The sequence below is a fragment of the Falco peregrinus genome, chromosome 9 (assembly GCF_023634155.1).
Source record: "Falco peregrinus isolate bFalPer1 chromosome 9, bFalPer1.pri, whole genome shotgun sequence".
Taxonomy (NCBI): Eukaryota; Metazoa; Chordata; class Aves; order Falconiformes; family Falconidae; genus Falco; species Falco peregrinus.
In genome coordinates this window covers 19,397,605-19,535,265 of record NC_073729.1, presented here as the reverse complement: position 1 = coordinate 19,535,265, position 137,661 = coordinate 19,397,605, and the positions used below count along the sequence as shown (strand labels likewise).

Genomic DNA, 137,661 nt, shown 5'->3' with positions numbered 1-137,661 from the left:
TGCTTCTTCTGGGCACACAATATCACTGGAGACTTGTGGAACACCAGGGACAGACTTCAAAGCCAGAAATTGTCCATTATAGGTCTTTAAGATGACAGAAACTGCTGGGGAAACTGGAATGTGGCTTGCTTTCATGGGACCTGAATAAATCCCAGTGCTCTTATGCCTGCAGGATGGCTGCTGTGTTGGAATAATACCTTTAACGTAAACAGTGAACTGAATTTCCAGTCTGAGTTTACCCAACACTCACATCCATACACCCAGCATAATGTACCACCCTCACTCTCTCCACCACGGACTTGTACCAGCCTCCCAAGTCTTTATGTGCCCAAGGTCCCAGCCCACCATTTCACACCAGAAACTGAATCTTTGCAACCTGGGCCCATTTCTAGTACTTATTTCATTGGTTAGCCTGATGGAATGTTGCAGCAGGGACTGAGAGCACACTGGAAGAGGGTAATTGACCCTTCCAAGCTCAGGTGGAGACTGCACCTAAGGGCAGCCAAACACATAGTAGGACAAGCTGGAAGAGTTCAACCATATGAAATGTAACAAGAGCAAGTGCTGGATTTTGCTCCAGGGAGGACTAATCCTGGCTATACGTACAGGCTGAGGAACAAGAAGCTGGAGAGCAGCCCCACGGAGAGAGATCTGGGGGTTTGGGTTGATGGCCAAGTTGAATACAGGTCAACAGCGTGCCCTGGCAGTCAGTGGGTCCTGGGGTGCATCAAGCATAGCAAGCTGGTTGAGAGAGGTGATTGTCCCACTCTACACTGTACTGGTGCAGCCCCACATTGAGTGCTGTGTGCTGGTTTGGGCACCTCAGTGTAAGAAGGGCATCAAACCGTTAGAGTGTGTCCAGTGGAGGGCGACTAAGGTGGTGAAAGGAATTGGGTGATTAGGAAGACTGGCTAATGTCATTTGGTTTCTTCAGCTTGGAGAAGAGAAGGCTGAGTGGTGACTTCGTTGCAGTCTACAGCTTTCTCGAGGGGGGCAGTGGAGGAGGTGCCAATCTCTAGTGACCAGCGATAGGACATGAGGAAATTATATGAAGCTGTGTCAGGGGAAGTTCAGACTGGGCATTAGGAAAAGATTCTTTATCAAGAGGGTGGTCAGTCACTGGAACGGGCTCCCCAGGGAAGTGGTCAAGCCTGTAAGAGTTCAAGGAGTGTCTGGTTAATGCTCTTAGTCATATGGTTTAGATTTAGGTAGTTCTGTGAGGAGTAAAGAGCTGGACTCTATGATCCTTATAGGTCTATTCCAACTTGAGATATGCTATGATTTTATGATTCTATGAAATCACGATGGACAGGCAAGAGGTTACTCAGCCTGTCCCTCCAACCCTCTGCAGAGCATGTCTATCAGTGATGGACGTTGCCGGCCTCTCCTGCAATCTACCCAAGGCTGGACCTGGGGACGTCAACTGCAAAACCAGAGAAGCGAGACTATAACAGCAAAATTATTTCTGTGTTTTTATTTGCTTTTTTAAAATATGTATGCATTCACTTTAACTAAAAAATGCAGTACAAACAAAAGTATGTTCAACTAAACTGGCCACTGCAAAGATAAGCACTGATTTCCCTGAACTGAGACATTAATAAATAGTTACTGTAGTTTATTCTCCATAACCAGAGGAAGAAAAAGTTCTTCTGATTCAAATCCTTCTATGAAACATAGCACCTTGCAAGAAAAAAATAAGCCCAAATTTAAGTATGTCAGTAGAATTACTTATCCTCTGCACAAATTATTTCTGAGGTTCTGACAGATTCCCAAAACATAAACATCAGAGAGAAGTCCCTGCAGGATGCCCTTGGGGAAATCTCACCCTGTTTTCCAGGTGCCCTAGGGAGGCTATGATGATTTATTCCATGAGCACAAGATTGATGGGAGATCATTCTGCTTTCACAAACACTGGTGGAGCCTGGTTTTTGACTTCAGCACAGTAATTGCTGAGTTTGGGACTGCAAATAACATGGGAGACCTTTGAAATGAGAGAGGGTGGGTGAATTTCTGATACGAAGCCATGCTGTATGGTAAGGTGTTGACTGTCCTTACGGGTCTCTCTTAACAGCTGAATAATTTTGTGTGTGGACACAATCTTCCATCAACACCTGCATGATGATCCTACCTGCCTGTAGTTTCACTGGGATGGAGATCTATGGAAAAACTGCAGAAGCTCTGATGTAAGGTAGGAAAATTAAGGGTCTTACTAAGAACTTAGTGATAAAGAATGCAGCAAAGACGCAAAAGAAGAGGAGGAAAATGACAATGCACGTTGAATAACACTTTTACACATGAATTCATGAGGAACTTGAGTATTACAGTAGATGATAAACACAACAAATAAGGATTCTTAGTTCAGCACTGTGTTTAAATCACATGGCTAAAATTAGCTTTTTCTAAGTTTGTCATTTTGTCTTGTCCATGGCCTTTCTTCAATATGAAGGGTGGCAAAATTGCTCAGCATTATTGTTTAGTTTTGAAAACTTGTCTGAATCACAGATAAATGGCATGAGCCTGAAGTTTCAAGTTTGGCTGAAGACTGTAGAGGACTCCAATATAAACAGGATGAAGAACTGAGGGAAGCGCTAAATCATAATTGTTGGAAGTAATCTATTCAGGTGTCAGTATCTGGCACTGATCACCGTTCTTAAAATACTGGAGATCTCAAAGAGAGAGTAAGTACTGATGAAAGGCAGTCTGCAGACATGTTCCTCAAGCGTATTTCACTGCATCACCACCAGGAGTTGCAGGAGAAGAGACACGAATAAATGAGAGAATAAACCTGACTACTGCAATCTGTAAGGAATTTTAGTGACCAGTGAGATTGAATACCCCAAACCTAGCATGCCACCCTTGCCTCATCCAAAGGCACAACCATCCCTGGGTTCATCACACCTAGTTTCGATCAGAGGATGTACGGAGAAATGGGGCTTTGTAGGTAACTGTAAGTAATGAGACATGACCATTGCTCCTGTAGATGGTCCAGACAATATTTGACACCAACATAAAACCACAAAAGAGGTCAGAAAAGCCAATTTTGTATGCTGTCTGGGAGGCCAGATAGTCAGCTCATTTATAGCTGTGTATAGTGTGGTCATCCAGAGCACGATCAATCATCTAACAACCAAGGAATGAATGCCAGAAGGAAGGACTACACCTAGCCTGTGGAGAGATAAAGATACCAGTTCCCAGACTAAAAAGCACAGCCACTGTCCCCTGGGATGTTAAATTCCAAGTTACACTTTCACTTTGTGATGGGACCTTGTATTAACTGTAGCCTTAAGACGTTTGAAATGAACTCTAGATGTTTGAAATACAGGAAGAATCATCAGTGTGAACAAGGTTACATGACTACAACTGTGGACAAGATATTTATGAAACACTTTCATGTGCCCCAAAAAATCCTTGTTCAGATATGGGACTTGAAACTGAAAGGGAGTCACAGGTCAAAGGAGAGGTTGTGGCAAACTGCTTTCTGTTAAGGACTTATGAATAAAAAAAAACTTCTAAGGACTGCTGATGTTTCTTCCAGAGATGGATGGCACTGTCATTACAAGAAAAAAACATAGTAGTTTTTACTTTTTTCCTTTTCCATTTAAATTCATTGATGGTGTCAACTTTTTATGTGGATATTAATGAAGTGGAAATTGCATCAGGAATCTTTTCACCCTCTTCCCTCCATGTCTCTCTGCAGTGATGTAAAAATGGTCGATGAGAACTGCACTGAGGTGAAATGGGTCACCTTCTTGGGACTGACAGAGCACCCACAACTGAAGCTCGTCCTCTTCATGCTCTTCCTGGGCACCTACGTGCTGTTGTTGGTGGGGAACATCAGCCTGATCGCCCTGATCAGCGTCAGCCCCCGGCTTCACACCCCCATGTACTTTTTCCTTTGTAACTTGTCCTTCATAGACATTTGCTACTCCTCCACAATCAGCCCCAAAATGCTGCTGGACCTTCCAGCAAAAACCAAAGTAATTTCTTTTGTTAGCTGCCTCACGCAATTTTATTTCTATACTATTTTTGCTACAGCTGAGATTTACCTGCTGGCTGCTATGGCCTATGACCGGTATGTGGCCATCTCCAAGCCTCTGCTCTACAAGACTGTCATGTCTCCTTGCACCTGCATGAGCCTGGTCATTGGGTGCTACCTTGCAGGGACCCTGAATGCCAGCGTGCACACAAGCGCCATGCTCCGGCTGTCCTTCTGTGGTCCCCTGGTCATCAACAACTTCTACTGTGACGGGCCACCGCTGTTTGTCGTCGCCTCCACCGACACACACCTCAATGTCATTTTAATGTTTGTGTTTGTGGGTTTCAACATGGCAGCCACCACCCTGCTCATCCTCACCTCCTATGCCTGCATTGTGGTGGTGGTGGGCAGGATGGGCTCTGCTGCGGGCAGGCCCAGAGCCTGCTCCACCTGTGCCTCCCACCTGACAGCTGTCATCCTCTTCTATGCATCTGCTGCTTTTAATTACATGCAACCCACTTCAGCAAGCTCCCTGGGGAGCAAGAAAATTGCATCCATCTTTTACACCATTATAGCCCCCATGCTGAACCCCATGATTTACAGCCTGAGAAACAGGGAGGTGAAGCATGCCTTTCACAGTTTCATCAGGAGGAAAGTATACTTCTGAAAGACAATCTCATGTTATCTTCCTTTTATTTCTTTCTCGGAGGAGGCTGCTGCCTCCAAAATCATTTGGCACCTCATATTTAGGGTTGAAAAATTAATTAGTCTGCTCTGAAACTGTGCCCACTAACATAGCTACATCGGTCTTGTCTCAGGCAGAAATGTCTTGCCCAGTTACTCTACCTCCCATGTAATAATGATGCCACGGTGCAAAACAAGGTAAGTCTATGAGCCAGAGGCAGTGATGATCTGGATCTTCACACAGAATCACAGGACAGTGGAAGTTTGATGGGACCTCTGGAGATGACCTAGTCCAACCACCTGCTCAAAACCAGGTCAGCCACAGAGGCTGCCAGGGAATGAGTCCACTCTGAATATCTTTAAGGATGGAAACCCCACAACTTTCTGTGTTTCCAGTGCTTGATCACCTTTGCCAGGAATAAAGCTTTTTCTTAGGTTTAAATGGAGACCCCCGTATTTCAATCTGTGTTCTTGCTAGGCACCATGAGAAGAGTTTGGTTCTGTTCCCTTTGTTCACCTTCTCCCCCTGCCCCACCCCCCCCACCCCCAGGTATTTATATTCACTGATAAGATCCACCCTGAGTCTTCTCTTCTCTGGGCTGAACTGCCTGAGCTCACTCCTGGTATGAGATGTTCCAGTCCTTCAGTCCCCTTCACTGCTCCTGCTTCAGCGTGTCCTGGTCTCTCTTGCACTGAGAAGCTGAGACCTGGACACAGCACCCCAGGTGTGCTCTCACTTTCTTGACCTGCTGGCAATGCTTTCTTAAGGCAGCTCAGGAGGCTTTTAACCTTCTTTGCCCCGAGGGCTGGTTCATGGTCAGCCTGGTGTCCCACTTCACACCCAGGTCCTCTGCCAAGCTGCCTGCCAGCTGGTCAGCCTCCAGCCTTTACTGGTGCCTGGGGTCGCTCCTCCCTGGTGCAGGACTTTGTTGAACTCCACGAGGTCCCTCTTGACCTGTTTCTCCAGCCTTTCCAGGGCTCTCTGCAGGCAGCACAACCAGGTTGCAGTAGCTGGAGTTCCTGTCAAAATATTTGCAGCTACTTAGAGCCATCACTCTTTTGTGGTTAACCACAACTATTAGTTTCCATTTGTCATTTTTGTTAAGCAATCTGACTGCAAACCGTGTTTCCAGAATGCTTCATGCATAAGCTGAGTGAGCGTGGATTTTAATGTGCAGTACTAAACGAAGAATACCTTAAAAGCCATGATAAAACGTAAAGTTTTATTCATTCTGAACAAACTTATGCTATATATCTGAATATTTTTAGGCTGAATCATAAAATGTTGCATTAACTTCTAGTTGTTGACCACCACTAACTTCTGGGATAGTAAATATATAACTTTGTATCCTTCATCTGAATATACTTTTCTGTGTATATAAAGAACACATTAAATAAGCTGTTCAAATTAATTTTCAGAATCTTTCCTTAAAGTTTTTTTCCCTAGATTATATAAAGAGCCAGAGGCACTTTTTACATTTGCTTAGTTCAGAATGCAAAACGGGGATCAGGTGCAAAACCTGGGGCTCTGAGCTGATGTTAATGCTTTTTATTTCCCCCTGTGCATTGCTTTATACAGAGATATGCTGCATTTCATCAGCCACCCTATTGCTCAGCCTCTCCTTGTGCGTGACTTCCCTGAGAGCACCCCAGGGTGCAACCCCCCGCGTTGTGCTCGCTGTTTCTTGACTCTCCCCATGCTCACACAGGCTAACTCTGGGTTGCATCGAGAAGCTCACACCCCACCAGTGATCCAGGCAGGTGCTCCATCCCAAGAGGTTCTCAGAGAAATAAGGTGCTAATGTCCCCTTCCCCGGTCTAAGGTTGTGAACTCCTGCAAGCCAGGCAAGATATTGCACTGCATGAAGAGTGAACTTGTTAGGACTGATAGCATTTTTCACAACATTTAGCATTTTTAACACATTAATTTTATTTATACCCTATCAAAGTGAACAGTTTTTAAGTGGCAGAATGTTTCAGAGATGCAAGGCTGTAAGGCAGCAGCAGACAGGACAATGGTTTGACACGTGCAAGGGAGGGAGATGGAGGGCAAGTGTCAGGATGAGCCCTAGGTGGCTGCAGGTCAAGCCATGCTTTTACTGATAGAGCTGGCTATGGAGGAGACCATCTCACAGACTTCAGCCCCTCAGGCAGCAGAAAGCAACTGAGAACCGCCAGCACAGTTACCACCCGTGAACTGGGGCAGTTCATGGGGGTCAGGACCCTGATGGCAATGATAGGTCATGTTGTAGTGGTCCTGATCAGCCTCACCTGGTGTCCCCACCTTGCCACATGCACACTCGCACCCTCCCATGGGCTAGGCCACTCCATTTTAGGGGGCCTTTCTTACAGCACATTGTAGGTGTGCCTGGCTATATCTGGCTCCTGGATGGACCTTGGATCTGTCGTACATATTTTTATTTGCATTTTGTCTCCACCCACATTGCCTTTTGCTTCAGACTGGACCCCCTGGATGAACCCTGAATGTGGTTCACCATCTGCCATGGCTGTGGCTGTTGATGGACCCTTTGTGATGTCCCAAGCACTTATTGCAAGGTGCTGACTAACTTCTGCCAACCAGAAGTTGTTGGCCAGGGGAAGTTGCTCCCTCAGCTGCTGGTGGTGCGATGCACACGTCTGTTACCCTTCAAACTCCAGTGGTAACATCTGTAGCCAGCCCAGAGCTGGAAAGGTGTATGCCAACCCATAAACTCTCCAGCCACCAACTTCAGGGTGTGAGTAGTTGTGCCAAGCTAAACTGCTTTAGAAGTTCTCATTGCCTTTAACAAAGGGGAAAGTTTCTTTTTTCCTTAGTGTCTGTGAAGTTGTCCCCAGGGGCTTGTTAGGAAGAATGAGATAGTTTATTCTGAGTTTTCTAAGAAGGTTTCAAGATCATTAGAGGTTCCTTCATGATGCCCAGAAGGGCTTGTTAAGCTGATGACCTTTGAGCGGCTGGCCCCCACATGAGTTCCTTCTTTTGGGAAGGGGAGAAGTGTAATTTGTGATGGAAATAGTTTTAATGACTTAGCTGATGCCTGAGTTCTGGCCTGCTGAGAGGCTTCCAGTGGGTCATGTTATGGCTGTTGCCTCCACCCACAGCTAGACAAGGCCTCTTATTTAGTCTTGTTAAGGGTTAAGAAATCTGTTCAGGTTTGGCTCTGGCTATGCTTCCTCTTTCCTGGCTTACTCTGCGCTGAATATCTTTGCATTTATCTTTGCATTTACCCGCTAAAGGCTTCATCTATCCCAGTCTAAAATGTTCCTCATCTTTCCTGGGTTAAAACCCAAGGACTTGTGTCTGAGTTACAGAAAGAAAACCCTTCTCTGATATTCGTGTCTGATTATGCCCTACTCAAATCAGAAAACAAAATAACCTACTGTCATCTGTCCACGTGACAAAATAAAACTGAAGGATCTTGGCCCATGAGGACCCAGAGCCGGACTGAAATGCAGCAGGAATTGAGAGGGGCAGAAATCAGTTACGGAGGAAGCGAAGCTGGTTATGGGAACTGGGTTGAGAAAATGTTCACAGCGCAAGGGGATAAATATTAGTTGCAAACAACTGCACCCTTGATTGGAGAAGGTGGCAGTTTTGTTTGCTAACCAACACAACAGATGCTGAAAAATCATCAGGTCTAAAGAGAACTCACAGTAGCAGCTCATGTTTGCAGCATGACTTAAATGTTCGTACGCCCTGACGTTAATTTCGAAACCTTCAGAAACAAAACACATTTTAATCTTTATATAAAATATTTTTTCTCACAGTTCTTTAACTATTTTTTTCTTTTTTCTTCTTTTTTTTTCTTTCTTGTCATGATATCGGCATTTACCACTTCTATTTTAAATGAATTGCTAGAGTGACACAAGCTGAAGTTGCGATGTCTTTATTTAGCCTTTAGGTTTTAGGCCAAACCCCAGCTATTTGATATAGAAATAGATATAGATAGAAAATTGATATAGAAATAGAAAGCTATTTGTATGCAAGATGTTTTTCTTTAGGTGCCGTTGACTTTAGCGCATTTATGATTTCGTTTCAGTCGTCATAAAAATAAGTCTAGGACAATTGCAGGTAGAGAAGTAAGCACATTTGATTATTGTTTCAACTCACAGAACTAATGCAATACTACCAATCCCTGAGAAGCCTTTAAACAGCCAGGGATTCGAGCCTATTCACAGCCCTTCTCAGGGCATGCTTCATGTCCTGGTTCCTGAGGCTGTAGATGAGGGGGTTCAGCACCGGGGCTACGATGGTGTAAAACACTGCAACCACTTTGTCCCTGTCCTGCGGAGGCCTGGACTTGGGGTTCATGTACATGCAGATGGCTGTCCCATAGAATATGGTTACCATCAGGAGGTGGGAGCCGCAGGTGGAGAAGGCCTTGGATTGCACACGTGCAGATTGGCTCTTCCAGATGGCAGAAAGGATACGGGCCTAGAAGGTGATGATCAGAAGAAAGGGGATGAAGGTGACGGGGATACTGAAGATGAAGATGACCAGCTCCATGAGGGCTGTGTCGGTGCAGGCCAAGGGCAGCACTGCTGGCACTTCGCATAAGTAATGGTTCAAGACATCAGGTCTGCAGAAGGGCAGCTGCAAGGCCAGGCTGTTGATGACCATGGAGCTCAGCAGGCCACTGGTCCAGGAAGCCATGACCATGTGAATGCAACCCTGCCTGTTCATGGCAGTGGTGTAGAGCAAGGAGTGACATATTGCCATGTATTGATCGTAGGCATGACCTCGAGCAGCACACACTCTGTCATGCCAAAAGCCAGAGAGAAATACATCTGAGCAGCACAGCCAGAGAAGGAGATGGTCCTCTTCTTGGTCAAGAAGTTCACCAGCATCTGGGGGACATTGCTGGAGATGTAGCAGGTATCTAAGAAGGACAGCTTGGCAAGGAAAAAGTACATGGGTGACTGCAACTGGCAATCAGCTCTGATCACTGTAATGATTGTGATGTTCCCAACAACTGTGAACAGATAAAAACCCAGGAACACTATGAAAAGAACACTCTGTGTCCTTGGCTGGGAGGAAAGGCCTTAAAAGATTAATTCTGTCACTACACTTTGGTTGTCCCTGGCCATTATTACTCCAGTGGTTTAACTGTCAAGATAAGAAATAGTAACAAAGTCAACTCAAATCTGTTGCAATATAAGTGTTTCCAGACCTTACATTTCTCTCTGAGTGGGACAGAAACTGCTGTAGAAAACAATGTGCTAGACACAACATACCATCCATTTGATATTATCTGTTACAGTGACCACCAGAGAAATGAGAAAACACTGAGAAAGTTTTCTTATGGTATATTTATCTGAACCACTGGTCATGTTGGTTGTGTCTTATTATACAGATTTAACAGAAGAATGACTAACTTATACACATGTTAATGCCCAGCAGAGTTACTATCCTCTTCTGAAAATCAAAATTCAATGTTAGATCAAAAGATTATGTGTTAAAATCCCAGTTCTTGATATCCTTTCTTAACACGGGAAGAAACACAAAACAGACTTCTGGAGTGAAACAATCCTTCAGACATTCTCGTTATGACACAGATCTACTCTTTTGGACAAATATGCACAGACCTGTATCCTTTTCCTGCAACAAAGCCAAAATTCAGCATGCAGACCACATCTAACAAATTAAATATGTCCAACACCTTAATGTTTACCTAGGATCTTACGGCATTCTCATCACTGCAGCTCCTAACATTCATATTCTGTTTTTATACTGATTGTCTAAGACGTTTTAACGCTTTACTATGACATAAAGTTTCTGAGTAGTATATGGTCACAGTTGCTGGATCCTGAGTCTTTGTGAAGTGAGAGCAGCAGAATGCCTATACTGATAATGCTGTGGAAGACACTAATAAATGTCACTTGATATGCTGTAGGGTATCTGAGACATCTGAAGGCAGCCGTCACATTTGACACAGGGATGTTAGAGATCCTGTGCTCCTCTGGCATGAAAACTGGACAAATGACAGGTCACACCACGGTGTCTCAAGTGGTACCAGACTGCTACAGCTGAACAAATTTGGATGCCTAGCTGATACGGTCAATGGACTTTAAAGGGCAATTCAGATGACCAGCTAGTAGGTGATAACTTTAGCTATCTCGACTTCTCAGCTGTTCCTGAGAACCTGAGTAGCCTTCTGGACTTAACCTTGACACCTGATTTATTCCTCACTCATGACAGAAATTTAGATGTGTAACTTACATATAAATTTTTAGATGTAGATGCCGAAATCTGATGTCTCGACCTGACATTGAATCCTGTCCTGTGTTTTTAAGACCAAGCAGGCTCTCACAACCTGAATTAGCAACTACACCACGGGTCCTCAAACTATGGCCCGCAGGCTGGATATGGCCCCACAGGGTCCTCAATCCAGCCCCTGGTATTTACAGAACCCCCCCCGCCCACCCCCCCACCCCCCCCCCCCCCGGGGGTCGCGGGGGGGAAACCAAGCAGCCGCAGATGACTGCCTGCCACTTCATCCACATGCCAGCCCCTGGTTAAAAAGTTTGAGGACCCCTGAACTACACTGTCAAAGGAAAATGAAGCTTCTCACCAAAACAGGAACTCTTCTGGAAGGGAGCTTAAGAAATAATCCTAAAAAGCTCACTTCAAGGAGACAGTTTGCCTCAGCCCAAGATCAGGTGGGTGAGATGGCTGAGCTGTCACTCCAGCAATACAGCCAGAGGACTCCACTGCAGCCCAGGGAGCCCTGGCTGCTCAGCACCTCTCTCCGAGTCAGCAAAGGCAGGTGCATCCCTCCTGACCTGAAAGAAAGGATTAAGGTGCTGAAGTATCAGCACCTCTTGCCATTTTAGGTACACTGTGGTATCCAAGACATCTCCATGGGACAAGCACATAGGACAAAAGAGCCGCAGGAGACTTGTATCAACTAGCTTTTTACTGGCACATGTGCTATGTGGCAATCAGCTCACATATAAACACCTAAATTTTGGTGAGATGGGTCTGATTCCTGACGTTTAATGAGATTAATCTAATCCTGATTCAAGACATGAACTCTCTAGACTAGGTGGACTTTATCTGTTATGACATCAGCTATAAGAACTATAAGAATAACATTATTTCTTAAGATGGATGTAGAACTTGAAAGACATCTTTCCCTCATTTAAGTTTATATATGCACAACCATTTTAAAGCCTGTGCCAACATAAACAGCTGCATTCAACTTCTGATCCTGTTCAGGCATTTATAATTTACATAACTACACTGTGTAGGCAAAGAACAATTACATTTTGCCTTCAGTAAACCAGTTGTGGTAATGTTTTTGATGAATATCATACCAAATTTAAAAACATCCTTCAGGATCTGAAAACTGTAAGCCTCTGGGAGCAAGAAGGGAAATTTACTCTAGCAATAGCATAAATAAGTAGAGTGGGATTTTCTATAGGATTCAGTTTCCTAAATACTTTGGAGTATCTGAGACCCAGTGGCTCATAAGAAATTCCATGGACTTGAGATCTATGCTTCTATGTGCTTCTAGATCCCTTACCTATTGCTGAAAATCCTCTCCTTGTATTATTATTGATGTTAGCAGCACAAGCTCTGAACTTTACACCTCTTGATTTCAAAAAAATTTTAAGGATAAGAGTCGTTTAGATTTTATAGGTGAGAAAAAGTAGAGAAAAATAAAGTAAATACTTTGCTCGAGGTTGAAAAAGGTTGCTTAGAGAAACCATTATCTTATCATGGCATTTCTGTCAGCAGGGACAAATATACCTTAGACCTATGTGAATTCTCATATAGACCAAAATACCTTGAAATCATCCTGACACATCTCTATTCAAGAATTGTAAAATTAAAGAATTTTTTCTGTACCTGAATATGTCACATCTGCAAGGAGGTTGAAACTCATCCTGTAACGAGAATACTAATAGCAGAATACACGAAAGAAAATTGCAGGCACCCTCCCCAGTCACAAGAAACGTTATATATTTGTAGGCAAGAAATAAATGTGGAGTGGCTTGGTCCTTCACAAAGCTATTACTCAAAGTGATAGCAAAGTAGTGGAAGAATTGAAATAACATTTCAAAATTTCCCATCTGAGACACCATAATTAATTGTAAATGCCAAAGGGAAGTGGTCCCAGAGGTAACACTGCAATTACCACTTGTAAGCACGAGCCCAGGCTCTGGGCCTCTTCTCTGTTCAAGACTTGGTGAACTGTTCATTGTACTTCAAATCTTAAGAGACCAAATATTTTAATAAATGTATGGAGTTTTTAGAAGCTTGTCTAAACGTGGAATTCCATCCAATTACTCCTGTTTTCAGCCAAATTACTTCTGTAAGGGTGAAACACACCAATGCTCCAATTTCAGTCTGCAGACATCAGGAAATGCAGAATTTAATACATCTTGTAAGCTGAAATCCTCCCCAGATGTCCAAAAAGTAGTTTTCTAGGTCTATGTTACTAACTTCCTGTAGAGTTAACAGAGGAAAAAGCCGTTTTCAGAGCACAAGGGAAATAACGCTTCCTCCATATTCAGCTCAGAGGAATCAGCATTTCTAGAGAGTGATTGATGTCCTGGTTTGGAATGAGGATAAACACCTGTATTTGGTCAAATGACTTGCCAAGGGCCAGTGGGATGGGAAAACAGTGGTGGAATGCACAGTCCAGATAGTTTCCCCCAACTCCAGGTATCCATCTCTTTCCCAGCTGCCTCGACCCACAACGGACACCCCACGAAGTCAGAAGAGCTTCTGAGGGAACTGAGCAGGATTCAGTGGATATGGCTGGGTTTGGAGGTGGTGTTTTTTAGCTTCTGCTCTTTGAACTGCACACATTTGGGCTCAGTGACTGGGTTTGTTTCATGACACATTTTTGATGGGGCGTCAGTGCTGGATGAGGCATGCCAAAGGTTCGGTCAGACTTTTGGAGGCCTGAGGGGAAGTAAAACCTCTCCTCGGACCTGCTTCCATTAGAAATACAAGCACTTTCAGCCAGGATAAAGAGGTGCTCTCACCTTTGAGGAGAGGTCATCAGCTGTAACCCCCTCCTGGAGCTAGGTGATCATCCATTCTGGTTTTTTTCTTGTACCAAATAGCCTATAACACTAGAAAGAGGGAGCTCTGTCAGACAGCTGTGATTTTCTTTGCCAGAGCTGGAAAAATGTTAACGGGGAATGATCATAATATACTCATCCTGTTTCTGATACTCTTTCTCTGAACATCTATTTTTGGCTGCAGTCAGAAATCAATACCCCTGGCCTGACTCGTCTCTCACTGCAGAATTATTCTCATATTCTTAGAAGCGGGGCTGCCCTGTTGGCACAGTGGGGTGGGAGTTGCAGGCAGCAGCACCAAGTGGCCAGCTCAAACTGGCAGAAAAATGTTGGCAAGTTCTGTTTGGTGATCTTTTTTTATACTGCTGCTTCAGGAGACTCTCCAGTCTTCCCTTGCAGTTGCTCACTCACAACCCTACTAATACAGTCTTCTCTGACAGGCTTTTTTGCACTAGGATGCTGGGAGGGGAAACTGAATTGCTGGAATGAATTCCCCTCTAACTGTAATAAAGCTGTCCCTGTGAATGAATACAATATGAGGGAGTTCAAATAAAGTGAAAAAAATACTCTGTATCTATGAAATCCCCAAACTAATCAGCACCTGCGCATTTGCAATTCACATTTGCCACTGAAAATCCAACTTCACCTCTTTGCGTATCTGGCTAATCTCATAAAACCAGTGAGGGATGAAAACAAACCATTTTTCACGTACCTATTCCTAAAGATAAAGGACCTCTGAAATTCTTGATGTGCTTTCAGAAGAATGTCATATGCCTACTGCTATTGAACCTCAACTGAAACCTCGACAAAGACATCGACTTTTACTGCTTGATATAACCGTATGGATTGGTTGTAGATGGTTTATATGCCTCCTGAGCCACTCCAGCAATCACTGCCATAATTAATTTCCCATATGAATACCTTGTATTCTTACAAAGTGTACGGTAGCCAAAATGTGGAACCAGTGTGCAAGAACACGGTTAAATTGTGAATATTCATCTGTTTTCTCTCTTCTTTATATTTGCCATGGAGAAGGTATTTCTTAAGAAAAAAAGAGGTTTTTTCCTTTAAGCAAAATTCAAATACATTATTAATGTGTGGCTTTTCGTAGCTTGCAATGCAACCAGGGCAGATTTTCCTGTCTTTGGTATGGTGCTGTCAGATAGGAAAATGTGCAACGCAAGAAGTTGTGAATGATTTTTATTTTTCTCCTTTAAAATTACTATCCCACTGTGAAATTTGGGTTGGGCTATAGTTCTGGCTTTAAAATTGTCAAGACTTCAGGGATCAAAGAAAAAATAACATGCAGTGTTTCAGTGCCATTCACTCTTCCCTTTCCTCTGTATTTTTTTTTTTTAATTCTGTAGACTCCACCCAGAAGCTGCCAGGGCCCTGAGGACATTAATAGACCTTAATGGCCCTGACGAGTCTCATCTGGACCACTCCACCCAGGAGCCCCATTTAAGCTCAGCCTTGGGCCCTCTACACTTTCTCAGCTATGCTGTAGGTGTCTGGCTGCAGCTGTATCTTTGCCTCCTGGATGGATCCTGGATCAAGAGTGCAGCTTTGTTTCCAGCCCCATTCCTGGCCCGTCCTTTTGCTCCTGGTGGTAGGCTGTGGTTGTACCCTGCACCTTGCTCCTTGCTTGCTGGGGCTGTTAAAGGACCCTGTTGCCAGCCTTTGGCTCTGCCTGCCGTGTTCAGCCCCTGTAGGTCTGTGCCCCAAGCGTGAGGCACTGCCTGCCCTGGTGTCCCCCTTGGTTTCTTCCTCCCTGTCCCTTAGGGACCAGCTGGCCCTTGCAGCTCCAGGACAGTAGCCATGCGGACACATTGCAGGAATGTGCCTCTACTTCTAAACTTCCTTGGACTCAGAAAGTAAACAGTACTCAGTCTGTCTAACCCAGGTATGAAATATAATATCTTCAATATTAAATTCCATTTTCTTCACAAAGCTTCATGGTTTGGGGGCTAGACTCGGATGTTCTGCTCCATCTCTCCTTGAAGCTATTTTTCCTCTGTTTGCAACCCATCACAGACAGTAAACGTGGCTAGGAGCTCTCATTCCACTAGGTGTGTGCATTTGCTGCTGTCTCTGCATGGCCATGTGAGTAGATTTTTGTTCAGTTTGGCTCAGCTGACGTATGGTGAAATAATTGTGTTGCTTATACCTGGTAGGTAGTTGCATCTCTTCCCCAAAAGAATTTCTAAGCTCTAAAACCCGGTTGCTGGCAGAAGTAGTCATAAATACATAGCTCATCACTGTGAATATGATTTAGTAAGAGGATGGGATCAGCTGTGGTGGTCAAGCACAGACAAACAAACTGGCCAGCAGCCTGCTCAGAGGCCACCAGGCCCTTCCAGAACCTTCCTTTTCTCATTGTCCGCTTCATGCTCTTCCCTCATCAGCCGTGACACCTGTTTCTCCACCATTGCCTCCTCCCGAATAAATGACCCACCCTGATCACTTCCCCACGTTCACTCCAACTTTGCTATTCTTGATTCCCAGGTAAACTAGACCCGTGGTGTTGCTGGTGTGGTTCCTAGGCACCGCTGGCCTAGTGAGGGTCTGTTCCACAGAGGGTGCCCAGTGCTTCCCCTTCAACCCCATGTGAAGCCTGCCCACCTCCAGCACCTCTGGTGCCCTCCCAACCACTGGTGAAATCTGGCTGTCCGACCTGGTCCTGTTCATTCAACAAGCCCTCACTGTTGTTTATGTCCAGTGGGTTCTCATGTCATGTCTAGTAGTTTTTCCTGGTCTGTTCAGTGAGTTTGAAGTCAGGCAAGGGACTAATCACCCTCCCACGTACCTTTTCTAAGATGAACTTCATGTCACAGGTGTCTTTGCACTGCTTTGTTTCTGCATGGCTAGGATTCATGTCCCTAGTTTTGTGTATTTAACAGGGAAACGGGCAATTCACATTTACTATTATCAAAGGAGTGAAATATATATCTCCAAAAGTAACTTTTCCTAAGTCTGGCACATAGGAAGAGCTTCCCCACAGGAATTCTTAGACAAAAGCTCCCCTTTTCTCTCCTGTTCCTAAGGGCTTCAGTTGATGTGTTACGGCCTGGTTTTGGTTCTACCAATGGATAAATATTTGTTAGTGGTGCTCTGTCATCTTAGATGACATATTCTATTTAAATCCAGAGCTGGGACTTGCAAATTTTGTTGTTTGTCTTTTAAAAATAGATGGGTTTTCTATATCAGCAAAGGGTCCTATAAAGATGTCACATAGAATTGATTGCATCAAGCTGTGTCTGACTGCTGAACATCATCCGAGGAATGGACATATGTAGCATTCATTTATTTGATCTTAAAACAGCATTGCTCATTAGTAATGTTAAACTTGGCTTCTGCAAACTCAGTCTACACTGCCAATTGGAAATGTTCCTGCTTTCAAACACACTAGCCCAGATTTATTCTTAGCAAACATCTGTGGGGACCTGGATCTCCTCATTGCCTCATCGTTCCCTCTTGAAGATCTGCCAGAAGAACGTGAGGGATGCTTCTCAGGCTGAAAAATACAGCCTCTTATGGAGTGACACAAAACACCAAGGCTTTAGAGGGTGGCATGTGGGAAAGGAGTCCATGTGAGGCTTTGAGTATAATTAGTGGGTTTAAGGGTAAAATCAGACAGTATAGCTACTCCCTGACAGAGGAGAAAGCAAGCAGTGGCTGGCTATGTCCTGTAGCAATGACATGCACAAGCATCATCAGGGTCCTCATGATTGCTGTCTTCTTGTTGCTTTTAGTTTAAATGGTCAGCAGCCAAACGGAGACTGAAATTCAAGAATGTCCAAGTTTATTTTGTGTAGTGTGACACCTCTTTACCAGTTTGACTTCTAAAGGAAACAAGAACTTTTCCGAGGAGTTTCTTGAGAGCATCCTTCACCTCCATGTTCCGCAGGCTGTAGATGAGGGGGTTCAGCATGGGGATCACCATGGTGTACACAACAGATACCACTTTGTCCTGGTCCAGGGAGTAGCTAGAACTGGGACGGAGGTACATGAATATCATAGTCCCGTAAAAAACTGAGACTGATGTCAACTGTGGGGCACAGGTGGAGATAGCTTTGTGCCTGCCCTCTGACGAGCGGATCCTCAGGACAGCAGTAAGGATATAACCGTAAGAGACAACAATGAATACTAAAGTGCTGAGCGCAACCAAAGTACCAATGGTGAAAAGCATATGTTCGTTGACTGTAGTGCTGGAGCAGGAAAGTTTCAGGAGCGGAGGAATGTCACAGAAGAAGTGATTGATGACATTAGGGCCACAGAAGTGTAAACTGAACACTGAGCTGACAAGCACTATTTCATTCACAGCAGCTACTACATAGGATCCCACAGCCAGTTGGACACAAACCTTTTGAGACATGGCGGCCACGTAGAGCAGAGGGTTACAGATGGCCATGTACCGGTCATAGGCCATCGCAGCCAGCAGGTAACACTCGGTGATCATGCAGACTCCACAGAAGTACATCTGGGCTGCACACCCTGCCAGAGAGATGGCTTTCCTTTCATCAAAGAAGCTCACTAGCATTTTGGGAGAAACCGCTGAGGAATTACCTAGGTCTACCAGAGAGAGGTGGCAGAGGAAGTAGTACATGGGGGTGTGGAGTCGTGAGTCAAACCTGATTAATGCAATCATGCCGAGATTCCCCACCAATGAGGTGACACAGATAAGAAGGAGCAACACAAAGAGAATGACCTGCAGCTCCCAAGTATCTGTGATTCCCAAGAGAATGAACTCATCAACAGTTGTCTTGTTTCCTCTAACCATTTCCTTAATGAACCTGAATTTTTAGGAGGGAGAAAAATCAAAGAACACAAGTCAGTTACAACTCTGGATAGAAGAATAAGCCATAACAATGCTAGGAACAAATGTCAGGCAGGAATGCAGTAGAAGAAAATTTGATGCTGCCTTATTTTAATGGAAACCTAGCTGTTAGCGTGCCAGAACTGGATACTTGACTCGATTCTCTTGAGAAGCTTGCTGTTATCTGTCCACTTAATGCTTCTGTAAGGAGAGTCTCAAAGAAGGATTACTTCTGTTCCTCTGCTGAGATTGTTCCAGGAAAGAGGAGAAACTTGTTATTCATTCTGGTATTTCTTAGTATTTCCTGCTTAGTTCTACTGTTAAATTCTCTCAAATGCTTATCTGTGTCCGTTGTGCCTAGGAGGAATGACAGGATGATTCCGGTTATCTGCTCTTTTGTTCTTTAAATAGTGGAGTAATAAATTGCTCTCAGCTTCTGAAAATGATGTCTAAGTTGGTCAGTGCAGTTCTGAGAAGTCTTCACAGAAAGATACCCCCAAATTTAAAAAATAAAATAAAATCCAAGTAGAAAAGCAGTTTATGTTAAAAAGCAGATGATAATTTCATTAAAGTTTATTTGCTGATTCCAAACGTAACAATTCAAAGGAGAAGACGGGGCAGTGTAGTCACAGACCTTGCCCTGTGTCCCTGAACCTGTCTGTGCTAAGGGCAGGAGGAAAGCCTATACGTCTGGCCTGGCAAAATCACACTTGTGGTTTTCCAACATGATGAAAGGAGTTCGTATAAACTGAAAGAAACAGGAGCTGATACTGAGGACAGAACCCATCCTGCCTAACATCACCTACTTCCTAGGGGGACAGCTGCGTCTGAAGTAGCCATTCCAGGTTTCGTTTACAGCCACATTGAAAGGAAGCAGGCACTTTAAGGCAGAATTCACGTAAGCGACTTAAAATGTCTACTTACTTCGGGGTGAAATGAATCGCCTCTTAGAGGTGCCGGTTTCTCATCACTGCTTATAAAGAGCATGCAATGATTAGATAACCTGGAGAAGTCTGTCTCTGTAGGGGATAATACTTAGTCAGACAAATGAGACCAACAGACTTTATAGGTACGTTAAACAGCAGCGCGTCTGTGGCTGAAACAAAGGCAAGAACACTATAGCCTCACAATTACCTTTTCAGTTCTCTTGAAACATTGACTTCAAGAAAAATGCCTCTTCTTTTCAGATTGTGGTCTTGGTTTGACACTTCTGCTCAAAGGTCTGTAGAAAATGAGAACTGTTAATTGCAGGTGTATTAAATGCCTGAGCTTGCAAGGTGGAGCTTTTCACTGAAGCAACTGAATGATTGAAATATCTTTTAAGCTCCTGCTGTTTGCATTGTACTGAGATTAACTAAGAGTGCACTTCCAGTTACAGTGCTTCAGCTGCTTGGCAGCACTTGCAGAGCCCAGCTGCTCGATTCCTAATAATTCTCTGTGCTACAGGAAATTCTAGACAAGTCAGTCAGACTATCGGTAGTGACCAGCACTACGGTCTGTGTGGCAAGTTGATGCTGTTAAATGATTCTTCTTTTGCTGTAACCCCACATTTCAGTGCTCAGCAAGCCAATATTAGAACTTCTGTGGATTTTGGTGGTTTGAGATTAAGACTTAAAGACGTTTAAGACTTTTAACACATGTTTAAGTCTTAAACCAACCCTGCCTCTGCTGTAACCACAGAGAACGGCTGAACTGCAGCTATCGCAGATCTGCCCCAGCTGAGGGCACAGACCTCTCGTGTGAAGTACTGACCTGAATGTCATTGCCACTCCAGTACAAGCTTTCAGGAGCAAGAGTCCAAAAGTCTCCACAAGTTAGGAAAAGAAGCCACATGGACATTCACAAGTATTTGTTCTCCTATTTTCTTTCCAAAATAATAAGAAGAAACCAGCTCAGGTCAAAACAATTTTCCTCTCTATGAACAATTTTTTTTTTTTTTTGGTAGGCTTTTAGCATTCCTTACGTGAAAATTCATTAAGTAATTTTTGACTGTTGTGTGTATGAGCATAAGACTGCAATGATGCTCATTCTGTGCCCAAGGTTTAAAGTATAGAGCAAGGATAGAGAATAAAACAGGGACACAATTAACAGTCTGTTAGATTTTATAATATTTCAGGTTATGCACAGGTTTCCTACCTTGGAAACTAACGTTAAAAATTATGCTTTCTTTTCCTCAGGAGCAAATGCTGCTACAAAGCTGGACACAAAATGGCATTTAGAGAAGCTCTGACTACCAGATCAAGCTGTCAGCACACTGCCCCTCCCCGCCTGCCATTCCCCACAGGTGAGATGGTTTGCACAGTCAAGGGGAATGGCAAGGTCTTCACAATCAACTTTAAGTGCCATTATGTGTCCCAGCGGCATCCCACTGAGTGATGCAATGGTTGCAGCCTGCTGCTGGTTTTGGTTCATTAATACAGAGCTCATTAGGGGAGAAAAATAACAATGAAAAAAACCATCCAGAACATAATGTTATAACTTACTTGACAATAAGTTGGCACTTTCTTTTTGTATTGTTTTTATACAGATGGCATTTTCTTTCTGGCCACAGGTCCTCTGAGTCACGGGGTCACACAAAGCAACAGGTTGCAGGACATTACTGGCCTCATGAAATGTTCAGCCTTCATATGAGAGCTAGAAAGAGCTGACATGAAAGGAGGGTAAATCATTATTTCAGGTTTTTGCTGGCCCTCATGAAACTATACCAACCCATGCAAGCTGAATTCCAGTCTGCATTCTTCTCATTCAATCTAAAGGTAGTTTACGTCACTGGCTGTCTTCCGCCTTGGACCACTGAGATTTATTTTTACTGATTTACAGTCTGTAGTCAGCTGAGATGGCTGATCAGTGCTAGACACATAACTGGTCCCTGACAGCACTACTGGATCAGAAGGGAAGCAGTGTCCTCCTCAGATAAGCAATGTTCACAGTAGCCTGTACATAGTTGTTTGCACTCTGAATACTTTCTAGAACTTGAGTAATTATTTCTCTACGTGTATTACTGGAGCAGTCTAGAAGTTAAGCTTAGACAAGTAACTTTTAATTGTTTGAGTGACGAACCCCATACTAAGAATATCAAATGAAAGAGCAGAGATACGAACAACAATCCAAATGCAGTAATTTTCCCCTGTTGTCCTGGATGGGCTTTCCCAAGTCACTCCCCCCACAGCAGAGCATCCATACATCCCTGTCCTACATCATGGTTTATCCCAGGGGTCTTCAAACTTTTTAACCAGGGGGCCGGCACGTGGATGAAGTGGCAGGCAGTCATCTGCGGCTGCTTGGTTTCCCCCCCCCAACCCCCGGCGGGGGTTTCTGTAAATACTGGGGGCCCGACAGAGGACCCTGGGGGGCTGTATCCGGCCTGCGGGCCGTAGTTTGAGGACCCCTGCTTTAGCCTCTATCCAGAGTCTCAGAAGGTCCAAACACACCCATCCCTGGCTCCTGGAAGCCTCTGTGGAGTTTTTACATTGCTTCTCAGTTTTTTGAAGTGGGAAAAATAAGAATCAGTTCTGCTGCAGTGTTCTTTCCTTCCATGTGGTTGTTTTGCTCAGTATTTAGGGTCTTGCCTCAGGGGTGAACCCATAGCTTCAAGCTGTGTTCTGGGCAAGTGCTGAGGGACAGGGCATGGAGATAGGAAAGGGTAGGATCCATTTTGTGTCATTTCAGCTGTATAGAACTGAGCTATACGAGCCTAACCTAGCTGTCTGTGCTTATTTTATAGCCCCTGTAGGGAGGAAGGGACCTGCAGAAAGCAGTACGCACAGGTTTCCTTAGAAACTTATTTTACGATGGGATGAGTTGTCCTTTGGAAGTGCCTATTTTTTGCCAACGATAGCTAAAAGAACCCAACTAACTTACTTGACTTAATAACTTTAAGATGCCTAAAATCAGTTAAGATGAATTTTCATGTGTTTTTAGGGTTCCTCTAACCTCTGGAGCCTTTGAGGTCTGGTGTTGTGCCCAATAGAAACTGCATGTTGTACAAAGTTGTCCTCATTCCATTTAGATGTTATTGGAGACCACTGGGAGGAATGTCTTGGGTTCAGATGAAATAAAACTAAGACCTTAAGTGGTTGCCCATGAACATATATACAGCCTCCATTCACACAGGAACTAGACAGAAGGAAGAAAAAGGCAAGCAATGCAAATAAAGCTTGTTAGTTGAAGAATAAAAATGTTGAAAGAGTTACCCAAGTTTCCTCACAGAAAAATACATCAGCTGCACATTTGTCAAGTTAAACAGCTGCTAGTGAAGAGCCGTTGAATTGAAAGCTTTTTTTAAATTGTGTCTGTCCACCTAGGCAGCTGCCAGATATTCTTTATTCACAGTCAATTCATATCACAACTCTCCCATGAAAATACAAGGATTAGCTCTTTTTTGTGTTTTTTTTTTTAAACTAAAAAGACATTAAAGGAAGAGATTAACTACTGCTTAATATAAGTAGTAAAGTAACAAATTAAACTGCTTTAAATCTTCCTCTGGGTGTATAATTTATGTATTATATGGGGAACTTCAGCTAGCGAGAACCAACTACTTTTAATTTTACATGATCACAATCACGGTACTAAAGGTTCTAATGACTGCTGGAATTCCATTTTTGAAATTGCCGCAATCACTTTGAGATGCATTTGAAATTTTTTCAAAAAGCGATCGCTTCAGGGCCGCAGTGGCCTTGTATCTGTGGCTCCAGATCACAGGTTGGGACTCTGTTTTGTCAAAACCGCCATCCTCATTTCAGCACTGTTTTGATGCTTTAAAAAAAATACTGTTTATGGGTTTCCAGCCAAAGGAAATATCAGAAGCATTTCCAAGAGTGTGTACTATATCTTTAGAGCCTGTTGTTTCATTGAAACGTTTCCACACTGAGACAACACCGGTAGCATTTTAATTGTTTGTTCTACTCTTCCCTTGAGAACATCGTGGTCTCCCGTGTCCAAAAGGAAGATATAAAATCTGTGACATTCCCCAAAAGAAACATTTCCCGCATCCAGGAAAAAACCCAAATATTTCTCTAGCAGGTAAGTCCCCTAATAAGAAAAATTTCCTTCCATTCAGGGAGTTGTGTAGCAATTATTCTAAGTCAGTTGCCTTGTTGACTGAATGGATTTCAAATGTGCTAAAGGAAAAGAGTTGCTGCATCACAATACCACAAAAGAAAAAATAAATACAAGCATATCTTTAAAAAGGGGGGAGGTTTGTGGTGGTTTTTTTTTTTTTTTTATTGCCCCTAGATTTTAATCTGAGAACTGAAATCTCTTGCAGGTATTCATCACAGACCACTGAATTGTTAGCAGCTGCTAGGATTTCTATGCCTTAATTTCCGAGCATGATCAACAGCTGAAAAAGTGAAGAAACAGCCACATGTGCGTTAACCATGGAATATTTTTCAGGGCAGAAAGGTTCTTTCTTACTTTCACCAGAAATCTCTCCAATTGCCTGTAATAAAATAAATATTACGTGGTCTCTGTTTAACTGGTCTTGGCTAAAACTAGAACACAATTGAATTTCTGTGGAACTTGTCAGCTTATTCTAGGAATCTAATGGGGGAACCTATGTCATCACCTGAGTCACCCCAGGCATTTTCTGGAGTAATTCAGAAAACATGTGAAAATTATTAAGATTATAGGATGTGCCAAGCCTTCACCAAGAATGAAGGATCTCGGAAAAAAAAGATCAAAGCTGTCTAAAATGAGATTCATCTCACTTGAAGGTAACCACCTAAAATTTTGTCAGTGAATTTATATTGGTCACCCAGGCTTCCTTTCTCATCAACAGACATGCACACAGCCAGGAGATGATGCATCACAGCTACCCGTCTGTAATGGTTATAGACAGAGCTGAAGATGATGCACTCAGATGAACCTTTAGAAAGCCAAATACAGGTGAGTTTTGTCACAACTGGAGTGCCTAGAAACCCTGTTGGGAACTCAAGCTCTCCTTTCTGAACCCCCAGACTCCACTGGAACCATCTAGTATCCTATCCTGAATGAATCAGCTTAGGGTTTTTTTTTCCCAGGAATCTGAAATGTTTCTGGTTTGTCTGTGCCTTTATCCACACAGAACTGATATTTACAGGATTTTTTAACTGACCTGTGTTGGCAGTCCTTTTATTAGATGTTCTTTTGTAATCCTTACATTTCCTATAAAGGTAAAGGTGGGCAAAGATATATCTGCCCCGCCTAGAATTTACACTGGCATCAGCAGAAACACATGTCTTAACTTTTACAAAATTAAGTTAAATTACTCACTTTTTCTGGAAAGGTAAAATTAATACCCAGAATTCATTTTCCAAGGGACTGATTCTAATTCAAATTCAGTTAATAGCTTCAGCCAAAAAAAGATATGTGGTGGAAAGTGCTTGGAAAATCTAAACATATTTATGTCTGAATGCTTAAAAACAATATTCATGGCTTTCTTTTCATCAATTGCTTAAGAATTAATCAGCCTCGGGAAAATATTTGCAAGAAATCCCAGAATGAGATGCAATATTTATTTTCATTTTAAACTCAATGATTTGTGTTTGTTCCAAACTGATTATGTCTTTTTGTCAAAAAAAAAAAAAAAAATATCTGGTTATGTTCCAGCATTTCAATCAATTTGTTCCAGTGTTCAATTTCGCCACTGCCTCAGAAAGATCGTTGTTAAGTGTGCCTGAACTCCTCACTCCACTGGTCACAGAGGTAAATGTGCAGCAGCTGTTAGACTCAATGTTTTTCCTCAAGTGCTATATCATACAAAGTTTCTTCTATACCTGCACTACGGTCTATCTCTTCAGTAAAATCCCACCTGAGCTCCAATTTCACATATGTGAAAGGAATATACAGGAAGGAATTCCACAGCTAAAGTGCATTTGTAAAGGTCTCTTTGCATGTCCTCCTAAGCTTTCCTTTCAATAGGCATCATCTAAGCCACTTGTTTCCCCCTCTGATACTGGGTGAGATGCTTATGTTTCCACTGCCTCTGTCTTGTAAGGGATGTAATGTGTTTGTGCGTTGCTTACTCGCTAGGACTGACCAATCCTGTGACAAATCTTAGGTGTATGAAGCCAAACACAAAGTAATGAAATGCCTGAAGAAAACCGCACCGCACTGACCGAGTTCGTTCTCTTGGGTTTCACGGATCGCCTAGAGGTGGAGATACCCCTGTTTGGGCTCTTCCTACTCATCTATGCCATCACTTTGGTGGGGAATGTTGGTCTCGTCATGCTTGTCCAACTCAATGCCAGTCTTCATACCCCCATGTACTATTTCCTAAGCAATTTATCTTTCTTAGACCTTAGCTGTTCATCTGCCATTGCTCCCAAGATGCTGGTAAACCTCTTAGCACAGCAGAAGACAGTTTCTTTAGTTGGCTGTGCGACACAGATGTTTCTCTTTGCTGCCTTCACTGACGCAGAGTGCCTCATTTTGGCTGTGATGGCCTATGACCGCTACATGGCCATATGTCACCCTCTCCTCTACACCATTGCCATGTCCCGCAGGGTCTGCACCTCCATGGTGGCTGGGGCTTATCTCAGCGGGGGTCTGACCTCACTGGTGCACACGTCTTTCACATTCACACTGTCGTTTTGTGGTTCCAACGTGATCAACCATTTCTTCTGTGATATTCCCCCGCTGCTAGAGATCTCCTGCTCCAACACACATCTCAACGAGGTTCTCCTCTTCACCCTGTGCGGCTTTATACAAACCAGCAGCTTCCTGACCATTGCCATCTCCTACGCCTGCATCCTCAGTACCATCCTGCGGATCCACGTGGCAGCTAGCAGGCACAAAGCCTTCTACACCTGCACCTCCCATCTGATGTCCATTGGGTTATTCTATGGCTCCCTCCTCTTCACATATTTACGGCCCAGCTCCAGCTACACACTGGACACGGACAAAGTGGTCTCTGCATTTTATACTGTTGTCTTTCCCATGCTGAACCCCCTGATTTATAGCCTGCGGAACAAAGAGGTGAAGGATGCCTTAAGGCGAACAGCAGAGAGAAGAGTGTTTTCTCAGTGATTTTCTTAGAAGTGGAAAGATACAGTGTGTTTCTGGTGCAATACGCAGTAAAAATACAAGTGATGGGAGCCACCTGTCTAAATGTCAGTGACTTGTTAGGAATGTCTGCACCTGAACTAGCTTCCCAGGTTCATTTGATAGTCACTGGAAAAAAGTAGTCAACTTAGAAGGTGGTTCACCTTATCATAAAACAGAAGCCCAGGCCAGGTGGATCCGATACCAAAAGGATCTCTTTCTCCTCACTGTCTGTGATGAGAGTCTATCCCTAATACAGAAGAAAATTGTATTTTTTCAGCTTACTATTGAGACAACTCTCAACCAAGATGTTTTAAAGAAAAGTCTGGTTTAGATGACTACTACATATGGGTGTGACTGAACGTATTAAATTTGGAAAAGAAGCCAGCACTGCCACACCCTCTGTAGAGAGGAATGTCATCTGCTCATGACACAGTTTATTGTATTTTTAGGACTGGACTTGTTCAGGTTTCACCTGGCATTCTTCCTGCCTGTTCTGCTCCCACCAGACATCTTTCATGCCTGTTCTCATCCTGTGTTCTCACCTTGAAGGTTTTACTACTTGTATACGTTTTCCATAATCTGTTTCTACCTGTATACCACAATCCCTTGTTTCTCTTCTCATGGCATAATTAGGTTTTCTATTTCTGCTTAATTGTGTTACAAAATGCTTGTTGACCGTTATGCTGTCAGCCATGTCGCAGTGTTACAAAACACATACATCGATGTCAAGATACACTTTTGTGGTACACTGGTGTCTGGATCCAGTATAAACAAATATTAATTATAACCTGCTTAATATACTGGTGCAGCGGGCTTCTGAGCAGCCTGGTCTAGTGGAAGGTGTCCCTGCCCATGGCAGAGGGTTTGGAACTAGATCATTTTGAGGTCCCTTCCAACCCGAACCATTCTATGATTCTGCTTAGGCTGCACAGCATTTCCTGTCATTTCAGTGCTGGATCCCTTTTTTGTTGGCTTTCCACTTGCTGGTGTCTGTAGGAGCCCGTCTAGCTGCCCTTGCCCATTTTCTGTCACTCTAATCTGCCGCTAAAAGACAGGTTTCCTAATCCCATCCTTTGCAAACCCAAGAAATGCTCCTGTGTTCCTTCTTGGGAGCCTGTTCCTGCACAGTGGTGGTGAAGGAGATGGGGAATGGCAGCTGCCCCCCTGCCAGGGGGCAAGATAAAAACGAGGAGCAGAACCTTCAAGACGAAAGTGCAGCAGTCAACAGCTTGAAGTCCAAGTGGCAGCCAGTTATGGGTGGCATCACTCAAGGAACACCACCAGGGCCCCAATCCTGTCTGCCATCAGCACCATCAGTTACCAACATGAAGGGCAGAAGGCACCTCAGCAAGTCTGCAGGTAATGGTAAACTGTGGGGGGAAGCAGTTCATAGCCATGAAGGCAGGATTAGTGTTCAGAGGTACTCATGATGAGCTGGAGGAATGGGCCAAGAGGAACCTCCTGAAGTTCAGTAAAGACAAGCAGCATGCCCTGCCCCTAAGGCAGGATAACCCCCAAGCATCACGACAGGTTGTGGACGCACCCCACCATATGGCACAGCTCAGCCAAAGCGCATTGGGATGCTGGATGACTCTCTGAGGACGCCTCCCAACCCAGGTGCTTTGGTGGTTCCTAATACAGTGTGGTCCTGAAGACCAACTTGACTTGGCCCTGAGTTGCTTCTTTTTCTTTCTTCCACATGTCCCCACCAAAGAATACATAATCATGGCTTTTTTAAACAGTGACAATGGTAGTTTCTTACAGCAGCAACCTCAGAGGATGAAAATTTTGTGTGTGTGCCTGTTAGGTACATATGTCAGCAACAGCTTCTTTCTTATAAACCTGAAGATGCAATGTAACACTCCTGTTGCTCCCTCTGTGCCAAGAGCCCAAGGTCCAACCCTAAAAAGGCCCCACCATGTAACCATGGCTCAGGCTGCTGAAGAAACCAAGCCGCAGAAAGAGCCATGAGGTGGTCTGTGGGAAGCTGGAGTACGATGAGAGGCAGAGCTAGGAGCTCACAGAGTCAAAAGGGCAAATACCAGCACAGAAATTATTATAATCGCAAGAAAACAGGGAAATGGGCTGCCAGTCATCTGTGAACCGGTGCCATCAGTGTTGGTGTGGGATGTGGCGATGACAGCAGCGCGGCAGTGGTGCTCTTTGTCTCCGGGGAGGAGGAAGAGGCCGAGGCCTGCCCGGGCAGCAGAGACCCGTGTGTGCCACCAGAGGCCTGACCACGCAAATAGCTCCACCGGAGCTTGTTAAACCTTGGCTATGGCTGGTGTGCACGCACTGCTGCCATGTGCAGGCCGCCTGCCCCTCCGCGGCTCCCGGCACAGGGCACCGGGGCCTGGCTGTGTGCCAGCCGGTGCTGAGGCCCTCCACCTCGGAGCCAGGGGACCACCCAGCCCCGCAGCTGGCGGCTGCCCCGGCCGACTTCCCCCGCCTCTGCCGGGGGCTGCCCCCTCCCCGCCTACGCTCCCCAGCGTGCCGCGCGCGGCGCTTGGCGGCGCTGTGATGACATCATCACCCCGACACTGAGGCCTGATGCCCATGGCAACGCCGGGCCGGCCCTGCTGGGCCCGGGGTCCCCGTCGCGGTCCGAGAGCGGCAGCGCTGAGGGATGCCGGAAAATACCCCGCATGCCCCGCAGTAACGCCGAGGAAAGAACCGTACGCCAGGCGCACCGGTCAGCCGGTAACAGGGGGGCAGTGGGCGCCGCGCCGCCACGGACCACAACTCCCAGCATGCTCCGCGCGCCGCCCCGCTCACGGATTGGCTCCGCCGGCAGCGCCCCTTGGTGGCAGTGCGGTGGCAGCGCAGAGCGGGAGTCCCCCGGGGGCAGCAGGGCCAGGCCCGAGACCTCGCGGCTCCTCCGGCACGGCACGGCAGGGCACGGCACGGCCTCCCGGGGCTTCGCTCGGCCTGCCCCTCGGCGCCACTGCTGTGTCCCGCTCCGTCCCGGGCCCCAGGCCTGGCCCGAGCTATACGCTGCTGTTGCCTGGAGGGAAGCCAAGCTGTGCCTGACCGGGTGGGTGGCCTGGTGACAGGGCCAGGTGCTGTGGTGGGTGCCTTCCCTGGCCTCCCCTTGCCTTCTCTGGGTTTCCTGGGCTTTCCCTGGCCTCTCCTGGCCTGCTGTCCCATGCCGTCCTTCACTGTCCCTTGCCACCTTTGTGCTTGCAGGTTGGGTGCTGGTTTCTTGTTCACGTGCCCACTGCCCGTGGGGGTGAGCGGGGTGAGCGGCAGGGCTGGAAGGAGGCGAAGGGTAGTTCGGTGCTGTACCCAGCCCTCCTCTCTCATTTACCAGTGCTTCCTTCCTGCCCCGCAGCGCACTGGCACACACACCAGAGGCCTAAAGCTTGTATGAGGACTTCTGTGGGCACCTGGCGCTGCCAGCTGAGTGTGTCCTTGGTATGGCTTTGCCCCACAGCTGCCGGGGTGTGCTCGCTTGCCGTAGTGGCAAGGTGAGGTGGTGGTGAGCTGGAGGAGCTCTGGGTCACTGGCTGGTGTGGGCTGGAGAGCAGGAAGGTGCCCTAATGTTGTTACAGGCAGCCTTAGGCAGACAGCTGAGGTGGAAATGTCACTCAGATTGGTTCTGCTAAGGGAAAGAAAACCCAGATGAGTTATGACACGGTTGGACAGCTTGAGGAAGCAGAGCTAATGTATATGAAGACCAACAAAGTGGAAAGTACTTATAGGAAAACGAGTGTTTGTGCTTTACGATGACAGGATTAGGCAGGTGTGTTAGCTGCACAAGTGGTAATGACACTGGAAGGCACCACCGGCAGTCAGCAACTTTCCGTTGGTTTTTTGCATTTTGGCGGGAAGGGGTTGAAATGAGAGGAGGAGGGGTGCTGGGAGTTGTGACCAACTTCTCAGCGTGCTAGGTGTTGACTGTAATCCTGGTGCTGTAAGCAAAATGGGAATGTTAACATTAAGTTTCTGAAATCTTCCTGGAAAGAGTTGTAAAGGACGGCATTCCTCCTAAGAGAGCTGAACTCTGAAAGTAAAGCTGAGTGCTGTAACCCTTCCCATATCCCCTGACTTGCAGTACAAACCAAGGACAATCTGCTGCTTTTCGAAGGTGAAAATAGATGCTTTTTAAAATTTGCTCTTGGCAAACGAATAGTGCCTTCCTTTCTTTGGTTATACACAGACATCAGACAGAACGCGCTGCCTGAAAATTAAATGCTATCTCATTCTGAAGAAGAAAAATGTGTAAAGGTCATGTGCTGGTCAGAAAGAGATTCTGTCTGATTCTCAAATCCAAGCCCTTAGGGTTTGGGTGCTTTCGTAGGTGGTGTTGCTCAATCCTGATACTCTCATCTATGAGGAAAGCAGAAACTGAAAGAGAAGAGGTCTGATTTTGGTTAGGGGTGATACGGGAAGAGGGGCTGAATTCTGTCCTACCAGTTGTTTCTCAAAGAAGGCACTTCTGAAGGGCTTAGTAAAAGAAGAGAAAGTTTCCATTTGATCTAAAGTAATGACAGCATCGCTTTCTCTTCCAGTTCCTCAGTTTCTCCATGCACTGGCGCTTTTTATGCTGGATGTGGTTGTAGAATCAGATTCTCAGGCCCCTTCTTCCTTTTTCAGTCTCTTCAGTTTGCAGCTGTGTTCCCTGCTTGTCAGCTTCGTTACTGTAGGCCTCTGTGCAGTTGTGTTTCTGTGCTGTGACTGTGGGCCAGTTTAGGCTGAAGTAGCTGAAGAGGTACTGCTTTCTCCTGTACTGAGCTGCTCTTCTGGCCTCTAGCACAGAGCAAGAAGGTACTGAACCCTTCCCACCTGAAGAAGTTTGTGATGACGCAGGGCCTTGCAAGCAGGACTAAGCTGATGATGCAAAGGAGATGGTTTTTCAGTAGAAAACACTGGAAGTGGATGTTCTTTACTAGGCTGACAACTGTGGTCCACCCTGTTCCTCTTGAAATGTTCACATTTACAGGGAGGGAGGTAGATCCTAGTGATTCCCTATGAAAAGATGAAGAAAGCAGAGAGTGAACACAGGCTTTTCTTAACAAGCGAGCTTTTGGGCAAATAAAGAAGCAAGAGAACTGGCAGAGATCTTTTGCAGGGATCATGCTGCCCTAATGCTATGCTATAGCTTAACAGCAGGATCAGCAAATATCACTTGTCCACTGTTTGGGCTAGTCATAATTGCTGGCAAAGTGTATGTGGGCAGTTCTGGCTCAGGGAGTACCTCGGATCCAAAACTGGTTTTTAACAGGGCAGTGAGACAGCCTTTTTCTTGTCTGTGGATCTGAACTGACTGATCAAAGAGGAGCGTGATAAGAGTGGGAGTTAAATAAGCACAAGGTTTGATGGAAATTCGTTTGACCCTTCTCAAAACGAGGCACTTGGGATAACGAATGAGCAAGGATTGGGGTGCGTATTCCTTGGGGGCAAGGACCTGGACTTGACACAGCATCTTCCCCAGGGAAGCTCTGCTGTAGTGAGGCTATAGGGGCAGGGAAAGAAGTAGAAATTGCCTATGTCAGGCAGTCTTCCCTGCTGGTTAAGCCTTGCAGTGGCTAGGGGATGCAGTTGCTTAGGAATTCCGGCAAAAGGTTGATAGCTTTTTTGTGTGGTCATGCTGACCCGGTTCATACAGCTGAACATTACTGACAAAGTTTCCTGGATTAACTAACAGTGCTGCAGTTCTGGTTTAGTTATCTTCCCAATCAGAAATTATGTTTTACATGGTGACCTAAGTAACATCTGCTTGGTTTAGCATCTGAGCCACTCCCTCCACCATCCTGTTATTTTAGCTGATGTCAGCCTGTTGCTCAATCTGCAACTCCTGACTGAAGAAATGCTTTGTACGAGAACTCATTACAGCCGCTTCCCTTTTGGGCCTGATTTAACATCTTCACTGTTTCTTAGTGTCCTGGCATCTTGGCCAAATTCTAGGTGTTCAGCCTTTGCTGTTTCAGCCTGAGTCCTTATCTGAGGAATGACTGTTTGTGAACTGCTTTTTTCAGTGTGTCTCATCTCCATCTGCCCTGCAACACTGAAGGTCCCAACCCTGCTACCGAAGTGTGCTCAGTATCTCACTGCGATGGGAGCACATCACAGACCCGCACCAACTGAACCCTGCAAGCAAGGCTGTGGTTGCCTCCCGTTTTGTTGTTGCTTTTGCCTTTTTTTTGGCTTGCACACACATACACTGGAAATTACAAAAACAAAATTAGGCACAGGATTTACAGCCCATGCAGTTTTGGGAACAGATGTCTTGGTCATGGTAGGTGTGAGTAAGTACTATCTGCTTTCAGGAAGGTCTGTACTAGCTCTCAAGGAGCTGGCTGTGGCATTAGAAGCAATTCACTTCTGTCTCCCCCTGCCCCTTTCTACTTCCTATCGCTGCAGAGCTTAGCCAGCATCCCTCAGCATGAAGGCATAACCTGAAAGCTTGAGCTGGCTGAGCAACCTGCTGTCCTCCCCCCCCTGCACTTGACCCTGGAACTTGTTAGAGCCATCCACTGGCCAAGCCAACCCTAGAAACTGGCCAGAAATGGTTGCTTTTTCCTCTTCTGTTTTCTGCTAGGTTCATGAGCTAAACTGGCCTGTAGTGACCCTGGTGAACACTGAAACTAGTGTGGGACAATCAGGGTGGCTGGCGACAAGGAAGAGGCAAAGAAGGGGTGTGGGGGTGTGTGTGTGTGGGGGGGGGGGTGCGCACGCGCGCGTGTGTGTGTGTCTGTGTGTCTCTGTGTGTGTGTGTGTAATGCAGTCTCCCCTTTTTGACAGCCTCAGGCAGTGTGAATGTTTCACCTGCATGGTGTAACTTTACTCTGAGCCAGCTGCTGCCCTGTGTGTTGTGTCCCTTCACAATGGCTTGTAGAAGAAACCAAGAGCATCAAAAAAAAAGGCAAGGAGGCCAGCCTGTGCTAAGTGTTGAATGGCAATGTTTTTTTTCTTGTTAGACTGGAAAGTTCCTGATTTGACTGGTTTCAGTCTTGGTCATCACCGCCTATTTAGACAGGTTTTGGGCAGTGTGGCCATGCATGACTGAGCAAGCCTGCTAATAACAGAGCAACTGGGTGGAAGAACTGATTCCTTAGACCAGACAGAGCGTTCCTCCAGCTGTCTTAAACCTGAAACTAAGCTGACTGCTAGCCTTGAAAAGTCTGAGCACTTTGCAGACTACCATCATTTGCTACCACACGAGACTGATAATAACAGGTTTTAGTGGGAGTATCTTTCCAGCATGCTGACCAAAACCCCAGGGAACAGAAGCTGATGGCCAAGAGGCTGGTGGTCTGCCTGGCTTTAATGGTTCTTCCTACTGTGTTCAGCAGAGCATCTGCCAGCATCTGTTGCAGTCTGAAACAGCCAGACGTGATCACTAAAGACTTTGTATACTCCTTTCTGCCCTTGTTTGTATACTCCTGTCACTGCCCTTGCGTGTTATCTAACTGACTGTGGGGAGTAGGTGGCCTGTTCTTGTAACTTTTAGTGGTTGCTGAAATACTGCTGTCTTTGGGCATGGTCCAACATCTTCCAAGTTGAAGATGATGACTTATACATGGTCCTCATACCTGATCCTATGTATTAGTATCAAGGTCAAGTCTTGTCCCAATAGAACCTGCTGACTCTTTTTCCTATTTTGTTTCTCTTTCCAGTTTCATTGCTTTTTTTCCCACAAATGCTGTGGTGGAATAAGTTTGAAAATGGGAGAACCAGGTTCTAAGGTCTTAGCTTTCTTTTGCCCAGTTTGTTCAGTATGAGGGGCAGAAGTGGCTACAGCACAGGAGAGGCTGCAGTGGATTGCTTCTCCACCAGCTGCTGCTGCCTTGTGGAAGGAGCTGTGTCCAGCTCATCCAGAGGTGACTTTGTGGGGGCAAATACTCTACACTTTACACTAGCTGGCTGCTCTGCAGGTAGCACACTTAAGAGCAAATCCAGCTTCAGCCCCTTGAACTGCTTTTAAATATTTTTACCCTGGTGCCAAGGGGCTGGATGTGGCTTAGGAGGAAATTACACCCAGCAGGAAGGGTGTGCATGTGAAGCCTGTGGAGTTGTGCTGCATCTCAGCTGCATAAACCACACGGGTGTTTTCAGTGTCCCTTTACAGCACAGCAGAAACCAGCTTTTCCCACAGACTCTCAGAAAACTTCCTCTGCTCTCTACTTGCCCTCACCAACCTTTGCCTCACCTCTATAATGAAAATCCTTCCAGGTCTCCTAAACCACTAAGACGATCTAATCTCTTCACTTCCTCTAAACAAGCCATGAAATAAGTGAGCTCCACAGCAGCAGTTCAGAGGTGCCCCCCCCCCCCCCCCCCCCCCCCCCCATCTGGATGTCCTGCCTGAGAGAGATTGTGACATGGGCTGCTGCTTGTTTTTGTGGTGGAGCTGGTGCTTTATCGGGCTGGTGCATGTTCCTTAAGCTGGTGTTTAACTGCCAGTTCCCTGTAAAAGCTTGTTTCTTCTCATTATGCTTGAAAGCGTTTGCCTGCCCGCCCCTTTTTGGGTGGCTAAATATAAAAGCAAGTATCGCCTACTCTGGAAGGCTTAATGCTGTATAATGTCTGTTCAAACTTGATGCTACACAAACTGTCAAAAGGGCATCTTGCGAATGAGCAATAATTACAAATATGAGCATGCATTGACAGATGGATAGCCTGGTTTATGGGCACAATCAGGGGATAGGGAAGCTTTGAAAGAGCTGCATGGCTCCACCTCAGATCTGCTCTGTTGCTGCCTTACCCCCCCTCCCCCCTCTTGCTGATGAAGTGCAGTGCCACCACTTACTCCTCTTTGAAAACCCTACAACGTGCTGCAACACTGTGCTGCGAGCATGTGGGCTCCCTATGTCACATGTGGGGCCAGGTATATTGCTGCTCATGTGCCACCTCCAGTGTGTGCCTAACACATGCTGTTGGGCGTCCGCACAAAATTAACTGATGGCCTCAGCTGACAGCCTGAGGGATAGAGGGGCCAGACATCTATAGAGTCCGAAATGAAACCTCATCTTTAACAAAATGACATTTTGTCTATGTATCCTACTCAGAATGAAAGCTGCCTGATCATTCATGAGGGCTTGAATACTTACCAGTGTTTTGCAGGGGAATTCATGATAGGAAGAAGGTGATTTTTGGTGTATTGAGAAATTTCCCTATGGTTGTTGACTTTAGCAGGGTAGTTCTATTTGCAAGTGCATTTTTTTTTTTGTTCCAGCTTTTCAGTATTTGAAGAAAAAGTTACATACAACAGAAATAGGGAATAAGAACAAGAGTTCCCTAGTTTTTACGACTTTGTAAATCTGAGAGGGGAAAAAAGTGGATCACTCTACAAGAGGATGGTGACAGTATAGCAAATGCTGTGGATTGTGGCCTGTGTTGGAATGTCAACATGAAATGAATTGTGGCTTTTGCAACTTGGCAGATATGTCTTGGGAAAGCTACAGTACGCCAATATAATGCACAGGCTGTCATTGGGATCAGACCTAGCACTTTTCAGTCACAAATAGTGGAGGCAGCCTTGAAATTAGGTTAAATGGGGCCGATACATGCTCGTAAATTCACCAGATTCTGCTTCTGGCCATGCCTGGCAGACAATTACTGTAGTAACATTGCTCTTCCTCACCGTTGCCTCTAAGCACATTTTTAGAGGCATGTCAAAGAAGAAAAATTAAATTACAAGGGTGTTCTGAACAAATTAGAGAATTGTAATCTCCTGTGGCATTTCATTTAGACCGACTGTATGCAAAAATGTTTCAGAGAGAGGAAAAAAAAACCCTGTAACACAACTTAGAAAATGGGTTTTACATTTCTCGTCTACAAAAGCCTGTAGTACAGACTGTTACAAATTATTTTGTCTTTGGGACTTTTCTCCTATAGCAGAACAGCTTAGCATTCAGTTATCTCCTAAGCAAATTTCCTAGCCTAACTTCAAATATCCTTTGTGTTTCTGTCTTAGGACCGTGTTTCCAGGAACTAGCAGTTCTGCGTAATCCAGTCATTTGCATTCTGTGCCGTGAGTACCCAGTGAAAACGTGTTGCCCAAAACCTGGGTTTCCCACATGTAGAAATTTGGGCAACTAAATAAAAAATAGACTGAAAAATTTGCACAAAGAGCTAGAGGAGGAGTTTGCAGTTAACTGCAATTCCACTTTATGATATCTTACAGAACAAGTGGAGCCCAGATGTTTTTAGTAAACGGCTTTCAAAACACAGTTGAGATCAGTGTCAAATTTCCAGACACATGATCAACCTTGGAGACAAGTTTAGGGTTGCTTTTGTGTTTACATAAAGTCTGTAAGCTGACTTAAACTGAAGTTTGTGGGTAGAAGTGCTGCATAACAAATATTTGACTGGATGCACAGTTTATCTTATTTACAGGACTTTGAGCTTTGAAAAAAGGTTACTGTATTTTTGTTGATGTAATATTCGAGCCATATTCAGCTGTCTGTTGCTCGCTGGATTTGGAACAGTTGTTGCTTTTGAACTCAGATCTGTTATTATTCTAGCCATTAAACTGGCATAGTAAGAAACAAGCATTTTAAAGCTAGAGTGGAATCATTTCTACAATAATAAATGAAACTGTGCATTCCTGAACATTCTGGCCTGTCCAAAACTACAGTGAGCACTCTGCTCGCAGCCAGGGAGCCCTCTTGTTGAAGGTCTAGCCTAAGTCACATGTTAAGTTGTTGTTCACAGACTTTATCAGCAAAATCTGGCTTCTGTTTTTACAAGCTCAGAATTTACTTTGTGCAAATACTGTCCAGTATCTGTATAAAAGTCATGTTTTCAGTCCACAGGAAGTTCACTGCCGTCATTTGGAAAGATCATGCACAAGAAGGGCGCAGGTAGACTCGGTATGAATGATATTAAAGTGGATGTAAGAGTCATGGAAACATTTAATAGCACATCTTAGGCCTTACTCGACAAAGTTCTTGCCAACATCAAATGCTCTTGCTGCATGGTGCTATACATGGCCCTGTCTGTGCAAACTTGCTGTAACCATGTGTCTTGCCCTCTTAAAACCCCACTCCGGGCTTCCAAACTAACAACTGTTTACCCTTGGCCCAGGCTGCAACTGCCTCAGACACACGTGTGTATACACACAGACACAGGACGTGTGCTGCTCTGCTGAGGTACTGAGGGCTGTGCAAATGCAGTCTTGGTGGATTTTTCTGCATCAGGGTATATCCTGACGACTGTACACCAGTTCTCTGACTTAAATCATCTTCTCTATATATGTGGAGACATTAATCAAAGAAGCTCCAATTATTTTTGCACACTTAAATTGTCCTCTCCAGCTGTCATGTGAGGAAGCTAAGCATTACTGTCCCTAAACTGGCTGATGTTCAGGTCTGTGCTCTGTGTATAATAGCTGAGCTGTAAACAAGAAGAGAGCTTGCTCCATTGTTTCTGATGGGATCTTGTCCAAGGGAAAACGGAGATTGTCTTCAACAATTTGAAGCTTGTGTAGGCAGATAATACCTTGACTTTTGCTGTGGGCAGCACAAAGCATGCCTCTACTTCAGACCAACGAAGCAGCTGAGAGCTGACATGAATTCAAAGTAACGCTGCACATGCACCCTGCTGAGAAGATGGATCAGTCCCTGCGTAGCTGTGATGTTGGTGTACAAAAGTGTACTGAAGGAAATAATTTGGATTACCAGGCTGGTTTTCCTGCATACACCAACATGTTTAATCTGTTGGATTTGAATGAGAAAGGCCAGGATCCTCCCTCTAATTCAGATAGTTTAATGAATAATGGTCAGGTGTGAATGACCTGTTAGCTACTGAAAAGAATGTGATAGAAAGTAGTGTGTGAAGCATTGTCAGGTGCAAAAAATGAGCTTGCAGTTACTGAATGTCAGTGATGGGAAGTCCAGATCAAGTATGGTAATGCTTTTAGCGGGCTTCTTCCCAAGAATGCTTGTAAATGCATTCTTCAGGAAGAAAGGCACAAGATAAAAGGTGGTGTAAATCAAGCCATAAGAAAACAGTATGCAATAAAGTCAAAATTAAAACACAATGTAACGGTAGTTTGAGTCAGTTGCACAATAAACAGAAAAGGTACGGGTATAGGTGAGCCTCAACTCTTCTAAGACTGTGCTGAACACTCTGCACCTTGGTCACCAAGACACCATGACACATGGCTGTACAACCCGGTGTTCCCTATTCTGGCCGCATGTATCTACAATATATGCACAATAATATGTATTGTGCAATTTGCAGCTGATCCAGAACATAGCATGTAGGAGTTCCCTAATCTTACTGACGTTTAATCATGGGTTGCACAGACTCTCCAAACTACAGAGGAAATACTCCTATTATTAATGGACTTCCGCTTAATTGCTTACAAAATGTGCTGTCGCACAGCCTTTTCATGAAACAATGTAATGAGGATTGGAAAAAATAAACAACCATATCTTTCAAGTTAAAAGCTGCTTGGCAACTTCTCCTAGTTCTGCATGTGCCTTTGTCGGTCACAGGTAAAAAGGTTAGGCGGAAAGAGAGCACAAACAGCAAACTTAACAAAAAAGAAATGGTTTAGGGTTTTGTAGGTTCAAGGTTAGTCTTTCCGGATTGCTGAAACATACCCTGCAATGAGCTGGCAATATAGAGTGTCAAGTTATACCAGAATCTGTGCTTCAGGACAACTCCTAATTTCTGGCAAGCCTACTCAGCCAAACAGAAGGTTTGTTTGAGGTACCTGCAAGCTGGTGAAAATACCACAGCATGCAAACAGTGATGGGAGGCCGCCCAGCAGTTAGAACTCTTTTTGGGGGTTGTTTTTTCCTATTTTTTTATATAAGCATTTGTGTGGGAGGAGAACAGGAGATTTCAAATGTACCTGGCAGCCTGCTGAAGCGATAGGTATGACCCACGTTAACTTACAGATCTTAATTACTTCTGATAGTTAACCGACGGAAGCAACAGAAAAGACTAAAACAAAGGAAGCCATAGGCTGCCTGTTCCTTCAGGTGTTCAGAGCACCTTGAAAAGTGCTGTTGTGCTGACGCAAGCCTGGCGCTGCCCTTTTCACACAGACACCCGTGCAGTCACGCATGGGAAATCATACATTACCGGGAAGGTTCAAAGACCAAATAAAACTTTGTAGAAAGGACTGGTTAGAGGAAAATTGATTTAACCTGAGTGTACAGGCTCAGTAATGACATGCTAACTTGTAATATTTCTGATGAATGTCAACATTAACATTGGCTTAGTAAAAGCCAAGGTTTTGGCAGCCCAATGTTACAGGATGATTGCAGTTTAAGTGGGACATTTCTAGGCCTCAAACTTGCACTTATCTGCTTAAAATTTCAGACACCAGAAAGTAAAAGAATCCAGTGTTCGTTGCAAGTAAATGACCGCCCAAATGGTATGACTGTAGTAACACTAAAAGCAGCTGAAATAATCATTATCAGAAGGCTGGTTTTCCCGTTTGACCTTTGATTTCTCAATTACTTATTATTTGGCATTGTGTTTGAACTGACTAGAGGCTCCTCTCCTAAACTTAAACCACCAAGCAAATTGAACATTTGAGGGCACAAAATGCTAGTTTCTCACCAACCGCCTTGTGCGTGGTGCCTCTAGTCATCACTGGTGCCAAATCCAGCATGCTGCCTTCCTCAAGTTGTTAGCCAACGCCAAAAAACATCACTGCAGGTGCCTGTTAGTAACTTGGAGCAACTGTGAAATGCAATGGGACCGTTCAGCCATGTTTGTCCATCCCTGTTTGCTTGGCTCATCAGGCTAACCAGGGATTTTCACCTTTATTTTAGTGCATTTCTTAGGAGCATTTTTGAGGCAGTCTCCAAAGGCAGGCCTGGTCACTGACAGAGGAAGTGTGAGAACTCACCAGAGTCACCGGCTGCTCTGCTGGGGTGGCAAACCAGAGCCATAGCTGCTGTCTGGCACCCAGCTGAGATTTTATACTGGTTTGCAGTCCCAGCTGCTACTTTCAGAGGAAGCAAAAGGAGAAAGAAGCCACATCCACCGTGCCATGATTGGAGAAAGAAGCCACATCCACCGTGCCATGATTATCTTCCTTTCCAACACGGTGTAACTTAAGCTGCTCACACGTTTGCCGGTGCAGTTTTAAAGCTCCAGCACGGCTTTTTGTTGGCGAGCAGCCGCGTTTCTGTCAGGGCCCTGGCTAGGCCTTGCCCCGAGGCCTGCTCCCGCCTGCCGGCCTGGGAGCCTCGCGCCCGGGCCGAGACACCCCCAGCCGCCGGGTCTGGGCAGGGGCGGGGGGTCGGCCTCCCCTGGAGGCGGAGGGTTGATAGTTTTGGGGTGAAAGGCCCGGCGGGGGGTGGGGGGTGGCGGGCAGGACCCCCGAGCGGCGGCCGCGGCGCCCTGAAGCGGCGCGCGCGCGGAGGAGGTGCTGAGTCACGCTGGGCCAGCAGGAGCGCGCGGCGGGCCCCGCCCCCGGGGGCTCGCGGCGGGGCGGCGCGCCGTGACGCTGCGGCACTATAAAACGGGCGGCGCCAGGCGGCGGGTGTTCAGAGCGCGTCGGCGAGGCGGAGCGGAGCGGGTTCCTGCGTCAACAGTGCTTGGACGGAACCGGCCGCGCTCGGGCCCGCCGCCCCCCCCCCCTCACCACCACCTCTGCCACTTCACCCTGCTGTTGCGTACCCACCGATTCGCCCCGTAAGGCATCGCCATGGCAGCGCCCCCTTCCCAGGTGCGCCAGAACTACCACCAGGACTGCGAAGCCGCCATCAACCGCCAGATCAACCTGGAGCTCTACGCCTCCTACGTGTACCTCAGTATGGTGAGCGGCCGCGGGATGTGGGCATGAAGGGAGGGGGCTGCTGGGGGGCGAGGGGGCGCTGCCGGCCCACCCGGGCCCGCTTGTGGTGGCTGGCGGCAGCGGGGCTGGGCCGGCCTCGGGGGCAGCCGCCGGGGCGGGGAGGTCTGGGCCCGCCCTGGGCCAGGGCCTTGCCGGGGTGGCGGGTGGAAGCGTCGCACCCTCTGTGTGCGGCCTGCCCGAGGGAGGGGGGCCTGGAGGGGCTTGCTGGGGGTGAAGGCGTAGCCGGGGCTGCCCGTGCGCTCCCCGGGCCGGGGGTGGCTGCAGCAGCCCCGGCTGCCCCACCGGCCCGGGCAGGGCGGCGCGGCGGGGGCTACGGGCGCAGCCGCGCTCCTTCTCCTCCCCCGCCTCTGGGCCCTTCCCGGCCTTCCCCTGGGGGTGGGGCGGCCGCCTGTGTTCGGTAGGTGAGGCCTTTATCTCGGGGGCGAACGTGGGTTACACGTTAACCGCTCGGGCCGTTGCCCTTGGCGGACTCGTTATCGGCGCAGCTCAGCAGCTCGCAGGCGGCTCTGCCCTTGGGGCTGGGCTGGGGAGCGGCAGCTGGCACCTGGCCCACAGGCGTTCTTGTCTCTCGGGCAAGGTTTTTTTTTTCGTTCGTGAGTTTTTGAAGTGAGTTGGTGGCAACCCGTGTTTTCCTTGGCGCTGCTTCCATGTCTCTCTTGGCCTGAGACCCCCCATGCTAGCCATAGCTGGGATGAGTAACTGGTCCCAGTGGCAGCGCTGACCTCTGTGCAGCAGTCTTTGTGCTGTAGACGCACAGGTCACTTGAGACTTTACGTAGTGGGATGCTGTGGCACGTAGGTGGAGAACTTTACAGCTTGCTTTCTGTGTTTCTATGAAGAGCTGAATCTAATGATGGTGGTGAATGATAGTGGTACAGAAGCACCAGTGTCTTGCCTTGAAACCTCCAAGCCGCTAGCTTAAGCGCAGAGAATTCTGTAGTAGTTCCTCTGGTAAATAACTGGCAGTTGATACAAAGCTTTCCATTGAATTCTGCCTAATGGCTCTGACCAAAGAACAAACAAGCTGTGTAATGGCTTCTAACTGCTGTTACTATTTTTTTGCTTTCAAAAAACTGATCTTGTACTTGCTGTTGAATATGTATTTTATTTCAATTTATCTTTTGTCTTTTAAATGTGATGCTTTTTTTTCTTTTCCCAAAAGTAGAAAGTGTACTACTTAATCTAATCCCTGGGAAGCCTAGGGAAGCATGGGAGCTTTATTGCAGAAGTACCTTAAAGTTCTTGGCCACCTTTAACTGGCATTGCAGGTCAGAACCTTGACTTGTGATGACTGCAAACAAAAATTGCAGCAAAGGTTTCTCCTTCTTGGAAAAGACTTTTCAGGTCTGCTGTGTTTTTAAGGCGTTTGAATGGTGCTCAGAAGAATATCTGTCTGTGAAGCATGGAGGGGGGGGTTGTATCTTCAGAACTGAACCACAAATTCTATGCTGTTCATGGTAGGGGGGTACAGGTTAAAATTTAATCCTAGTCAGGAAAACCTAACTTACTTCTAAGGAAAGAGTTTGCCACCCTGCCTTGCTGGTGTCAGGGCTGCTGCTAGCCTTATCTTGAACTCCAGCCACCTTGAAGTAGGGATGAGAGGAGACCTATCTGAAGTCACAGTAAGTTCCTAGCTTTGTATGGCTGCTGGAGTGAGGCCTGGGTTTTGAATATGAGTTCTTATTTTTCAGTCCTACTATTTTGACCGTGACGATGTGGCTCTGAAAAACTTTGCCAAGTACTTCCTGCATCAGTCCCACGAGGAGCGTGAGCATGCTGAGAAATTGATGAAGCTACAGAATCAGAGGGGCGGACGCATCTTTTTGCAGGACATTAAGGTGAGGAGTGGAGCTATGGGCTGTCTAAAGCAGAACTAGACTTGTCTGTCTCCAGACTGGAAGGGGACAAACTTCCCTGTGGGTCCTCTCCCAGGAGCAGCAGCTGACAGCAGATAAGCATACCAGACTGCTGCAGTCTGTGTGGTGCTCAGCCCAAAATCTAGAAATACTTGGTAATTTGATAGTTTGTGCTGATTGACTAAGAAAAAGCACTTCTTGTGTAAAAAGAGGATGCCTAGCCCTAGCTTGCTGTGGGGTAAGCATAACTGGAACACAACTGGTTCATCTGCCTTAAATGTAATGGCAAGAGTATTCTGTCTACACTGTTTTGTAGAGAACTCTTGATTCACTTGCCATGGGAATAGGAAACCTGAGATTTCTAATTGCTTGTTATGGCCCACTGCAAGATTTCATAGCACTGTTTTCTTGAAGTCACTTGAGTTAGTTTGGAACAGCAGAAAGTAAGCAGTGTTGTAGGGCCAGTTTAATGCAAGACAGCTAGTCACAGGAAAAACAGGGAATGAAGTGATGGGCACTTAAGAAGAATTCCCTTGCTTACTAGTAAGTCTGAGTGAGCTGAAGACTAGACTTGCCAGTGCTGGTGTCTCAGCTGCTTTGTTTCTGAGATCGTGCCTGCTTACACAGGCAGATGTTCAAGCCGTTAGGTTGTAACAGGAGGAGGAAGGCAGTAGGTCTGTTAGCTGTCTTGGCTACAAGAGCTCAGAGATCCTAGGGGATGGGGAGAGGTCTGGGATGTGGAGCATGCATTCAGTTCTGTTCCAAGTGTGCACTGTGTGTCTGCCAGGTAGATACCTAAATGCCTAAATGTTGTCTGAACAGGCTTTGAGACTGACTTAAAAGATTTTGTTCCCTAATGGTGCATGGGTACTTACAGAAAATACGGTCATGTGATTTTTCCCCTTCTAGAAGCCAGATCGTGATGATTGGGAGAATGGGCTGACTGCTATGGAGTGTGCCCTGCACCTGGAGAAGAATGTGAACCAGTCACTGTTAGAACTGCACAAACTGGCAACTGAAAAGAACGACCCACATGTAAGTGGATGCTGAAGCTGAGAATGTGGATGTGCAATGAGGGGGCGTGTATGTGTCTAGTTGAGGGGTTTAGGGGCTATATGTGTGTCCCTGAAATCATTAAAGATGAAAAAAGGGTGTGAACTAGTGATTCAGCCTTTCCAAAGGGAAGGGCCCAGGTGTCAGGCTATATGATGGCTATTTGGTAGGTTATTGCCATCTTCCAGGAGGACCAGTTGCAGTGTGTTGGGGTGGCTGAGGCCTGCCTGACAGAACAGTGGGTGCGTAGTTTTGTTCAGATCCTTCTGTTGCTCTTGGGAAGACAGAGCACTTGCATGAACAGCATTTTGAAGAGAAGAAATGCATGAAGCTGAGCTGTGGGAAGGGCTCGTTTCTGTGGGGGATGAGTTCTGACTTTGAATTGCTGGGTGTCTGTAAGGCTTTGTGTCATAAGGCTTTTTTAGCATAAAATTTTGCAGTTGCTGCTTCTGAATGTTAAAAGCTGTGATGCTTTAGAATGCAGTGTTTGAAACGGGTTCCTTCACAGATAGAAGTTATTGGCAAGGGTGGATTGAGGCTGCTTAGTATCAGGAAGACATCAGCATGTGTCTGAATCAGAGTACTCTTGAGAGTGTCCTGTATAAGTGAGGGACCTCTAAAAGAGAAACCACATAGCTGGAGCATTTTACAGGTGTAAATACTCATTCATGAATTCAACTGCTATGCAGTGGAGGCCTCTGAATCTGTTCAGAAACTTTCATGTTGCTTCCTGACCTACTGTTGTGCTTGCAGAGTTCCAGAGCAAGTGTGCCTACATAAGCCTGCCTCACTTTGGTCTTGTCCTGGCATTGCTGAGGCAAAACTAAAGTCTGCTTCCTCTCTGGTATCTTCTGCAGCTTTAAAACTGGCATCCTGTATCTTCTCCTTTCCCTAAAGAGCATTGGTAGGGTTTCAGATGCTGCTTCAGCAGGATAAGCCATGTCCAGGCCTAAACTTACAATTCTTGTCTCCCTTTCAGTTGTGTGACTTCATTGAGACTCACTACCTGGATGAACAGGTTAAGTCCATCAAAGAGCTGGGTGACCATGTGACCAACCTGCGGAAGATGGGGGCACCAAAATATGGCATGGCAGAGTACCTCTTTGACAAGCACACCCTCGGGGACAGTGACAATGAGAGCTGAAGTCTTGCCAAGAGCCGCCCTATGGGTTTCAGTGGGACTCCTACTTTACTGTCCAGCCATGCATGCGTTTTCAGTTATCTAGATAAACAGTTCTCACACTCTGTACCAAATATCGCCCCCCTTTTCTCTTGTGTTTGTGTATTGCCCTCCATCCAATAAAGTGACTTGGTTCAAGTTGGCTTTTTCTGTTTCTCTCAGGAGCGAGAGGCTCCTACTTGCAGGATTGTGCTCTGTAGTCTGTTGGTGACAGGTCATTTTAGGTTGGACATGGATGAAGAAATATACTAGAGGGATTAAGTTTTACTTGCTTAGTCTTTCCTTCCCCCTGCAATCCAGTGGGCAGGGAACTGCCATCCACTGCAGGAATTGCTCAGTGACTAAAGTTGTGTTTTAAATGCCTTTGTCACCAAAACTTGCTGTAAGGAATGTGCAAGGAAAAATTGGTCCCTGTTAATTTAGGTGAGGCAACTAAATTGATGAAGGGGAAATTAGTGCCTCACTAGGCATCATGGCTGCCATATAAATGGCACTACTCTTGTGTATGGAGAAAACATACAGTGAATAACAACTTTGAGCTGTGTTCTATTGTCAGGTTGGACTGCAACAGCAGTGTTGAAGGAGCTGCCTTGTCTTAGGAGCTGCAGCTGGTGGTGGTGCCATCTGCATAGGCTTAGCAACTTTTTGTAAGGCAGAGAGAGTAGACTGCTGTTGTAAAGGCAGTGGAAGGGATGTGGGAGATAACATTTTTCATGTGCCCCCTGTGATATGGGAGATGTGCAGCTGTTTCTGAAAACAGGAAGTAGGAAAACTGGTTTCTGTAAATTCCTATTGTTGCATGGAAACTTTAAAATGAGGAGATGAAGCGGATGGTCCTGGGACTTGAGCCTTGCTTTTATTTTCTTAGGGAAGACAGTAAAAACTCAGAGCTGTGTGGTGGGTGTCTGCTACCATCCAGATGATTTCTTATTTCCTTGAGTAGTGTCAAATTGGTGACAGATTTGTGTAACTTCAAAAGGAAGCAATGTGCTGGGCAAATACAGTTGATTGCAGCCACCTGTCTGAGTAGACATGTGCGCTGCCTTATTCCATTACTCCTCCAGTACTGGAAAACACCAGCTAGACGTGACTTTGGGAAGTGACATGACTTGCTTCAGTCCCTTACTTTCCCTGCAGTGCCTTTTCAGTAGGGCATGTGCTGCCTGAGACTTGTGATGGGTCTTGTGATGAATATTGATGTAAAGCTGAAGTTCCAATTCTTGCTGTGATGAGAAGCTAATATATAATAATATTAACTATATTCCTCTTCTGGTTTGGGGCTACACCTGCGCTCCAGGCTCTTTAGGTTGGTGCCTGCTGAGCTGTTGCTGTGCTGTGTCTGCAATACTTACTGCTCAGTCTTATTTGTTCTCTTGCTACAAATGTAGAGGGGCTTTTGTTACTGTTGCAATGCTGCAGGTGCCTGCTGTTGTACCTGAGGCCAGCAGCGGTGTGAACTTGGCGCTGCCTTTAGCCTCGGCCGGGCTCTGGTGGCACCTCCCAGCAGGAGGTGGTTTGGCGGTGCTGCCCTTTGGGTGAGTGCCAGTGTGGCCAAGTGTAAAGATCCTGCGATACTGCTGATGTGGCAGGTATCTCAGCAGACCTGTGTGTGCCTCTTGGGTCTGCTCTAGCTGTACTGATCTATCTGCTCTTCACACACGTTTTCGCTGGTCTCCGTGATCACCTCCATCAGCCCCACGTAGTCACCTTCAGCTAGAGAGATGCCAGAGTCGTTGGGGGATGGACTCTCTGCTCTTCTTTGCTCTTTTGTAGGGGGAATATTAGTGCTTCCATTTCCAGTATCTCTCATGTTCCTGGAAACCTCTGCTGGATGCTGGTCTGGAGTGCCGGTTGCATCTTCTAAGCTTAGGCTGCGAGCTTCAGGGCCTGTGTTTCCCTTGTGGGATCTCTCCAGTACGGGAGATGTGACAGGAGTGAATGAGAAGCAGAAGGAGGCACTGCCTCCAGGGGTTTTGTTACTGGGGGTGTGAAAGGCACCTGAATGCTCGGAACTGGGAGTGGCAGATGCTGTGTTCTCCAGGGTTAGCCAGGGTGGGTGGGAAGCTTTCAAGCTCTTGAGGTTCTTGAAACTACCCTGCTTCTCGTGGTCTGGGGACTCTGCCAAGAAGGGGAACTTGGGACTCTCTGATGCTGTGGACTGAGCTCCTGGACTTCCTGTGGTGGCAGCTTCTCTGCTTTTACTGTTAGAGTTGCTCTCTTCTTCTACTGTTAAAACCAGTGACTCAGGACCTTTGCTCCGATCTGTTGGCCAAATAAATGTTTCCCTTGCCCCTGAGCCAAGGGAGCTTTGGCTTTTATATGTATCACTGACTCTGGAAGGTGAGGAGTTGACAATGACGTCCCTAAGAGAAGTCGAGCACGCAGCAATACTGGAGAGTGCTGGGGGCTTCTTACGGCCTTGGCGTCTAGAAGGGAAAATCATGGGGATAGAGCTGATCGGTGTCTGTGGAGCACTGTAGAAACCAGGTCTCTCATAAAATGGGGTTGACATGAAGGCATCAAAGTCCCTTAGTTTCCTGTCTTCGCTGTCCCACTGTTCCTGTGAGCTGGAGTCTCCCCTTGGCTGGTTGATGCTGCAAGGGCTTCCAGACTTGCCCATGTCTTGGTACGTATAATGGGAGAAGGGGGATGTGGGGTCTCCTCGCCTGCGCAGCAGGTTCATCCGGGAAGAGGACCTGGAGAAGCTTGGCGACTGGACGCCGAGGAGCCGGCCCAGGTGTCCCAGTAATGGTGTGGAGTGGTTGGCCTCCTCATTCTCTTTAATTTGCTCCAGAGGCTGGAACTCCATCTCTTCTTTCTGCATGCTGGGGAAAGGCAAAATAGGCTGTTACACAGCCACAAAAGGAGGTGGGTTCTGGTGGAGAGGCTGGCAGCAGAGGGATTGCTGCTGCCAGTGGGAAGCTGCTCTCTTCCTGTATCGCCACTGGATATGTTAGGCCCCCACAATAGGGATGCTCAGAGGGGAGGGGGGAAAGAGGTCAGAGGCATCCTTTCTTTGGGAGGGTTGGCTCTTGGCTTTGGATGAGCCTAAAAGTACCTTAGAGCAAGATTTCACAGACTATGGGGGAAGATATTACTGCTCGCTCTTCCTCCTCAAGTGCAATATCCTGCACAAGGCCTGATCCCAGGTAAATGTGGACTGTTAGACAGCCTGTGGCTGCACTCACTTGATATCAAAAGTTGAGCCAAGGAATGATGGTCGCTTGTACTCAGCAGTGGCTGCGGTGTAGGGTGGCTGGGGATCAGGCTCGTTCCAGTACAGGTCCTTCTCCAGAATGGGTAAATCTTGATGCATCTCATCCACTGCCATAAGGGAGACCTGCAGGGGACAGCAAGAATGTCATACGGGGTGAATGGCATTCTGTGTGTCTATTACCAGTGGGCAAAGGGATGCAGGGCAGGAGGAAGTGATGTAGCACAGGAGCGAGGCAGGTGGCTGGGTTTGCTGCGTGGTTTCATGTCCCTTGGGTTGTTTTTCATGCGGAGAAATTTGATTAATTGGAAGGAAAGTGATGCTGAAAGAGACAGGAAAGCAATATGCTTACTGGGACAGAAGGGCTCAGTGTTAAGAAGGGCTGAAGGTGAAGAGTTATTGCGTGGAGGAAAGCAGAGGAGGCAGTTCTAGGTATGGACACAGCGTGGAAAAGCTCGGGAGAGGCAGGAATGATGTTGTTCAAAGGTAGTGAGGGCAGGAAACGAACAGTCTGGATCCTTCGTGTGTGCCAGAGCATGGACTAAAGCTGTAATTGGTCTCTGTACAAAGACGGGCCAAAAGCCCTGTCTTCTCTGGTGTGTGGGGGTCTTCCTGGTCCAGGTCTTGCCCCGTGTTCTTCCTGGAGCCTGGAATGTCTCCTTGGGAATACTGAGCTGGATCCCTTCACCCTTGTATTTGTTGAGAAGCCTTACATTTTCCTCCTGCTCTCCTAGCTATCTCTGTCTGGAGATCCTGGACCACTTTGAATGCAGCCACCGACAGCTCAGGAAAGCGTGAGGGTGATGGGGACTGCTGCTCTGCCCCAGATGGGCACGGGGGGTGCAGAAGAACTTGGTGACTGCGCTGGCAGGGCTCTCTGAACCCTCAGGTGCAGTCCTGCCTCAGTGTTCCTCTGCAGGTCAGGCTCACCTGGAGGATCTTGCCTTCACTTTACCTGCAGGTTCCTGTCGATGAGCCAGTTGGTTTCAAAGTCGTCATCGTCTTCCCCAAAAGGGTTGATGAGTTGCTCAGCCACCTGCATGTGGAGAACACATAGCAGAGGTCATCGTGGTTGTACCTGCCCCTTTCCCTGCAGGGATAAGGCCTGTGGGGCAGTCTCGAGCGTGATGTCCCTTGAGTTTAGAGCAATGCTGCTCCTCCCAAAAAGTGGTGGGTTAAAAATGGAGGCTTTCCAGTGGGTGGGAGACTGGTATGCACAGGTAACTGCCCCTTGCTCACATAGCCCTCCTGCTGCTGTGGACCACCACTGCGGGTAACGTGTAGCCTACTGCTGCTCTTTTCCCCCAGACTAGTCAGGACTAAAGCTTAGGGAAAGGTGGAGCTGATCTCCAGGGTGAGACACTCAGAAACTGAGGTCTCTGCAATACCCTTGGCCCCTGATGGCTTCCCATTTGTATGCCAGCACTTGGCACCCTGCCCACAGACCGAAGAACACAGCTGGTCCCTGGTGAACCAACACTGGGAAAAACTCTTGGCTAGGTCAGATTCTAGCTCCAGACATAATTTCTTGGACTTACCTTTAACCAGCCAGCATAGAAGAAGAACTGCAAAAACGTAAAGACGGGCACAAAGAGATCTAGTTCATGGCCGGGATAGGCTTTTTCTGGATCCAGGAACTGCCGCCCGATCAGGCAGGCCAGGAAGAAGCTGTAAACAGCCACGGTCACCACCTGGGAAAGATGCCAGGGGACACACCAGAGGAGCTTGAGTTCTCACTTGCTTTCCCAGCATCTCTTTTCAGTTCCACCCCCCACATCTCCAAACAGCGGCAAGCTGCTGCAGAGCTGCTGGCTCTGTAGCCTCGTGAAAGCCTTGGATTCACGTATGACAGGCTTCTCCTCTGCTTTTTGCAGGAAGATGCATTTCCACTGCAGAAAGCTTTAAAAATGCCCTTTGCCCTTTAGCTGTTACATACTGTTTTTCATTCCATGCTGTTCCTGGAATGACATCTGTGTAGGCGTCACAGAAAGCCAGTGGCAGAAGAAAGCATGTGACAGCCTGGGTGGAAAGAGCTTAAAACAACTGACACATGGCTGCATGGCTGTTCTGCTGCTGAAGCAAGGGGTGCTGTGAGCTCCTTTCATTCTTTTCCTTGTCTTTCCTGAAAGCTGTCTTGAGCCTCTCATGGCTCAGTCCATGCTGGCAGGCCACATCCAATTTAATTTGCAGGGGAGGGACACCCTGGCAGTGCTGCGAACTCTGAACTAGCTTCTTCCTTCCTGGTCCTCACATTGGGTCTTTTTAATATTTGCCTGCTCGCCTGCCCAGATTTCAGGCTACAGTGAGCTTTGTACTTCTCTGCGATCACAGGACCAGGAACTTCCCCTTTTCAAATTAAAAGCAGCTGAGGCTCTCGCATGGTTTCTTGATGTAAGGGGGTTCAAAACAAACACGCAGCACCACGAGACTGGTGAGCTAGCCGTGCTGTTCCTGGCAGGGAACAGCACAGGGCTGTTCCGTGATGGGCAGGACAGAGAGTGCCTGGAGCAACAGACTTTGCATTGTGGATGGAGCCCGATTAAAAAAACGGGTTGTGTACAGCAGAGGGGGCAAAGGCATGCTATGATACTACTTTTCCCAATGTGTTCCCCATTAACCTTCAGCACTGCTGTGTGAACAGAAGCAGTTTCCATTTCATGGTGGGGTGCATTAGTGTTACCTGAGCAGCTGGATTGTGTGAGACAAAGGAGCAAGCTGGTGCCAAAGTGTCTGTCTGGGTTTATATCGAGACCGCCATTAAACACCGGAGTACACGCACACCGCTGCCTTTCACACACGTGGCATAGCTCCACCAGAGCTGCCCTGCCTGCTGGAGCAGCTTTGCTGCCAGACAGATCTCAGCTCTGATGGGTAGGAAGGGACTTCTTGAGGGACATGCTCCCTGCAGGGAGTGGGTCAGTGTGTATCTGTGTTTTCCGCGGCACGCAGTGTGGCTAGTTACCCCTGGTGTTTCTGTGGAGGTGGCTGTGTCTGAGCTGGCGAAATAAGGCTGGGCTGGGCTGCTGAGCTGCGTGTGTGAGAAAGCCGATGCGTGTAGGTGGGGATGAGGGGTCCAAGTGTACCTCATGTCAGCTTGGCCCCTGTGCGACTCAGGTACGGGTGTAAATGGGGGTGCGCCTTGTAGCAGGGGGCAGTGTACACAGGCAGGCAGCAGAGCAGTAGTTGTGGGGGGTCCCTTCTCACCTGAGTGTAGACCAGGGGGATGCTGATCCAGTCGTACCCATAGAGTCGCCCACACTGGCTGCGCAAGGTGTTGAGCTCCTGCAGTGGGGAAAAGGAATGGCCTGTCAGCGTAACTTCGCATCTCCTTGCTGGGGATGCTGAGCCTCTCCGGCCCCATCGCCCCTCATCGCTCCAGCCCGTTCCCTCCTGCTCACACCTCCTCTGGAGGGGGCTGCCCAGCCAGGACTCCTGCTTGCTGGCTGCCCAGCAGAGGCTCGTGCTCACCCTGGAGGAACTCCTTGCTGCCTGGGTGTCTCCGTCTGAGCCCAAGATCCCTTCCTAGCTCACTTCATAGCTGAGTTCATCTCCTCACAAAATGAGCAGCGGGCAGGTTAGGCAAAGAATGTCTCGGGAGCATCCGTTTCTCTCTCCTGACTGTATACTGAATCTGGATAAATAGCCCAGAGGGAGATATCTCTCTCTGGGCAGATGAATCTCACTCCAGGCAACAGAAACAATGTGACTTTCTCTGCACATGAATATCAGAAAGGATGAGCTGCTCTGGACCTTTTTTCTCTGCAGCTGGGCAAGGATCATTTCCAGGGCTTGTCTGTGGAGCATGGCCTGCTTCCCATGACAATCTAAGAATTTTAAATAGTGAAGTTTTCTACAGGGACCTTGGTTGTTGGGGATGCTTTTGACCTCTTGGTTTCTTCCAGATACATGCTTCCTTGTGGTTTTTTCATCTGTACCCTAGAGACCTCCACTGGCCACTGTCGCTGGCTGGTCTGAAGCGTGGGAAGGCTGATCCAGGACCTGCTGCATGGGTGTCTCCCTTACCACACCTAGATGTGAGTCTTGTGTTCCTCCCGGTCCCACATTTGAGAAGGATGTTGCATTCCCCTTGCCTCTAATATATGTGACATTGCTACCACGTCAGCAGGCCATGAAAATCTCTGTTCTGTCACAAGCTAGAGAGTGGCAGTGGGGGCATTTCCCATCAAAGTTAGTGTAATGTCCCCAGGGACAGGCTTGGCTCACTGTCCTACCTCACCATTCCTATTCCTTGCCTGACTCTGGAAATCCCCATAGTTCTGCCCTGGGGACTGGATGAGAATCTCAAACAGTTGCCTATTGCCTCTGTCGCTCACATTCAGGATGCCTTGGAGCAGCACGCTGTCCCGGATTCTCCCCTCATTCCTTGCCTTCACAGCCAGATTGGAGAACCACACACACGGGATCCAAAACTTGTTGTGGGGGGAATTCAAGCTCTCAAACTTCTTGTGCTCTTCTGGTGTCATGAGGCCTGGGTAAAAAAAGAGTAGATGGGAGAGGGATGGCTATAGAGGGCAAAAGGAATTGATCTGGTCTGAAATGAAAACATCTAAATCTCAGGTGGTCACCTTAGCTCTCCTTAAAAATCACAGGAAAGACTCAGACACTCAGACTTTGGGAGACACAAGGGAGGAGGACAAGTCGTCTTGTTAGAACAGTGAGTTACAGAAGTGTGAGAGGCAGGCTTTATTGCCTTTCACTTTGGATGTCTGCAGCATACCCGACCAGGTCACAGTCAGCAGGGAGATAAAGTACTGCTGAGGGTGCAGTTGCCCGGTGTACGCAGACATGTGTTGAGAATGGGATAACTTGTGTCCTAAAATTGCCTGGTTCTCTCTCTGGATTGCAAAGGGAACCCAGTTGACTAGGACAGGTGCAGACATCTCCCTTTGGGCAGAGTGGGAAATGTCCCTTGAGGAGCATCTTCAGAGAGGATTCAGGGAGCCCAGCAGTTAAGGTTGGTGGTCTGAGGCTCCAGTTCCCACCTTCATGGTGGAAAACTGTTGCCCTGAGGGAGGACAAACCACTTGGCAGAGGTCTGCTTGTGCTCTGCTACAGATCTGTGCACAGGGTCACTCACTACAGAGAGCTCTTCTCTTCCCATGCACACTTCCAGTGCAGGGTGAGCAGCTCCTGGTGAAGTCACTGCACCACAGGCATCCGAACCTGGCCAGCCAGAGCTGCCCTGTGACCTGCAGCGCATCTACATTCACAAACTGGATCTCAACACTCTCCTTACACAAAATATTGGGGCAGAGACCCTGCATCTTTCAGACAAGCCTTCCAGCCACTGGTAGGAACAAGCATGCTGTGCAAAGGGGAAACATAAGCAGTTGATTATTTCAGAAGAGCAGAGCTAGGGCACGAGCAGATGCTTAGCACCTGCTGCAGACATCAGCTGAGCACATTGCAGCACTATCCCATCTCCTGTCCGAAGAGCACGTGGCCCTTTTCAAGGCTCTTTGCCCTAAAACCAGCAGCGAGGTGCTGCTGTCTGCTCGGTGTCAGAGCTGTGCAGGAGGCAGTACTGGTACTGACCTGCCCTCACGACGTGCTCCATGCTGGGGAAGCGCTTGTAAACAGCAGTGCTGACTGAGCGCAAGATCAGCACGCTGCAGAGGTTGCTGTAGCGCATGAGGGTACGACGCAGGAGCCGCCCATACTCATCCTCCCCGTCCACGTTGCAGGAGACCAAGTTCATGATCCGGTCAGGCCATGGGATGCTCTCGTACTGAGCCCACCAGCGGGACACCACCAGAGCCACGTAGAAACCTAGAGGTGAGCTGAGCAAATTAGCCATCCTAAAGGAGTGGGAGGTGTAAATGCTGGTGTATAGGAAGTCTGGTAGTGCTTCTGCAGGGATGGGTGCAGGCATGCCTGGAGGGCAATTCAGATCTCCATGCTGATGTTAAGAGTCTGGGTTTCATGGTTTATTTGGTGCTACTTGGTGCCTGCCCTCCTGGCAGAACCCAGAGCACGCTCGTACAGCTGACAGCTGTGTGCTGGGGGCGTAGCTCACAGCTGAGGTGTGAAACCCTGTATTCTGCCTGAGGGGTTTTACAAAGGCAGAGGGAGGGACCTGCTCAGTGAATCTTGCCTGCCTGCAGACCTGTGCCAAACCAGGGTCCAGTGCTGTCCCTTTCCCCTCTCTGTGTTCCCAGGCAGAGCTCCTTACCCAGCACAAAGGACACAGGGATTAGCTCAGCATAGCTGTTGCAGTAGAGCGCCAGCTTCTCAAACATCAGCCTTTGGCTCTCACTCAGGATCAGCCTAAAAGGGAGAAACAGCAGCATCAGCCTCAAAGAAGAGTCTATGCCTTGTTGGGCCTGCTGGGACAGGAATCTGGCCAGGGAAGCCAAGGATGGGTAGTCACAACACTGCTGCGCTGTGAGGCTGGGGATGGTGTGAGTGAACAGCCTGGGACACCAGCCCACCTCCCCAAAACACCCTGCTGACCAGCCCAAAGGAGCTCGAAGTGGGCATTGATGGAGAGCGTGTGGCGAGTGATGCAGTTTAATGTCAGGAACCACCCCTGTTTTTCTCAGGAGAGTGCTGTGGGGTATCCAGCATTTGACAGAGAGCTTGGATGTGCACCATGGTTCACTTAATATCCTGCAAAATGTCAGTGTAAACTCTGCTCTTAGGTGAGTTCCTGCTTCTTAGAGCTGCTTCCCTGCCTCTGTGCTGCATCTGTGATCGAACCAGCGAGGCGAGCTCCCTGTCTTTCCTCATCAAAACAAGACCAGCTACAGAGTGCCGATGCCTGATCACAGATCTGTGGTCTCAGAGCTGATGTCTGCTCTCAAAAACGTGCCCAAATTATTGCCTGTTGTGTAAGGAGGGAAACTCTCTCCTAAAGCTCCCTGCTGGGGGCCATCTCCAGTATTGGTTCAGTCTTGGTCTCCACTGATCTACACATTACTTTTCTGTAGGAAATCATCAAATCCAACTCTTCATCCCGTGGAAGAGAAACCGTGTTACTTCCCAGGGCTGAAAAAGGAGATTTCTCAGTTGCTAAGCCATATTGGAGCAGTGAGGAAGGACCTTTCCTTTCCTGGCCAGCTGCTCCTCCCCAGGATCACTATCCCAGTCCTGTGTTGCTCAGTTGTCCTGCTCCAGGGCAGGCTGAGAGTGAGGGGTGTGTTAATGTCGGGGTGTAAGGATGCTTACCTGTAGACAAGACTGATGGTGAAGTAGAGAGAGATGAAAATAAGGAACTCAGAGTAAAGAAGTTTGTAGATGCTTCCTTTCCATTGGAGCAGGAGCTGTGAGAAGGTGCCTAGGCGGGCGTCAGCCACACGGTTGGTGTATGTCACCGTCATCACAGATCCTAGTGGAGATGCAAAGCGAGCAGATGTTGAAGCTGCCAGCTAGCTTGCACAGAGGGAAGAGACACGGACACCTCAAGTGTCCCAGAAAGCAAACAGGAAGGAAGGAAGGAACAACGAGCTGAGATCAAAAGACAGGTAAGATGAAGTCAGTGACATAGAGAACTAGGAGGACATTGATGGTAGGCAATTAATTTGATGACCTTGCCATCTTTTTTCTGCCTTCGAGCTGCATGTGAGCTGGTTACAATGATAGAAAATACACTTTCTGGTGGAGCCCTTGGTTTCAAGCGTTGATTGTCAGCAGTCAAGCGGGGCGGGTTGGTTGGAGAGGACAAAGCCCACTTGCCACTCCCTCCCACAAAAGGGAGTTGTTTAAGCTCACTTCTTAGGGTCACAGACTCCAAAGTTGCTTAAGCCATTTATTTTTTTCTTATAGTACTTTCTTCAAATATGTTTCTGTAAATCTACTGTTTGGGAAGTGTCTTCCTGAAATACTGCTGGGGGGGAAAAAAAAAAAAAGCCCAAAGGAAAGCAAAAACCCCAGAAATGAGAGATTTCTTGGTATTGATCCAGATGAAGGTAGCCCTGGAGATTTGATTGGTTTTGTAGCACTTGCCCAACAAGTATAGCTGTCTTTAAATTTGGGCTGAGGGCCATATCCGGACAATGCTGGTCCTAGTCCTGCAGGCAGAACAGTCCCCCCTGTTAGAGAACGGAGGGATGGAATTTGGCTCACAGAGCACGAATACGAGCAGCTCTGCCTCCCCTCTCCTTCAACCATACGTTGCACAATAAATCACACTGGATCAAAAAAGGCATTCAGGCTCCTGAAATGCTTCCCAAACATGCAGGATCCCCATTGCGCTTTTTCTAGCATAACCTTGGATAAATCTTTATCATCAGTTAATAATCAGACTCACATTCAAATAATCCTGAATTTGAAAAAAAAAACAAACAAACCCAAACCACCAGTGTAATCCATGCCAGGCAGATAGGTGAATGATCCCTTGGTTTATAAATAATTATCCAATGTGAAACTGTTGGTATTTCTAATCTTAACGAGTTACCAGGTTGTGACACAGGCACTGCTGTTTAAGAGGCAATGATGTTAATAGTTATGGAGCCTTGGGCTTTCCCTGAATGGTGGAGGTAAAGCAGCACTTTAAGGGACAATTCAGCTGCTTTGTAGCAGCAGCTGAAAGCAGGTAAGCTTGTGTCCATGCTCTTCATTTAAGCATCTTGGTGAAAGACCTACACTTAGGTGGGGACCAACTCAAGTCCTGGTGAGCTGGTGCTGTGAAGAAAACCAGCAAAGTCTGTTTTGTTGGTTACTTCAACCAAATAGCATCTTTATCCTGGCTTTGGCTTTTCAGTGCTGCTCCTCCTTTGGGTTTCCCTGTCGTATCTCTCCCTGAGGCCCCTCTCCCAGGTTCTATCGAAGGAGCAGAGCTGGCCCCTGCCCTGCCAAGGGCTCCCCAGCTGCACAAATGCACCTTTCACTGGAGCCTCGTGCACATTCATGCCGTTTCCATATGATTGCTAGCCAGTGCAGAGGACTTGGAAGAGCAGTTTTTAATTGCCCTGGAGACTGCACACGTATGGGCTATACAGGTGAGAAATGTATGCAAACACCCATAGATTCGTTGGGGGCTGCTTACAGAAAGCTGGCCGTTTTCTCTATGCTTTGGGTCTTGAAAGTGCTCAGGGAGACTCTTTGTTGTGTAATTCAAATACAGATTCACTTTTTACCAAACATGGAAAACTTCAACTCCTGTCCATGTAAATAATGGATGGCACCCATCTCTACACAGTTCTGCTCCGGCACAGGATATGGGGCTTTTCCCAGTGCTTTTTCCTCCAGCCCTGAATGATGAAGGCACTTCCCTGCCCACCTGCCAAGCCTGTGCGGGACTGCCCCGGGATGGCACTCAGCAGTTGGCACACTCAGTACCATTTGGGGTCGAGGTAGGTGGCGGGAGGCGACTCACCGCAGCACCGGCTCTGGCACACTGAGTCGGTACGGGGAAGAAGAGCCACGTCCTGCGGCACCCACAGAGCCTGCTCCCCAGGGAGACCCTGCCTGAACCCTCCTGCCTGATCCAACCGGACTCACCATTGCACCTGAAGGTCGACCGACACCAGTCAGACCATGGGAATCCACAGCACCCAAGATTCTGCAGCACCAAGGCTGTGGCAGGTGTGTTACCCACCACATAAGAAGGCAGACAGACATGAGCAGCTAGCGCAAAGATGGAGAAGAAGCAGACAGAGTGGACAGATGGAGTGAGATGAGGTCACAGGTAGGCAGGAACATAGATCTTTGAAGGAATCTATCTGCTCTTGGGAGGACTAGATACTTACAGTCATGGGCTTCTGAGCTGCGTTGGAGGCTGTGGAGGTTTGGTCCTGCATGTGTCCTTGCGGGGTCCTTTGTGGCCCACGCCACGGCCCGCCTCCTTGTGCCCCCTTGGCTCATGGGGGGATTGAACCTGACCGGCACGGTGTGCTAAGGAGCCTGAAACCCACTTGGGAGCTGCAGCCGGTCACTTGATGCTGTAATCCTTCCTCATTACAAAAGAGACTCTGTTGTCTTTTGCCCTGTTCCCTTCTAATCTTCTGAGTAAGCCCTGCGTGTTTATAGAGGCGGCTGGAGGAGGGGGAGGCAGGGCTGGCCGCTCCGCGGCTGCTGCTGCTAACTCCTGGCACAGCCGTGGTGGCTGCCAGGAGAGAGGCATTTTTCCTCTAATTCTTTCCTGTTTGGTCCCTTTCTCTGTCACAATCTTAACAGGAGCCCCAGGAGATTAAGTAGGGCTGGAATTTTCCACAAAGGCTATGAAAATGTGTGGCTCTTGGGGGCTGCCCAGCTCTCTCTTCCCTGGGGAAGCTCTTGGCTCCTTAGGTTGGTGGAGCACCTGGTCTGTGCTCTGCCTGGCTCTTGTGTGATGTTTCTCTGTCACTCCTCACTGTCTCTGTTGTCCCTGGATGAATTTGCCATCTCTTCCAGCTGTGGTTTGGATGTTAGGGGCTTCCACTCTGCTGCTCTCTCCCTGAGACTCTTCCCATGTGTTCACTTTCTTTTCTGCATGCTTGCTCCAGCAGTGCTTAGGGGCTGTCACAGCTCTTCCTTGCATGCCACCCTGGGAAACGCTGGTCCTTGCCTTTGTCCTCAAGCCCCCACCAAGAGAACTCCTTGCCTCTGTCTCTCCAGGGTCCTTGGTCCCTTTTCTGCTCCCAAGCTGCTCCTTGCAATTGTGACCATCCCTCTTTTCCACCATCTCCTGCAATCTCTCCTGCCAGGTCTTTAAGGCATTCCCCTTCCATGAGGCTGGGAATCAAGATCCTTTCTTACCAAATCGGTCCTGCTGTGGTGTGCATCCTTCACTGTCAGCAGGCTCCTGGGTAGCCACCCTGGGCCCATAGGCACAGGACTTCATGTAGCCCACGACTCTTCAGGAGGACCTCCATGTCCTTCCACCTCCTTTCTGCTCATTCTGTTGGGAAGTTGTTTCTGTTGCCCAGGTAATAACATCTGTCCCCTAAACACCTGTATTTCCTCCAGGCAGCTCTCGCTGAGCTGCTACAACATTCCATGACCTGGAGACAGGGAGCTGGTCTTGAGCCAAGCCACAGCCCTGTGTCACCACCTGGGCCCAACTTCAGAAGTGTGCTCTGGATTTTTGGAGGCTCTAGGCCAGCGTTGTCCCTCGGAGATGTACTGACTGTGTTATCTGCTCCGTTACAGGGCTGGACTTGCTGTGCGGTCCCTGAAACTTTGTACCTAAGGTCTCAGCTGCTCCCGAAGGGGCCTTTCATTGCCAAGGAGCATGGGGTTGGGACAGGGTCTCCAAGTGACTTGAGATCATGATAATGTCTTGAAACATCAAAAAGCTATGTGAATGGGGGCAGGAGCTGGGAGAGCACTGGGTAGACCCTCTCTGAAGGCAATGTGGTCCATGCGACAGCACTGTTCCACGGTTTGGTCCTCCCCTTGCGGGAGGTATCCAGAGAGAAGGAATTAGTGGACAGGCAGGCTGAGGCAGTTCCTGAGGGTCTCAGTGCCTGAATCCTCATCCCCACACGTGGCAGGGGGACAAAAATGGTTCAGGTTAGGAAGCTGTTGGGAGTGGTTTGGGTCTCTTTGGGGGGGACTCTTAACATGAAAACCTCAGATGCCCTGCCCTTTGTGGAAGGGTGCGCTGGCATCTGGGGGACTCTGCTGCCCTCCTCTGAGAGCAGCTCAGCTGGCAGCTCGCGTGGTTCAGAGCTGCTGTTGGGACAGCATGAAATATTTGTGGAATTTAATATGAAAGTAAATAACTGAGGGGCTACCAGCCTGGCAGCGCTGCTTGGATCTTTTTTCACATCCCCTGTGGCTTCAGTGTTCGCAGGACTTGAGTAAGATGCCGGTCTGAAAGCCTGCCTTGCACAGGAGCAGAGGAGGAAGCACGGAGGTGGTGAAATCCATCTTCAGTCTCACAGCGCTGGAATCATTCTCATTTTCTCCATTTTACAGATGTAGAGGTTGACTTACCGTGATGGGAAGTGAATCCCGCCTTGGGAACCCCAAAGGGCCACCCTCTGTGCTGAGTTAGCTGCAGCTCTCTGGGAAAAGCTCGGTGCCCTCCTTGCTGTCTCCCAGAGAATAAGAAGTGCTTTTCTGAGAAGGACACCATGGGTCCCGAAGCTTGGTGAAATCCCTTTCCCTTCTCTAGTTTTAGTGCTGAGATAGACAAAGAAGCAGCTGGCGTCAGGGGTGGCTCTCAAACTGGTGGTCTTCCCTGGAATCTGGTGTAATTAAAAAAAAAAAAAACAAAAACACAAATGTGGAAAGTATCTGAGGAGGTGCTCTTTTGCACTGACAGGATTCCCTCTGAGGTTTGAGCTATCCGTGAGTGTTTGAAGAGGATACAGCAACCCTCAGTCCTTTTTTGAGGACCCCCATACTTCTTCCCTTTACGTTGCAGAATTCCTCACTAACTGCACCATCCTGGGGGGGCTCTGAGAGCTGGGGACATGCTAAGGGTGCTGCCTGTCCCCCACTCGAGCTCAGTCTGGTAATTTCTTTCTTCAAGGACTATGTGCTGTTCTGACATAGGGAGGGTGTAACTTGCTTAGAAACTTAGAAGTTTCTGGTTTGGATACACAGTGACCAAATCAGCCAGCAGAAAGGAAGATCTTCCTAAAAAGCTGACCGGCAATCCCCAATTCACTCTGAGTTTCCCAGCTGCTCTTCTTCCTTTTCCATCTGGCATCTCTCCCCCTGGATTCAGGCTGAACCCTACCTTCAAAGGATGCTGCTGAGCATGAAGGTTGCTCTCTATCAGCTGCCTGCGGCTGAGAACCGGCAGGAACAGCCGTGTCTCTGGTGGCTCTCTGCTCAGTGCTGTGATGTGACTGCTCCTAGCAGCAGCCACACAGCCCTGCTGCCCCAGGCTAGCCCCCGTGCCCTTCTGGCTCTCAGGAGCTGAGCATTACGCTTTTGCAGTCTCCTTTTCACCCTGTTGCCCTGGAACAGGGCCTGCACTTTGTTGGGTGATCAAGGCAGATCTCTTCTATGAAACCAGAGATCTTAGACCCAGAGATCACAGAGGACCCTTGCTGAAGCCCTTCCAGCCAGCTGAGTGAACATGCTGCACAGCCGGCCAAGGGAGGGGGGCGAGGGGATGGATGGAGCCTGGAGTTTAGGCCATTTGTTTTCATTCTCATTTTCATAGCAATAACATCTGGACTGGGTTTGCTGCTTCAGGAGTGTAGTCCTCCTTTCCAAGCTCTGAGATAATCCCTGTTCCTCATTCCCTTCCCAGCCCGGGTCTGTGTTTTTCTTTTTTTTCTTTTTTTTTTTTTCCCTTTTTTTTTTTTTTTTTAATATTGCAGTAGGATCTGAACCCATGAGCAGACAAGGCAGCCCAGAGGAGGCTGGAGCCCTCTCCCATGACCAGGAAGCATCTCTGCTGGGCAGGGTGTCCTAGCTGAGAGCTGCTTTTGCTCTGCAGGGTGGTCTTGCACCTTGTTTGAACCAAACTCAGGATTTTGAGTCCTGTTCTTCATTTATGACCCATTCAGAGGAAGACACGGGCATTCTGGGAGGGAATATGAGGGACCAGGCTGATGCAGAGAGCTTGCTGTCTACAGGAGGCAGTTAGGACCACCATCGCAGTTCCCACTAAATGGGAGTCTCTGCTTTGCTCTGGTGTCCCCCAGTCGGTCGGTACATGTGCATTCGTGTCTGCTCCACACAGCCTGGACTGAGAGGACGTCACTGGGGAATGGTGTGGAGGGACTCCAGGAGTGACAGGGGTCTGCTCGGGCTGCCGGGGGAGGTGTTCAGGCTGGAGTCCACCCACTTGGGTGCCACAAGTGTATCTCTGCACCTGAGAGACCCAGAGGAAGGACTGGGAGGGTCCTTTGCTTTGTGAAAGATTTGTGGGGAGCAAGGGACCTGACTCAAGAAGACAAAGCATTAGCAAGATGCTTCTTTGCCTGGAGGAGGTGGGACAATGAGAAGCAGAAGGGGAAGAGTCAGGGAGGTCAGTAGCTTGCCAAGGTGGGTCTGCAGGAGGGTTGGCGGGGAGGTGAGTGGGTACAAGTGATGGAGCAAAGGCAGTGGAAGTGGGGAAGATATGGGGGGAAAAAGTGTGACTAAAAAAGCCTGTGGCAATGCGGAGGTACCATGTCAGAGCCTTCACAACAGGTATATGCCATGCTGGGAGACTTGCAGGAGGCAAAGTGGATTTTATGACACTATGTTACCCAGAGGTCAGTGATGTTTTCAGCTTCCATGAAATGTAAGTGGGAAATGATGCGGGAGAGAGCAAGGTGCTTCCATGGTGTGAGACGAAGGCGCTGGGTTAGAGCTTCCAACTGCACTGAGACTTTAAGGCTGGCTGGTGGTTTGTTTTCTCTTTAAAGCAGAGGTGGGAGATGGGTCTGTGTCTCACCAGCTGCTGACGTGGACACTTTGGGACTCTTCACAACACAGCCTAGGGACAGCTAGCCTTGTGCAGAGGGCATGGGGAAGGCAGCAGTTTTTCCTGCCTGGAGGCAGCTTGCATGATAACCCCAGTTTGGGAGTGAGCGTTGTTCTGCTGGGCCAGCCCATTCATCTGGTCAGGGAGAAATCTCAGGGTCTGTCCAGGCTCCCTCAGTAGCTCTGCCTGTCTTTCAGGGGGGCATGAGGGGGAGCACGTGCCGCTCTCACCTCGTGACAAGTTGTTTTTGCAACTGGCTGGGATTCAGCATCTCCAGCACATCCCCTCTTAACGCTTCCTATCTGCTCTATCAGTTCTCATTCTTCCTGCCTTTGCTGGATCCTGGAAGTGGTTCTGCCTTTCTAATCTGAGGACCCTCTGTCCCTGCCAGCCAGGCCTTGGGAGTTAATAAGTACAAAGACTAATTACTTCTGGTGCTGCCGTGCAAAGCTGAAGATCTTTCCCCTCCTCCCAAAAGTTCCCTGAAGATAACAAAGGTTGCAACCATCGACAGAAATCTTTCAAACAATTCGCTCCAAGACTTCAGAGCATGGGGTTGGCCCCTGCTGTCACTGTGGGTCCTGGCCATGAGGCAGGGCAGGGCTGTAGATGACACGGACACCTAGCAGAAGCTGGGACAGAGAATTGCTCCCCATGTGGCATCTGCAGCGGTGCTCTGCAATGGATGGAAGGATCCCCATGGCTAACTTGCCTGCAGCTGAGACCGGGAGGGGAGCTGCCCCGGGGTGCAAAGGCTCGGAGGGGATACCGCTGCCCGGAGGAGAGCCCAGGGCAATGGCAAGGTAGGATGTGATGGGAAATGTGAGGGAAGGACCAACCTGGAAAACAGGGTGACCTGTGAGGATGGTTCTTGGTCCCATGTCACCAAAATTGCAGTGCTGTCAATGCAGAGGTGGTTGTGGGATCTGCTGTGAGATTGGGGTAACAGCAGGAGTGCTTTGCCTGTTTTGTTCCCAGCAGGCAGATGTGCTCCCAGGGATGGGGACAACGTGCTGTGCACCCCCTGGACAGAGGGGCTCCTGCAGGCACGGGTGGTGATGCAGGAGGGAGAATGGTGTGTTCCCACTGCTTTGCAGAGGATGCAGATCTGGGCAGCCACATGACTGCTCTTATCTGCTGGGAACGCTGCCCTGCTCCCGCAGCCTCCTGGAGACAGCACCTGGGAGGATGAGCTGGCTGAAAACGGGAGCCACAGCATCCAAAGGTCGAAGCTCAGTAATGAGACCGACTGTCTTATTCACGTGAGGGTATGGAAAGACCAGTGCTTTCCCTGAACCCTGAGTTTAAAGATCCCTGATCCAGTCCTACCACTGCCCCACCACTAATGACCACAGGCCTGTCATCTCCGGGCACGTGGTGGGATCTCAGGATCCTGAGTCGGGAGCCCCGCATCGGGACATGGACGGGTCTGAGGTTTGCATTTGTGCCCTGGGTCTTCCACTGGGCTTGCAAACTCTTCCGTGGAAGAACGGCCCTGGATCTTTACTGGAGGGGAGGCTGGCGGGATCCCCGGTGGGATCTCCTGCTGGGGCAGGCGCAGCTCAAGGGAAAGCACGAGGTGGCGGAGGAAGCCGCTGCACCTGGTGGCTCAGGGGACGGGACACCCGCCCCGGTGGGGCTGCCGGACCCCCGCGCCCCCCCGCTGCCGGCCCCGCCGCTCCCCCCGGCCCCGCCGCCGCGCGCAGGCGCGCCCCCTGCCGCACGAGCCGCGCCGGGATCACGTGGTGCCCCGCGGCCCCCCCCACCCCCCCCGGCGGCGGGAGCGCGTCCCTCAGGCGGGGCCGCAGCGCCGGGCTCGGCTCCGGCTCTGGCCATGGGGGCGGCGGGCGCTGCCCCCGCCGTGAGCAGCGGCGCCGCCGGTGGGACCCAGCATGCGGCGGGGGTAGGTCCGGGACCCCGCGGGCGGGGGGCGCTGCGGGCTGGCGGGGGGAGGCCGGGCCTACCCCTCCCGGCAGGCAGGGCCGGGACCGGCGGGGCGGGGGGCCCGTACGCGGCGTGTCGAGCTGCCTGCGGCCGAGGCTCGGGGCGGGACCGGGACCGGGACCGGGGGGGCCCTGGGGCGGGAGGGCACGGCGGGGGGCACCGGCCGCTGCGGTAACGCGGCGCCGTGGGTTTGCCCGGAGGCGCGGGGGTGGCGGGGCTGCGGGACCCCCGGGGGAGAGCGGGCGCCGCTGCGCAGGGCCGGGGGAACCGGGGGGACCGGGGGGACCCCCCGGCTCTTCCGACGGGAAATACCCGCGTGGGATCAGCGCTGCAGGAGCGTGGGGCCCGCTGGAGAAAGTGCGGAGCCTGCACATTTTTTTGCTTTTTCGACAGAAAGCAACTTCAGAACCTTCTGAGCTTTGGTGCTTTTTTTTATATTTTATTTTATTTTCCCCCTTGTTTAAGTTTGCGTTTCCCCTGTCAGTGTGGGACCTTTGGGGTACAGCAGGTTTTTCCGGGAAGGACGGCCACCAGTCAGACCAGCAAGTGCCTGCGGTGGGGCTTTGGTCCCTGAGGGTGTTTTCCAAGCCCCCGGCTGGATGCTGGAGATGGGGCTGGGCTGGGCAGGAGCCCCCGCAGCCCGGGATCCCGGGGGGATCCCGGGGAGATCCCGTGTGCACGGCGTGGCGGGTGTGCTGCTGCGTCCTGGAAGATGGGAGGATTTTTCAGGAGAGGAATTTAGGTCCCTTGGCATGACGGAGTGTGGGTGGCACTGTTTTGTTCCTCCGTGTCCTCCCGCTTTCTTCCACAGCGCGTGGAAATACACTGGGATACCTGTCTCCCAAGACAAACAACTTTCATCTGAGAACATGAGAGTTATAAAGAAACAATGCTGTGTTTTTCTTCCTGTTATTTATGGGTTATGTTGGCTGTCACACTAGTTTAGTGGACTGGTGAAATGGCCCTTTTCCTTGCTGCTTTTCTTTTTTTATTTTTTTTTTTCCCACTAGCTGCTTGGGTTTGACTCTAGCTGTTGCTCTATGCTCTGATTTTTGTTTCGCTCTGCTCACCGAAGCTGGAGCTGCTGGGACTGGCTGGATCCCTCCTGGCATGCTTGCTGTCTAATGCAGGAGTACCTGGAGGGAGGTGCTCTCTGCAGCTTACCGTCATCTCAAAAGTCCACAGCAGGGAGGGCTTCCGCTGTGCCACCTGAGAAACGGTTTAACTGTTGAACAGACCTCTCTGTTTGGCATGCTTCACATGCCCCATGGCAAATCCATTGCAGAGAACCTCCCCTGAAGTCTGGGATGAATCGGTCTCGTTAAGTCTGCACCTTTCTTTAACGGGTAATTCTCTTGCTTGATCCTTCTCCCCTTCCATAGTGTTTGGAGCCTTTGGAGACCTCCTCATCCTGTTAGCGATGTCACTGTTTAGGTAAGTGATCCGTGTTAGCTAGTCTTGACCTTTCTAAACAGTTTTGTTTCTTCTGTGCAGTTCTGCCTTGCCCCTGATCAACCCAACGGGCCAACAGAGCAGCCTGACTGGATGCAGCAGGCACTGTACGCTCTGGACACCACGTAGTTCACACTTGCTCTCTCGCACCTCACACTGTAGATGCCTGCCAGCCCAGGAGTTCCGTTTGTGGCTCCCTCAGTCAGGTGTATCCCTCCATGTCTGTGCATATTGCTTTTTGTCACGCAGTGCCACGTGCTGAATAGCTCAGGGTGCTCTTTGCTTGGAGGCATTGTCTGTCCTTTTTCCTCTGGCCAAAACTAATTTCCTTTTCTTGCCCTTTCCCCAACACACCCTTTTATGTTATTTTCCACACTTCCAAATGTAGTAGTATCACCAGGGTGAGCCTCCTTTTCTAGATCTTCCCAGTGAATGTTCAGTAAAACCAGGGGAAGACAATGGGTGCTAGTTAGTTTCTATCCTTTCCTGCCTCCTTAGCACTGCTGTGTGACCGTCCTTCTGGTGCTTTCACTTGTTTTTGTTCAACAAAGAGGTCAACAAAATCTGTGATACCCACTTCATGCCTGCCTCCCACAGTTCTGTAGTCCAAATACTGTCCAGTTGGCATGGAATGGCAGCAGGGGTGATCCTGTGCTCCCTCCTGTCTTCTGAGGGTTCAGAGAGTTTTCCCCGTGTGCTTTTCCACATGCTTTCTTGTGGCACCTGAGCTGCATTAGCTGGTAGCTGCTGCTGCTTTCCTTCTTTGGAAGATGACTATGGACAACTGTTGTCCTGAATAGCTTGAAGTGGGGGCAGGATGGGCAGAAAGGGAACAATTTGAGTAGGAAAGGTGGTAGCACCATGCTGCTGCCAGGGGACATAGCCTAGGAGGAAAAAGGCCTGTCAGTACTCGGGTTCATGGTTTGACTGCCTTTTGTGTTGAGATGGGGGTGAACAAGGCTCAGTTGAGCTGCACGTGGCTGAGGAGATAAGCCCAGTATGGGACTGAAGTCAGAGCGAGGGGGAAGAGTGTGGCCTGGCTGGAATACAGGAGGTAGGGCAAATTCAAGAGAGGAAAATACAGAGACTGGGAGGAGGGAAGAAGAGAATGTGAACCTAAGCAAAAGAAGGTGATCGTTTCTCTGCAGGAGAAAGTAGTGGGCAGGAAGCAGTAGTCAGGAGCTGTTGGTGCTGTGCATGGAGGACAGCACCACAGCTCAGCTGAAGCTTGTGATCTGGAGATAACTGGCAGCAGGTTAATCTGTCTTGCAGCGTGTGTGTGTCCTGCTGAGTGGCTGGACATGATAGAAAGCTTCCATGTGTGAGAGGCTTGGTCGTGCTCCCGCTGACTTCAAATGGCAAGTGACCATGTGAGGACAGTTCAGTGCATGAAGAAGGGGCGATGCACGTGCTCTAGGCAACGCTATGATTGTCGTGCCCTGTCACGCAGACACTCAAGCCTACGTGTTCCTCTCAAAAGACCCCAGCAGCTGCAAAGCGTACTAAATTCATCAGCCTCTTCCAGGGTCTCTGTTAGTCTGCTGACAGCTGACAAAGTCCTACTGAGCACTGGGGAACAGCGTCCTGGGTGGCTCTTCTGGTCTCCTCTTTCTAGGACATCCGTACTTGCCAGCCACTGGAACTAAAAAACAGGGCTTCGTCTCAGCTCAATGGAAATACAGTGTCAGACAGCTCTGTGGAGGACTTTGATGGGAAACCAGTAGGTTAAAAATGGATCCTTCCCCTCTGAAGCAGAGTTGGGGGAGAGGAAGGCTGGATTGGTGGTGGAGGGGATTAGGATCTGTAGATTGCTGGGGAATGGGACAGCTGTACTTGCTTTTTCTTGCTACTCTCCTTCAGTTGGGGAAGCAGTGTCTCTGAACTTAGGTCTACTGGGTGTAAACTGGAGTCCTAAACAAGCCTGTTGCAGTCTGTTTCTCTCTGAAAGCAGGTGAGCATGAAGTTCCTGGAGCAGCTGTCCATAGTTCTGCTTTATCCTGAGTTAATAGTGTTTGGGACGTGCTGGTTGAGAAGGGTTAAAAAAAATAAAAACCCAATCAGAAGTTACTAATAGCATTGCTTTGCCTACTAAGTTTTGTGTGTCCAGAATTGTCTGTGAGGGAGTACTCGCTGTTGAGAAACCAGCCCTTAAAAGGAGCGCAGGCTGGGCGTCTCAACCTGGATTTGGTGTTATTCTTAAAGATCCCAGGATAGGAGTGGAGATTTCCCCCAAGGTTTTTATTTTGAACGGTCACCTCCTCTCCTGTTGCTGGAAACAGTTCATGCCAAAAGGGTGAAGCACTTCAGCAGGAAGGCAGTGCCTGTGTGCAGAGTGAAGGGGCTGGTGCAGCTGCTGCTGCCCTCTTCGTACGCTGTCACCCTCCTTGCCTTCCTTCAGTGCCTGTCGGAGGCTGCAGGTGGGTGTGTTGTGTTGGAGGAAGGCTGGAATTAGCCACATGTAAAGTTTCACTGTGCTGGTACCCCACAGCCAGGCCAGTTTTGAGGAAGACAGTCAGAAGCAACCAGCTGTGGGACACTGGAAGCCACTAATGCCATCCAAAGGCAGCAAGGAGGAGCCAGAGGCCGGGTGGCAGGATGCTGGAGGTGTGGATGAGACCCAGTCCACTGAGCAGCTCAATGTGTCGCGTCTACGCAGCTCCTCGGTGGAGATCCGCGAAAAGGGGTCTGAATTCCTGAAGGAAGAGCTGCACAAAGCGCAGAAGGTAAGGCCCAGAGTTTGTGAGAACACTCGAGGATGGTAGCACAGATTTGAGCAGCGAGGGTTTTCCTAGAGGTGATGCCAAGGGGAGCAGGGTCTGAATGTGGCTGCGATGCAGTCTGGAGCAGGCAGAAGAAGAGAGGTTTGGTTGAGGGGTCCATAAAGTGCTTTGGACAAGACATCAGTCGGTAGGCTGACCCAAAGCCTCTATGCTGACATCCAAATTAGTCCTGGAAACCTGCTGCAGAAAGCAGCTTGAGGCAGGCAGTGCTTGCTATGGAGTCTCCTTGGAAATGGCACATGAGCAGTTCCAGCCTGAAAAGCCTGCTGCAACTTGTGGAGGGATGCCTTTGGTCGCACAGAGTGTGCTATGGAGCTTAGTTACAGCAGTCTTGGGCCTGTGGTGGGGAGGAAGGATTGTGGTAGACAGGTGGGGGCAGGCGTCAGCACTGCTGGGGCCCACCGTGAGCTCACACGTCCCTCCATTTCCTCAACAGGAGCTGAAGCTGAAGGACAAAGAATGCGAGAGATTGTCAAAAGTCAGAGAGCAACTGGAGCAGGAACTAGAGGAGTTAACAGCTAGCCTATTTGAAGTACCACCCTCTTCCTTTTCCCATCATTTCTTAAGCTAAGCTTATGTCCAACTCCTTTAAGACAATCTTTCCCTGAACTTCCATCCATCTCCTCCCACAGTTTCCTCCTTTCCTCTGTTGTTCTTTCCCACTTGGAGAAGCAGAGCTGGGCAGTGCTGCAGGCAGAGCCTCAAGGCAGAGGGGCATGTAGCTGCTCCTGTGGAGCATTTGCATGCATTTCTTTCCCCTTCTAGCAGCTGTGGGGTGGCATAAAGAGCACAGTAGTTCTGGGTCTGTACATCTGATAGCCAAAACAGATGGGGGGGGGGGGTGCCTGTAGCTGGAGCTAAGCATAGCTCCCTGTCCCCCTCCTGTGCCTGCTCTGGAGTCTGGACAGCAGCCGCTGTGTAATACAGATGATTCCCTGGCTCGTGTCAGCCCTCGCTGGGAGTGGGAACAAGCAGGGTGTCCTCATATACTCTGCTGCAGTGTGTTCAGAAGGCCTGTTGGTTGTTTCTTTTGTAACTTAACTCTTGCCAAGCTCTATCCTGGCAAAATCCCATTTACTAGCAGCTCTAATGTCTGGATCTGACTTGGCAGTGAGGAAAGCCAGAGCCTATCTGTACCCTTGAAACACAGGCTGGTGCTGTGTGTGAGGGCCAAAAGAGCATCCCTCTCCTGGAGATAACGGCTGCCTGGGCTCAGGGTGAACTTAAAAGATAACGTAGCTGAGGGCCATCCCCTTCCTTTGGTGGCCTTGGACAGACCGCTTCTAGGCAGTGGCTGAAGGGATGCCCCAGCTGAGATTCGCACTGCTCCCCCCCTCCTGTGGAAAAAGCTTTTAAGCTAGCCTCTGCCGTGTGTTCCCACGTGAGCTACAGCTCCTGCTGCGTTGCAGCCATGCCCCGAGCAGTGAGGGTGGCTGCTCCGCCAGGGAAGTGGGAGCAAAGTGCGATAACAAGCCCGGCAAGAGCAGTGACCTTGCCAGTGAGGAGCCAAGACATGGAGCAGCCAGTCTGGATCAGGATCAGTGCCACAGATGGCATTCAGGGACAGAAAACAGCCCAGTGACCAGACAGCAAGTCTACAGTGACAGTGCAGGCCTGAGGTCAAGTCAGGAAGCCAAGCGAGTGAGTCTGAGGCAAGGTCAGTCGCAGAGGGGTGCAGATGCAGGTGCTGCACAGCTGTGATGTCACGTGTGTGGGTGCTAGTGCTAAAGCCTCAGCTTTAAAGCAGTTCCCAAGGGCGAGGAAGGGCAGGCCCCAGCTTTTAGCTTTCGTCACAGCAGCCCGTATCAGTGAAAGAGATGACCTTGGACTCAGCCAGCTAAACTCTTTAATTTAGCCAGCTACACTCCTAGAAGGAGCAGGCACTCCAGGCTCTGGCACTGAGCCTGCTCTGGGAAATTCTGGGGGCAGGTTCTTCACAGCTGACTGAGTAAAACCCTCAAATGTGGCAGTGGTGTCTGTCCCTCTGCTTGCTTGCCCAGAGCCTGCGATGCGGCAGAGCTTTGGCCTGCCCTGGTGGCTTTATGAATTGGGCTTGCAGCAGAGACTAAAATTCTCTCTGGTCCAGGAAGCGCACAAGATGGTGAGAGAAGCAAACACTAAACAGGCGGCGTCAGAGAAGCAGCTGAGGGAGGCACGGGGGAAGGTGAGAACTGCACTCTCTGGGACTTGATCTCTGTGCTAGGTCGGTGCCGTCCCTGCCCAGCCCGGCCGTGGTGCTGCTTGGTGGCTGGAGGGGAGTAAAGTGCTGCATCTCGGTCTCTCTGAGATGCTGCTTTTGCTCTGTTTGCTCTCCAGCTCACACTGAGTGAGGGGGAACCACAGAGAAATGATACGCTGTTCGATTGCTGCAGTGGTGGGGAAGGTAGAGCAGGGGGCTGGGTGGTGGGAATTTCCTGGCAAGGCTGCTGCTCAGCTGGTTCCTTCTTGAGGACAGAAGTTTCTTCTGGGTTATTAGGTCTGAAGAGAGCCTGGGGCAAAATACACTCAAACTGAGGAGCACAGGGATGGGTTCCCAAACAGCTGCTGCTGAGCCCTGTGTAAAATTTTGGGTGATGGTGGGCATTTGGGATAATGGGGTGAAGGCTTCATGTCTTTGTGGGCTCGTAGCTGGTTCCCTGTGGCTTTAGCATTTGGTGGGGTGCAGCAAGCTCAAGCTCAGCAGTGCTGGAAGTGCAGTTGACTCTTGCCTTCTCTCCTCAGATCGACATGCTGCAGGCAGAGGTAACGGCTCTGAAGACGCTGGTGATCACATCTACACCTTCCTCTCCAAACCGGGAGCTGCACCCTCAGCTCCAGAGCCCTTCCAAAGCTGTCTTCAGGAAGGGCCACGGGCGAAATAAAAGCACCAGCAGTGCAATGGTCTCGGCTGCCAGCCAGAACGTGACTCCAGAGCCAGTCAGTCATGAGCGCAGAGAGGTGGGTGAGGGCCACTCGCTGCCACTGTGCTGGGGGAGCCCTGCGGCTTCTGACTCGGGCTTCCTGGAGAGCTTTGTGGTTTCAGTGTTGGGAAAAGCTGTTTGTGCAGAATGTGGCTTGTTCCCTAAATTTGTGCTGAGACAGGCTCTGGAGGGTTTCCGTTTGCAGAGATTTCCTCTTCTGGGAAGGATGTTAAAGGCTGCGTCAGGACAGCTGCTAGAGGAAGCAGCTGAGGGATGGGATCCCTGGAAGGCACAGACAGATCTGGGAGTGGATATGTCAGGAGTTGCTGAGCAGAAGTCAGTCATTTGCTGCATCTTGGCAGCTGAGTCCACTACCTGTTCTGGCATGATTTGTGGTTGTTTCTTCTCTCTGCCTAGTTTGGCTTGGACACCAGGACACCTCCATCAACTTGTAGTCTCTGTCACTTGTTCTCTGTTCTTGGGCATGTCACTGTTCTTCCTCTTCTTTGCAGAGCCTGTATTCAATTAATTATATTTAATTCCTTCCTCACTGGAAGGAACTGGGGAGAGAAGTGCACAAAGCGTTTGTGAATAGCTTTTAAACAAACTCTGTTTAATTCCCTTTGGAGATCCTTTAATAGTCCCCCCCCCCTGCCGTGACCATGGGTGTAAGTAACGCTCCTTCTGGCTAACAGGACCTTTCCTCCTGGGAACTTTCCACTAGCCACATGTACACAGCTGTCTGGGGAGCAGAAAGGAGGCAGCTTATGGCACTGGGTCAGGAAGAATGAAAATGGGTGAGAATATGGTGGGGTAATAGTGATTATTTTGGGAGCCGCAGCCTCTGTCATGAAGAATTGGTGAGGGAACATGAAGGCACCTGGTCACTTGGCTTGAGTGAGAACGTCTGCAGAAGGGCCACTCGTGAAATTAATCCTCTTGCCAAACAGGACCGTGCTGGCAACACTAGTAACATTTGCTTTTGGCAGTGGATTCAGTGACTGTGCCTTGTCAGCTTCTGCGCAGTGCTCTTGTGCTGGAGTTTAGATGAAATGCTTTGGGCAACAGTGGCTGTAGCCATTGCCCTGAGGCAGCAATAGCAACAAGAGATGAAGATCTTTAACTCTGTTCACAGGCAGAGAGGAAAAGGCTATGTCAGAAGGGAAGCCAAAGGAAAAAATCAGTTCAGTAACTGTGAAGGCCTGTTGCACTGATCTCTCGTGGTCAAGCAGATAACAGGCCAGATACACTGGAAGCTGGAGTCAAATGCAGTCAGCTAGAATCTGCTTGAGGGCTGAGAAGAAAAAGGTTTTAATCTTTTTAAGGGCTTGTGACCTCTCCCAGTGCTAACCATTCCTCCAGTCAAAGCAGAGGAGCTCCAAACCGAATGGCCAGTTCGGTGAACCACTGGCAGAAGTTGCCCTCTGCCTCTGGTAAGCAGAGATAACTTTTACCTACTGGGTAGTTCATTTTGCTGTTCTTGGCTCAGTCTCGACAAAGCTCATGTTGGCGACCTTTAAAGAAATGCTAGCTCTTGTAAGCAACTTGCTTCTTGGATATTGGGACCTGTCATTTCTTCTTGCAGGCAACTTCCATGTAGTGCAGATATCCTGGGGTTTAAAATCCCAGGTCTACAGCTTCCAAAGTGACTGATAATTTTATGTATCGAGGATGGGGTGGTTTTTAGTGAACTTGTTAGTTTCTGTCTCTCGAATTCCTCAGTGGCCTATGTGAGAGGTGATAAAAGGGAACCTGGCGTTCAGAGAGTTGGTGCTTGGTGCTGTATGGAAAAGATGTGCCCGGTCTTAAAATAGGCCTAAGAATGACAGAATTTCTGTTGCCTTTTTGCACGTCAGCCTGAGGTCAGAAGTGTGGCTTGTGGCCCTGTGATGTCTTGAGCAGCATGCTTCGTTCCCTGGAAGGGAGGACTTGAGCCTTTCTTTGTAACTTCTGTTTTGTCTCATGTTTTTTACCTCCCTTTCTTGCCTTTCTAAAGCTTTTCCTTCACTGTCTGTCTCTTCCTCTGCCCTCCAAGTCTGGGTTACCCGCTCTCCTCTCTCTGCTCCTTTGTATCATCCCCGGGAAGGCTATCCACCTCACCTACGAACCAGGCTGGCAAGTCCTGGGGGCAGATGCTTCCTCCTCCTTGCGGCAGGTAACCTGGGGACAGGTGGGACCCATTACCTCTCACACTTCCAGCCTTTCAGTTCTAGCTTCCTTTTATGCTAATGTCCTTTTTTTTTTCCTTCTTTTTTTTTTTCCTTTGTTTTTGTTTTTCCATCTTATGGCTCTGAAGCTGTCTCCTGGTACCAGGTGAGCAGTCTCCATATCGCAGAGGGAGCATTCTAGAACCCAGACTTTTTCAGCTCTGTTCATTCACTCATGTTCTTTGTGTTGCTGAGCAGTTTCTTTAGTTTGTTTTTCCTTTCAGCAGCTTTAACAGGATTTGCTGACCTTTTATGTAGGCAGCAATTTGTTTATTCTCTGAAGATGTGTTTGTGCATAACTTAGGGTGAAAGGATTAAGGTGCCCTGTCAGTTGGGTTGGTGGTTCGGCTAATGATCCGTCTGGGGTTTAAATGTCAGGTCCCAGAGAGCCTCCAGGACTGACGTATTTTCAGCCAGACAGGGATGGCCGGGGGCAGCCTTCATGCTGGTTCAGGGGGTGGGAGCAAGCTCTGTCCTGGGTCCCGTGCTGCTGAGCAGTGATAACACTTGCGAGCCCAGCTGTAAAAGGCAATGAATAGACATTAGAATGAGGAAAGCTATTCCTACTCCTTGAGTTCCCTTTGGGAGACCTCCTTTCCTACACTTGGCTTGCCTCTGCGAGCCTGTATGGCTGCCCAGTGTTCCCATTAACTTCTATGACTCCCCTGACCCCAGAGTTCTGGGCTTGGAGTGGTCTTTAAAGGGCTGGCGTACCCTGTGAGCTCATACTTGGGCTCACTGAGTGTAGTCCTGCTGATGGCTGTTAATTAAATAGCTTTTACCAATTCATCCTTTTCTGCAGTAATCCTTTTCTTCCAGAAGGGTTCTGCCTCCTGTGCCCTGGGTGCATTGGCACTGTGCTTTGCCCTTCAGCTGCTCTCGTCATTCATGCTGTGGGCTGAGTGGGCACTTGGTCTGTTTGGTGGTTGTGTGATGGCTTTCCTGCAGCGGAGGTGCTGCCCTGTCCTGGAGGAAGATGGGATAGGGAGGTGCCTGCAGGTTTCTGGCAGAATAAGCCCAGTATGGCTGTGTCAGTCTGGTGCTGAACGACTGATGGGCGAGAGATGAACGGTCCCCAGAGCAAGCCACCTTCCCTCAGACATTTCTGTGATGTCTGAGCCCTTCCCGATACCAAAGCAAATGTTTTGTATTTAGGTTACCTGCATAGTAACAGATACCTTCTGATACGGTACCTCTCCCTCCACCTACCCTCCCTCTTCCCGCCCCTCTTGGACACTTTCTGCAGGTCGACTCCATTTTATTTGCTGAGTTCCAGGCCTGGAAGGAATCTCCAACCTTGGATAAATCCTGCTCCTTCCTGGACAGAATTTACCGTGAAGATGTAGGACCTTGCCTGGACTTCACGAAGCAGGAGGTGAGTGCTGGAAAAGGAGGACCAAGACTCTGTAGTCTGGCAGCACCTTTACGGAGGTGACCTTTGCACATCTGTATCTGCACTTGTTTCTTTTTGCTGCAGCTGTCGGAGCTGGTGCGCGTGGCTGTGGAGCAGAACACCCTCACTATTGAGCCGGTTGCTTCCCAGACATTGCCTGTGGTGAACGTGTCAGCAGAGGAGTGTGGTGGGCCAAAGTAAGGAACTGTGCTTGTGCTCCCTTGTCCTCTCCTTGCTGCCGGTCTTTTTGTACCATCTGGTGGAGTTTGGCCAGGCCTCGCTCAGTCAGCTGAGGTGAGCGGTTCAAAGGGCTCAGCGGAGTGTTCTCCTAGCCTCCAACCAGTGGTAGTTTAGCTCGACTCTTTGCATGACAAGGGGAATTATCTCTGCTTAGCTGATGCACTGTAGCTGGCTGTTTTGGGGAATAACCTAGTGATGCGTTAGTGCCCTTGGCTTGGAAGAGGATTTGGGTTTTTTTCTCCCCCGTAAGGCAGCAATTCGTTTAATGTTCTCTGAAGGTGTGTTTGTGCATAACTTAGGGTGAAAGGATTGAGTCAGAGCTGCATTATCTCATGTTCTTGCATCTTGTGGTGAGGTTTGAGCTCACCTTGCACTCCTGACCTTGCTGGTACATCAGGCAGGTTTGAGCCTCGGTCAGAAGAGATCTGTTCTTGCTGCATTCATCTTCCCCACCTAATGCTGTAACCTTGCCATCAAAATTGGGGCTATGTTTGCTGCAGAGCTTGTGTGACTGTATCGGATGTGACAGACAACTTGAGATTGCCTCAAAGAATAGGAGCACTAGCAAGAGTAACATGATATTCCGGATGAAATTAGGGGATTTTATTCAGCTATTGCATTTACGTTTGGTCAGGGCTCTTGGTCTTTGTTCCGTCCAGCAGAGCACCTCCTAAGCGAAGGTGTTCTTGTAACAGTAAATGCTGCTTGCGTGCAGGTTTCCTACTTTTTATCTCAGGCAAATTATTCCATGAGTATGTGTCAGGTCCATTCCAAGAACAACCCATCCTGTGTTTATCTTTACTGGTTTCCTTTTGAATTTTTTTTTTTTTTTTTGTGTCTTCACAGTGGGTTCTGGTCACAAATTGTAACGTAAGTGTTTATTTTTTAGTTAGTGATCAAAGATCTCTAATCCATTAACAAGTTACTAACTTAGTGCGATTTAGCAGCTTTGAGGCCAGAGCTGAACTAAGCTAACTTTTTAACCCTGTTCAATTTCCACCCAAGCAGGATGGGCAGGAATTTTGCTATTAACAATAAAGGACCCAAGAGTTGCTTGTTCCCCTTTGTTTCCCAGATGCAAAACACTGATTTTTAAGGCAACTTTGGACGTGCTGTGGACCAGAAAGGAGAAAGTTGGGGTCCCTGCCCAAGCTGGGACCTACCAGACCTACTGGTCTGTACCCTACTGTACAGACTTTAGTGCAACAGTTCGAGGAGCCTGGACAGGCAGGGACCGAGTTGGTTGCTGTGTGACATTGCCTGTACATCATCAGAGCAAAATGCTGGCCAGGTGCTTAGGACAGCAGACTTTCATGATGGCATGCACAGCAAAATGCCCCTGGGGTGTGTAGAGTGCTGGAGGGCAGGTGCCTAAATGCTGTGATTTAGGTTACTTCCAGCTACAGCTGTGACAGCTGGGGTTACGGCAAGTGGGACCAGCCGAGCCAAGGGTGACCAACAGGAGGCACTTTGCCAGTCTGCTGCAATGCTCAAACATAGGGCCTCTTAAAATGTCTTGTTTACAGAGTTATTGGTCATCTTGCACCTTCTGAGAATTTAATCTCCTTAAGTTGTGTTAGTATTTGGTCAACGACTGCTGCTCGTGGCCTCTGAACGTTTACAGCCCACGCTTCTACCCTTAGCTAGGATTTGCCTTGGCAGCAGTGGAAAGCAAGCACAGAGACATGCTCAGCCCTCTGAAACATCTGCCTCCTGCGTGCTGTCATCTTGCATGGCCCACAGAGCAGTGTTTCGTGTCTGGGGAGTGATGTCCCTCTTCCCACTATGCAGGCACTAAGTCTCTGGGGAACGTGGTGATGACTAGGCATCAGAAAATTCTGCTTTACTGCTTTAAGTGGTGATGAAGGAAGGGCAACTGGCTGGTGCTGGGAACAGTTTGTCCCGCAAATAACGGAAGGAAATGTCAAAAAAAAAAATCAGCACCCTTGCTGATTACATCTTTTGGTGGTCTCCCTGGGGAGCTGAGCTGTCTTGAAAAGACTATTTTCTTCACTTGGTCTGCAGTCTTACAGTTGTGAAGTCGAGCTTCTTCCCTGTCTACACAAGAAGGGATCGGCTTGTTCTTAGGAGCTGCAGGACTTACCCAAATTCCGCTGAAGTCAGTACAAAGTTACTCCATGTGGCTTCAACTAGAGTAGCTTTGATCAGACTCAAATTAATTAATAGGAGCCTAGCATAAAGGCTGCAGTGTGGCTTGTTTTCAGTCCTCAGCATGAGCAAATTCTGCTCAAATGCTGGATTTACCTGTTTTGAGACCAGGTTTAGTCCCCAGCCAGCATGTTTGCATCCCATCAGGAAAGCAGATACACCTGAGCAGAAGTTCTTCAGCAAAATCCTTGCCTGGAACATGGAGGAGATGTGCTGAGACCAGATGACATTCGTTACACTCTGCTTCAGCCTCACCTCTTTAATTTCTGTGGTTTTGTGTTGGGCTGTCTGCCTGGAAAAGGATACAGCCTTGGTTTGCTTCGGCATGGAATAATTAATGGTTCCAGATATTTAGTCTAAGGTCTCCTAAATTTGCTGTTTATGGAATCTTTCTGGGAGCAAAAGGCTCGTGCCAGCCATGGTTTCTTCAGCTTCATGGTGACTGACTCAGGTCTGGCTTCTGAGCTCCCACTTGGGGATAGTCTTGAGGTTGGTGAGTTGCTGTGCTCTGCTGTGCCACTGGTTTGTTGAAGGCTGAAGTGTTTTTTCCTTTGCCTGCAGGAAATGTGCTCTGAGTGGCCTTCCCAGGACCTGCAAGCACCGCATCATGCTGGGAGATTCTGGGAATTACTACTACATTTCACCATCCTGCAGGGCCAGGGTGAGTCCTTCACCTTCCCAGGGTGCGTCAACCCTCCAAAATTGTTCCAAGCCCTGAGATGGAGGAGCTCTTGAGGGTCAGCCCTCAAACTGATGAAGACCTGTGGGGCTTGAGTTTGTTCCTGAGGTTGCGGTGGCTCTTGGTCAGTGACTAGGGTACAGGTCTGCAGCCCTGCCTCATGCTCCAGTGCTCTGCCTCCTGTCCCTTCAGGCAACTGTCTTCAGGCTGTTCGCTTTCCATGGTTTGATTCAGTACAAGGCTTCGATTGTTTTGCTTTATTATTATTTTTTTTAGTTCTCCTTTGTAGAACACAGTAATTTTCTACTTTTCAAATGCTGGCCCTTGTTACTGTTCCAGTACAGATCAGTGACTCAAATAGTTATGAGAACAAGCTGTCCTTTCTTTGGAGGGAAGGGAGAAGGTGAATGATTTGTTAATGTTGCTGGTGGGGCTCTAATTCAATGGAGTATTTTAGAAGTTTATTCTTTCCTGAGCTGCATATCAGAAGAGCTGATCCTACAGCATGTGACTATTTCTGAGATAAAAAGTTGGTTTTATGCATGGACTTAGGTTGACTAATTTTTGTCACTTGCACCCAAGTACCCTGATGTGTCGTGAACACTCCTACCTCCCTGCACATACGCTTCCTGCACAAACCTTTAACTCCAAAGATTTTCATTTAGTCAGCAAACAGTGCTCTTTGAAGGAAGATCATGGACTTTGCTGCCATATTTAGTGATTACTTATGTCTCAAATGTGTAGTGGACTGGAGTTCTTCCACAGTGTGTCATATGGACAGCGTGGTGTCTTGGGATGGGATTGCAGCTGTCCAGAATTTGGATTATTTTTTTTTTTATAAACCAGCTTTCTTCCTATCTCTTTCCATCTGATGGTATGTGGTACTATTTCTCAGGTGCTCAACACCAAGAGGTCTCCTGCTGGGTGCTATGCAAGCCTCTTGACAGGCAAAGCAGTTCTGTAACTGACTTGTTTTGTTTTATTTTGTTTTCCCCCCTCTCTCCCTCAGATCACAGCTGTGTGCAACTTCTTCACATACATTCGCTATATCCAGCAGGGCTTGGTGAGGCAGGACGGTAAGAGGGGACAGTAACGGGCTGTGGTGGGGCTGCCTTCTGTGGGCCCCTGGGAGGGGTTAAGAGGTCCTATTCAGTGTCACAAGAATGAGGCCAGCTTGGGGTACCCTGAACTCCCTGAGTTATTGAGAAACAACTAAATGACAAAAGAAAGGCATGGGCGGGAGGAATAGATGCGTCTATTCTTTGCTGGGAGCTTTGTCCTGGGGTGGTGCTGGTAGGGGGTGACCTGATGGGCCTGTCCTGCTGGACCCTCCAGCACATCTGCTTCCCTCACTTGGGGGTGACCCTGGCTGGGCTGCACTGGGAACACAGCATAGGATGCAGTGGTGTCCAGCTCTGCCTTGCTTACTGATTTTTTTGGTGGTTTTTTTCTTCCTGCTCTTCCCCACACCCGTTTTGCTTTACAGTGGAGCTCATGTACTGGGAGGTCATGCGGCTCCGGAGGGAGATGTCTCTGGCCAAACTTGGGTTTTATCCCAGTGAGATGTAAGCAGTGGCCTGAGCACGGAAGGAAGCTGCTCCCGTATGAATGGCTTGTCAAACATGGTCTGCCAGACAGATGAACGCAGCACCTCTCCTGCCATGGGCCTTACTCCTTCCCCACCCTCCTTCTGCCTGAAGCTGATCAAGGAGCAAGAAGCACAAGTTCCACCTTCAGCTGTCCCGCTTCTTCAACTGTGACTGGAATGCAGCTGCCAAGCTACCTGCTCGGAGCTGGGCTGGCCCCGGCTGCTCCGTGGTGGCTGTCTATAGACTGTCCTCTATGGAGTCTCCTATATGCAGTGTATATCCATTTTTTTTTTTTTTTTTTAACTTTTGTTTTTATATGCAGTCTGCTTTGGCGTAGTCTGAGGCCAGCCCTGTGCAGGGCAGGAGTCCTGGACCTTCTTTGTAAGCAAGCCTTTCAGGACAGATGCTGGCTGTCTGTCCATCTGTTCCACTCGTTCTTTGGGGTGGAAGGTGCTGTGCCCAGCCGTGCACCTGCTGACCACTTCCCCCCCTAACAGCCCTGCAAATGCCAGCAGCACGCAATAATCTTATGGAGAGCCGTGAACAGTCTGTTTCAAAGGACTTCCTTGCTCCTTTTAAAGGAGCCTGCAAGAAAAGCTTTCTGCCAACCGAGTCACAAAGAGGGATTTGTTTCCGCTTTTAGCTTGCGATTTGGCACGGGGTGATCCAGGCAGGGGGAACAGCCGGAGCAGAGGCCAGAGCCATGCACCTGGGGCCTTGGGCAGAAGAAGGCGAGCAGGGCAACTGCATTGCTCACAGTTGGCCGCAGCCTGGCTGCAGTCGGTGCAGGATGTGCTCTCCTGGTCTGGAGAATCCACTGCAGTTGTCACAGATGCAGACCTTGACAGGTGGTGCCCTGTGACAGTCCTTGGCGCAGAGGTTGCCCATGGTGCTCTTAGATACGAGCCTTACCCACAGACATGCCTCGGAGCTGTTCCTGCTCTGAGGGAGCTTTGCGCAGTGCTGTTCCCACCGTTTAGATAGAAACCGTGGTCCCAGGCTGGGTTCTTCATGTCTCCAGAAGTAGCATGCCCAGCTGGGCAGTGGCCCAGAGATTTCCTCCCCAGTATTGCATCAGACCTAGAGATGCGTGTCCGCTGGAAAACCCAGCTTCTGGGCTACCCTCCCTGGTGAGGAAATCTGAGCCATGTCTGCGTGCGTGAGGGATGTAGCTGCGGTCCCTGTGTGCCCCTCTGTGCTGGGAGGGATGTTGCCAAAGCTGTTGGCACACTGAGGCCCGCTACAGCTTGAGCTTGGACCCAGGCTTGTCTGCACAGAGCTGTGTTAAAGCCATGACAGTGCTTTGTAGCCAGTTTAGCCTTTTTTGCAGTGACTCTGGAATTGGCTTAGCCACCGCCCACCCTGGGGTTTTCATCTCATGTGGTGTTTCTGCACTCTTGACTGGCACGTCACCCAGTCCCTCTGCCTTCATCATAACTCACCTTAGCATGTTAGTGCCCAGAAACCAGATCACCATCCTCAGCTCCATGAAGTTTCATCCTCTCCCGAGAGATGCTACAGTAGGAACTCTGTCTTCAGTGGAAGAAAAATAACTGAGCTGCTGCGTCCAGGGGAGGGAGGAATAGACAGGGAAGGCAGAAGTTTTGGCTTGGATTCTGATGCGAGGACAGCTTCACAACAGATAAGAGAAAACCTTCCTGCAGAAGACACCCGTGAGCACAAGCTTTCCTGTCACTGAGCACACTCGCAGTATGCTGCTGAGTTGCTCCTCAGGGTACTCCTTTCCTTAGAGCTATGCTGGCAGATGGTGGTGTGTGCCAAGGCTTAGTAGCTATGTGAAACTGGAGCTGACACCCCCAGAGCTGGGAGAGCACGTTCCTGGCAATACATACTAGCTCTGAATCCACCTGCAGCTCAAAGGGCTGACCTCCAGGTCCCTGCTAACACCCCACTTCTGCTTTTGCTTCCTGCAGCTGAGTAACCCAGCTCATGCTGCCCACCCTAGCTAGATGGCTGTGTACGTCTGCTGCTCTTCACCAAAGGGATGTGTTTCAAATGTGGAGTAAAAGCCTGGAAAAAAACATCTCTGGGTAAGAGTCTGGCAGGGTCTTGAGCTAGTGGTGAACCTGCCTCTCTTATGGTGGTGTCTGCAGACTTGTGGCAATTTGACGTCAGCTTTTCCAGAGAAGAAAACAGAAATGGCTTCCCCCAGCTGTAGATTTCAGCTCGGGTAAATTCTATCCCTGGCAGCTTCTTGTACATGTTCTCCCTGGCCTTTTGATCTCTCCTTGTCCTGTGCCATTAGCTGCTACATTGCACAACAGGCGTGGCTGCGTTGCAGCACTGGGAATGAGATGATCTCCCTATGTAGGAGATGCTTTGGTTTGTGGGATTTCCCCCTCCCCCCAGTGTCACTTTGTAAAGCACTTTGAGATGAAAGGAACTAGAGAAATGCATTGTATAAGGTGGTCTTACATTTGAAACAAAGCAGAACAATTTGTAAGTTAATACAAAGTCACTCCGTTAACAGCGGGATGGTTGCACCCTGCTCTTTCATAAAGGAAAATAAACATTTGCTATTAACCTCTTTAAAAAAAGTCTGGTTGCAGTTCTAGGGTTGGGTTGGTTGGGGCACGTGTGCTCGGTAGCCAAGAGAAGAGTCGCGTCTGGCTGGTGTTGTGCTTTGTGCTTCTCTTGCCGCCGTGAGGCCCAAGGGACTGGGGTTTTAATGCTTTTCTTCACTCTGCTCCCGATGCCCCTGTAGCTGGCTGCGCCCGGGCTTCACCAAGGGACTAAGTGATAGTATTTTGGTAGCAACCAGTGGTTTTGTACAGGTATTTCTTCACAGAACGGTTGCATTGGAAGGGACCTTAAGGATCATCTAGTCCACTCCCCCTGCCAGGGGCAGGGACACCCCCCACCAGCCCAGGCTGCTCCCAGCCCCGTCCAGCCTGGCCCTGAGCACTGCCAGGGATGGGGCACCCACAGCTGCTCTGGGCAGCCTGGGCCAGTGTCCCACCACCCTCACAGGGGACACTTGTGACAAGGCCACTGTGGTTCTTGCTAAGGGACACTAAGGTCTCAGCCTGCTCAGCTGTGGTCTGCTTCAGCTGAGTGGCTTGGAGCATTCCGTGGATGTGCTGACTGTCGCAGAGGGTGGTTAACTCGAGGAGGTTCTTCCTTGGGGAACTGAGCCATCTCCTGCTTTTCCTGTAGGCAGGAGGAGGCAGAACTGTGGTGGGAACTTTCTGGAAACTGCCATTCCCAGCAGACCCGTGTGTAGAGTGAATGTCTCTCCTCCCTGGAGACTGGACCATGGGCTCCTTCAGCAGCTCTTCCCTGGCTGCACGGGGGCCTGGGGCTTTGGGCAGGAGCTGGTGAGTGTGCGCTGTAGTGGCACCGGGGCCTGAGCTTGCTCCTGCTGTTCAGGCAATTCCCCTGCTTTTAGCTGCAACTTGACTTGGAAAAAGTTGTCTTTTCTTGTCCAAAGGTAGATCCAGCTGCTGCAGTCTCTTTCTCATGCTTTATAGGATTGTGGCTGGGTTCCCTGGGCTCCAGCCCATATGCAGCTCTCCGTGCCGCAGCAGAGGTGAGCGCAAGGGAGAGATGCCCGTGGGCTGCAGGCACACACTGTGCCTGCCCTGCAGCAGCAGCTCCAGACTCTTCAGGCTGGGAAGTTGGGTTGCTCTGGTTTCACTAAAATCATCTGCTCCTCTCCTGCGTTCAGGTGTGGGCATTAACATGGAAGATTTCTTGTCATCATCTTTTAGTGATGGCAGTGGAGGGAAAAAGCCAAACATCAAAGGCTTTTGGGAAACGAAGCAGAAGTACAGCCAGAACAGCAAAAGGCATTAGACCTCATGGTGATGATGGGTCTGGGAGCTGGGGCCACCCTTTGCACCGAGGGTAAACTTGCACAAGGATGAGTAAGAGAAAGACCAGCTCCAGGGAACTGTGTCTCCGGGTGAGGCTGGGAGGGTGCCCAGCACTGAGGGTCTCCCCACCACAGGGCAGCAAACCACTGAACCCCCACGGGCTTCCTCTGGATTTGTGCTTGATGCGAGGGTGGTTGTGCCTGAGCCGCTTTTCCTGTTTGTGTGCAACACAGAGACCCAGTCACCAGTGCCTGCTGTGGCAGAGTGACAGAAACATCACCATGACCTGCTCCACACTGTGTCTAGAGCCAGGAGCTGGATGGATGGATGGATGGGGGCTTCGAGGAGGAGGTAGCAGGCAGCCCCCGAGCCAACAGCAGGTAGGATGCAGGGATCAGAGGGGCTGTCCTCCTGCCAGGCTCAAAGCTGTGCCTTCATGTCCCTGCCCTGATGGTCTGGAGTGGGCTGCTGGCTGCGCTCGGGTGGCTGAAGCACATCTGGAGTGCTGTGCCCAGTGCTGGGCCCCCAGTTCCAGAGAGACAGGGAGCTACTGGGGATGGGGCAGCAGAAGCTGTGGAGATGATGAGGGGATGGAGCATCTCCCTGATGAGGAAAGGCTGGAGAGCTGGGGCTGCTCAGCCCGGAGGAGAGAAGACCGAGGGGCTCTGATCAATGCCTACAGACACCTTAAGGGCGAGTGCCAGCAGGACGGGGCCAGGCTCTTTTCAGCGGTGCCCAGCGACGGGCCAAGGGGCAACGGGCACCAACGGCAACACGGCAACTTCCATCTGCATGTGAGGAGGAACTTCTCTGCCTCGGGGGTGGCAGAGCCCTGGGCCAGGCTGCCCAGAGAGGCCAAGGGGTCTCCTTCTCTGGAGACGTTGGAACCCGCCTGGACGCGGCTCTGTGCAGCCTGCTCTAGGGGAGCTGCTTCAGCAGGGGGGTGGGCTGGGTGACCCCCAGGGGTCCCTTCCAGCCCTGACCATGCTGTGACTCTGTGACTGTAAAATTGCTCTCTGCTTTTCAGCTCCCCAGCTGCCGGCATTAAGCAGCTATGTTTTGAATTGAGAGCTAAATGCAGAAAAGGATATAATTTTGTTTTGGGGTTTGTTTTTTTAGGATCCTACAGAGTCTGTATTAAAAGTTATGACAAGGATCTTCCTCGCAGCGAGTTCGGCCCTCCCCGTGCAGTACGGGCAGGCAGCCGCGAGAGGGCACCGCAGACCGGGCAGGGACGGTCCCCCCTCGCTCTCCGCCCTGCCAGGATGGAGCATCTCCAGGGTCCTGCATGGCTTCTGCCCCTGCCTCTGTGAAGCCATCACACCTGCTGGCCTGTCTTCTGCAGCCTCTTGGCAGGTGTATTTCTGCAGCCTTCCTCTGCTGCTGGCAAGGGGAACCGGTGCGAGGTGGTTGCAACGGGACCGTAAGTCTGTGATGTGGGAAGGAACGGAAGGCTTTGGTTTCAGGGGTTCTTAGTTAAGCCTGAGGGATGTTGCAAAGCAGTGAGGATGGCCAGGTGAAGGACTGTGAATATTTTGCTATGTCTGGGTCTTTAGGTGTGATGTCCTCATTAGCGTCAGTAGGGATTGCTGCTCAGAAGCTCGTCTGACCCATGAGGTTGGCTCCTAAGCTTATAGAATCATAGACTCATTTAAGTTGGAAAAGACCTTTAAGATCATCATGTCCAACCATAAGCTCAGGACTGCCAGGTCCACCACTAAACCATGCCTCTAAGCACCACCTCTACACATTTTTTGAGCACTTCCAGGGATGGTGATTCCACCACCTCCTTGGGCAGAAGACATCTGTCCCTTATCCCCATCTGCCCACGTCTTCCACCAGCGCTTTCCTGCTGTTTTCCCTCTGAGAAATTAACCATGGTCCAGCTGCCAGACCCTCTCCGTGTCCTTTGGACAGAGTCTCTGGGTTCTCTTGTATATGCTGCTCTGTGAACAGCATTTCTCCTTGCACCCGTTTGTCCCGTGGTATAGGGCCTGCCTGCCTGTCCTGGGCCAAAAAAGAAACTTCAAAGGGATGGCAGTTCAAACACCTGCCTTCATAGATGTGGCTGACTTGCTTGAAGGACAATGAGCAAAACCATTGGAGAGCATTTTGTTTCCTTCCTCTCTCCCTCCTGAATGTTTTTTCCCTGCCATAAAGCACAAAGGTGGTTTTATGTCACATCTGGAGTTCCGTGTCCATAAATCAGCCTTTGTGTGATCCCCCTTGCTCTGTAAGCAGAAATGATCTTGTGTGTGTGTGTGTGTGTGTGAGACCTTGACCTCTTCTTGGAGCTGATGAGAGAAAGGGCAAGTGGGAGCGGGCTGCCTGTTTGCCCTGGACATGCTCTAGTAACTGTAGGACCGGAGAAAGCTGTGCTGTGGGGGACAGTGGTCCTCAGGTGTCCCTGTGACAACTCACGCAGAGAGGCTTGGCCAGCTTGAGTAATGATGTTTTATAGTAGTACTAGGGATATATAGATGCACCAGGGCAAATGTACACATAGCATGGCAGTATGTCCATTGGGCCACCAGCGCCTTTGGCAGCAGCCTCTGAGGTTTGTTAGTATTGTCAATAAGCAAATTTGTGGGATGCGAGGCATTTTGGTACGGCACCAAAACCTGAGTAGCCTGGCAGTTACAGCAAAAGGACCAGAGATCTTCCTGTGGTGTTTTTTTTTCCTGCACCAGTTCAAGCGTAGATTATCCTCGGGGGTATCAGTTTAGCCACTTGTCTTGGAGCTTCACTTTCCCCATCTGCCAAACGGGGAGATGATTAGTTTCCACCATGAAGTGGATATCTGGGGGCCACCATGTAGGACAGCTGCTATCTAGAGCTCTCACAGGAGTGGTCAGAGATGTGTGTGTATGCTTCGTAAGTTCGCTCTGCTTGTATGTGGGGCTGTGAGCGTTTGTGCCTATATCCACGGCGGGGAGGGATAAGGGTCTGCGGGTCCAGCGTGAGGCACCTTGACCTGGACTGCAAAGGAGCTTGGGTTTGGGAGAGAAAAGGGGTGTTTTGTATCTCTGATGGAGGTTACTGTTGCGCACAATGAGGTCCTTTTTGGTACTTAGATGTCAATATGTATTTAAGAATCTAGGAGACCTTGAATGGCAAGAAGAGAGAAACTAGGATAAGAGACCTAGAAATCTGGTTGCTCATGGCAGTTGCCTGGATCTGCTGGTTTTGTTGTTTACCTGCCTTCGAAGTCACTCAGGGTTTGCCCGGGGCTGTAAATCAGCCTGTCTGCACAGTCGGTCAGTCTGTCCCCACACGTGCAGAGAGCTGTATGTTTCCAGGAGCCAACAAATGAAAGATTTCCTGTTTGCTTCAGGTACAGTCAAGGAGAATGGAGAAGATAAGCAGGTGGCCTCAAAGAAGTCAGCTATTTCAAAGCTTTCATGATGACTAGTAACTTTTCTTTAGGACGAATCTATCAAACCAGTGAGGATTACTGCAGAATAGGCAGCGCTGTATCAGCTGTGGGGAAATTCCAGTAGTTTAGAACACTTGGGGAGCATGGCCCTGCTGGGAAGAAGTCAGTGTCCTGGCACAACTCTAAACGTGCACATGGCACTGAGGGCTGGGGCTGGTCAGCTCTGCCAAGGCAACACGTTCCTTATAGGAGCAATCCCTGTGGTGCCACTGGTGCTGGAAGCCAAGAGGTTGGTTTTGCTGTTTATCGTGTCAATATTTCTGTTTGTGCGAGGGCTATTGGGCTGAGCTGGAAGGCTGAATTCAGCCAGCCTGTTCAGATGGACTTTGTGCTGGTTTACATAGCAATCGGCAGGATCATCAGAAGCCAGAATAGGCCCCCATTGCATTAATTTCCATTTGCAAGAGATAAACTGGTTAGCAAGATGCCTTCTAGCCCTGCTTGCTCTGCGGCTGTAATGGTTCCGATTTTGTTCAGCAGTGAAATAGAATTGTTGAATCGCTTACATTGGAAAAGACATTTAAGATCATTGGGTCCAACCATAAACCTAACATTGCCAAGCCCACTGCTGAGCCATGTCCCTAAGTGCCACATCTCCATGTCTGGATGGTGTCTCAGCCCATCCCATCAACTGATCCCAGTCCTGGGATGGTGACTCAACCACTTCGCCGGGCAGCCTGTTCCAGTGCTCGATAGCCAAGGTACAGTTCCTCTTGCTGGGTCAGGCAGAAGGCTGAATTGTGCCACTATCTACTCTGTGGTGAGGTCAAGCGGACAGGACTCAGTGGACACCGAGGTCCCTTCCAGAAGGGCTGGTGTGTGTCACAGGGAACTGCGGTAAAGCAGTTGCAAAGCCTGGGCACCACGGAGCTTGGCTAAGCTTCAGCATCCTTGTCATAGCAGGTCTCCAAAGAGACCAACCCCTCCTGCTTATCAAGTAATAGTATATCCTATTTTATATATATATATATACACACAAGCGTGGCAGAAGGCATTGAGGTGAACAGGGAAAGCTTTACACAGGGCATTTAGAGGGCAAGAGGGGGAATGTGAAAGGAGGTGAAATCAGAGAGAAGCAGCAAGACCGAGTGGTGTATTCCCGTGGGGAGAACGTGTGCTGGATTGCTGGTGTGGTGGGAGCTGGTAGGAGAGGTCCCAGCCCAGTATGATTGCACCGGTGAGATGGCAGGGACGCAGCGCGCAACCTGAAGAAGGAGAAGTGACAGAGCTCATTTGGGGGTGGATTAGAAGGGAAGGAGGGTGCAGAGAAAATGAGACTAGTTTTCTAGTCTAGTTGTGGGCTGGATGCGAGGGGAGGAAGGGCGAAGCTGAGCTGACAGCGATGCCTTGGCTCAGGAGATGTGCAGGCACTAGCTCGTATGACGGAGCAGAGAGGCGGAAGGGAAGGTTTGGGGAGGAATAGGTAATTCTCAGCTTTCTTTTGGACAGGTTGAACTTGAAATTATTCCCCTTGTAGGAGAAGATATTAGACTGGGTTAAAGCTGTCTGTGCGGCAGTAGCAAGCCCCAGACCAGCTCCCCACGGGACTGTCTTGCGGAGCAGAGCTGTGAAGAGGAAGCTGCAGGAGAGGCTGAAGACGGTCCCTAGAAAGCTTTGCAGTGACAACTCCAGCACTCGTTCTGTGCTACTTAAAGAGCTGTCAGGGGCGTTCACGTGGGCAGACAGAACCTGACGAGCTTTATAACTTGAGGTACAATTCCAGAGGCTTTGTTAGTGTTTCCTATTTACGCTTCCACTTGAGTTCTGGGACTGCAGGTTTTCATCTGGCAGATGTAGATGTGGTATTGGCTCAAGGACGGCTCTTTGCCCTTAATTACTCTGGCTCATTGTGCTAATTCTGCTCTGTTAATCACCTTAGAGTCACTTTAAGATGCCTTATGCCAATGGACATGTATGTTAATCACAGTTGAAGGACACCCTTGCTCTTTCTGTATCAGAATTGCAGCTGAGGCTGGAAGAGGTGGCTTGTCCGTTGATTTTGATGACCTTCCCCTTTGGCAGGCCACATGCTGAACGCCAGCTGGCAAACCTGATAAGGAATGAAACACTAATCTAACTTCCAGTCAAACTGAGGACAGTCAGTGAACTTGACAAATAATGTTTCGGGGGGGTTGCAGCAGTGTTTCATGGTCCCATGAGTGGATGACAAGAGTGCTTTTGGGTAGATGAAGTGCTGGGACCACCCAAAAATCCTTGAGAGTTCTGGCTTTCACTAAGCCTAAAGACTCTTCCACTTCTACACTAGGTCCAGGAACGGGGTGGGACATGAGGACCAAATCTTGTTCATCTAGCACTGAAAGGATGTGCACGTGCCTGAGAAAAGACCTCATGTTTAACCCCCTGTTTTGGTCGTCTTCCCACTCCCCTGTTCTCCTGCGTAGATCATTGCATAGCCATGCATTTAGTAATACTTCACTCCTGCTTTGCAAAGGGACTGCTGGTGTGAACGAATTTAGACACATCAGACATTACGAGAACCTGTTTAAAATCTTCAGTGGCTTTGTGAAGACTTGGGAGTTTCCCTGGGATTCATACTCGTCCCATTGTTTTGGCTTGGGCTGGTGCTGCTGGGTCTGTGGCTGAGTGATGGGATAAAACCGAACTCCTTTGCAGCAGACGGTGCTTTCATTTCATGTGCAATGCCCATATCACAGGATGTTTGCACAGAGGGAAGAAAACTCTGGAGGTGATTTAGCCCTACTCCCTGCTTGTAGCTGGGGTACATTTGAGTTAGGTCAGGCTGGTCAGTGCCTTATCCAACTGAGTTTTGAAAACCCAGAAGTAATTTTGCTGTTGTCACAGCAGTGTCACTAGCTTCTCTTCGTTATGCAAAGCCTAACTTTACACATTCAAAATACACAAATACCTTAAACCTCCTTGCTGCAGCACGACCACTACCACAGCCTGACTTGTCTCTGTCTTAACAACGCATCTGTGAGAGCCTTTCTGAAATGTGGGCACATTTACAAAATATTTCCAGAGAGACTTTGAAAATTGTCCCTTTCTGTTCAGAGACTGTTACAGAGACATTGCAGAAAGGAAACTGCTGCTGAATCTCGATCTGTCGTTTTGTGTGTGATTTGTTTGCACATCACAGAGCAGATGGAGGCAACACATCATTGCTTTTTGTTTGTGGATTTTCAGTTATGCAGACAGAAATGTTCCTAGAGCCCTAGAGTGGTTTGGGTTGGAAGGGACCCTAAAGATGATCTAGTTCCTGACTTGCCCAAGGTGAGAGGCAGAATCTCATGCTGCAACGTTCAAGCCCAGACATTTTGTTAATAGGCAAATTGTTGTTTTTTTGCAGAAATGTGAAAGGAGTCATGAAGCTGGAATGCTGCGACGAGCACTGTAGTGTTAAAGTTGTTTTGGTGATGCCTTGCCCTCTAGTGATGTTGGATTGCATTTTGGTTACATACCTTTACTAAATCTGAGGTTTAATTTTAGTGCTTTGTGAGCTTCAGCATGATCAGGAGATGAGCATGAGGAAGGGATGGGAATTGGCATTGGCAGCAGCACTTTCATTTGTGTTCGCACTGTATTTCCACCCCACCCTGGGTGACGGTGAAGAACAGGGTTTGCTGCTTAGGTCCGTTCAGGGGCATGAGTACAGCCTCAAGGTCTGTTGGCTTGCAAAGGGCGATAGTTTCAACCTCAGATTCAAACATCTTTTATTTTATATAATTTTAACTTTTTATTTATGTAAGATTTATCTGGAAGTGCTTCTAGGACCAGGCAGAAGGAGGAACTGGCTCCAGCTGAGAAACCAACAGCAGCTTTGCAGGTTCAGAAACCCGGTTTCTGGCAAGGATTATCATTTTTTTAAATTTTGTTTTTCTGGATGAATTCTAATGGTAATATTGTCAGTCTAATTACTCTGCTAAGCATGTTCTTCTGGTCTCTGCTGAGACTTTACATCTCCATGAGCAATGACTTCCAAAATCACTCCCAGATCTCTTCACCAGAGGTGCTTTCCTGATCTGGGATATTGTTTAGGACAGAAGGGACCCGAAACAATTTCAGAAGCTGCCATAGCACTTCTGGTGGAAGAGCCATGGATTGGCACAGACAAGGGCTGACACGAAACCCAGGAAGGCTCCCAGTGGAGTGGGTTGATCTGGGCTGGACCCAACGGCTGTCAGGCACTCTGTGATTAGACCCACACGTGTAGGCTTTAGCTTTGTGCTGATCACGATGAAAACAAGGGGCAAATCACAGATGAGAGAGTGCAGTATGGCTCCTATGTTTCATCTAAAACAGGTCACTGCTTAATAAAACTGGGTGCAGATCTGAGGCCATGATAATGGAAAGTTAAATGGATCAGACAAGTAAGCCAGCCACACCCGTTTCAACTGGGATCTGTGCAATCACAAGCAATTACCGTGATTAATCTCCTCATTGTCATATACAAATTCAGCACCTGGCCAATAGTTGGCTAATTGTGCTTCAGGCACAGGTGGTGCTTCCATGTGAGGATCCTCCTCGTTGACCTTTTTCTTAAGACTCAAGAAACATTGACTGTTTCTTGAGTCTTAAATTTCTGCTGAGCTTCCCTTGGCTGCTTTGGCTTGACTTGAGTAGCCTGTGCTACAACCAGTTGTTAGCAGTGGGTGGAAGAGCTCTGTTACAAAACCTCAGGGTATTTAGGCAAACAGTCACCATTCACACCAGTGGAGCAACCAAGCAACCTCCACTGGGGTTAGGAAATGGCCTCAAGTTACACAGGGGAGGTTTAGATTGGATATTAGGAAAAAATTCTTCCCTGAAAGGGTGGTCAGGCATTGGGACAGGCTGTCCAGAGGGGTGGTGGGGTCATCATCCCTGGAGGTGTTTAAAAAGCATGTAGATGCAGTGCTTGGTGACATGCCTTAGTGATGGGCTTGGCACTGCTGGGTGAAGGGTTGGACTTGATGATCTTAAAGGTCTTTTCCAAACGAAATGTTTCTGTGCTTCTATGATCTATTTATCAGACAGCTTGCTGGCTTGGGTGGCGTCCCCAAGTGTAGGTGCAGCCTGAGAGTAGCATCTTTGTCTCAGGATCAGCACCGTGTGCAGCTGTAGGAGAATGCTGTCACTCCTGTTAGCATCTGGAGTACTGGGTACCCTTAGCTTTGTTGATCTCTCAGAATTAACCCCAGGCTAAAATCCCCCACTTTCCTTCAAACCGACTGGTCGAGAAATGCAACAGAAGTGATTGGGAGCTCCTGCAAGTGTTTCTGCAACACAAGTAGGCTTCTCACCAGGCATCTGGGTACCGGTGCTGTCTAATTCTGCAGCAGGCTGATGGGCAGTTTGTCTCCCTGGGGTGCTAGGAAAGGCGTTTTCGTGCACAGAAAAGCTGTAATCCAGGACTTGTTCAGCAGCTGAAGAAGACTTTGAATCTAATGCCTGTTCGCCAGGGAGTCCGTTCTCTCACCGAGGCTAGAAAAAACATTGACAGAAGGTGAAAAATTGGAACATAATCATTTCACTTGAATGAAATATTTGCCTTACCGGAGGCTAGCAACTTCACCTATATCTTTATTACATAGAAACTGCAGGCAGCCGGGAGGGAGGGATCGTATAAGGAGAACACACTGTGGAAATGTTTCTATATTATATCTGAGGAATTCAAACAGATTTTCCAAGCTGCCCGATGAAATATATGATAGTATGATCAGCCCTCAGCACAAATGCCGAACTACAAATTGAGTTTCTCCAGAGGCTGAATTTGTCTTTGACTTTTCTGAACCAAATTAAAAAAACCTGTTGCCAGAAGGGAACTATGTGACAACGTACCTTCTTGCACTGCCTGGGTAAAAACCGTGTGTGTGAGCACCATGAACATCTTTCTTATCACGTTGATGCCACATACCAGGTGTGTGGTGAAAGTTTCCTGAGACATCTGGAATTGGGCCATTGCAGAGTAAGTAAACCAGATTTGTATATGTTTTTTTAAAGCAGTAATGTTCATGGACAAAGGCTTCTTTATAGATCTTGTCAGTCCTAAATCTCTATTTTTTTAGGCCATTCAGAAGCTTAAAATAGAGTTGGAAATTATGAGTGCGATGCCTGGCATATGAATATTTAAGGTAAGAATATTAGGTGCATTTTATGTTGATTTCATGCCTTGGATTTCTTACCATCCATGCGCTAATTCCAAGGGGAGGAGGGAACTGAAAAGGCTTAATTTCATCTAGTCCATGGAAAGTTTAGTCTGTCACAGCTTACTGACACTTACAGTCAGATAAATTAAAAAAAAAAAAAAGGCAACCCAGCCACTTTTTGGGTTCGCAGGGCCAGTACGGTTTCCCAATTTCGCACCTGAAGGATGACCTGAACTTTGGACAAGCTGAGCCTAAGCTTGTGGAAGATAAAACTTGGAAAACTGGCTGGCTTGCCACATTTCAACTAATGCCTGTAGATTCCCAGCAGAGGTACAAGCCCTGTGAAAAACCCAAGAACGTTTCAGCACGGCTATGAGTTGTGGCTGGCGTGCAGGCTTCTTAAACCAGAACGTGACCTCAGGACTCCCAGGTCTTTGCTCCCCTTCAAGCCACGTTGCCTTGGGATGCTGAGAGGTTCAAGCTGTGTTGCCTTAGGATGCTCAGAGGTTCTGGAAACTGTTGCACTCCCAGGGAAGAAAGCCAGGAGATATATCAACTTGTAATGGTTTATTTTTGTGTAAGAGGTCCCTGTGTTTGTATTAGAGGAATGTGTTTATTCTAGGATCGAATAGAAGTCCTAATAATGAGGCAGGGCAGGGTCATTTTCTGTTTTGCGTTCCATGGCCTTCTGCACAGGATGAGTTTACCTATGAAGCAATTAATGTGTGCTCTGAAAAACTGTAGTATTGACTTAAGATAACAGATAAGCATAGAGTGGACATCCCCAACCATCATTCCATCTCCTGACCTAGGACAGCCTATGTGCTTCCTACTTGCAGCCTCTCTCCCTTGTTGGGTGCTCCTCTATCTGATCGGGTTCAGGTGGGTTTGTTTGCAAGAACTAATTCTTAGTTATCCCAGTTTTTTTAAACCCCACTGCTGGTATTGACCTGAAGCCCAGTGAAACACTGGATCAAGTTGTCGGTTAGAAAAGCCGCCACAAGCTGCTCACCGTACCTCTGGATGAGCCATGAATGGGCAGAAAATTGCATTTTAGACAAATTGTAAGAAGCTCCTATGGAAGTTTTCATACAGGTTTTGTTCCCAGTTCCCTCCCTGAGTGCCCTGCAGGCTGGGTGTGAATGGCTGGGCAAATCTTTCTACGGGACCATCTCCTTTTCCTGGGTGCCTGTTCCCGAGCTGAGGGTAAGCAGACCAGTGTTCCTGGGCTGTGCGGAGGCTGCTAAATCCATGCTGTAAAAGCCAGTCCTATAAAAGTAGTGTCACTAATTTCACCCTGTGAAGTAAAAAAAGAACTTTCCACAATCACTAGGTAACAGCTCCTCTATAAAAGGACAGGAGCCATAATCAGTGAGTCTGATCCCAAATCCTCTTCTAGAGTTTGCTTCCACAATTCTTGGTCTGGGATCTGGTTTTGAACTGGTACTATAGCTGAAATTCAGACTTGAATCACCCTTTATGCCAAAGCCTATCCTGACCCTCTAAGAGTTCTGGATCTGAACACACGTTCTCAGAGCCGGAGCTGGACGGGGACATGGACACCCCGATGTCCTGGCCAGCCCAGCCGGCTTCATGCTGCCCGCTGGCAGGTTTGCACTGCCGAAGGTGTTTCCAAGAGGAAACATTCTCTGAGCACTGCAGTGACTCTGGAAAAAACACATAAAGCATTTTTATGGTCAACAAATAGTTACAATTTTATTGAGCAGTAGAATACACAAGAAAAATATTCTTTTTTGAGTTACTGATTTATTTATTTATTTTTAAAGAACAAAATAATCAGGGCCTGTTCTGTAAGGAATGTGGTTTTGATGTTTTAACAGCTCCTAGAAAACAGCTGAAATGTTACGGCTTTGTTAGGAAGGCTTTCTTAAGAAAGAATGTACTAGAAGAGGCCATGGATAGGACATGGCAGCTTGTTACAGAAAGAAAAGGATGTCTCTGAAGACCTAAAATCCAGCCAGTGTGATCAGCCCCTGTAGCAAGGAGTGATGGTGCCTGGAGCCATGTCCTGACAGGGCTCTGCTGGTGCTCGGAGCTTCCCAAGCCCTATTGCAGTAAGCAACTGGGATCTTGGACTCCTTAAATTTGTGCTTAAAGTTAAACAATTTTAATGCAAGTCCCCTAATTCCCATTGTGCCTCTGCCTGGAAACATGGGGCTCGGTTTCTAGTTAGTTCACCAAGCTGGCACAGACCCATGGCCTCCGTGGAGTTAATTTTTGTTGCTGAAGGTTCTGGGCTACAGCTCCAACCTAGCTCAGCCCCAGTGCAGGAGAAGCAGGCGCTTTCCAGAGGACTGCAATGATCTGAGGGGCACCGTGCGCGTTACCCCGTCCTGCCCCTGCCCAGAGCTGCGGGAGGGTGAGCTCTGTCCAGATCCAGCTCGCTGCGAGGTGCCGAGGGAGCTGCCAGCCTTCGCCGGCTCTAACCCTCCGCTCTGCCTGGTCTTGCCTCGTGTCTCTGGCATAAGCTGTCGTCCAGGCAGGTAGCAGCAACAAATGGGAGCATATGGGACACCTGATTTCAAGTTCATTTTCTTCTCTCTCCACCCTCTTGGTATTTTTTCTCCCACTCTGTCATACATCCCTCCCCAGTCTGTTCCCTTCCCACGTTTCTCCCATCTCTGTACTTCTCCCAAAACACATGCCCATCTCTCTCTGCTGCCCAGAGGCTCCTCTTGCCTTTGCTGCGCTTGCTGCAGTTAACGCCTTTCTCTGCCAAGTGTCTCTGACCATCCTGGTCCTCCAGCTTCTGCTCCAGTCCCTGCTAAACAAGCAGCTGCAGAGAAGCAAAGCCAGCCCTTTTCTGCCTATTGTTTGATTATCTGCCCTGAAACAAACTCTGTGTTTCCAACTCGTGGCCTCTCTTCATTGCCAAGTGCTCACGTAGCCATTGATGTGCTTTAGCTGGGGTAAATAAACCCTGGCAGGCTCACAGCTTGTTTCACAGATTATTTTTTTTGTGTATGTGTTTGTGTCTCATTACAGGGCGAGTGAAATGACCTTTATCAAGAGAGAAAGTGTACAAGATTTCGCTTCATTATTTTCAGAGAAACTAGTTAGCTAACGGTCCTCAGAAAGCTGTGCAAAACTGCACTTAAATTTCTGTGTTTGAACCATTTTGATGGCAAATTGTAACCTGCGAGGGATGCTCATGTGTGGCCGATGGCTGCCTTTTGCTCAGGTTGGAGACAAAGCCAAGCAACATCATGAGAACTTTATATCCACCTGTGTCTGCAGTTTTACTGAAACTTCTGGAATCTCCTGTAAATCTAATTTCACTTTGGTGGTACTTAAAATTATAATGAAGCAGATTGCTCCAGACTTCCAGGACTCTTCGTCAGGGATCTGTTTGACCTGCTCCAGTTAAAGGATGGAGAAATATGTACATCAAGGCATGTCGAAACAGCTTGAATTCCAAGATAGAGGGCTAGGACTTTTTGGAGGGAGAAGAAACTACACGAGCCAGAGAGACTTTGCCTGAAAAAGGAACCAGCACCTTACATTTTCACCAAATTTTTTGCACATGTAGGTTCCATGGCTAAGAAAGTGGCTCGTTACAAAGGGTTGGTGACCTGTTTGCTGCAGAACAGCCCTCTTTCTCTTGCAACAGCAGGGGCGATGCATGACGCTTGGAAATCAGTTCTGACTATAACATTGCACAGGTTTTATTTCGGGATTTGAGCAACTGAACATTTTTCATGACAAGGGAATTTTTCAAGAGTCTGTAAGAAGCAAGTAACCGGGGAAGAATTAACATCAAGATCTCTCCTGTCACCTCTTTCTTGCCTTTGGTATCTTCTGCTAAGGTCTTGGGAAAAAAAAATTGCTCCTTTGCCTAAGAGCTGGTCTTCTGCAGGTTGGTGCAGCATGGTTGTTCTCCTTGAACATTTCAAGTTCATTCAGCCACCATCAGTAGTAGCTGCCATCTTCTGTCAGGCCAGGTTGTGTTGGCAGTACTTTGTGCTTCTAGCAGAAAAACACTCCTTCCAGTAGGCTGGTCAGTGGCAAGGAGGAAAGCCAAGCTGCTAGAGCAGGACTCTTTATGTAGGCTGAGCTACCAGTTTGCTTCAGTTTCTCTAGATGTTAAAAAGCAAACCACTTCTGAAGAATAAAGGTAAGAGAGAGGGGACAGCACTACAGAGGAAGAGGCCGCTGTATCAAGAAAATATTTGCTCTGGAAATAGGAACTGGAGGGGTGAAAAAATATGAACTATCAGAAAAATAAGCTGAATATTTAAAAGATTGCGCTGCAGATGCTACTGTGTGCTTGTGGTCATCCGTGCTGGAGCAGAGACAGTGAGATACATTCAAGGAGTCAGAGATGCACATATTAAGACAGTCTTAACAGTGTTAGTCACAATTCCAGGCTAGCTCATTACTACCTGTCTGGGAAATCGCAGCACCCAGAAGGATGTGATCATTCATGCTATTAGAAATCAACTATAAAATTTGCTCAAAGTGCGTTTGAGCTTCAGATACCCCAGAAACAGCAGCTTTTCATCCTAACCATTCCTAGTGATATTTGGGTATTGCCAGCTTAGGGATGGGCAAGAACACCAGAACAAGCCCTTTACAAACCTTAAGTAGCAGCCCTGCCTACGAATTTCCCATCTGTAAGCGAAGAGGTAATCTCATCTTATTCTCCAAAGATGGGTGGGGGGATACATTTATTTTTTGAAGTGGCTGGCCACAGCCCTGGAGTTGTCTCTGTTTGTGAAGAACCTTGCTGATCCTGTGGGATTCTGTTAGCATTCAAGGACTGGACGGAGAAGATCCAGTTTCAGAGCTCAGCAAGGTAATGAGGCATGCAAAGCCACTGCCTAATAACCGGAGGGTCCCTGTTGTGTGTTTCCAGTGAGCGACGAGACAGCTGTTGGAACTGCAGCCTGCCTTTGGAACCATGCTCCTTGGTCAGAAACAAAAGGGTAGGTCTCTTCTGGTGTTGTACGACTGAATCTAAAGTTCATGATTTATTTGGGATCAGGTTGCCTGTTACAGAAGCACCTGGAAGCTGTTCAAACGTACCTCCTGATAAGCCATTAATGGTTTTTGGTAATTAGGTGTTGGGCAGAAAATAGAGGTTTAGACAACCTGTAAGAGGGCTCTGCAGAAGGTTTTGTATCACCAGCAGAGCCTGGTCAATCCCCTTTTCAGCTGCCTCCCCGCAGGGCTGGGGGTGCAGGTCAAATGGTGGCACAGGCTCTCCTTTTGCAAGGAGAATTCATTTTCTTTGCTGATGGCTCCCAAGGGAAGGGTGAACAGTGCCACCGCTGCTGGCCTGTGACACGCAGAAACAGGCTTGGTGGCTGCCAGGCATGTGCAGGCAGGCAGAACCGCGTGTTGCTGCAGCACGGTCTGGTGAAAAGACCGTTTGTGGTTAGGCTGGAGCACTCGCAAGCAATTAGTTAAGTTTTGCTTATGTGACTTATTTCAGTCTTTTGTGTAATTTACTGACAACCATCATGCAACACCAGACCTGTTGCTCATTACAGAGAAAACAGACCCTCTCCTAAAGGAGGTGTTTTGCTGTTTAAGCCCAAAGATCTTCCACGGACCCCTGGAAACAGGGGCTGGTCATAAAAATACAGCTATATTAACCCTGCTGAGAGGTGGTTAGATATTAGTTGTGCAGGGTTGCTATCAGCTTTTACAGAAGTGATGCTATGGTTACAGAAAGAAAGGAGGGAGAGAAAGGAGGGAGGCCAGGAGAGCTGGGCTCTGGGAGGGCTGCAAGCCACAGCATGGTACCCTGGTTGCCGGTCCCCGTGGGGCATCACAGCCCCCCCGAGCTCCCTGTTGTGATGGTGATCATGGCCCATGTTATTTTTCCCTTGATAAAAAAATGGAACTCTCTGCTGAGCTCCTCTTTTCCACCACCACAGGAAAGAGGAAAGAGGCACAAGCTGACTGGGACACCCTTGGACTGCAAATGCTCACTGAAGCCTACCAGCTCTCCTGCGTCTGTGAATCGGGGGCTTGTGTGGTTTAAGTCGAATTAGAATGAATCTTGTGAAGAGAAGATCAAGGCCAGATATTAATGCCCTTGTTTTAGACACTACTCCTCTCCGTCCTCTCCCAACCTTCCACTTTGTGCAATACCAGCATCGCTTTTCATCCTCTGAAGCACATTTTAAATCTGCCTGGATTAAGCAAGTTGCCTGAGCCCATACCAGTATCAGCTGACAAGACAGGAACACCCCTCCAATTGTGCACATAGATATAGATTGAAATCTGAGAGTAAAAGACACGTGTGTGATTTCCCCCCTGCGCACCCCCCCATCCCTCCCGGTCACTCACACCTCCCCACTAAGATTCACGTTCACTTGTGGAGGTAAGCGTCCAGCCATAGATCGCCAGATTTCTTTAGGGACCTGTGGGAAGGAAACAAGGAGAAGTCTGTTTGGCATGTGAACCTTGCCTCCATCATTTTTTTTCCTACAAAGAAACCTGTTACTGAATTTGCATGTGAATCCTTAGAACACTGGATGTCTTTCCCTAGTATAGCAGATGCCATCATGAGCCAGAGCAAGCAAGAACTTCCCCTGGTGCCCACCATGTTATCTGCAGACCCTCTGGCCCTGAATAAACAGGGAAGAATTGCCTGGGCTCACCACACTGCACCTCTGAAGGTGTTTCCCCACTTCCCCCTGGGAATTCTCACACGGAATTTCCCATCTACATCAGCTCCACAAATATGACATGACAGATTTGAGCTGGTTTGGGCTCAAAAGTGCTCTGACAAAACCCTTCTGCTGGGAGGGCAAGTAATTGCTGAGATGGCTTCTGGGAATTTGTGTAGGGACACAGGCGGCGTAAGGTGGGATGCGGGGAGCACTGTTGCATGCCTTTTCCTCTGCTAACTGGATGACAGGAGCAAAGGAAGTTTTGAACTGGTTTTCAGCTCTTCTGCATGTTGGGGCCAGTCTGCTTTAATGTGTATTTGCTTCGAACGGTTTGCCAGCAGAGATCCTAAGCTGTGGAATACTTTTCTCATGTTCCCTGTCATGAATTATTCCCTGTGGAGTAACTGAGACTGAAACATTAACACAGAGTCTGCCTGACTAGGACTATTAGACTAGTCTTCAACCATGCCCGCAGGGAATACCCTTTGCTGCTGGCAGGGCTGCAATGGGAACAGCACGCTGTGACCTGCCCCATTCCCTGCTGATAAATCTCCCTCCGCCGCCCGAGGCCATGCTGGCAGCTCCCCAAGCTGGCAGCTGTCAGAAGAGCATGTCAAAAGGGTACAATCAAAAAAAAAGTCCCTACTAGATCAGGTTAGTACCCATCAAAAGGCAAAGTATTGGGTACTCCAATAGCAGTGCCCTGGTTGCAGAAGCTGCTCTGGGGGGATGGTTGTTCCTTCCCCCACAATGTTGTGAATTAACCTGTCACCAGCTGTCCCCTGGCCTTGGTCCACTGAGCCAGTGGAGCTGTGTCATTTCTGCTGTGGGTCAACACTGCTGAGAGTGCTCCTTGGGCTGCAATATGAAGGTTATTAACAGACCGACACCAGATTACAACAGAGCGACGTGGTATTTTGGAACGGTCTATAGCATCCTGAATTCTCTGTACTAGACAATACAAGATGTTCATGCAACAGCGAACTGCAAGCTGCAGGTGATACCAGAAGGACCTTACCCAATGATGTCTGCGAAGGCTTTTCCAAGAGGCTTCTCTTCATATTGGACTCCGTGCTTGGCACATAATGACTTCACCAGAGGCTTAACCTTCCAGAAGTTGTGCCGTGGCATTGTTGGAAACAAGCTTGAATAGAGAAAGAGAAAACAAACCTAAGAAAACTCCAGAGACTAACCCCATGGGCTGGGCATCTCTGCCTGCCTCCTCACAGGGGCTAATTACTAATGCCTCCTCCTCAAGCTGTGTAAGCAGCAAAAGAAAACGAGGCATGGTGAGGTATCCATGATTTACAGCCCTCTGTTTCGAGGAGGCTTGTGGAAACTGCCTGTGTTGATTCTTCTGCCACTCTGCCGTGCCTCACGGCCAAGCTGTGCTCCAGAGGGTGATGGAAGTCAGCTCAGCCAGGAGTGCGAGGGGCACAGGAGCGAGGGAACAGTCTCAGCCTGCTGACACGGCCGTTCCCCGTTTCCTTTGGGCAACATCCACTGTCATCTGCTGAACTGAATTCCCAGTGACTCCCCTTCCCACTTTTGGAAGCTCATGGAACAGAGAAGCAGGTAAAGAAGAATTTGGGATCACCTTGCCCTTGTGCCATTCAATGGAGATTTCCCAAACTGACTTCCAAACCCTAAAAGCTGTTTGTTTTGCACTTTGTGTTCTCCCTGGCACAGACTGTCCCTGTGGCCCTGGATTTAATGCCTCTCCTGGAACCTGGCACCCAGCAGCGCACGCGGTCCCACACGGCTGTCACCTGCCAAAGGACACTGAAGTGCTTTAGGGGAGGGGAAGTTTCTGAAATGGATACTCAAGTTCAAATAGCTTAGGATTTTGAGTCCATAGCCATTGCAACTGGTGGATGTGTACTGCTGACTCCTAATTAACCCCCAAATTAATATTGTGAGAGTGAAAGCTGAAGTGTGTGGTAGCAAGAGAGAAAGATGCCGTGCCTGTAGTAGAAGGTAGAAGCAGACTACGACCCCCAGTAGGCTGGGACTCTCTCCTTGGCATACAGTAGCACTCCAAAGATCCTGTCCCATCCCACATACGTTCCTTTAGCAGACTTTCCCTCCCCTCAAGCCCGGTGCTGCGACAGCCTGGTAACAGCTAAATCACGCTGGGTGCATACTCACTGGTGCTCGATTTGGAAGTTCAGGTGCCCGGTGAACCAGTCGTTGAAAAAGGACTGCTCGATATTGCAAGTGGCGGCCAGCTGTGAAGGCAAGAGAGCAGCTGTGAAGGTTGAGGGGAGCCTCACCCCAAAATCAGCACAGCTCCTCTAGCCCGTGGCAGGGCTGGTACCTGTTGCGTGGCTCTGAGGACGTGGGACATGTGCTGAGACAGCCGGGTGCCACAAGGGAGCTTGAACCCTCCCTCAGGGCTCACTGTCCCCTGCCGTGCTGCCTGTGCCCCCACGGGTTTGAGCAGTGGCAAAGGGGACAGCGTAAGGAGGCAGTCTGTGGGCATTCTGTGATGAATCACCTCGTAGCGGTCCACGCAGGGACTCCTAAACCTCTCCGGTTCAGCATGATATGGCGAACAACAGTGCCAAGGTAGAAAATGGGGGAGGAAAAATGCATGGACACAGAAAGCCTGCCTTCCCCATCCCAGCTAGTTATCACCCAGTTTGCCTGAAGTGCAAGGTCTGAATATTCTGGAAATATTTCTTGGCTACTTTTACTATTAATGATAGTAAAATTGGGTAGTCTTTCTTAAAATGCTCTGACACTGAACTGGCAAAGCTGTGATTACTACGCAGTAACCATAGGAGACATACTCTCCTCACCCCCACAAGATGCATCATAAAACCACATCAGCATCAAAGAGGCTTATCTCCCTCCATCATACACTATAGAACTTCAACCAGTAAGTAAGAGGTTAAGAGTGTCCTGTCAGCAGGGTGGATTTGTCCGACTGGATATTGAAAAGGTGTAGAAAGCAGCGGGTTTTCATTTCAGTCCTCATTGCTGAAGTACAGACTTTGGAAATCTATTGCACTCTCCCTTCAGCTCCGATTTGCACCAGGGCCCTCCTGCTTGCTCGTATGCAGCTGCTGACACACGCCACGCAGGAAAGCCAGAGCATGCTTCTGGAACCTGATGCTGCCTCAAATCTGAACTAATCTTTTAATTGTCAAATTAATTACAGAAGTTTGGACTTCCATGCCTTGACTCAGCACTGCTGGCCCTGGGGAGAACATCTTTATGGGAGGGACAGAGACCATACACTAGTGCCAAGGGACGGTGGTAACCCACCTGCTCCTTGGGCAAATTTCTAACCTGTTTTGGGGTGAGCCAGGGGTGTTCTTTCCCCTCCCAGTTACCTGAGAGCTAAGCCAGTCTCTGTGCTTCTCACAATCGATTTCCATTGGAATGTGATTCATCTGGGTGACCCACACAAACCAGTGACTCTCCAGAAACCTTCAAAAACAAATGGGCAAGAAGCAGGACAGTTTGCACTGCAGGTCGGGACACGAGGTAAGCAGAGTGGGGGTGGCAGGGAGCAGCAGGAGCCACAGGCTGTGGGAAAGTGTTTCTCTCGGGTATTGAGGTAATTACCTCCCTTTCTATGGAAAGCAGAGAGAATCACTTCTGTGATGAATTTCCCTTCCCCTCTTTATGCCCCTGGGATGAATGCAATTATGGTTCAATCCACGCAGGACATCCCACTGGGCTAGCCCTCCCCCTCAGAAGTGGGTTGACCTCTCATGCTATTTTTGCCTTTCGGTAAATAAAGATGATCCAACTCCCCCCAAAAAAACAACCAAGCCCCAGTTTAGAAATCCTCAGAACTATTTTCACCTTTCCCATCGCTTGATGGATATACACAATTTCAAAATCCACCTGCCCATCGGTGTTAGCTTTCTGGGCACCAAGTTCAGCTCAGAGGGAGCTCCCAGCTGCCCTGTGCTCTCTCGGTCCCTTTGCCATAAGTCTCAGCTTTGCCCTGGGCCGGCTATCGCCTTAGAGCAGCTTGTTTATTGCTTATGGTATAGAACTGCATTTTTAGCACCTGTACAGCAGTCGAGAGCAATGCACTTTCTTCTCTTTACCTGCTGCAGTTTCTGTGTGCTGACAAGATGCCTGCCCACAACACCCTTGTTCTAGTCTTTAGGTTTGTTCTGGGAGGGCAGAGGATCTCAATTTGCAATTTTGCCTTTCTTCTCGCACTCTTTGCTTAGTCAAAATCCAGAAGTTTTGGAAATTGTGGGTTAGTTGTCAGAAGTGTTTCAGCCTGAGAAGCTCCGCTAGGCACTCACACAGGTGTATGCCTCTCAAGTCTCCTCTTCACCTGAGGTCCAAAGTGTTTGGAAACTATAAAAACTGAAGTCATGAAGAGTGACATTAATTCTAATACTGTGAAGGTTTTTGCACATCTGTTGTCTTTTTTACATCTTTTTACTAAAAACTGAACACATTTTGTTTTAGAAAATGTTCTTCACTGGGATGAAATGTCTGCCTAGAAGTTTCACTTACAGGGGAAGCACATACAGTGCTCAGGAGGGCTCCTGAATTCCCTTCCCAGTAAGCTGGGAAGAGGGTGGCCTGAAGTACTCTGGAAGGGTCCAGCCTTGACCAAAGTGGATAAAATGCATAAATGTGTTGGAATCAGGCAGCATGTGAGGACAGGGAACGAGGAAAGAAAAGAGAACCCTGGCTGGACCATCACAAGGGCAGGAGAAGATGCCGAGCACCAGAGCCGGCTCTGGTGGACAGGTGGAGCTGGGAGATGAGAAGAGGAAAGCGAAGCGGTGGGAATAGCCAAGATAACACACAGTGAGGCCAGTGACTGCAGAGAACCTGGACAAGGAAGGACTGCGGGGCACAGCAGAGCTGAGGCTTGGTTTGTCTGGCACTGGAGGGAGGGGAGAGCAGTGGGGATGCCCTTTATCTCCTACCTGACAAAAGTGAGGAGAGACAGGGATCCCAGAATGCCATAGAACGGGATGTATGTGATGAAGTAGCGCATGTAGTAGCTGATGGCCCAGGCTAGGTCCTAGGGGAAGAGAGAAGACATTAGGCATCACTTTGCCAGTCTCATACAACATGTCCTTTCTGGTGACATTAGGGACACTAGTTAATTAATACAGGAAAGTGTGATCCTGGCCCACTGGCCTCCCTCCCTCCGAGTCAGCCGGACCCCATAAAGATGGAGGGAACGTTTCACTCACCGCCCAGAACCTGCGCCTGATCATGGTCGAGATAATTTGGATTTGGAAATATACAGGGATGAGCAGAGGCGGGAAGACTGCAAAGCAAAGGACATGTTTTGGCCATCAGAGGGGTGGAAAGGTGTGTGACATGAGCGAGGCAGTGACTTAGGACTGGTTCTAGGGAAGGTCTGCCCAGCACTGGTGAGAGGTGGGTTGTGGTGCTGGGGCTGCACACCTTGTTCATCCTGACTTATCAAAGAGCACTGGCTGATAACATGCATTTTTTTTCCATGGAGCCTCTCACACCGGGGTTATTTCCCAGCCTCAGTGCTTTGCCTTGCTTTATGTGGCCATGCTGGCAATGTTCAAGGTGCTTGGATATCACTGAAGTTATATACTGAACTGATCTTGGGACCTGCACAGGGGATGGTGGTCCTGAGGAAGGGCAGGATGAGCTGAGACCTAGGGAGCTAACACAGTAGGGGCTGGGAAGGTCAACTGGTGTTCAGGGAGAAAGGAAGAGTGCAGGGCAGATACTCACTGAGGAAGAAGTACTCGTGCTGGTGGTTGTAAGGCAGGTACTTCAGCTTCTTCTTGCCGTACTGCAGGACACGGAGGAGAAAGTTCAGGCTTGGGTTATGACACTCACATGTAAGAGAAGATTCTCTGCAATATTTCTTTACTGACTGGAGAACTTTGACTAAATTTCCACCACCAGGTAAAAAGTGTTTTGGTACAGTTAAATATCTTGACTTTGCAATTGTGCTGGGTGTAAATTCCTTTTTAAAGTCTCCTGGCTTGATATTCAGATAATTTCTATTTACTTGAGAGCCTGATGGCATTTGAACGCGTCTCTCCACCTCCTGCCATGCCTGTGGCTGTGGCAAGAGCTGCTATTGTCTCCATCGTCAGGGCTACAAACGTGATAGGCGTAAAGTCTGACCTTTGGTAAGTCACTACATGGGATGTCAGTGCAAGACAATGATCCCTGGGGAGTCTTCCACGCAGAATATCCCAACCATTTTCAACTTCTGCAGCCCCCAGGGACTCCTGCCATCAGCCAGGACTTGTAAAAGCTTACATCACCAACTGGGGGAGAACTGGCGTGGTCCTTAGCTGTTATGACAGCAAGTCACATAGACGTGCTTAAATCTATAATATCACTATTATTATAGTAATGTTGTATGTTTGATAGTAAATATATAAAATACATAAAGATATATAAATAGTTTGATATGTAAGTGATAGGAAATAGAGCATTGAGAGCTATTCTGCACTGATTTCTTTATTACTGTGGTCCACCCACAGACAGCAGATGCAGAGAAGTTTCTCCACACACAGGTAGACCTCAGGTTGTTGCATTTCTGTAGGTGCCCATTTCTTTTCGATGAATAGAGGGAACCAAGAACACCTGGTCTCCTAACCTCATCTCCATAGTGAAATATCTAGAGCTATAAGAAGTGTCTTTCTTGAGCTCCAGGAGTGTTCACACAAGGAGCTACCACATAGAGAACCTGGATTGCTGTGAACTTGCATTTTTGCTTCCAGCATAGCAACTTCCCAATAAAGGTAAGTCTTGTAGTGCCAATAAATCAGGCACATCATTCTGGTCTGAGCTCTGAAAAGCTGTGTGCTTAGTTAGCATCATCTGGAAAAGGATTATATGCAAGCATTAAAGAGTATTGGGGTAGACTGATGATGGCCTAATATTTCAGATATTTTGTAGGGGGATGATCCAGTTTTCCTTGTTGTCTTAAATGTTTACATTCTTAGTTTTTCCTTCAAGTGGTAGAACCACTGTCCACTTTTAAACTCAGCTGGCAGGCACAAGATTTTCCAATGGGTTGTAGCCACACGTTTAAGAGCATGATACTGATTTACATCTTCTAGACAACAGCCTTTTTATACCCCAGGAGAAGGCTTTCATTTTAGTCATATATAAGACCCCTTCTGCCTCTCGTGCAAGACATTCTCTATCCATACCAGTACGTAAGTTCCCTACACGTGACAAATGCACAAGCATTCTCCAAAGTCCCTTAGGACAATTGTTTTCCATGTTTTACTCACTTTGCCTTACCTCAACAGGCTGAATATCTCCAAGGACAAAAATATGCAGCATGTTCACATCTGGGTCCTTCTTGAATATGTTGGGCTTGGCGTGGTGTTGGAAGTGACGATGGTTCCACCAGTTTGCAGAGGCACCCTGGGCAGATACAAGAACAAGTTGTTAATCCATGGGAAACGACAGTTCCTCTAACGGTAGGATTACCCATTCATGTACAGAAACTAAAACAGTGCAACTCAGGTTATGGCCAAACTGCTGTGTGCTTCTGAAGTAGCAATAAGCAGTGGCTAAGCTGTCAGTTGCTATGAGACAGCTGGTTTCAAAGGGCTGGTCTGCCCTTGCTAAGGATCATCAATATTAAAAGAACAGGGAATAAATATGCTCCGAGTGAGTCGGACATCACCATGTCTTCCCACACATAAAGCTGTTTTTAGTAGCCGAATCGTGGAATCATAGAATCATTTAGGTTGGAAAAGGGCTTTATAAGATCATCAAGTCCAACCATTACTCTAACACTACCAAGTCCACCACTAAACCCTGCTGCTGCCTTACTGGTTATCATAGTGGTTCCCCACTGTTGCCTGTGGCTGTGAGGGACCAGGCAAGATGAATTGGCTTTGGGAGAACGGGCAAAGCTATGTCCCAACCTTGGTAAGCTCCTACTGCAGGTGGATGCTCAAATGCCTGGATTGCACTGGACCTTGCCCAGGATAGTTCTGAAGGCACCTTGAATGGATGGGATGTAACAGGATGGGACATTTAAAAAATATTATACCTTGGTGAAGTGCACGGTGAAAATATGATGTTAAAATAGGGGTTTATGTAATTTAATAAGCTTTGTCCTCAGCTGCTGTAAACTGGTGTGGTTCCACTGAAGCTTGTGGAACTACTGTGTTCTGAAACAGCTACGATTATGGTCTCGTCCCTCTTCTGCACAACAGCTCCATGTGCAATGATCACAAAGTTCTTTGTGCATCTGCTCACTGTGGAGAGGCAGAGAGCTGCAGTTTCCTACTTTAAAACAGTCAAAGTGACTGCAGGTGTTTCCACAGTGCCCTGGTCCACCATGTCCCTTACCTTCAGGTGTCCAATGATAAACTTGTGGACGATGTGGTTCCAAGAAGACTTCTTAAAGACGGAGAGGTGCCCAAAATCATGTTGCAGCCACCCTGCCTGAGCCTGGGATGAAGGAAAATCGAGTAGTTAGGAAGCTGTTTGAAATCAGAGTTAAGCATAGAAGGAAAAGGAGATAGAAGGCAAGTTGTGAGTGTGAGGAAAGAGGGAATTAGCTGAGGTGAGAAGGTGAAGATCTCTGTTTTCATTCTGGAGAACACAGAATCATTCAGGTTGGAAAAGACCCTTAAGATTGCTGAGTCCAACCGTGAACTTAACACTACCAAGCCCACCAACATGTAGAAGGAAAGGCCAAAAAGGTGAGAAAAATGTGTGAGTCACAATCTAATATGAGAAGTTCAGTGCACACTGGCCCCCTCCTGAGCGATCTGCGCAGCCAGTATGCTCCGTGCCTACTGCTTCTCACCTGGGAAGTTGTAAGGATGCAGGCGAGGATGAGAGTTGTGATCCAGCCAGTACCAAAGTATGAAACCATTAACCAAGCTAACACTTCCATGGCAATAATATGGCCCAAGTAAAGCGAGAAAAACAAAGGATTCGCTCTGAACAAGTTCATGTCCTCTGCCGTCTTCCTCAGGGTCCGGAAATCCTCCACCAGCTGGGACTGCAAGAGAGACATGCAAGACACAGTACGGAGCTTCTAAGTCAGTCTGAAGGAGCCCAAGGAAGGCAGGCTAAGCTCCACACTAAGGACCCTGGCTGTTTCTTGCATTGCTTGGCTATTCCAGAAGTAAAGAAGGACCTGCCTCCATATTCGCCCTCTATTCCAACATTTCATAGCACTTCCCCATGAATAAGCATCCTGGCTGGTCTAAGCCTACAACCTGACCTTTTGTACCTCGGGCTAGGAGAGTAATTCAAGCCCGCTGCTGTGAACCAGCAGTGCTACCTGGCTCTGTTGAGAGTTACATCAGCTGATGACTCTCGTCTGAATGAGCTTTACAAGTACTAAAGAGAGAGCTGGAGAAAGAAAATTCAGTCCTATTACCTACGTATAATTCCAGATCTCTGATGATGAGCACCCAGTCCCAGAGTATCCATCGTCTATTTAATACATGGGGCAGCTACCGTGCAATCACTCATGAAGAGCATTCCCAGGTCAATGCAGGTCAGCACTGGCTCTTCTATTGTGAGTGATACAGATATATCATAATCATGGCCAGTCACAAACAACAGGACAGGATTGAGTTTCGTGGCGAGAGCCAGCCCTGCCATGCACTGTGCCTGAATAATGAACAAACTGTCTGGCAGGGATACAGAGCTGCCCTGAGGATGCCAAGTGGGTAGAAAAGGTACTTGCTGGGTTTCTGTTCCTTAAGCACAGCCACCAAAATGAGACCTCTGGCTCAACTCACCCATAGGTGACTACTGCTGGTGCCATGCACGGCACAGCTGTGGCTGTGGTCTTGTTGAGGTGCTGAGCAGCATGTCTGGAAGTCTTTTCAGAATTCTTTGCCTACTCCTCTCCTTCCCCCATAACAGGCAAGCAGTGATGCATGTTTTAGAGCTTGGTCACCAGAGAAAGAACAGCAGAAGGGACACCAGTCACAAGACCTGGTGCACATTTCCCAGTCTACATGTCTCAGTTCCCATTTCCCTTTGGTATGGGACCAGTCCAGCCTAGCACCTGGAATGGGCTGCTAGAAATCAGCAGCTGTCGGCTCTATGGGAAAGGAAAGGCTTGTACAGCCAGGCTGAACGCGTTACCTCCCTCCCAGACACATTTTAATCTACACTGGGATGTGCACATTGCTACCTGGAGATGTTCAGTTGCTGAGCATCTACTTGTCTCCCTCTCTGGAGCTGCCTGTAGTGAAGAGACCTTTACAATCTGCCTGCCTCTGACCTGGGAGACATCCCAAGAGGAAAAAAAAAAGGTGGCAGAACGTACCCATCATAACCCCCACCTCAGAAACAGATACTCACGTTTTTATCTAGGCCCTGGCTCGGTTCCCCTGGAGCAAGCTCTCCAATAAGTAATGGCTTGAGAAACTTCTGAACCAAGGTGGGGTTGATGTGGAAGGCCTGGAATGCATCCTGGAGCAGAAACAGGAGTAATGGTGTGAGATTCAGGAGTAAGTTGCTGCTTCCTACTCATGGCATCATTCCCACCCATCTCCAGCACTGTCCTTCTCTGCAGCCCCCCACGTCACTGCCAAAGAGGGGTGCCAGGCTGACTCCCACCTCTCTGTGGTCGCTGTTCAGTGCAGTGCTCCTACTGGAGGCTGATGGATCCACTGATCTAGCAGCAAGCGAACGGGGAGATCAGGGATGCTATCTAGACATATGGTGAAAGGCACCTCAAGAAATTTTTTTCTAAGCAACTAAATACCTAAATCCTGTTAATTCCCTTAGGAGGTAGGCGAGAGGAATTTGTGCCAATCCCTGCTAGATATAAATACCCTTCAAACGCCTGCTGCCTGGAGGCAATTCAAGAGAGGGGTTGGCTGCGGTGACTGAACCTGGACATCACCAAAATGCCAGAAATGAAACTGAGGAGCGCTTCTTCCGTAAAGCACCGGGATTTCCTAATTACTCTCAGCTCAGCTCTCATGCCAGTACCCCAAACTATCTAACCAATTGCAGGGACAAAGCGATCCCTGTTATCACAGGGAGAAGTTTGGATCCATTTGTCCAGGTCCGCTCCCCAGGACTGCATCCCTGGCAAAACCTGGCCCAGCAGGCACGAGGCCGGTGCTTTTGGATGGCGCTGGGTCAGCCGCTGGTGTTACTCTGTTGGTGCCAAAGTGAAGGTAAAACTCTAGGACCAGCAAAGCTGTTTCTAGAGCCCTGTGCTGCAGGCAGTTTAGAGTTTCCCATGCAAAGAAATATTTGCCCTGGATCACCAGCTTCCTTCCCTACTTTGAGGAATTTAATTTGTTTTACCATAATCTATGCATACTTCACCCTCTCTGGCGCTATCCTCACAGCCCATCTGAGGTTAAGAAATACTGTCCTCTCCCTTCAACAGAGGGGATGATGCACTAAAGGACTGACTTGCCCAAGGTTACAACTGGTAGCAGACCAGCGTTAAGCCTTTTTACTAGTGCTGTAGCATTGTCAACTCTTGGACCTGTAAATGCATCACTGAAATGTTAAGCCCGGTCGCTGGTTTCCTTCCCTGGTACAATCTGCAGGTGATGTGAAAAGGGAGGGAAAAGCAGAATCAGTGGCAAAGTGACTGCACCTGCTGCAAGGTTTTGCAATTTTGGGTGAAAAGAAGGGGAGAAGGGGAAAGGGGAAGAGGGTGAACATCTAAGGAGCATTAGAGAATGTTGACTCAGTATTATTTAAACTAATGGGGGGGGGGGGGGGGGGAATGCCTTTGGAGGTACTGCCTGATCACCATGATGGAGATCCAAATGAGTTGTGTTGTATTAACTGGGGGGCGACTCAGCACAGCAGCTTCTGCCTGACCACCTAAAAGGTATTTTTGTCCACCTTGGGCTTCCCTGCCAGTAGCCTATCTACATGTTTTCTAACCATGCTTATAAGTGCTGTGTCATGACTTTTTCCAGGGAGAGTTCTCCTCTGCCTCTGAATTTAATAGTCTCACATTTTTCTGGATGGGATGAAAAGTAAAGGTTGGAGCTGGTTAGGAAAGCAGTCATGCATGTCAAAACACAGTTGTTACTCTAAACTGCACTACCTACCTTCCACTTCGCTGCTGTTGCAAGCCTATACCATGAGGAAATAATGACAGCAGGAAAGTTTTACCTTCACTGAGAAGCAATACAGATATGTGCCATCAGCGTATAGCCTCCAAGCAGGAGAAAGAATAACATCTCCGGAATACTCTTACCATCACCAGGCAGAAAGCTACAGTGATGGAAAGATTTGCTTTTTTATTAGCTGTATCTCATGCAGCAACTTCACTAATAGGTCCTGAATATAAGATGTTCCCTGAATGTGTGAATTGCCCTCAGTTCTGTGCTAGAGGAGATAAAAGGCAAAAGGCAGTTTGTGGGAACTTACACCTGACCTCCCAACTTCGTGGTCTGCTGGCCAAATAAGCTGAAGCGTCTTATGGGGGGTGAGGAAGTGGGAATTATTCCAGCTGCTTTTGGTGAAAAAAAGCTTTGTATCACTGAGGTATGAACAATACCTGAGCATTTGAAGTGTTCAATGCTGTCAGTACAAGGATGTTCTTTCACATCCTTGAACACCTCTAAAACAGAAAGCCATTTTCTGAAGGCAACTGTGCACGATGCGATAGCAGAACAGGTAGCCCCAGACCAACATGCTGTCAAAGTCTGGCCTAAAATGAATGAAAGCTCAGTGTTGTTAGTGCCTGTAGCGGAAACCTGTGCACTCCTAACCTGCCTGGTATGAATGTAACAGCTGTCGGGGAAGCTTCTCAGTTAGCTGTCCTGTAAGCATCCTGAGAGGAATCCACTCACACATCCCCACATAAAGCAGAGTATCTTTAGAGTGGTCCAGCACAGAGGTGGGGTTCAGTGAGCATCAGGGGTAGATGGAAACACATGATCCTCTAGAGGATGGGTCCAAGATGAATAGACAAGATGCTGAGGTTCCTTTGGTGCATGTTTGTGGTCCTAACTACACGTGGTGCTAAGGAGAGCGTGAGAAAGATGGAAGCCACATATGAGCCAGGAAGGTAAACATGTTAAACTGAATTTTTATAATTGCCTTTTCCTCCTCCTAAACTCTTCCACCTGTGATATCTTGCAATGCAGAATGAAACTTGTTAGTTAAGCCTTGACAGGGCCAAAGCCAAGGCTTTGTCACCCTGAATGAGCGATGTTTTTTGGCAGTAAACTGTTAGCCACCACAGGGAAGCTGCCAACAAGCCAGATGCCAATTCTGCTGTAGCGCTCAGAGCAGTGATGAACAATTCCAGGGCATACAGAAGACCATGCCTTCCTGGAGCAAGCTGTGAGTATAGTGGGATGTAATGTACTCTGGGAGGAGGACCAGCAGTAGCAGAATCACAGATCTGTGTTTCAGTCTCCCTTGTAAGGATGCAAGACAAACGCAATAGCAGATGCTTTTTGCTTTCTAGTGGAGACACTCGAGTTAAATTCTTGAGGATAGGAGTCAAACTCCTCTGGTTTCAGCTGGCCTGCATTTAAGCAGCTGCAGGTAAAACCTGGCCCATCTTCTTGAGGGAGAAAGCTATTAATACAGAGGATTTATCAGAAGGGGGGCAGGAACACCAAAAAGCATCTCAGTGCTTCAAGAGAAAGAATGAAAAATAATCACAGACCACGGGTAAATGGAGACCGATGGAAAAGGAAGGTTATTAATTCTTGCCAGTTCATCCTGCCACACACAGAGCCTCCTCCTTGCTAAGGTGTTAAGAGCCATGGGAGACAAACAGTTAAAGGTACAGCTTGGTCTCTCCTGCTGCTTACCAGGCACATATTCGGAAAAGCTCTCAGGCAGTTTAGACTTTACTAACTATGGGCTAATGCCCTGGGGGGAGAACACGCTCTCTGGATGCACTTCTGCAGCAGGTGGCTTTGAGGGAAACTGCCCACAACAACCTCTACAGAAATTTGTTCCTTTTTCAAGGGTTTTGTTTGGGTGCGGGGTTTTTTTTTTTTTCGGTTGGTTGTGGTTTTGTTTTGATTTTTTTTTTAAGTTGCTGAAACACGAGAGGTAGCTGAACCCAGCTATGAAGTGCAGGAGCAGCTGCAGCAAACAGTTAATGGTGTGAGGGTTTTCCCGCCCCCCCATCCCTTTTCTGTAGGAACCTATAACTAAATTCTCTAGAGAATTCCCTCCTGGGGAAAAAGGTAAAAAGCTCCTTGCTTTAAAGCTTCAAGCTCACCCTCCTCAACAGAAACAACTCTGAAACACAGACCGGCCTCTTGTTAACCCCTTCTTGTGCTGGGCTGCTGTGACTCTGCATGTCATGAGCTACACGCTGAAGACTCGGGGCACTTTGCTCACGAATTCAGAGCTCAAGGCACAGCACAACCAAGAGACAAAGCCAACCCAGCAGGATTTAAGCAGAGCCGAGCCATCTCTACCAACCAATCTTCCAGATGCCGCGAAGGGCTCAGCGGGGTGGATGGCCCCGGAGCTGTATCCCTTTGGACCAGCCTTCCGAAGGAGATGCGCTGGGTGCACAGAAGGTGTCAGAGAGATGGGGAGCGGGCGGCAGCTCGCTGCTGGGGGGCAGGGACCGAGCAGGGGTAGCTGGTGAGAGCTGGGGTGGGGTGGCCGGGCGGGGGGTCCTTACCGTGGCATCCTCGCCGGTGCAGTGGCTGATCACTCGGTAGCCCCCCGGGTGCCTGTTTACCCACTGGGTGACATTATACACCTTTCGCTGTATCACCAGCCAGCCGTCCGTCCGCAGGTTGTGCTTCTGGATCTCCTCCCAGGTATAGAAGCGGCTCTGCGCCTCCGGCTCCCCTCCTTTCTCACCCCCTTTCCCCATGGGCCCACTTGCTGCTTTGTCTTCTTATCCAAAACTCGGGGGGGGAAGCACACCTGCTCCTGCGTTTCTCAGGGATGTGCCGGAGGGGATGAGCTTTCCCTGCGTACTGTAGCTCAGCTGATGCCCCGCTCTCCCCCCGTGCCCGGGCTCATGTCCTCCCCTCCCCTCTCTTTGTCTCCTGCTGCCCGCTCGGAGCTGCCCCCCTAGGCTGCCTCCCCCCACTGATGCTCTCCCCTTGCACACAGCCCCGTTTTGTGGGAAGCTCGGCCCCTTCCCGCCCCCCCCCCCCCCCCGGCATCCCCCGCCCCCCCCCCCCCCGGTGAGGTTCCACCGGGATCAGCAGAGCCCCGGCACCAATCCCGGCGCTCCCGCCGCCCGCCCGCTCCCGGCCATTGGCCCTGCGCGATCTTGCGAAGCCAGAAGCCGGACGGGCCCCCCCGGCCCCCCCAGACCCCCGCAGCGGGCGCGCGGTGCCTTCCCCTCCCTCCTGTCCTCCGCTTTCCGATTTTCCTTTACTCGGTATTTTGGCTCCTGCTTTAAAAGCTCTACACCTCCACCCCCTACCCCGTTTTTTCCTCCTACCACTTTCTTTTTCTCTTAATTTTTCCTTCTCCCCCCCTTCTCCCCCCCTTCTCCCCCCCTTCTCCCTCTTCTCCCCCTTCTCTCCTTTTCCTTCCTTACCCCCCCTTTTCCCTTTTCCCCCCTATTCTCCCTTTCCCCCTTTTTTTCCCTCCCCCCTCTTTCCCTCCCTCTTTTTCCCTTTCCCCTCGGAACTGCCACCTTCCTTCCTAGCACGGGGCTCAGGCCGGAGGTTTCGGGGCTCAGCCTGGAGGTTTACGGGGCTCAGCCTGGCGTTACGGGGTGCACTCTGTGGTGCCAGGCTGAATCACCGCCCCGGGTCGCCATTGTCGTTGTCCCCAGGCAGGCCCAGCCGCAGATCCCTCCTTAGGGCAAGACGTTAATTAACAGGTGGGACGGTGCCTCTTTTTCTGTGCCGTGGGGCACTTTTAGTGTAAAATAATCCCTGTCAGCAGGTTACGCAAGGTGTTTTGCAAAAACAACGGCAGAGCAGGCAGAGCATCCTCACCACTGCCGCCTTCCTGCCTGAGAGGACCTGGGGCTGCTCTCCGGGTGAGGCAGCTGTGACCCGCAGCTTTCCTGGCGACAGGAATCTTTTCTTGTGACCATTTTGCCTTAGTAAGTGGAAGGCTTATTAATTCTTTCTGTAGAGCCCTGGCTGAGCCTAAGCAAATTTAATATACAAGTTGTTCAAGCGTTTTAGGGTACAGACTGCACTCCCTGAGGTACAGCGTGCTGTTGGATGATCACATCTTGGGACAGGAGCATGCTCCTTACACAGGCAACGGGAACGGAGGTCAGAGTGGAGGAACATGCACCACTTTACACCAGTGAGCATCACTCCATGCTGCCTTTGCACTAAGGCATGCTATAGGCTTCCTCCATTTCAGCCTGCTCTCGTCGCTGCACAAGGACTTACCCTGTTCATCAGTCTTTTCCTGTGATGTGGGGTGACGAGAGTCAGAAATGAAAGGAATGTTTTCCCAAGACTTGCTAGTTTTATTTAGTTTGGTTTAAAATAGACCTCTGACAAAGATAATAACAAGCGTCAGCAAGACATTGCATTAAGGTGGACCTGAAGCTCATTGCTTGTGATGTGGAAAAAGTTCACCATAACGCTTTCTGTGCTGAGTTCTTTGAATTTGGGGATTTTAATCCTGTAGGCATATCTGCATAGCACCTTGGATGCTTTAACCTTTGTAACGCTAAGGGTGCTCCCCCTGTAGCCTGTCCTTCCCTTGTAACCGCACACCTGGACGCTGCTTCCTGGCCCTTTTCTGTGGTATCAATCATAGGTTCACAGAATGGTTTGGGTTGGAAAGGACCTTAAAGGTCATCCAGTTCCAGGGGCAGGGACACTTGGCACCAGCCCAGGCTGCTCCCAGCCCCGTCCAGCCTGGCCCTGAGCACTGCCAGGGATGGGGCACCCACAGCTGCTCTGGGCAGCCTGGGCCAGTGTCTCACAGGAAATAATTTCTTCCTAAAATCTAATCGAAATCTTCCCTCTTTCAGCTTAAAACCATCCCCCCTTGTCCTATCGCTACAGGCCCTCATAAAAAGTCTGTCTCCATCTTTCTTACCAGCCCCCTTTAAGTACTGAAAGGTGGCTATAAGATTTTCCTGGAGACCAGGTACCCAGTGCCCTCACCCTCTGTGCCCTGCGGGTGCATTCTAATGTGCTTTTCTGGCTGTTGTGTCTGGTTTCTCCTAAAAACTGATTACCATGGGTAAGTGAAACATCCTTTCTTACCCCTTTTTTTTATCCTTTACCTTGTAGCTTTTAGTTTATAACTTTAGAGCCTACTGGATAATACAGTAGATAAATAATTTACATCCTCAATGAATATTTCTTGCATGTTACAGGTGCATGGAGCGTGCAATTCCTGCCCCTCATCACGTGTGCCCCAGTCAGTGCTGGCATCATCTTGGGCGGGACCAACCAGTAATGAGATGAAGTGAGTTTTGATGAAAACTGTATTGTTACTGTTGGAAAACTGCTCTGTGGGCTCCCTGCTCCACTGGAGAGGGTGTCGAGAAGAGGACAGTTGTCTGGAAGACCCCATTGCTGCTTTTTGTGGCTGGTCACTGGGATGATGGTTTTCCGTCTCTCTTTTTTTCTCTCTCTTTTTCTCTCCTTGTTTTCATTGTGGTTTTTGTTGTTTTTATTGTTTGGGTGTTTGGGGATTTGTTTGCAAAGAAGATTGCAAAGCTGAAGACTGTAGAGATGTCCAAGAAGATGGAGAGGGCCCCTGGGCACACAGAGGAAGGAATAAGAAAACATACTACGATTTATTATTTTAGGATGCATTTCCTCAAGCTTCACTAATGATAGTTTACTGTTAGAAAGTCGGGGGGGATCCACTGCAAAGCCAGATCTTTTGAAAAGAAAATAATTTGCAGATTCATGACATATTTCTAGTTGTTCAGTGTGCCAGCTGAAGGTTGTGTCCTCTGCATCCACAACCAGATTCAAAGCCATGGCTTCTTTTGACTTGTAGAGATAAAGATACGGATTATTGGTAACTCACAGTATTATCTGATGGTCAGAGTCCGTCAGGTGACTGCTCCACAAAAGGAATGTGTTCGTGTTACTGAAATTGGTGATTATTTTGTATACAACAAGCTTTATCAGTCAGTCCATGGAAGTTCCTACCTCAGAGCTGACGGCTTTAAGCAGCAGAGAATCTGGCTACGTATGCACACACCAGGCGTGAGTGGGGTGTTTGCCTGAGCAACCCCTCCCCCCCAAGAAACGAGCTGCTGAGGAGGTGGGTACATTTCAGAATCGGCTCTGGTACCTGTTAGATGGACATGGGTGTAAAGTCAGCACACAGAGCTGCTCATCTGGCTGCTTCACCCAGGGAATTGTGTGAGGGCTTCAGGACAGTCACTAAGGGGTGCCTAGCAAAAAACCCACCCCAGCGCCATCATCCCCTTGCAGCGCAGCCTGTAACGCTGCCGAGGCTTTCTGTGGGCTTGCTCCAGGTTTTGTTTGGCTCCTGGGGCACAAACCAGCCACGGGAGGAGAACAGACTCTTGCTGTGGCCAAGTAGGTGAAAGGCTGCATGTGTTGCACGGTGTTGCTTTAACAGCACAAAGAGCTTGTGTAAGGGATGCACAAGCCCCGAGTTGAAACGGGTAGTCATGAGATTGGGCGGGAGAAAGGTGAGTAGCGCGACAGGGAAGAAACCATGGAAAAGGGGAGATGGAGACGTGCAAAGCAGGGGAGTTTTTCTGGAGGCACAGGTAGAAGGGGTAGGCCTGCTCTTCAGGGTAACGTAGAAATACAGAAGCTAATGAGCTTATGTGAAGGGCATTAAAGTGAAGGGCATCTTGCTGGGTTAGCCTGGAATGGGGAAAAAGCAGGGCAAATCCGTACTTCAGGTATCCTTAAGCTTGCCATGCATTGATTTGCTAATGTAAAAGAAACTGAGACCCCAAGGAAAGCGTTTTAAAAATGTAGCAGAAATCACAATTTTTGTGCTTGTCATCTTATGCCTTTTTTTAGTTTTATGTAGAAGTTGGTAAGATCAGACAAGGTGCTTTTAATCTGCCTTTTAGAAGGGGTCAGAGTCTCCATTACCACCTTGGGGGTGCCTTTGCCAGCAGCACCCAGCCTGGCACCAGCACTGCAGCTGTGCAGCGGTCCTCATGGATGTGGGGAAAATCCTCCTTTCTCCCCAGTTTCAAGAGCACAAGCTCCATCACTGGTCACCTGGTGAGGCCAGATGGCTCTGTGGCACGCAGTGGGAAAAGGAGGTGGCAGGCGTGAGCAAGGGGTGCACTGGAGGGACATGCAGCAGGCATGTGTAGGGGAAAAAGGGGTTGAGCTAAGGCAGAAAGTGGGAATTGAGGATAATGGGAGAAAAAATAGTGAAGATCAGGTTTATCTGCATCTTTAGACTTTCAGCTTTTAGTTAGACTTTTGGACTTCTAGTTGCTCTGCCAAGGAAAAATACATGTAAGGAGAGAAAGGACGCTAGGCTTTCCTCCCTCGCACTAGAAGGAAAGGGTGAGGAGCTCTGAACTTGGGTTGAGATGGGTGAATAATCAGTTCAGACACAGTGGGAGACAACTAAATGACATTCTGACCAGGCTGCAGAAAGAGGGGCTGGAGCATGGAGCCTGAGGTGAGGGAACCCAGCGGCTAGGTAGGGATGCTGTTGCAGCATCACTTTAAGAACAAACCCAAACTTCTCCTCTTTCCCTTAAGACAGACACAAACTCTTCCTTCTTTCTGTCTCACCCCTGAAACAAGTTCCTAGTGCTTGAGAAGCTATCAGTGAGGGGCTCTGAGGAGGAAACACCCACCACCATATAGAATAGATGTGTGCATGAAGGGTGATGTAGTTCTGTGTGTCATCAAGATATAAGATTCTGCACCAGAGGAAGCTGATTCAAGCAGAAGGACACCAGATGCTGAAGCAAGGAGCAGTAATTTATCCAAAGGTGAGCAATAACCACTGTGTATTTCACTGTGCGAACAGCAGGTCCTTGGCTTGGGCTTTCAGGATGGAGTGTTCTTCCCTCAAAGGAAGAAAAAACCCAATAATCAGTGAGGATACTGTGTTTCTTTAAAAGAAAAAATTGCACTTTCTTTGAGTGTCTTGAAACTTATGTGTACCCACAAGGAAAACTCCATTTGCCTTTTTTCAAGAGAAGCGAAAGATCTTTTTGCTCCTGTTAATATTTAAACATGGGATCCCAGGCTACAAGAAAATATCTCAACCTTATTTCTATCTGGAAAGTAGCTTGGGAATAGTGCTTCCATTTCCAAAATGATTTAGGTGTCTTAAACTATGTTGTTCTTAGGTCAATATGAAGCCCTCGAAAAGGTTGGCTTGTTAATAATAGTGTTTCTGAGTGACAGTGCCCCCAGCTCCGAGTTTAAATGTCCCTCACTAATACATCCAACTGCTATTGTCTCCCCGTGCCCTTCTGTTCTTCTGCCAGCCACCAGGAAAGTTTTTTAAAAGCAGATCTTTATACAGCACTTTGTACAACAGGGCTGTGACCAAGTTTTTTAGGTAGTAAAATACGAAATGAATAAATAAAAATTAGAAAGCGGGGCAATAGTGTTTCATATCAAAACTAATGGGCTCTTTACCACCTCTGGAGTCCTGCTGTGCTTCCACATCAGTCCTGGTAGAGCCATTTTATTGTCATCTAGGTCCCTGAGATTCCTTCATGGACAAAGTAGTGTTGGTGTAAGTCTAGTTGTTAACTTGGATGTTCAGTTACAGTTGCACGAAGACTGGGGATGTGGGACTTTCAGGATGAAACATGGGTATAGACTATGCAATGTTAAAGTGTAAGGAACTCCCCCAAAAAAGATTTCCAGTGTTGTTTAACATGTTCTGAGTCTATCTGCAATTTTTCAGGATATAGAAGAAAAAAATAATCAGGAAATTACTTATTTATGGAATGGAAGTACCCCTGTGGAGAGGAAATACCAGAACCAATTGATTTTTAGTCTAGGAGAGACCTGTAAAACAAAACCCAATAAATATTTCCTAAGTCAAAACCAGACAAAACTTCTAAGGCTCAAAATTTTAATAGTTAAGCAGAATATATACTAAGAATATTAATGTGTTATCTTCAAGTCAAGGCTACATGCTTTTCTGAAGCACATTTTAAACAAATGCTACTTACCGTGGTAAATAAATTATTCTGCTTCTTATCATATAGAACATTAGACCATTATAAGCTCCCTGACCCTTAAAACTCTGTGAAAATAAAGAAGCATGAATCTATTAGAGTCATCGTTACATCTTCTTTATATTTCCATTGAGTAAAACTTTAATCAGAAAAATGTTTTTTGAAAAACATAGTTTCGCTATATTTTTTTTCAGATATTCTGAGTATTGGCCATTTTGCTTCCTTTGCTCTGTTACACAGCTCATGATTGTGTGCTACTAGAGCTGACTAATTAATTGATATATCGAAAATGAAGGCAAAATGCTATCAAAGATGCATTTGATATTTTTTTACTGGGACATGTTCTAGCATCTCGAGTTGGTGGCACTTTTTCTAGTCACGGGAGAGCGGCTGAGGGCTGACTAACTTTGCAACCAACCGACCAACAGAAATTGCCATTGTGCTGCTCGTGCTGGCACGGATTGCACATTCTGCAGCGGATCTCGGGTTGGCTGTGTGGGATTATCAGGGTCGGGGCACGAACTGGTCTGGATACCGAGGAAGCAGAGTATACAATCACACTTGTTCAGTGCAGAAAGCAGACATGGCCAAGGACCTGTCAGGATGAGAATCAGGAGAGAAATGCTCTGTTCTTAATGCTGCCTTGTCAGTATAATCGAATTTGCAATAGTTTGTAAAGAGAAGCCCATCCTACTGACGTTCTCCTGTTATCATCAGATTCTTTCCTTTTCTCTTTACTCAGATACTGCTTTCAAATGTGAAAAACTCTAACCAGTTACTGCCTTCCACCCTCATTTGCTAATTTTAATTGGCATCTTCTGGAGGACAAAAGGTATGCTTGTTTCTATCTCAGTGACCCCATTCCTTATGTATAGTGATTTCTGGTTGCTTTTCCTGGCACGGTGTAGGCTTTTCCCAAATCACAATCTTCCTCCGGTACTCCACACTGTAATATATTCATCCGTCCCCTCTGTCATGTATAATTTTTGCACCTGAATTTTAAGCCAGTTGTTGGGGCACAGTAACAGAGCAAATACTCCAGGAAATCAATATGGGCTGAAGAAACACTGTTTACATGCAAACCCAAGAATTTATTGTTGGTATAAAGCATTAGCAACCCAAACAAATAGTTCCAGGGCAATACAAACTCATTTAGTCCAAATTATTCGACTCTTACAGCTCATTCCCAAATAATGCAACAGCTGACAAGAATAAATGAAATATTTCTACCATCTACCCCTTTTTCTGGTGTTAGGCTAACCCTCCCAATGCACGTGTGGTTCCTATGCCTGGTGCAATTGGTGTTACAGCGAGCTGCCAAGAGTTTCAAGCTCTTACATGCGAGGAGTATGATGCTAAAATGGGTGGTTACCTCCTGCGTTTGCTTCATCAGTGTAGCTGTTTTAATTGCACTGGTGACAGCCCGCATCTTGTAAATCTTCATGCCACAATTCCCATGCTCCCTGCTTCTGAAGTTTTTCTTAGGCTGAACAAAAGCCAAGAACTGATTCTTCTTTTAGGCACTGGTATTTTAAACTTTTTCGGCATTTGTTAGTTTTCCTCTAAAATTGCCTATTTTCTGTGGGTTCAGACTTTACCATCCATTATTCTAACTCATTTTCCCATGCTTCAAGAAGGTAAAATAAAGGCTGCCATCCTTTCAGTCCATCTCTTTTTCCTTATATTACTGGTTTGGGCACCAGATGCCCAGGCACTTAGTGACGCCTCATCACCCAGGTCACTTATGTATTTTAAAGTACGTTAAAGCCTAATCATGGCAGTGACATGAGGAGTTTTAATATATTTTCCCTGACTTTTGGTGATCCCCAGTCATCTAGGATGCTAAGGATGAATTGCAGCCAGCTCAGAAGACCAAATCCAAGACCATCCCTTATCTCCCCTTGGTTTTTCGGTGTCCTTGATAGCCTAGGAAGGTGGGTCACACCTAGATCATGACGGTAAGGAGGGATGGAGATGGGAGTAGTGGAGGTCAAACAAGGAGTCGGAACACTGAGAAGAAGAAATGCTGCTGGAAGAGCAGAGTGGCCAGGTCTGGGTTTACCTAGTGAGTCATCTTTCAGCAAAGACTGACTGTTAATGCCACCAGTGGCAGCGGGGTGCAGGATGCTAGCGAGTGTGTAACAGCAGCTGCTTTTCCCTTCCAGTCTTTATTCCAAAGACCTCATTCTTGCCTCTGTGAGACCTGCCAAGATCCTGAGTATGGCAAGTGCAGGAGAACCAACCAGTCTTGACAACCAGCACCTTGTAAGAGGCCATGAAATCCTTCATTGGTTAGACCTGGATGATTCATGGTGTCTTGCCTTGGACTGAATCACCTACTAAGGGGAAAAGAAACAGAGCCACAGATTTTGTGCCAGAAGAAGCTTTGAAGGTAATTCCAAGGACTGTTGTATAAATTGTCTGGGAAAATCTGTTAATAAGATGTTAACATCCCTTATAGCTTCTGGTCCTGCTGAAATCAGAGGCAGCATATGAGGGGAACAAGGCTGCAGTTCATCAAGCTCAGTGGTCCATTTTGGCTGTTGTGAAGTTCCCTTAAAACAAGTTTCCAAAGCTTTAACTTGTGTAGGAAGCTAGACTTTTTTTTTTTTTTTTTAATGTTGTGTATAGAACAAAGAAAACTGACCAGTGCTCCCCTGTATTTGTGATGAAAAGTCAAACTGAAAATATCAACTAAATTTAGGGCAATTATTCTTTTGTGCAATAGATAATCAGAAAAAATAGGAATTGAAATAATTACTCAATGATTCTGAACATAATGGATAAATTTTAAAAGATGCTAAGCATTGATTAATATCTTTTATGGTTATGTTTGTGGGATGGTCAGCAGTCAATATACAGAGCAACTTAATTTTTACTAAGATTGGGAGAGAACCTTTTCTTTCATGGGTGACGGCAAATGTGTGGAAGGAGGAATGCCTTAGCTGTGGCCTTGCTAAAGGGAGGGAAATAAAAAATGTTCGATCCAGTGTTTTGCGGGCATAGAATTCCAAGCTTGAAAGACGTGATGTAGCAGTCGGGTGATGTTCAGAACAAGAAGGGATGCAGTCTGGTGGTTCTTTGTTTCTATGGTTACATTCAACTAGAATTGCTGTAACTAGGTCAGATTGGAAGGTGTGAATCAAAACAAAGACATTCAGAATCGGTAATGAGAGTTCAGGGAGAAGGCTGTTGTGATTAGGGAAAGCCAGAAGGGAACTGAATGCGGAGAGAGGCATTTTAATGTATGTTTGTAATGTGTATGGTTGAAGCCCCCCAGAGGTGGATCTCTCTATTTTAGCATCATTTGCTCCTCTAGCATTACTCAGTGGTCTGTTGTATGAAGACTCAGCTGCAGACCATGGTCAGGCAGGCATATGGTGTGATATACCTGTGGTGCCACCTGTCCCCCCGCCAGCTGCGTCCCCAGCCCAGCGTGGCCACAGGAACAGAAGCGGCAGCTGAATGGGAGATGCAGGACAGGTGGAAGAGTGGGAGGGATTTGCTGGAAAGGGGAAACAAAACCAAGGGCAAGGAAGATAAGGCAACCTCAGCCCAGAAGGAAGGAGAAATGTGTTGCAAAAGCAGCCTAAGAAAAGCAACTTGAGCGTGACTTGACTGCAGCGCCTGCACATCGTTCCCCTGTGATGGCTCAGGTTCGTGGCTTTTCTGCTTGCTCCACATCCTCTGTCTGGTTCATGATACAATTTTCCAGGCTGTGCTTTGCCTGGCATGTGCCATTGCCCACTAAGCCTGTGTCCTTCCCAGCCAGCACGTCACCCAGCGCCAGCCACTCGGTATTTTGATCCTTTCTCACACTTCTTACGTCCTTATGCGGGACTTTGCATTTGCTTATCTTAAACTACTTGATGTTCTTGTCAGCCTGCCCATCTTTCTTGCCCTTCAGCACACCGGCTGTTTTCCCCAGCGCGATACAATCGACGAATCTATAAAAAAGTGCATTTGTCCCATTTGCCTGGTTGGAAGTGAAGGCATTTAACTAAGCGCTGGCGCCAGCACCGACACCTTCAGGAATGCACCTTGCAAGCGGCTACTTTCCGAGCAAGCCCAGACGAAGAGGTCTATAGGGTGCCCTCGGCTACGTTCCACATGTCACCCTCTGCCTGCGGCGGCACCACCAGCACACAGCAGCCAGAGGCGCCAGGAAGCTGCCTGTTGCGGGGGGGGGGGGGGGGGAGGCTCCTCGTCTGCTGTGACCCACACCCGCGGTGCGGTGCGGAGCTGCCCGCGGTCCCGCTCGCAGCGCGTCCCGCAAGGGGGCGGGCGCAAGACGACCGGGGCCCAATGGGCGTGGGGGGAACGGCGGGGAGGCGGGGCTTGAGGGCGCGGGGAGGGCGCGGCGGGGGGACGCGGGCGCTGCGCTGGGGTCCGGCCGACGGGACCCGAGCCGAGCCGAGCCGAGCCGAGCCGAGCCATGGCGGACCCCGCGGCGGGCCGGGCGCTGCGGCGCTTCACCTGGGAGGAGATCGGGCAGCGCAGCGGGCAGGGGCCGGAGCAGCAGGAGCGCTGGCTGGTGATCGAGAGGAAGGTGTACGACATCAGCCGCTTCTACCGGAGGCACCCGGGGGGCGCCCGGGTCATCAGCCACTACGCCGGGCAGGACGCCACGGTGAGTGGGGGGAGCATCCCCCGGGCATCCCGGGGAGGGATGGAGAAGGGATGCTGGGGGCAGGCGTGGGGGGCACCCGGGGCCGGGGGGGGGATGCCGGGCTGTGCCTCCCCGTGGGCAGCGGCCCCACGGGGCGCAGGCTGCTCCTGCGGGACTGTGCTTACGAGGGGATGTTGCTGAAGGAATAGCTGAAATGTGCGCAAATAGGGCGTTTGACTCCGGGCATCAGTTTGGGAGGAAAGCCACTGGTTTTTGCTCACGCACAGTAAATAAGAGCACTCGGCTCAGCCACCTGCAGCCGCCGGCAGCCCCGGACAGCACCCGAGGTGTGTGCTCACTGGTGTGCGCAGGTCGAGCTTGTGTTCACAGGTGGATGAACACATTCAGCCTCCTCTACCTTTAAAAACCTGCCACAGCGTTTCCAAGAGCTGGCACTAGTACAAAATAACGCTGAAGGCCTATTAAAAAAAATACATTATTCCTGTCTGAATGTCAGTGACTGTTGCAAAGCACGGTGAGCATTGTTCGAATCGGCAGCACGGTGCGGGGTGTTTTTGTTGCTGTATTTCCTTCCTTTGCCTGCTACGGCTTTCACAAAAGAAAATGCATTTCTCCAAATGCAAATGTTCATACCCGAGGGCAGGTGTGGGATGTGAAGCTGCCCCTGGAGTGGTTTCGGTGGGTTACGTTTCAGTCCAGTTTTGCTCCCTGACCAGAAAGGATGAAACTTGGTATCTAGCACTTTCCTTCATCGTATGCATATAATTTAAAAACAAGGATAATAGGTGGATGTGCACATAATTCATGAGGTGGGGATGCACACATGCATTGTCAAAGCCCCAGCAGAACGGGGTCGGTTGCAGCGGCCAGCACACAGGGCCAAGCACGGTTGGCTGCTCCGCTTGCAGCCAGCTGCATTCTTCAGGCGTTATCATCTGTGTCACTGCTGGGTGCAGCCGAACTGCTGACCGCTCAGGAACCCGAGCCAAGTCAGTTCCAGTTTTTCCAATAGTTTTGTCCTGGAAATGAAAAGAATCAGGCTTCTCAAAAGCAGGGGGGGCCGGCGGGGGGGGGGGGGCGGGGAGTAAAGAAAGAACACTTTTAGTTTGCTGAATGCCACTGGAGTGTTTAGATTTCTAGAAGGTGCAATCAGTGGTCCCATAACCTTCCATTAGGATTGCACCGCCAGGTTTTACAGCCTCCGTGGAAAGGATTGGTCTAAAAATGTGGTACCATCCTCCTCTGATCTGCTCACACACTCCTCCCCATTTTTTTTTTCCTCTTCCTGCACATTCCCCTCTCCTCTTTCCCTGTGTTATTCACATGAGCCTGAACAGAGGGGATGCTACATCTGAAGTAAACCAGGGCTGACCCAGAGCTGGCAACATCAGCGGGTTTTTTAACCCCCTGTCTTGATTAGAAGTCTTTTGAAAGGACAGTTATTTTAAAAGGACAGTTTATTTTAAAAGCATGCAATAATAACCTAGTAATTATAGTGCTGCACGTGCATGGTGCAGGAGGCTTACAGACTGACACACAGTGGGCAAATACTGCCTCAGAAAAGAAAAAGCATCCTCAGGCTGAGGGAGATTATAAAATATGTGCTAGCTTGGACATGGGGAGAGAAACAGGGAAAAGGAGGTAAATGGGAGGAGATCTTCAGTAGGAAGTAGTTGTCAAATGGCCAAGTATGCTCATGGCATTTGTAATCTAAATGTAGTGATAGAGTATATAGTGACGACAATCACTAGGGAGTTTTTCACCTGGTTGCCATGGAGATTGGCTTTACATTTAAATGATAGAAGTAACTGATTTGCCTAACAGGGATCTTTTGAATGGTAAGGATGAAAAAGACCTTTTCATGGAACTCTTCAGAAACGTGGAGGGGAACCAGATGGGGAACAGGAGGCAAGCAGCAAGAAAAAAACTTTTCTAGGAAGATGTGGCAGGGCGGGCATTGGAAATTGCCAAGGAAACACGTTTGGAATGAGATGGGGCTTCTGAGAGATTGGTGTGAGTCACCAGAAGCTGCCGTCACCTATCTGTGTCCTGCTTGTCCGATTATTTTTCCCAGTTCAGCTAACTGATTGAGTTTTTGTGGCAATATCTTGCTCTTCTCCCTAGTCAGACCTTCATTTCAGCGTATGACACCTGAAGAAAAATAAAGTGGAAGCTAAAGACAAGATAGAGACATAAGAGTATGTGGTTGAGATCATATTCTTGAGGTTTGACAGGTTATGAAATTCTCAGGTTCAGAAGTAAGAGGGGAGTGAGCCCATACTTCTTAGTGGCATGTGCTTAACAACATCCAGAAAATGACACAGAGAATTTGGCTTCAAATGATCATTGACGGTGTGAAGAAAGCAGAAGGATTTGTGGCAGTAAAATCTGGCTGAGCCAGCTCCTTTAGCTGGGTTGCTTTCTGCTGAGTCCAGGATATCATGAAATATATTTCTTTTGCTGCCACCTGAACGGTTGGTTTTCTTCATTCTGTTCCTGTATCTGCATTTCAGGATCCTTTCATAGCATTTCATCTGGACAAGACGCTAGTAAGAAAGCACATGAGCCCACTCCTGATTGGAGAATTGGCACCAGATCAACCCAGCGTTGAGCCCAGCAAAAATGTAAGTATCTTAAAAACTTGATATTTGGGTTGAAATTGTGCTGTTTAACTTCTACTGGCAGCCAGAATTCCCTGTGCATAAAATGATAGTATCTCCTGGAGTCACTGTGTTGATCTGGAGCTTCCCCTTTGCTCCGTGTCATTATTAGTTGCCTTAGTGAAGGTTTGTCTCCAGATGACCCTCAGCTTTTCCCCATGGTCACAGTAGCTCCTTGAGAGGGGGAAGTGAGCTCCTCTTTGAGGTCCTGAGGCACCTTCAGACCCTCAGATGCTTTTGGGTCTCCCCACAGAAAAAGCTGGTAGAAGATTTCCGTGAACTCCGTGCAAACGTCGAGAAGATGGGGCTTCTTAACCCCAACCGCACCTTTTTCATCTTGCATCTCTGTCACATCTTGGTGTTGGATGTTGCAGCTTGGCTCACCATCTGGTATTTTGGAGCATCCACAGTGCCTTTCCTCTTCTCTGCAGTGCTTCTAGGCACTGTCCAGGTAAGCAACTGGGCAAAAAGAAGCCCCAGAGACGAAAAACCAGCCTTTTGAGGCTTAAGTGCTCGTTGCCTTAAGCACAGGAGAAAGTGTATGTTCGTGGACTTCCCAAAATCCTGCTTCTCCCTGGGTTCCACCGAAGGGGCAAAATCCCAGTGCCATGACATGCTCCTTGGGTAGAGCAGGCTTTGCCCTGCTTTTTCCTTCCCATAGACGGTCAAAGCCCTCCTTATTCCCAGACTTCTTCGTACAATGAAAGCCGCGCTGTGCTGCTGAGGTCCCTGGTGCCAGAACTCCAAGGCACTGTGCAGGGGCCAAGCCACCGTGTTCCCATGGGAACTTGCAGCGGGTTAGAGGAGAGGGCAGAGCAGCTCTCAAAGCCCCAGCTATTTCTTCTGTGGCCAGCTGATCTCCTTGGAATTACAAGTACTTGGAGGAGGCAGCAGCTCGCTGTTCCTTAAAGGAGACTTTGTTGCCAATTTCAGTGCAGTTCTGTAAGAGAATAAATGCCGTTTCTGAGCGTCGTGACTTTTTTTTTTCCATGATTTTTTTCCTTCCTCGTGAAAACAACTATCCAGGACTAAAAGTCATTTAGGGAAAGTCTGGACTGCGGTGATACATAGTAAAAGAGAAGTGTTTGGGTTCCTAGTAGTGGAGCTGCTCCCGCTATCCAGGGGGATGCTGTAAGGAGCATGGGAGTGGGAGAAAAGAAAGCCCTTTTCAGATGCAGAGCATCCTGACTCTTCTTTTCCCCCAGCAGCACTGTTGTTTGGTTTTGTTTTGTTTTGTTTGTGTTTTTTTAATTCCAGGCCCAGGCTGGCTGGCTGCAGCATGATTTTGGACACCTTTCAGTCTTTAGCAAGCCCAAATGGAACCACTGGGTGCACAAGTTTGTGATCGGCCATCTGAAGGTGGGCGTTCAGTGCTGAGAGGGACTGCTAGAGCCTTGCCCGGGACACTCTGCAGTCAAACCCACTCTCAGTACAAGAAGAAAGCGAATGCAAAGAACTACTGGGGAGGGAGGACTAAGGGCAGAAGATACAACTTCTTTATGGCACTCTCTTCTCATACCTTCCTGCAGGGAGCACCAGCCAGCTGGTGGAATCACCTCCACTTCCAACACCACGCTAAACCCAACTGCTTCCGAAAGGACCCTGACGTTAGCATGCACCCTTTATTTTTTGCTTTGGGAAAAACACTCTCTGTAGAGGTGAGACCTGATGAAGGCTGGGAAGTTACAGCGTTAGGATTCAAATCTGAAAAGCTGCAGAAAGCTTGGAGACTAGTGACCAGTTAGTTCGGTCAATGAGCTGTCCCTGATTCAGGAATTCAGAGAAGGTGCAGCTTGCCATTAACGGCCTTTGAAAAACAAAAAGAAAAAAGACGCTGGCACTTGACTGGCTTTCATAAACTTAATGTTGCACCTGTTTTTTTTATGTTTTTTGCCCTAGTACAATATTGCTATGGGTTGAAATTTTCCAGATTTATTCTGAAGGTGAAAAAACCCCACCAAAACTGCTTCTGTAAAATGAGAAGTACCTCCACAAAATGGTAGGGGTTGACCTGCTGTTTTATGCAGTGCTGCTTTGCCTTCCACAAGTCCCTAATATTCCTTAGTAATACTTCAATACTCCTCAGATTTTCATATTCTTAAAATTTCAAAACAAGTTATTTTTGCTGTGCTTTAAAATCAGAATGAAATATTTGTCATGACTACGAGTTTGTATTTCTCTGATGAGAGACTTGCAGTTGTATGAAGGTAAGATTGCAAGTTGTTCTCTTTACCAAGCCCAGCTTGGCTAATTATAGTGTTTTGGGAAATGAAGCAGCGGAAGACAAGCAGGGGCCATCTGGAACTTTTACAGCCACTGTTCAAAGAAGCTATTTCAGTGGTCTCAGTCTGACCGTGGGTGCCAGGCTGGTCCCGTCTGGAGTCCAGCTCTGTTTCTGGCACGACTCTGCAGTCAATTGAATGGCTTTAGCATTTGCTGGTCCTTTAAAAAATAAGTTATGTATAGTCATAGTGTCGCCAGGCTTAAATGCTCAGTTTTGCATTGCAGTTAAGGGAGGGCTGCTATTCGGAATTGGTTTGGACACGTACAGGGATATATAAGTTCCTCAAGGAAGTCAGTGACGTGATCTGTTGTTTATACAGTGAACACTGAAAAATTTAGAGTCTCAGAGAGAGGAGAATCTATTCACCCCTGTTCCTCTGGCCACAGTTTAATGTCTGGATGCTCGTTTCTCTGCTTTGGAGACCACTTGCACGTAGGTGGGAGTTCTACACACTGTCATCATTATTCCTGGTACCGCAGTTTTTCTCTGAAGCCTTGTTGGCAGCAGAGGGTCAGTGCCGCCGCTGCTTCCCATGCGTTGCTCTGCTGTGCCCTCTGCAGGGACAGAGCCTCCAGCCCACATCACTGTGGTGCAAGGGACTGTCCGGGCGCTTGGGCATCCCAGGCAGCGATGAAAATTTGTAGTAGCAGCCACAGACTGAATTTCCAGGGGACGGTGAAGCCAGCGGCATGGTGGATGCTGGCGTGGTTTGACAGGACATCTCTTTCAAAGCTTAGAAGGTATCTTAGGTATGCATTCCTTGGGAAGCGCAGGTAGGAGTGTATACGCAGATGTCTTTAGCTGTCTTCACGGCCTGAGCAATTTGCTTATTTTAACAGCTTGGTGTACAAAAGAAGAAATTCATGCCTTACAACCACCAGCACAAGTACTTCTTCATCAGTGAGTAACCCTCCCCTTTCGCAGTCCCACGGACAGCACTCACCCACCCCCTGCCCTTTCCAGCCCATCTCACTGGGATAACAGGGACAGTTCATGTCTCTGCAATCTATTTCTCTGCTCTAGTCGGGCCCCCAGCGCTGGTGCCTCTTTACTTCCAGTGGTACATATTCTACTTCGTGATACAGCGGAAACAGTGGGTGGTAAGTCAGCTCCGCGTTGCCGATGGGGATTTACTCTTTTAGGGATCCATTTCAGCACAAGAAATTACTGGGAGGGTCTCTGAGCTGCATATCTCTGTGGCCAGCTGTGTGGGTGTAGCATCTGGGAAATAACGTGTGCTGGGGGAGAGAGGGTACCTTCCACAAAGCCCACCCACCCCAGAAGATCTGTGCAGGGCTGGGTGACAGAGGATGTTCTCTGATGCTCTGGCTCAGCCCAGGGTGTGTGTTGGGAAGCATTCCTGCTGCAGAGCTGGTCTTCATCCAGAACTTGTCCTGCAGGTAGCCCAAGAGCCTGGCTGAAGGCAGAAGTGGTCCTTCTGGCCACTCTTTTTTGTTTTCCCCAAGTCCATACGATAAAAACCTGTGGCACAGAAAAAGGGGAAAAGTAGCAGAAAATGGGTGTGGGGTGGGTGGGGTTGGAGGAGGGGTCAGTATGCCTCTGGTTTGCAAAATGATATATTAAAAATCAAGTGGCTTTCCTGTAGTCTGAGACTGAATCCTCATGGTTCAGTGTGGAGTAGGGGATGTGTGGTTAGGGATCAGAGTTAGGAGGATAGTTTGTTAGGGGAAGATCTAGGCCCTTGAGGAACAGCATGGTTTTTAGAAACTTTAGAAAAAAATGCAAAAAATCTGTCTTTTCTCTGAGGTGTGGGGGTTGGAGGCAAGGCACCTTGCTGTTTTTGTCTTGCTTGGGAAGTAGGATGGTCAGGAGAAAATGTGAGGGAAATAAGAGACTGCAAGAAATGTGAAAAGGAGTAAAAAAGGAGACGGAGGTAAACCAGAGCTCTTTACTCTTTTAATTGGCTAGGGGTTTGGGTTTCTCACGGCTTGCCTTCTCTTCAGATTCAGAGGAAAATGTGATGCTTTAGAGCGTGTCCTCTGAGGTGTTTGCCCTGTGCTGGGCTTGTAAGACCAGGATAATTTCCGAGCACAGGAACAGCTGGGGGGTGGCCGTGTGTCAGGTCGCTTTGTGATGGGGCTGGCAGGAAAAATCTATCGGTAGAAGATTCTGGGGAGGGGTTAAAGGGAGTGCCACATAGAGTGGATGGTAAATTCAGAAGCCAGTAATTCTTCCTCTTAATGAAGTTTTATCTGTTCCCTGTGCTACAGGACCTGGCCTGGATGCTGAGCTTCTACATCCGATTCTTTCTCACCTACTTGCCCTTGCTGGGGGTGAAGGGTATCCTGGGGCTTCATCTGTTAGTCAGGTATCATCCAGCTTATAATTCCTCCGTTTTCTTTGTCCAGTTTGTATCTATCCTTTGTGTCAGCTTTTCTTCAGCCTCCTGGTTATCTTCCTCATCAGCTCCCAATCTTTCCGTCTCCTTGTGCCTGCCAGCCTGGCAGAGGCTGTGGTCTGTCTTTAGAAGGTTGGAGGTGTGTGTAGGGCTGATCTGCTGATGGGATCTCTGGGGTTCCTGGGGTTCATTCGGCCAAGCACCAACTGGCTTGTGTGTGTGCAGGTGTGTTGTACTGACTTGCTACGGCATAGGTGTGAGATCGGTGACAGTTCTGTGTGTGTTTGTGTGCACAGGTTTATAGAGAGTATCTGGTTTGTCTGGATTACGCAAATGAATCACATCCCGATGCACATAGATTATGATAAGAATCTGGACTGGTTCTCTACTCAGGTAAGAGCTTCTTTCCAGAGACCTGTGACTTCGAAGGTGAGAAGCTGTAGTTCTGGGTATGTAATGCCCCAGAGAGCTGGTGACAGAAGCGATGGGAACCGAGAGAGGAAAGCATAAGCAGCTTGTCCTCACCGTGTGCCGTGAGTGCAAAGAAAGAAGCTGCAGAAGCGGGCTGGAGGCTGCACTTGCTGAACACAGATGCCTCAAGGAAAATCATTAGAGATGCCACAGTGCTCTTCAGATGGAGAGCTTTCCGTGCTTGGAGGATGCAGAGCTCCCTTGTGTACTCTGTTTTATTTCAGTTATGAAGCCATTACAGCTTTTTTTTAAGTAAGAGAGGTGAAAGTCATGGTTGTTACGGCTTGTCTCACTGGGAAAATCAAGTCTGTTCTAAACTGCATCCCTAACAATCGTGTATCACAGCGTGGCCATCTCCTGTTGACTGGAGGTAGCTCTTGGAGTTGCTGTCAGCCAGAAGGCAGGTGGTGATAAGGAACATGTACCCGATTACTGTTGTGTTTGGCACATGTAAAAGAAGGAACATTCCTAAAACAGCACTTAAATGTTACTGTTTTTTCTCTCAGCTCCAGGCGACCTGTAATGTTCATCAGTCCTTATTCAACGACTGGTTTAGTGGACATCTGAACTTCCAAATCGAGCACCAGTGAGTTGGAGGATGGGTTGGGGATGTAGGGGAGTTTCAAGGAGTGCTAGTTACACTAGGTCTGAATTGCCTGCAAGGTCCCTCTCTCTCTCAGCTAATGCAGGAACAAAAGATAACGTGGGGGAATTTTGTGCTTTTTATATGGGGATGGAGTGGGGACTGCAAGTGATGGGTCAGAAAATCTCTGGAGCACTGGTGAGCACCAATACCACTGTAGATATGAGCAGCCAGGCGCGGGAGTGAGAATTACCAGCCTCCTGGTTAGTACAGCCGCTGAGTGACGTGACATGAGAGGGACCACTGCAGAGCAGTAATGGCTATGGGCACAAGGGGAGGCTGAGGCACCCCCAAGCTTAGGCACAGAAGAGGGGAGGAATTCTGTGGGATGATGACGGATGCCACTGAATCACCGTGTTCTTTTCCCACAGCCTTTTTCCTACAATGCCGCGCCACAACTACTGGAAGGTGGCCCCTTTGGTGAAGTCCCTGTGTGCCAAACACGGCATTGAGTACCAGTGCAAGCCGTTGCTCACCGCCTTTGCGGACATAGTGCAGTATGTATCTACCTGCTGCGTTCCCTGTGCAAAGGGGTTTCCAATATTGTGGAGTGGACAAGTGAGGGACATGGGAAAGGGAACTTGGATCACAGAAGTTCTGTGAAGAGCTGTAGATAGTACGGGTGGCTGTGAAAGGGATTGGGAAACTGTTCAGCTGTGGCACTGGTTTCAGTGGCAGCAGACAGAAGGTGTCAGCAGGAATGACCTAACAGAGAGCTGCTTTTCCTGAGCTCCGAAGGGTTCAGAGGTCAGTAGGATGCCAGGTCTGGCACCTCAGTCCTCAAGTGTGCTCCAGGTCAAAGAGGTGTTTTCATAAAGATGAGTTTGAACTGTTATTCATTCTTTTTTATTCCTTTCTTCCCCTTCTTGCCCCGCAGATGTTTCTTATTTCATTGAAAAGTCACGTGGCATTCTTGCACTTGCTGCTTTCATTTTCATTCTAATTAAGTTGTTTGCTTTAGCCTTCCAGTCTTTGTCTGATGTAGTGCTAGTGGTTTGGTTCTTCATCTTTCCGAGGAGCTGTAGTCTGCATAGCCTTGCCTCTGAAGATCTCAGAGCAACTGGATCCAGCTGGAGATGTCCCTGCTCATTGCAGGGCTGGAATAGGTGGCCTTTAAAGGTCCCTTCCAACCCAAAACCTTCCATGATTCTATGATTTCTTTTGCTTAATCTATAGACGGGGATTCTTCCCACAGGGCTCTGTTCCCTGGACACTGTATTTCATTACCTTGTTTCTAAGGAAATGTGGTTCTCTCTTGGCAGCTCTTTGAAGGATTCAGGGGAGCTCTGGCTCGATGCCTATCTGCATAAATAAGAAGCGGTGGATCCTTGCAGAGGAGCTCCCCAGCCCTTGTTGCCTCCTGTGGTGGTCACCATGAAGCACAGAGGAGGGAGAGCTGGTTGAGCCAGAGGTGGGGAGGCGATGCCACTGAATTCCATTGATGAATGTGATTATATGATTTTTTTAAAAAGATGTGTTCTTAATTCTTCTTGTGCTTCTTTCATTCCTCTTCTCTGGTGCTGAGTTACAGGGAAAAGCTGAATGGAGGTGGTTATGTTCCACAAAGCTGGAAGCAGCTTTGGGACCGGGAACAGATTTCTTTCTGTCTGCTGGTAGTTGCTTTGCTGAATGTATAGGAGGGAAGTTTCTGATCTAACATAGGCTTTTGTGAGGTGGCTCTCATTCTGAACGTGGTAAGAAAAATGAGACAGTATGAAATCAAAAAACACGGGAGTTAGTGAAGTGTGGAAGCCATAAGGAATTGTGTAGTACAGTATTTTCAGATACCTGTAGGTAATTACAGTGGCAATAGACATGCCCAAAGCAAGGGGCAGTGGGAAGTACATGAGAGCCAAAACCAATTTGTACATGTGTGGGTGAGGTGGAGAGGGTGCAGGTAGCAGTTCTGGAGGAATGAGCATGAGGAAAAAGATCTAATTAGAGCCCTAATTCAGGTAGAGAAACAGGAAGGTGGAGGTTATTCCGCAGGCGTGTGGATGTGAGAGCTCTGCGTGCCATGTCTGTGGGAACGCTGAGAGCCTCTGGGTTATTTGCCCATCGGGAACCTCCCATGGAGTCTCTGCCAGCAGTCTCCATGGTGCCAGTCTTCCCAGTGTTACTGAACCCATAACTGGAAGTCAGAAGAGACAGAAATACGGCATGTCCATACCCAGGATCCCTACAAGGGTGCCCAGGGAAGCAGGAGGGTAGTCACTCAGTGGTCACCTGGAGCTTCACTCTTTTTTTTGAACCTCTGAGTGGTTTGTTAAATGGAGAGAACTCATGACTTCTGGCCCACGGAGCACGAGGTGTTCCTGTCTTAAGTGCAGGCAAATTTAATGAAGTAGAGGTGTTACGAGCTGGGGGCTGTTTCAATGCCTTTGCCTTTTCGGTTGGCAGATGTCAGTGGGCTGCACAGCCGTCGGCACATGTCAGCCAATATATTGCTGATGTTTATTGCATGATATGCCTTCAAAATGCACCCCACGAGGGCACGTGCTGTGCCATTTGTTGGAACGTGAATGAGCCTCACTGCCTTTCCTGGTGTCTTTTCATTTACTACGCCAACATTGCAGATGCCAAGCTAGGATATAGCACCTGGCATCGCACTAATGGAGACAGCTCCATCACCCTGGTACCTCAGTGACAGGGGGCTTAGTCTCCAGAAGGGGGGGGTTGATTTTGAGGGAAATACGGTGCTTTTTCTGGTCAACATCCCAAAAGAGGATGGCTGGTGAGGGAATGGAAGAAATGCATCTTCCCATGCTAAGAGTGTTGTTAAGCACAGAATAATATTGTAATGGAAAAAATAAAATAATCGTTAAATCATTGATACCTGTTGATAAACGTCATAAAAAGTGGGCCTTAGTTACTGTTTTACCTTGTTTTTCCTGCTCCTTTTCTCTCCCTCTTGTTATTAGAACTGTTGGTGGAGGAATGTCCAATAATAAAATGCCTTATCTTATCAATTATTGCTGTTATCAGAGTAAAATATGTCTGCACAAGAGCCTACACTCGCTAAAATGTAGAGCAAATGCCTGTCCACGGCTGCAGAGAACTGTCATAAACCTCAGCGCTTGTGTTTTGTAGGAAGGGAATCAGCTCACGTGAAGTGTGTGATATAAAAAATAAATTTAACCCTAACAAAACAAAACCATACACCAGTTCTTCCTCTGGAATGAGGAGGAAAGGAAAAAAAAAGATGTACCCCTGGATTCTGGAAGCTGCCTTGCTTTCTGCCTAGGAAGGTACGTGTGTTTGGTGAAATGAAGAGCTGTAAGGACTTAAATTCAACAGGCAAACAG

At 48.4% G+C, this 137,661-nt stretch overlaps 9 protein-coding genes and 3 long non-coding RNA genes across 20 annotated transcripts; 8 read left to right on the top strand and 4 right to left on the bottom strand.

Annotated features, from left to right (window-relative positions):
- The first annotated feature begins 3,707 nt into the window (after positions 1–3,707).
- LOC101912707 (olfactory receptor 1052-like) lies at positions 3,708–4,643 on the top strand. The gene has a single exon (XM_027795332.2). It carries the CDS (start codon positions 3,708–3,710, stop codon positions 4,641–4,643), a length of 936 nt encoding a protein of 311 aa, XP_027651133.2.
- Positions 4,644–8,804: 4,161 nt separating this feature from the next.
- Positions 8,805–9,745, bottom strand: LOC101912526 (olfactory receptor 2D2-like). Its single transcript, XM_013304033.1, is given in 2 exon segments — positions 8,805–9,391; positions 9,394–9,745. Coding segments are annotated over 2 exon segments (939 nt in total).
- A 7,281-nt stretch (positions 9,746–17,026) lies between these two features.
- Positions 17,027–19,793, bottom strand: LOC101912348 (olfactory receptor 1019-like). Its single transcript, XM_027795340.2, has 2 exons — positions 19,644–19,793; positions 17,027–19,528 (listed from the first exon to the last, which is right to left on the bottom strand). Exon 2 carries the CDS (start codon positions 18,471–18,473, stop codon positions 17,496–17,498), a length of 978 nt encoding a protein of 325 aa, XP_027651141.1. The 5' UTR covers positions 18,474–19,528; positions 19,644–19,793; the 3' UTR covers positions 17,027–17,495.
- Positions 19,794–22,384: 2,591 nt separating this feature from the next.
- LOC114013867 (uncharacterized) lies at positions 22,385–24,389 on the top strand. Its single transcript, XR_003557120.2, has 3 exons — positions 22,385–23,531; positions 23,776–23,876; positions 24,289–24,389. It is a non-coding gene; the product is annotated as an uncharacterized LOC114013867 (long non-coding RNA).
- A 716-nt stretch (positions 24,390–25,105) lies between these two features.
- On the top strand, positions 25,106–27,636 carry LOC101911126 (olfactory receptor 5AS1-like). Its single transcript, XM_055813461.1, has one exon. The coding sequence runs from the start codon at positions 25,578–25,580 to the stop codon at positions 26,514–26,516; it is 939 nt and encodes a 312-aa protein (XP_055669436.1). The 5' UTR covers positions 25,106–25,577; the 3' UTR covers positions 26,517–27,636.
- A 13,312-nt stretch (positions 27,637–40,948) lies between these two features.
- Positions 40,949–45,530, top strand: LOC101910956 (ferritin heavy chain). The gene is made up of 4 exons (XM_005243432.4): positions 40,949–41,265; positions 42,995–43,141; positions 44,069–44,194; positions 45,192–45,530. Exons 1-4 carry the CDS (start codon positions 41,155–41,157, stop codon positions 45,354–45,356), a joined length of 549 nt encoding a protein of 182 aa, XP_005243489.1. The 5' UTR covers positions 40,949–41,154; the 3' UTR covers positions 45,357–45,530.
- A 696-nt stretch (positions 45,531–46,226) lies between these two features.
- On the bottom strand, positions 46,227–54,917 carry LOC101912179 (bestrophin-1). Its single transcript, XM_005243438.4, has 8 exons — positions 54,800–54,917; positions 54,163–54,396; positions 52,941–53,095; positions 51,811–51,888; positions 50,145–50,297; positions 49,562–49,642; positions 48,581–48,732; positions 46,227–48,217 (listed from the first exon to the last, which is right to left on the bottom strand). Exons 1-8 carry the CDS (start codon positions 54,915–54,917, stop codon positions 47,020–47,022), a joined length of 2,169 nt encoding a protein of 722 aa, XP_005243495.2. The 3' UTR covers positions 46,227–47,019.
- On the top strand, positions 51,902–57,774 carry LOC114013865 (uncharacterized). Its single transcript, XR_003557117.2, has 4 exons — positions 51,902–52,640; positions 54,312–54,402; positions 54,786–57,566; positions 57,692–57,774. It is a non-coding gene; the product is annotated as an uncharacterized LOC114013865 (long non-coding RNA).
- Positions 57,775–63,246: 5,472 nt separating this feature from the next.
- Positions 63,247–82,834, top strand: RAB3IL1 (RAB3A interacting protein like 1). Of its 5 annotated transcripts, none has more exons than XM_013304044.3 (12): positions 63,251–63,726; positions 66,250–66,301; positions 68,808–69,042; positions 69,536–69,631; positions 71,186–71,263; positions 71,821–72,036; positions 75,453–75,581; positions 75,684–75,796; positions 76,686–76,709; positions 78,570–78,669; positions 79,697–79,763; positions 80,174–82,834. In XM_013304044.3, exons 1-12 carry the CDS (start codon positions 63,609–63,611, stop codon positions 80,254–80,256), a joined length of 1,311 nt encoding a protein of 436 aa, XP_013159498.2. In that variant the 5' UTR covers positions 63,251–63,608; the 3' UTR covers positions 80,257–82,834. The 5 variants fall into 5 exon arrangements, with proteins under 5 accessions (XP_027651137.1, XP_013159498.2, XP_055669808.1 ...); XM_055813833.1 differs by lacking the exon at positions 63,251–63,726 and adding an exon at positions 64,671–64,826; XM_027795336.2 differs by lacking the exon at positions 66,250–66,301 and having other exon boundaries at positions 63,247–63,726.
- A 12,509-nt stretch (positions 82,835–95,343) lies between these two features.
- Positions 95,344–115,314, bottom strand: LOC101910606 (acyl-CoA 6-desaturase). The gene is made up of 12 exons (XM_013304041.3): positions 114,875–115,314; positions 110,593–110,703; positions 109,073–109,270; positions 108,610–108,711; positions 107,545–107,670; positions 106,009–106,069; positions 105,486–105,562; positions 105,213–105,310; positions 103,638–103,734; positions 102,448–102,527; positions 101,318–101,443; positions 95,344–100,047 (listed from the first exon to the last, which is right to left on the bottom strand). The coding sequence occupies exons 1-12, from the start codon at positions 115,070–115,072 to the stop codon at positions 99,996–99,998; spliced, it is 1,326 nt and encodes a 441-aa protein (XP_013159495.1). The 5' UTR covers positions 115,073–115,314; the 3' UTR covers positions 95,344–99,995.
- A 535-nt stretch (positions 115,315–115,849) lies between these two features.
- Positions 115,850–125,476, top strand: LOC129785200 (uncharacterized). Of its 5 annotated transcripts, none has more exons than XR_008748871.1 (4): positions 115,850–120,100; positions 122,052–122,141; positions 123,140–123,243; positions 123,475–124,187. It is a non-coding gene; the product is annotated as an uncharacterized LOC129785200 (long non-coding RNA). The 5 variants fall into 5 exon arrangements; XR_008748872.1 differs by lacking the exon at positions 123,140–123,243 and having other exon boundaries at positions 115,852–116,269; positions 116,347–120,100; XR_008748874.1 differs by lacking the exon at positions 123,140–123,243 and having other exon boundaries at positions 115,858–117,606; positions 118,275–120,100.
- Positions 125,477–125,669: 193 nt separating this feature from the next.
- FADS1 (fatty acid desaturase 1) lies at positions 125,670–137,328 on the top strand. The gene is made up of 12 exons (XM_055814609.1): positions 125,670–125,939; positions 128,453–128,563; positions 128,853–129,050; positions 129,857–129,958; positions 130,129–130,257; positions 131,723–131,783; positions 131,907–131,983; positions 133,115–133,212; positions 133,539–133,635; positions 134,220–134,299; positions 134,728–134,853; positions 135,619–137,328. Exons 1-12 carry the CDS (start codon positions 125,745–125,747, stop codon positions 135,668–135,670), a joined length of 1,326 nt encoding a protein of 441 aa, XP_055670584.1. The 5' UTR covers positions 125,670–125,744; the 3' UTR covers positions 135,671–137,328.
- Positions 137,329–137,661: the final 333 nt, after the last annotated feature.

What these genes read in the sequence shown, in the direction of transcription:
- LOC101912707 (XM_027795332.2), top strand. Translation starts at nt 3,708, where the DNA reads ATGGTCGATGAGAACTGCACTGAGGTGAAATGGGTCACCTTCTTGGGA.
- LOC101912348 (XM_027795340.2), bottom strand. Translation starts at nt 18,473, where the DNA reads ATGGTTAGAGGAAACAAGACAACTGTTGATGAGTTCATTCTCTTGGGA.
- LOC101911126 (XM_055813461.1), top strand. Translation starts at nt 25,578, where the DNA reads ATGCCTGAAGAAAACCGCACCGCACTGACCGAGTTCGTTCTCTTGGGT.
- LOC101910956 (XM_005243432.4), top strand. Translation starts at nt 41,155, where the DNA reads ATGGCAGCGCCCCCTTCCCAGGTGCGCCAGAACTACCACCAGGACTGC. An exon ending in CCTACGTGTACCTCAGTATG is followed by an intron (nt 41,266 to 42,994) that starts GTGAGCGGCCGC and finishes CTTATTTTTCAG; the next exon opens with TCCTACTATTTTGACCGTGA. An exon ending in TCTTTTTGCAGGACATTAAG is followed by an intron (nt 43,142 to 44,068) that starts GTGAGGAGTGGA and finishes TTCCCCTTCTAG; the next exon opens with AAGCCAGATCGTGATGATTG.
- LOC101912179 (XM_005243438.4), bottom strand. Translation starts at nt 54,917, where the DNA reads ATGCTGCTGTTTCTCCCTTTTAGGCTGATCCTGAGTGAGAGCCAAAGG. An exon ending in GGAGCACGTCGTGAGGGCAG is followed by an intron (nt 53,096 to 54,162) that starts GTCAGTACCAGT and finishes TTTTTTACCCAG; the next exon opens with GCCTCATGACACCAGAAGAG. An exon ending in TGCTCCAAGGCATCCTGAAT is followed by an intron (nt 51,889 to 52,940) that starts GTGAGCGACAGA and finishes TCCCCACTGCAG; the next exon opens with GAGCTCAACACCTTGCGCAG.
- RAB3IL1 (XM_027795336.2), top strand. Translation starts at nt 63,533, where the DNA reads ATGACACGGACACCTAGCAGAAGCTGGGACAGAGAATTGCTCCCCATG. An exon ending in TCAGTCATGAGCGCAGAGAG is followed by an intron (nt 72,037 to 75,452) that starts GTGGGTGAGGGC and finishes CACTTTCTGCAG; the next exon opens with GTCGACTCCATTTTATTTGC. An exon ending in GGGCTTGGTGAGGCAGGACG is followed by an intron (nt 79,764 to 80,173) that starts GTAAGAGGGGAC and finishes TTTGCTTTACAG; the next exon opens with TGGAGCTCATGTACTGGGAG.
- LOC101910606 (XM_013304041.3), bottom strand. Translation starts at nt 115,072, where the DNA reads ATGGGGAAAGGGGGTGAGAAAGGAGGGGAGCCGGAGGCGCAGAGCCGC. An exon ending in GCCAGGGCCTAGATAAAAAC is followed by an intron (nt 109,271 to 110,592) that starts GTGAGTATCTGT and finishes TCTCTCTTGCAG; the next exon opens with TCCCAGCTGGTGGAGGATTT. An exon ending in GAGATATTCAGCCTGTTGAG is followed by an intron (nt 106,070 to 107,544) that starts GTAAGGCAAAGT and finishes CGTGTCCTGCAG; the next exon opens with TACGGCAAGAAGAAGCTGAA.
- FADS1 (XM_055814609.1), top strand. Translation starts at nt 125,745, where the DNA reads ATGGCGGACCCCGCGGCGGGCCGGGCGCTGCGGCGCTTCACCTGGGAG. An exon ending in TGCTTCTAGGCACTGTCCAG is followed by an intron (nt 129,051 to 129,856) that starts GTAAGCAACTGG and finishes TTTTAATTCCAG; the next exon opens with GCCCAGGCTGGCTGGCTGCA. An exon ending in TTGTGATCGGCCATCTGAAG is followed by an intron (nt 129,959 to 130,128) that starts GTGGGCGTTCAG and finishes ACCTTCCTGCAG; the next exon opens with GGAGCACCAGCCAGCTGGTG.